Raw genomic sequence first — 136,077 nt, forward strand, 5'->3', positions numbered from 1 at the left:
CCAAAAGCCATTTTCAAAAGGATTACACTGGAAGAAAGAAGTAAGACATTAAAGCTTCCCATAATAACATGAGGGTTATGTCTGACCCACCCCTCATATTTCTAGTCCCATTAGATTGGAAAAACAGCCCTTAATGATCTGAGTCATCAAGTATGGCCAATATTTGTCACAATCATCACACTGCTAATGAAATGCAATGCTTCTTAAACACAGTTATTAGAGCAAGCCCACACCAAGATGGCAGCCATTTTGTATTTTAATGGTTGACTCCAATTATGATCAAACCATGACAATCCCCAGCTGTACGTTTCTGTAAAATAATGAAGGACATAATTATTGGTACAAAAATCATGTCCAGAGAGGAAAAATACCTCTCATATACAGTTTATAATTTGTTATAGCAATTAACAGATTCCATTAATTTATCATCAATTAACACCAAAAAAAAAGGCAACAGTGTTGATCGGGGCATACAGTCAACAGGAAGACCAACAGTGTTGGTGGGGCCTAGAGTCGGCATTAGGCCAACAGTGTTGGTGGGGCCTAGAGTCGGCATTAGACCAACAGTGTTGGTGGGGCCTAGAGTCGGCATTAGGCCAACAGTGTTGGTGGGGCCTAGAGTCGGCATTAGGCCAACAGTGTTGGTGGGGCCTAGAGTCAGCATTAGGCCAACAGTGTTGGTGGGGCCTAGAGTCAGCATTAGACCAACAGTGTTGGTGGGGCCTAGAGTCGGCATTAGGCCAACAGTGTTGGTGGGGCCTAGAGTCGGCATTAGGCCAACAGTGTTGGTGGGGCCTAGAGTCGGCATTAGACCAACAGTGTTGGTGGGGCCTAGAGTCAGCATTAGACCAACAGTGTTGGTGGGGCCTAGAGTCGGCATTAGGCCAACAGTGTTGGTGGGGCCTAGAGTCGGCATTAGGCCAACAGTGTTGGTGGGGCCTAGAGTCGGCATTAGGCCAACAGTGTTGGTGGGGCCTAGAGTCGGCATTAGGCCAACAGTGTTGGTGGGGCCTAGAGTCGGCATTAGACCAACAGTGTTGGTGGGGCCTAGAGTCGGCATTAGACCAACAGTGTTGGTGGGGCCTAGAGTCGGCATTAGGCCAACAGTGTTGGTGGGGCCTAGAGTCGGCATTAGACCAACAGTGTTGGTGGGGCCTAGAGTCAGCATTAGGCCAACAGTGTTGGTGGGGCCTAGAGTTGGCATTAGGCCAACAGTGTTGGTGGGGCCTAGAGTCAGCATTAGGCCAACAGTGTTGGTGGGGCCTAGAGTCAGCATTAGACCCTCAGTGTTGGTGGGGCCTAGAGTCAGCATTAGACCAACAGTGTTGGTGGGGCCTAGAGTCGGCATTAGGCCAACAGTGTTGGTGGGGCCTAGAGTCGGCATTAGACCAACAGTGTTGGTGGGGCCTAGAGTCGGCATTAGACCAACAGTGTTGGTGGGGCCTAGAGTCGGCATTAGGCCAACAGTGTTGGTGGGGCCTAGAGTCGGCATTAGCCAACAGTGTTGGTGGGGCCTAGAGTCGGCATTAGACCAACAGTGTTGGTGGGGCCTAGAGTCGGCATTAGCCAACAGTGTTGGTGGGGCCTAGAGTCGGCATTAGGCCAACAGTGTTGGTGGGGCCTAGAGTCGGCATTAGGCCAACAGTGTTGGTGGGGCCTAGAGTCAGCATTAGACCAACAGTGTTGGTGGGGCCTAGAGTCAGCATTAGGCCAACAGTGTTGGTGGGGCCTAGAGTCGGCATTAGGCCAACAGTGTTGGTGGGGCCTAGAGTCGGCATTAGGCCAACAGTGTTGGTGGGGCCTAGAGTCGGCATTAGGCCAACAGTGTTGGTGGGGCCTAGAGTCGGCATTAGGCCAACAGTGTTGGTGGGGCCTAGAGTCAGCATTAGGCCAACAGTGTTGGTGGGGCCTAGAGTCGGCATTAGACCAACAGTGTTGGTGGGGCCTAGAGTCGGCATTAGGCCAACAGTGTTGGTGGGGCCTAGAGTCGGCATTAGGCCAACAGTGTTGGTGGGGCCTAGGGTCGGCATTAGGCCAACAGTGTTGGTGGGGCCTAGAGTCAGCATTAGACCAACAGTGTTGGTGGGGCCTAGAGTCAGCATTAGGCCAACAGTGTTGGTGGGGCCTAGAGTCGGCATTAGGCCAACAGTGTTGGTGGGGCCTAGAGTCAGCATTAGACCAACAGTGTTGGTGGGGCCTAGAGTCAGCATTAGACCAACAGTGTTGGTGGGGCCTAGAGTCGGCATTAGGCCAACAGTGTTGGTGGGGCCTAGAGTCGGCATTAGACCAACAGTGTTGGTGGGGCCTAGAGTCGGCATTAGGCCAACAGTGTTGGTGGGGCCTAGAGTCGGGCATTAGACCAACAGTGTTGGTGGGGCCTAGAGTCGCATTAGGCCAACAGTGTTGGTGGGGCCTAGAGTCGGCATTAGGCCAACAGTGTTGGTGGGGCCTAGAGTCAGCATTAGACCAACAGTGTTGGTGGGGCCTAGAGTCAGCATTAGGCCAACAGTGTTGGTGGGCCCTAGAGTCGGCATTAGACCAACAGTGTTGGTGGGGCCTAGAGTCGGCATTAGACCAACAGTGTTGGTGGGGCCTAGAGTCGGCATTAGGCCAACAGTGTTGGTGGGGCCTAGAGTCGGCATTAGACCAACAGTGTTGGTGGGGCCTAGAGTCGGCATTAGACCAACAGTGTTGGTGGGGCCTAGAGTCGGCATTAGGCCAACAGTGTTGGTGGGGCCTAGAGTCGGCATTAGGCCAACAGTGTTGGTGGAAAACCTGAAGTAACATATGACCTCATTACATACCAATGGAATACTTCATGTAGAGGGATAAACAATGAAGTTATATCACAGGGTGAAACAAGCAGGCCAAGAGCAGGTACACCAGATGTCAGCAGTATAAGCACCAACCAATTCCATATGGTTGAGATGACATGTTAGCCTGACAAGGTGCTCTGTTATTGATCTACTACCTGTGTTTTTGCAAATATTCTTCTTCTACCATTACAAGACCTACATGCCCACAACACTCTCAACAATTGTAAGGGCAGTTGGGAGGTAACACAGTCTAACTGAAGATTAACTGATCCAGGTCGGCACGACATGGAATACAGCCAAACAAATCTGAGTACAGAACAAAGAGTTTTCTGGCTGAAAATACTCCTTTTACCTGACAACATTAAGTTTTTCATTTATTGTCCAACATGATGTTGCCAATCTGAAACTGCCAAACCCATTCTTTCTGTTGTACTTGTTGATACACCCTGGTCGTGGTAACTTCTTCAGGTGACCAAACCATGTCCATCTATTGTTAATTAGATGTGACGGCGTGCCAATTACAGAATGGCCAAAAGTGAAAAGAAGTGATTAAATATTAATTACATGTGACGGCGTGCCAATTACAGAATGGCCAAAAGTGAAAAGAAGTGATTAAATATTAATACAGTGTGATTACCAATCTTGACTTGGAATCCACTCTCTGATCTGTCACTATTGCTCCATGCCTCCGACCTGTTCTTTCAATTAAATGTCCTCAATAATTCATGAGCCTCCAGGAAACGTTCTATGTCCTTTTTTTGCAATTTCATTTCTGCAGCTCATTTTCTCTATAGATCCCAGTTGTTTAAGACTTTGATGGAATTAATCATAAGGAGGCCAATTGGACAAGTTTGAATCTGAACCAATACATCACAACAGAGAGAGCTATCCCCCGGACTATACAGATATCACAGTTAATACATCACAACAGAGAGAGGTATCCCACTGACTAGATATCATGGTCGGACTATATAGATATCACAGTGAATACATCACAACAGAGAGAGGTATCCCACTGACTATACAGATATCACAGTCAATATATCAGAACAGGTATATCTCCCTGATGATTATACAGATATCACAGTCAATATATCAGAACAGGTATATCTCCCTGATGATTATACAGATATCACACTCAATATATCAGAACAGGTATATCTCCCTGATGATTATACAGATATCACAGTCAATATATCAGAACAGGTAGATATATCCCCCAATGATGAATACATCAGAACAGGTATATACAGATGATATCACAGATCAATATATCAGAACAGGTATATCTCCCTGATGATCATACAGATATACATCATCCTGATGATCTCAATATACAGATACAGATCACACTCATAATATATCAGAACAGGTATATCTCCTGATGATTATACAGATATCACAGTCAATATATCAGAACAGGTATATCTCCCACTGATCATACAGATATCACAGTCAATATATCAGAACAGGTATATCTCCCTGATGATCATACAGATATCACAGTCAATATATCAGAACAGGTATATCTCCCTGATGATCATATACAGATATCACAGTCAATATATCAGAACAGGTATATCTCCCTGATGATCATACAGATATCACAGTCAATATATCAGAACAGGTATATCTCCCTGATGATTATACAGATATCACACAGGTATAACAGTCAATATATCAGAACAGGTATATCTCCCTGATGATCATACAGATATCACAGTCAATACATCAGAACAGGTATATCTCCCTGATGATTATACAGATATCACAGTCAATATATCAGAACAGGTATATCTCCCTGATGATTATACAGATATCACACTCAATATATCAGAACAGGTATATCACCACAGGTTATCTCCCCGAATATATCAGAACAGGTATATCTCCCTGATGATCATACAGATATCACAGTCAATATATCAGAACAGGTATATCTCCCTGATGATTATACAGATATCACAGTCAACCAACTGGTTACACAGTCCTATAAAACCCAAGACATCAGAGTATGTCAACCCACTGGTAGACTAATGCTTAGTCTCTGAATATATACAAAGTTGTTAGAAACAAATAAATCTTTTTAAATTGAAGAGGAGAACCAGTGAGATGAGAGATTCAGAACCTGAGGAGCTATAGACTTGCTTTAGCATTGCAGAAAGGGCTAGGCAGAAGCGAAAATAATGCGGTTCAGGGACTGTGATACTGACTTACCTTTTGGCTATACATACTTTGCAACCAAAATATCAGCAAACAAGAATATTTACATAGGTTCATCATTTGAATGCAGTTTTTACCCTGTGCTGCTTGAAAGCTAACATGATATTTTTTGCTGCAAGTTTACAAATATAGGCATAATGTAGCACTTGTCTCTTCAGACAAAACTGTGATAGTCCATTGACACCAGGCTCACATGCACCATGGCTCAGCCTTGTTCTCACTCAATACAAGACGATGCAAACATTCTCCGCTTGCCCAACACTATTCTAAAATGTTCCTTATACTTTTCATGTGGACATATACAACAGAATCGATCAAAGCAAGAGACTGATAACTGTCCTCTTCTCAACATCTTGCCATGGCTATCACAGTGAGTATGCATCAGAGTCTCTGTCAAGGGAATCGCTCGACTCGCTATGACAGATCACTTTTCTTAATAGGCCGCAGGGAAGGTTCAAATGACCATTTCAGCAATTCACAAAAATCAATTGTGGGTGATTTCAGATGCATTCTTGAGCAGACATTTTAGCTGATACAGAAACAGTGGAGAACAGATATATGCAGCCATTAAGCTGACGGGCTGACATCGACATACACTGACCTCTATCTGTATTCAACTCACTAGGGATCAAACTATGTATTTGAAACCTCCAGTTTCCCCCACACACCATTACTCAAGGTTAACATGGGTAATGTTTTTCAGTGATATACAATTCAGAGACTAGCAGTGAGGGAATGTTGTTATGTCCGTCTAGCATTATTTCTCTTATAACACAGCACTGTTAAGAACTAGTTCAGACAAACCTGTGACTGACAAGAGAGTAACCATCACCTTTTAGCAGTTAATGAAATGTAGGAATGTCTCCTACCAAAGGGAAGTTGTGAATGACATTACATCCCCTGTCACCTTAAACAGACAGGGAAAACATGATGGACACGAAGTACAACACTGCACAGATGTTTATGCATGGCATTATTATGTTAAGTCGATCTTAAGCACAGTTCTCATCTGTAACAGTTAACAATAAAGTAACAGGAGCACACTTACCACTCAAACGACCAATTATGAAAAAGTCCGTCTGGTCACCACCTCCGCAGCAATGTCCAAGCTGTCCTCTCCGCCATGTTGAACAGTGGGCTGCAGGTAACAGTATTTAACAAATTATCCAGAATTTCAAATATCACTTGTGGAACTGGCGTCAGCCTTGTTCGCCACATGGTGCTCCCACAGGAGGACGAGCCAAACAGCGATATTATTTCAGTCACGGGCTCGGGAAAATCAATGAATTTTGGCAGAAAGCAAGGGCTGATAGTGTGCGTACTAGAATCCTCAATTGTGCATCTCTATGATCACTTCAGCCTGGTGAGAGATGGTAAAACATAACAATTAGGAGCGTGTATCAAGCTGATCTCTGTAATTCATCACAACTGGGACTTCTTTATCTCTCAAGGCAAAAGAGTGTCATGCACACAGACATATCATCAATGTGACTTAAGCATCTCTGATGTAAGCATACTCTCTGAATATGCTGCATCCTGGTCCACTAATCCTGGCACTGAATATCATTACGCTGATGGATCAAAAGCAGGATACAAGGAATACCATTCTTCAGCCATGTTACTTTATGCCATAATATTCTACATGCTAACTGATAGTCTACGGGTGCTATCCACGAATGGACAGGAGAACTGGCGTTAAACTTCGGGTTAAAGATTACTTCACTCTTATACTGACATATGCTTGCTGACATTTGAATGTTTTGTGGTACCAGCCTTCCAGGATATCATGCTGAAATCCTATTGCACAAGCCCTTTCAGATACCATGCTGAAGTCTTGTTGTATTTAGAAGCCTTCCGAGATACCATGAAGTCGTATTGTACGAGAACTCTTTGTATGCTGTAACTTCAATATCACACCATAAACTTTCAATATCCCAATATACATTTTGTATGCTCCAATATCCCACCTTACATTTTGTATGCTATAACTCCACTATCCCACCTTACATTTTTAATACTATCCCAGTGGAGTAATAGCATACAAAATGTAAGTTGGGATAGTGGAGTTATAGCTTACAAAATGTAAGGTGGGATAGTAGAGTTACAGCATACAAAATGTAAGGTGGGATATTGGAGTTATAGCATACAAAATGTAAGGTGGGATAGTGGAGATATAGCATACAATTGAAGGTGGGATAGTAGAGTTACAGCATACAAAATGTAAGGTGGGATATTTGAGTTACAGCATACAAAATGTAAGGTGGGATAGTGGAGTTATAGCATACAAAATGTAAGGTGGGATAGTAGAGTTACAGCATACAAAATGTAAGGTGGGATATTGGAGTTATAGCATACAAAATGTAAGGTGGGATAGTGGAGATATAGCATACAATTGAAGGTGGGATAGTAGAGTTACAGCATACAAAATGTAAGGTGGGATATTTGAGTTATAGCATACAAAATGTAAGGTGGGATAGTAGAGTTACAGCATACAAAATGTAAGGTGGGATACTGGAGTTATAGCATACAAAATGTGAGGTGGGATATTGGAGTTATAGCATACAAAATGTGAGGTGGGATATTGGAGTTATAGCATACAAAACGTAAGGTTGGATAGTGGAGTTATAGCATACAATATGTAAGGTGGGATATTGGAGTTATAGCATACAAAATGTAAATTGGGATAGTGGAGTTATAGCATACAAAATGTAAGGTGGGATATTGGAGTTATAGCATACAAAATGTAAGGTGGGATAGTGGAGCATACAAAATGTATATTGGGATATTGAAAGTTTATGGTGTGATATTGAAGTTATAGCATACAAAGAATTCTCATACAATATGACTTCATGGTATCTCAGAAGGCTTCTAACTACAAGAAGATTTCAGCATGGTATCTGAAAGGGCTTGTGCAATAAGATTTCAGCATGATCTCTCACGGAGCTAGTACTATTAAGCTTCAGCATAATATCCTGGAATGCTGGTACCACAAAACATTCAAATGTCAGCAAGCATATGTCAGTATAAAATAGAAATATGCTATAACTCCAATATCCCACCTTACATTTTGTATGCTATAACTCCAATATCCCACCTTACATTTTGTATGCTATAACTCCACTATCCCACCTTACATTTTGTATACTATAACTCCACTATCCCACCTTACATTTTGTATGCTATAACTCCAATATCCCACCTTACATTTATATGCTATAACAATCCCACCTTAGTATAACTAGCAGTCCCACCTGTAAGGGGCAATAGTTGGTCTTATACAATACATCCCAGTACTAGCAGTCACTAATCTAACATATAAGGATCATATGCAGAGTCATGGGTGATCCAGCTGATGTCACCATTTGGTGAGCAGAGTTAAATCCCTTAGTGGTGCAAAGATCCATGAGAGATAGCTCAGAATCTCCCTTTGATATCATGATATCGTAAACTATGACCAATTCAGCTTTAGATATGTTGGCAAATATGTATTTCCAACTTCATACATAATGAATACAATGTTTGTTAACATCCGATCTTCTTACAGCGAATCATAGACTCAAGGGTCTATAAAAAGTACCCACTTTCAAAAACTACGTAAAACTAGCATACCTCTTACAGCCATGATGGCTCCGAGCAAGCATCATCATTTCACCATGAGGAGAGCATACCTGGTCCCTGTGCAGTGTGCCATGTAACCATGTAACCATGTAATACCATAATGGACACTCATCTTTCACCAAACAGGTACAAGCTGAGCTGAACACGGACCAGAATATGAAGTACATTTGACTTAGTATACTGGCCTTTAGAAATCAATGAATGCTTTAATGGCCAACATGTGGTTTTCTTTAAGCCACATAAATCGAATTGTCGTATGGGAGGTTTACTTCCCTTGACAGGTAATCAATTTCATGAGACCCCAACAGTCTTCAAACAGTTACCTTTTTCTGTTGACAATTTCTTACTTAACATCAAGCAGTCAGGATAGTATGAATGTCACTGCACTGATTAGTTACTATGACAACCACTCATCCAGAAATACAATTCCCTGCCCACGTAGATGTTTTCACCTTAACATCCACATTCAGAGTGCGGGTGTTGAATTCTTGAAATATTATCATGGAAATTTCCAGTAATGGTGGGTCGATCTTCCTAATGATCTACAAAATCACAGGCAGCATTATTTCTGTTGCAGGGCTCAGATTACCCCTGAAGGATATGAAAGTCAGTACAAATAGGGACAAATAGGACACTGATGAAAACATCGAAGGTTGTGGCATTTGTACAACAGATGGAGTAAATACCGTATATACCCATCATGATCCCCAGGTTTAAGGCCCAGTCAAATCCGATACAATGAGTCAAGAAGAAGTCATACTTTCATCAGCATTTTGATAAAAAGCTACCTTTAGGTTTTTAATATTTATATATATTAATTGCAGATATACCTGAAGTATTTGAAACATTTTAAATTTTTACATAAGACTGTATGTATTACATACCTTGTACACACTACTGCTTTACTATTTCCACATCTATTACCTTTGTACAGAAATATTACATTCATGAAATTGGACTATATTCTTTATCTGACACTTGATTCAAAGTTTAATCTTAAATTCTAAGATGTTTCGGTAAAGGATCAAAGGCGCCGACAGTACTTTATCAGACGATAATGAGCACTTTTTGTATTACATCACAATGTATTGGTGTCACTGCGCCATTCTAGTTTGCCCCCTCGTGATCGAACACTTTTGCATTACGTCACAATGTAACAGACATCACGATGCATGTCAGTTGTCCTCGCCTTGTACAGCCTCCTACAGTAAACTACTCCATTGCATCCTGTTTATTCGTTTGCAGTTGCTTCACCCGGCTAACATCACTGGCAGAAACATTACGTTTATGTTTTCCGACGGATAAAATGTCTCAGTTCGACTCACAGTTTTACAGCGACACGGTAACTTTCTCAATGTTTACATTCCCATAATGCATCCGTGGAATGTGGCTTGACTAGTCAGCTTCATCTGGATGTACTGATCTAAACTTACGATGGTAGTAGAAATGCGACGTTCATATTACCCCATATGTTGCAACAGACACGTCAATAGACGTTAAGAGCCCTGCGCGAGGATTCTTAATTTAGGTGTCGTTTGTTTTCTGCCTTAGATTAATCGTAATTATACTTAGACAGTATTTAATTTGGCATCTTAGAAAAGAAATACAGTTCGCTCTACCACCATGTATTGTTTCAGAAGGAGTGAGTAAGTGAGTATGGTTTTATGCCGCTTTTAGCAATATTCCAGCAACATCACGGCGGGGGACACCAGAAATGGGCTTCACACATTGTGCCCATGTGGGGATTCAAACCCGGGTCTTCGGCGTGACGAGCCAACGCTTTAACCACTAGGCTACCCCACGGCCCCTTTAGTCGATGTGCGTGTAACAAAATAAGGTTATAACAAACTACATATTACTGGGGTTTTTGGGTTTTGTTACAAGTGCAGTATACTGGACTTGGTATTTAGTGACTGAAATCTCCTATTCATTATACATTTGTCTTTCATCAAAACAAAATGTTTGGCATTCAGCCTTTTTTTCTTTAAATCTTTTGACAATTTGAGAGTCCATGATGTTGTAAAATGCCATGTATATGTGTCAGTAGATCTACTTGAGACAAAAAAATCACTGATAACTGTTGTATTTTGATGGTGCATATACTTGATGTCAGGACACAAAAGGAAAGTATTGGTCTTGCATTATTTCCATGTGTCGTAATTTCCAGTGAGGTCACATTGCCTAGGGACCATTAATTTGTAGCGATGACTTATAGGTTACTACAATGTCTATGTCAGGTCATGAGGTACCCTGAATCTGAACTCTACATCCCTGAATCTGAACTCTACATCCCTGAATCTGAACTCTACATATCCCTGAATCTGAGGTTTCCTACCATGTCTGCTTCTGCCACAGATCTGAGTTCAACCACAATGGATCTGAGCTTAATTATAACGGATGCCATTCAAGCGATACAGATCTGAGTTCAAATACCATGGATCTGATCTTAATGACAATGGATACCATTCAAGCTATACAAGACCAGATATCCTCATATCACAAAACACTGACACAACAATGATTTACTATTTATATCTTGAAACTTATCATAGGTGAGGTGACTTATCATAGGTGAGGTGACTTGTCATAGGTGAGGTGACTTGTCATAGGTGAAGTGACTTATCATAGGTGAGGTGACTTATCATAGGTGAGGTGACTTATCATAGGTGAGGTGACTTATCACAGGTGAGGTGACTTGTCATAGAGAGCAAAGGTCATGGAAATATGTCAAAAGTGAATAAGCCTAGTAAAAATTGTTTTCTGCAAATTTATTATCCTGTCATCCAAACAATACTAATCTTTATATTCAGACATCTAAAAACTGTCTGCATTCAATTAACATGGCTTTTGAAATCAGAGTGTCCAGGTTTGCCGCAAGAGTTTCAAAAACGAAATCCATTAAAACAAAACAAAAAGATAAAAAGGTTTTATGAAATTGATGAGAAGTCAATAAAGTTCCTCAGGCAGGTTTCATGTGATTAGAACCAGATGGTTAATTCAATTTCTTTCTTTTTCACTCGGGTTCTCTCTACAAATACCAGAGACGTCCATTAACTGTGATTTTAGTTTGCCGTAGTGGAGTGGTTTTACCATCCTGAGGTCAGTTACAGCAGCAAGCCCTGGACCATTACAGTCATGGTTAGTTGCAGTCTACTATTTGTGGGAGCTGTAACCAGCTTGTTAAGGACATTAACCAGTCTGTCAAGTACTGAAGGCAACTTGGTAAGCACAGAGTCACTGTGAGGGATCAGGCAGTTCACCAGTGCTTTTAAACAGAATCAATAAAACAGAGCGAGTTGAAGTCCTAGGTGCTTTTATTAGAACTGCATCATTATTGGACAAGACACAAAAGACAGACTGAACACACTGGGTCACCTATAGAATTCAGCACCAAGTGTACAAACTGGTTCCATGCCTCACTGACTTGTCACCTCTTGCAGAAAATGTATTTATGAGACATGACCTCTGGCAGAGATCTTCTTTACAAAACATGTGAGCACTGGCAGAGATCTTCTTTACAAAACATTTGAGCACTTGCAGAGATCTTCACAAAACATTTGAGCACTTGCAGAGATCTTCACAAAACATTTGAGCACTGGCAGAGATCTTCTTTACAAAACATTTGAGCACTGGCAGAGATCTTCTTTACAAAACATTTGAGCACTGGCAGAGATCTTCTTTACAAAACATTTGAGCACTGGCAGAGATCTTCTTTACAAAACATTTGAGCACTGGCAGTTTCCATGACACAGCAGACCTCTCGCAAAAATGACAAGACCTGACCTCTGGCACAGATTATCTTTATGGAACGTGTCAGCCCTGGTGGAGAGGTGTGTTCACGACATACACAAACTCTTGCAGAAATAGTCTTTATGATACATGTGACCTCTGGCAGAGATAGTCTTTATGTTGTCTTTATGTTGTGTTTGTTTTCTGTTAAAATTGCTGCAATCAGCAATATTCCAGGCATGACATGTCACCTCTGGCAGAGAATGTCTTCATGAAACATGTTGTGTTTGTTATTTGTTTTTCGTTTAACATTACACTCAGGAATATTCCAGGCAAATGGCGGCGGCCTAGGAGACAGGTGATCTCTGGCAGATTATCTTTCCAAAACATTTTAGCAGTAAGAGTAATTGTATTCATGACACACATGACCTCTTGCAGGGATTTTCTTTATATGTACCCTCCATCAGAAGTTGACTTACTCCATAGAGATTGTCTTCAGGAGATTATTGACCCCTGATAGATATCATCTTCATGAAATGCATCACCTCCTGCACAGATTGTCTTTATGGGACATGTGACCTAAAAAGACAGTGACTTCTGGCAGTCAGGTGATCTCCAACAGATCTGAAGATGCTCCACAGACAAACAATCGCATAATGTCAGTGACATCCCCAGCAATGGTGAATAATTGTCATAAAAACATATATGAAACTTGTTGCTGTGAAAACTCCTACAATCTCAAACAATCAGACAATGTCAGTGACATCCCCAGCAATGGTGAATAATTGTCATAAAAACATATATGAAACTTGTTGCTGTCAAAACTCCTACGATCTCAAACAATCGGACAATGTCAGTAACATCCCCAGCAATGGTGAATAATTGTCATAAAAACATATATGAAACTTGTTGCTGTCAAAACTCCTACGATCTCAAACAATCGGACAATGTCAGTGACATCCCCAGCAATGGTGAATAATTTTCATAAAACCAATATGAAACTTGTTGCCGTGAAAACTCCTACAATCTCAATCAAAGTACATCAGATCTCCAGGAGACCTGTCTGTGTGTTAAGTTTGGTGAAAAAATATTGTATGGTTTTCAAGATCTCCTTCTGAAACAGGGCCGGTGGGGTAGCCTAGTGGTTAAAGCATTCGCTCGTCATGCCGAAGACCCGGGTTCGAATCCCCACATGGGCACAATGTGTGAAGCCCATTTCTGGTGTCCCCCGCCGTTATATTGCTGGAATATTGCTAAAACCGGCATAAAACCATACTCACTCACTCACTCCTTCTGAAACAAAATCCTGCATTAACAGATACTCAATGTAAGGACACACAGACAGAATGTTTCAAGTTTAACACACACGCACACACACGCACACACATGCACGCAATCACACACACACCCCAACAAAACAAGTTGCATGGAATACAGATGGATTCATGATGCATACAATAATGCTCTGTAACAAACTGAAATTTACAACAAAATAATCTGTCAGTTTATCACAAATAGAATACCTTCTGTCCAGGCATATACTTATTTTGGAGAATACTACCTGAATTTGTTAGTACACAATGTAATGTTTGAAGAAACTAGGTTGGCTATGGGAAAAACCCTCAACATGTTGTACTTACAGATAAGAGGATGAAAATAATAGATTGATCAGATCCTGGCATGGGTAAGGGATGGAACTCTGCACAGAAAATGCCCCCAAACAAAAGAACAAAGGATGGGCAAAGATCAACACATGCAGACTTTTCTGGCTAAAGGAAGCAATGTCTAGGGAGTGAAGGAAGCAATGTCTAGGGAGTGAAGGAAGCAATGTCTAGGGAGTGAAGGTTCTCCTTACCCTGGCAGTATCATGTGTTATACAGGGGAGTTGTGTGGATCCAACTTGAAGGTGTGTGTGATCAACTGCTGGCATTCATTACTGGCGGCAGAGGCCAGCCATTGATTGGGTTATATGTGTCCTTCCCTTCTACCTCGACTGCAGCGAACTCGATATAGCCTGGTCTCCTAGCCAGTTTTGACAAGAACATTCATTACTATGGGGATCAGATGGATGGGAGTGTGGACGTGACACTGCCGATTCAGGCTTTCAGTGTAAGCTAGCTGGGACGTCAATAAAAAAGGTGTTTTTCACTAGAATAACCCTGTAGTAGATGGATGAAAGATATTTCTGGATTAAAACCACTAACATGAGTGGGACAGTGAGTGAGTGTTTCAATCAAATCACAACCTGTCACAGAATTATCGGTAATTCGGATGCTGGTCAAACATGATCAGTATCAATAAGAGATTAAAACACGGATTCTCAGTGGATCCTGATATGTCAAACTCAGGTGTTATACACTGGGTAATATATCGTCACATATTAGGATGAGTGAGTGAGTTTAGTTTTACGCCGCACTCAGCAATATACCAGCTGTATGGTGGCAGTCTGTAAATAATCGAGTCTTGACCAGATGATCTAGTGATCAACAGCATGAGCATTGTTCTACGCAATTGGGACAAGATGCCATGTGCCAACTAAGTCAGCGAGCCTGACCACCCGATCCCGTTAGTCGCCTCTTTCGACAAACATGGGTTACTGAAGATCAATTCTAGCCCGGATGTTCACGGGTGCATATTAGGATGAAAGGAAAGGAAGAATCTATGTCTCTAACATCAAGTCTCCAGAATTAATATGTCTTGTTCATGGTGATATGCAATTTCTCAGTGAATTATGCTCTATTCACATGTTATCTGACAGTATTTTGTGTGATGGTACCTACGAGACACTTTGGCTTTTTGACAGAATATTTCAAGGGGGAAACTGCTGAAAGACATTCTTTCCATGAAACGAGCTGCCACACAAGCTTGTACTTCTTTTGCACAATACATATTCTTCATGAAAGCCAGCACACCCAGACAACATTAATGTCTGCAAAACTGAGGCAAGAGGGTGGTTTTCAACCAGTATTCATAAGGACAAGATCTGAAAAGCCCTACTCCCTAAAAGACACGCACCCACGCACGCACGCACGCACGTACACACACCTTGCCTGCCCCAAGTCCCTGTACAATATGTGGCTACATGTCCATTCAGTGGTGTGCTACAGTCCCGTGCATCCAGGTGATTGTTATAGTTCTATGTACGATATGGTTACAGCTCTCAAGGCTTAGACTATAACAGTAACACCCACCTTCCTGTCTGGCTATGCCGGGCTGTGTTCATCAACTCCTCCACAGTGCCAACCACAATCCTCCCACAGGCACCAATAACAATCAGCTCCCGACACTGTCATTTCGTAATTAGCGTTCTATAGTTAGCGTGCCACACAGTTTCATTGACCGATGTCCAGTCTCATCGCCACCACTACCAGGCAATTTCGTATTTATAACTGCACCAGCAAATTTGTGTGTACATCACACGGACTACGATTTGGGAGAAATTGATTTTAAAAGAAGTATCAAACAAAGTTCACACTGGGGACTGTTGTCTTTAAAAGGCCTTTTATCGGAGGTGTTATGAGTACTTCCAACAGTTCAAATCCTTAACGTCATGCTTCTATCATCTGCACATATAACCCGTTGTCATATTTCAGTGTGTTGCCGTTGGCGAAGGAAAAATCCAATTTCCACGGACCAGTACGAGATTATGGACACAGATAACAGTTAGAATTGGATATGATGCTGATATTATTAGTCCCCGCGGTACTTGGTCATTATTTCACTTATGAAACATGAATGTTTCACAGATTCACTTCGGACCACTTCGGATATGGTCTGTCAACCATGCCTGTCTTCATGTCCACGGCCAAACTTGGTGCATCACAAACACTTTGTCCAAAGCGGTTTTTAATCTAAACTCACTCACTCATGTTGTCACTCGACCTGAAAGTTTAGCCTTTCCATAATGGGTTCTTAGGGACCGTTAATAATGAATGGCTGGTGTGTGTGTGTGTGTGTGTGTGTGTGTGTGTGTGTGTGTGTGTGTGTGTGTGTGTGTGTGTGTGTGTGTGTGTGTGTGTGTGTGTGTGTGTGTGTGTGTGTGTGTGTGTGTGTGATCATGATGATGATGATGATTTTTATTGAGAAGTATGTACAATGTGAATGACCCTCCTTAAAATTTATGTACAAAGTAAGTGACCCCCCTGCATGTCATCTACCACCTAGTAAGGGGTGGAGGAGATGTAACACTTGGACACCTGGTGAAGGGACAAGAAGTAACTCCGAGACACATGGTGATGAAAAAGAAGTAGCACTTGGACACCTGGTGAAGGGTGAAGACGAAAAACTGAGGCACCTGTTGAAGGGACAAGAAGTTGCACAGAGACATTTGTTGTAGGAGAAAGAAGTAACCCTGGGACACCTGGTGAAGGGACAAGAAGTTACACAGAGACATTTGTTGTAGGATAAAGAAGTAACCCTGGGACACCTGTGAAGGGACAAGAAGTTACACAGAGACATTTGTTGTAGGATAAAGAAGTAACCCTGGGACACCTGGTGAAGGGTCAAGAAGTTACACAGAGACATTTGTTGTAGGATAAAGAAGTAACCCTGGGACACCTGAAGGGACAAGAAGGGTCAAGTTGAAGGATAAAGAAGTAACCCAGAGACATTTGTTGAAGGATAAAGAAGTAACCCTGGGACACCTGGTGAAGGGACAAGAAGTTACACAGAGACATTTGTTGTAGGATAAAGAAGTAACCCTGGGACACCTGGTGAAGGGACAAGAAGTTACACAGAGACATTTGTTGTAGGATAAAGAAGTAACCCTGGGACACCTGGTGAAGGGTCAAGAAGTTACACAGAGACATTTGTTGTAGGATAAAGAAAGTGGGACACCCTGAAGGACAAGAAGGTGAATTTGTTGAAGGATAAAGAAGTAACACCTGGTGAAGGGGACAAGAAGTTACACAGAGACATTTGTTGTAGGATAAAGAAGTAACCCTGGGACACCTGGTGAAGGGTCAAGAAGTTGGGACATTTGTTGTAGGATGGGACACCTGGTGAAGGGACAAGAAGTTACACAGAGACATTTGTTGTAGGATAAAGAAGTAACCCTGGGAAGTACCTGGTGAAGGGACAAGAAGTTACACACAGACATTTGTTGTAGGATAAAGAAGTAACCCTGGGACACCTGGTGGGACAAGAAGTTGCCTTTGTTGTGAAGAAGTAACCCTGGGACACCTGTTGAAGGGACAAGAAGTTACACACAGACATTTGTTGTAGGATAAAGAAGTAACCCTGGGACACCTGGTGAAGGGTCAAGAAGTTACACAGAGACATTTGTTGTAGGATAAAGAAGTAACCCTGGGACACCTGGTGAAGGGTCAAGAAGATACACAGAGACATTTGTTGTAGGATAAAGAAGTAACCCTGGGACACCTGGTGAAGGGACAAGAAGAAGAGACATTTGTTGTAGGATAAACACAACCTGGGACACCTGAAGGGACAAGAAGTTATCCCTTGGACACAAGACATTTGTTGTAGGATAAAAAGTAACCCTGGGACACCTGGTGAAGGGACAAGAAGTTACACAGAGACATTTGTTGTTGGAGGAAAAGAAGTAACCCTGGGACACCTGGGACAAGAAGTTACACTGAGACATTTGTTGTAGGAGGGTACAACCTGAAGGGACACAAGTTACACAGAGACATTTGTTGTAAGGATAAAGAAGTAACCCTGGGACACCTGGTGAAGGGACAAGAAGTTACACAGAGACATTTGTTGTAGGATAAAGAAGTAACCCTGGGACACCTGGTGAAGGGACAAGAAGTTACACAGAGACATTTGTTGTAGGATAAAGAAGTAACCCTGGGACACCTGGTGAAGGGACAAGAAGTTACACAGAGACATTTGTTGTAGGATAAAGAAGTAACCCTGGGACACCTGGTGAAGGGTCAAGAAGTTACACAGAGACATTTGTTGTAGGATAAAGAAGTAACCCTGGGACACCTGGTGAAGGGTCAAGAAGTTACACAGAGACATTTGTTGTAGGATAAAGAAGTAACCCTGGGACACCTGGTGAAGGGACAAGAAGTTACACAGAGACATTTGTTGTAGGATAAAGAAGTAACCCTGGGACACCTGGTGAAGGGTCAAGAAGTTACACAGAGACATTTGTTGTAGGATAAAGAACACCTAAAGGGACAAGAAGATACTGGGACACCTGGTGAAGGGACAAGAAGTTACACAGAGACATTTGTTGAAGGATAAAGAAGTAACCCTGGGACACCTGGTGAAGGGACAAGAAAATACACAAGACATTTGTTACACAGAGAACCCTGGGACATTTGTTGTAGGATTTGTTGAAAGAAAGAAGTAACCCTGGGACACCTGGTGAAGGGACAAGAAGATACACAGAAGTTGAAGGACAAAGAAGAGACATTTGTTGAAGGATAAAGAAGTAACCCATTTGGGACACCTGGGACACCTGGTGAAGGGACAAGAAGTTACACAGAGACATTTGTTGAAGGATAAAGAAGTAACCCTGGGACACCTGGTGAAGGGACAAGAAGTTACACAGAGACATTTGTTGAAGGATAAAGAAGTAACCCTGGGACACCTGGTGAAGGGACAAGAAGTTACACAGAGACATTTGTTGTAGGATAAAGAAGTAACCCTGGGACACTTGCTGTAAAGGGAGGAGAGGAAACCTGGGACCCCGGTGAAGGGACAAGAAGTAACCCGAGACAACTAGCGAATTAGCTGAGAAGAACGAACCCGGGACACCTGCTGTAAAGGGAGGAGAGGAAATCTGGGAACCCGGTGAAGGGACAAGTAGCCCTCAGACACTGATGAAGGGACAAGAAAATAAAATTTAAATTATACGTCAGAAACAATACAAACGATACACAGAAACAAAGCAAAACACTAGACACAAACTAGACACAAACCGATCAGAAACTAAACAGAAAACATACCAAAATACTGTACGGAAACTGCCAAAACATTGCACATAAACTACACAAAACGTCTACAGACACTATGTTTTACTGAACCATACCTTAGCCAGATAATATTTCGACATAAGCTGTACAACATGTAAGACAAGTGTACATTTTCAATTACAGCTAAAATTACATTGTGTACGTGCAGTGGTAGGCACTCTGTCGTCACACCGATGGAACCTCTCTGCTGCAAGGAGTTTTACTACGCTTCATACAGATCGTCACCAGACCGCTGCATCAAGAAATGGCAAACGCACAAACAACTGTGGGTTACCACTCTAATCTTTTTAGTGATCGAAATAAAACTACAGTAAATATTTAAAACATTTTTTGTGTTAGAGAACTCTTAAGGTTACGGGTCGGGTGAAGTTAAACCTGAAATAAAATAGAAAGTGTTGGCGTTTTAATGTAGGAGGGTTATTTCCCGGTATTTGTAAACTGATATATGTTTCGTCATCTTAGATCAGTTGCAATTTTCTGAGGGGAAAATACTTTTGATTAAAATAATGGTAGAAAGTGCTTGATGAAATTAGCTGCCCAGTAATTTCTGATGAGAAATGTTGTGCCTATAATAATAGGTCAGGTCAAAATCGGCCCTTGTATAACTTCAATTAAAGTAAAGTACTAGTATTTATATCAAAACTGACCTTTTTGTGACGAAACTGAAATCCACATTTATCAAAATTAATATTGTGTTTATTCAGATTACTATGTCATAACAGGATATGATTTACTTGTACCAGGGAGAATAGAAGACGCTGTAGATTATCCCTGCTTGTACCAGGGAGAATAGAAGACGCTGTAGATTATCCCTGCTTGTACTGACACTCAGAACGCGCGCCAAACCATGGGTCAATATGGATGCATTGTGTTCCGCAAGTATGGGAACTGCATCCTTTACCTTGCCCACTCCAACTTAAAACATTTTTTTTTTAACAAAACTCCCTAATCCCAAACGTTTAACGGATGACATATGATATTCTCTTAAACCCCAGATACTACACTGTAACGATACGAACAAAACTTTCGACGTGGTTTGTTTGCAATGTGTATGATAATTTGATTTTATCCTGGTCAAAAAAACATGAAATTTCATAGTTTTTTCCGAATCTGAAGTTAGGAAATTGGAAGAGCCACTGAGGTAGACGGGACCAGAGCACTGCAAATGTATTGATAACCACATCAATCATTGTGGGAGCTGTTCACCCAGTACGGGACTTGGTGACCTTGGCTCCGTCCTTCAAAGTGATGGTAGTGCTGAGACCTTCGTTCAACTCCAAAACTTTAACACAGACTAACGACAGTCATAGCGCCAGTGTTGTTCGGATCCATGCTCTCAGTTCCATAAAGCGAATAAAACGTTTGGTTTGGAGGGACATGGGCCCGATCCACAATGCGTTTAAAGACACAAATCCACACAGCTAGGTTGTGAGTGAGTGAGTGAGTTTAGCTTTACGACGCACTCAGCAATATTATTCCAGCTATATGGCGGCGGTCTGTAAATAATCGTGTCTGGACCAGACAATCCGGTGATCTACAGCATGAGCAATTGGGAACCGATGACATGTGTCAACCAAGTCAGCGAGCCTGACCACCCGATCCCATTAGTCGCCTCTTACGACAAGCATGGGTTACTGAAGATCAATATTCTAACACGGATCCACACGGGTCAACCAACCATGTGTCAACCAAGTCAGCGAGCCTGACCACATGATCCCGTTAGTCGCCTCATAATGACACCAATAACGATTCACTTATTGTATCAGGGCTGCCTGGCTCAGTGTGATGAGCGAACGTGTGAAGTCCATTTCTTGAGTCCCCTGCTGTGATATTGCTGGAAAATGGCTAAAATCGGCGTAAAACTAAACTCACTCACTCACTGATGAGCGAGGCTTGTGCCCACTAGATTACCCCAGTCGTAATGATGGATCTATACTATGTCGTGCTGGTCGGTCCGGGCAAGAATTGATGCCTAGTTTTATAGGACTGTGTTGGAGATTATTGGTAATAGAGTCAGTTTCGTGGAACAAACAAACGTTGGGTGCTGTTTCAGGAGATGTATTGGACCCGCCACACATCTGAATGAGGAATGTATATACATTTCACTTTTTTTCTTCTCTTGCTCATTTGGACAGTTATGTGGCCTACAGTGCGTTTTTTCTATCAGTAAAATTGCACTAATACCACATATTTGGTGCAAAACATTCCAGCGCACTCACAAGTAGTGACATATACTGGGCAAAATAATTTATGGATCAATTTTTGTCTGTTTATACACGAATTATGAAAGTTTAGATTCGGAATATAATCACCCACAGGTCCCTAACTACTTCTGTTTAGTATATCTATAATCTTTAATCCACCTGCTGATTTTGGCGGGGAAATGTAAAACGTAAGCTGGGTTCCGTCTCTTCACATCTCAATCAGGTGGTGACTCGCAGAGAGGGTCGGGCACCAGCTGGATGCTCTCCGCGGCTATGGGTCTTGTTGAATCGATAAGTCTTTCACGAACTAATTAATTTTACCGTACAATGTGCATGGTTGTGTACCCAAGACTGGCACATATTTTATGGGCGCTTCAATATCGCATTGTTGCAATGCAGTGTCCTTCATAAGGACTTGATAAAACTTACGTGATTCTGAATTGTTTACATTGACCCCACTTGCTTTGTCTGACCCTATTAAGGCTGACTTGTGTCAGATAGATATTACAGGAAAAGAGTGTCGTTTAATCTGTTTTTGGCAACATTCTAGACTAACGCTTAGTCACTGAATAATTTTGATAGTAACACATAAGCCCATTTAAATTGAAAAGGAGACCAAGTGAGATGGTAAATTCAGAACCCGAGGAAATCTAGAATTGTTTCATTTAGGGCTTTAGCATTGCATGGAGGGTTAGGCAGTAGGGAAAATAATGTGGTTCGGGGACTGAGAGACAGACTAGCAATATTCCAGCAAGATCACCAGGAATGGGCTTTATACTCAGTACCGGTTCACTGCACCGTGTAAGAAGACATGCTATCAAAAGCTTGTGCAAAATTGAGTCTGTACCGGACATTATATTTTGGAACTAATGATGCAGATTTTTCTTAAAAGAAAAAAAGGGGTAGCGTAATTGTTTGCTGCCATGAAAACAATAAACAAATACCAGAAGCAAAATACAGTCACTCGCGTTGTTTCTTGCTAAATTGTATATTTATCACCTATATTTGGTTTATGTCAGCATCTTACATTTGTGTGGGTTTGCCAAACCATGCGTACACGTGAGCACTATGTTTACAAGTGTGTTTGCCGGTTTGACGCCTTCTTTTAACAATAATTGTTACGACCGCTCTACAGTAATAACTATTTTGTTGAGAATATCTTCAAGATGTGGTGAGTGACGTGACTGATGCTATAGAATATGTTAGCGGAATCTGTTCATGATGCAGCATAAACAATCAGTTGCGTATCCTGGTACTTGATGTGGACTAGGCAGTAGGCACACCATCGCGATGTAAACTCAGATCCATACCACCGGGGATAAGACGATAGACCTCATCTAGATGTCACAGGTCCGGGTTTTTATTGAATATTGAAATCCTTTAACATTTTTAAAAGGTGGAAGTCAGCGGTTCTACCGCCGTCATCACTCAAGATGGTGCGTGTTGTTACCCTGCCCGGCTTTACGCATGTGTACACACACACACACACACACACACACACACACACACACACACGCACGCGCACACACACACACACACACACGCACGCACGCACCCACACACATCTTTGGATCCGCCTATGTGTAATACATCTCATTGAATTCCACATCAACTCCTTTCGTGATGCCAATCATACATAAAGTGGTGTACGAGAAAGGGTGAGTAATGTTTCAGAATAGCGCCGTTTGAAACATTTAAGCTCCAAACAGCGCCTTGACGGCGGAAGTGGGCGGCCACAATGTGTGGAGTTTTTTAGGGCTGGAACGATGGACTTCCAAATAATAACACAGGTCCTTCGAGACCAGTTGGGACATTTGCTGATGACAGTTTCTGAACAGAAGGATCTGGTAATAGACGGTGAACTAACAAAGCCATTTGACAGGTTTGCCGGTATTTCATTCCTGAAGCAGCATGGTGTCGAGAAGATTTTCAAACTTGACCCTACTCAGAAAGTCATTCACGGAAGTGAGAGAAGAATTTACATTGTTCGTGCTAAAATGGTAACCATGAAAGCAATTGCGGATCAAATTAACGCGGAGCTGAATCGGGGAGATAAGCGTCTGTACACCATAGTGTTAGTTCCAAGAAGATTGGAACTTTGTGAAATGATTTTGGAAACTGAAGGCGTTTTGGGATACGTAACTATTGAAGAATTACCACTGGACCTGATACCACTGGATACAGACCTGATGTCTCTGGAATTACCGGACTTTTTCTCTTCATTTTACATTGATGAAGACTACACTTGGATACATACCGTGGCATCTTCTTTGGTCAATCTTGAAAATTTCTTTGGCATTATCCCAGATGTGTTTTGTGTTGGTAAGGGGTCCAAGATGGTGTATGAACTTATGGAATCAATGAGAGGTCTTTCAGGAACCCCACACCCAGCTGACATCAGAAGTCAGATTGGGCAACTGATTCTGGTTGATAGGAATGTTGATTATGTCACACCTCTCTGCACTCCAATGACGTATGAGGCGCTTCTGGACGAAAGATTTAAGATCGAGTGCAGTATTATCAATTTCGGCCATGAAGTCACTGGTAAAACACAAGATGTGAAGCAACTGCTAACTTCTCAAGATGAGGTCTACAGGGTCATACGAGATCGTCATTTCTCAAATGTGTTCACCTACTTGAGTTCCCAAACGAAAGAGTTACAAACTGGTTACGACAAAAAGAAAGATTTGAAAACAGTTGGTGATATGAAGAGCTTTGTTTCAAATGACCTCAAAGATTTGAAGCAACAGCACCGAACTTTGACCTACCACATTGGTGCTTGTGAAGCAATAATGAAGAAGAAGAAAAGTGAGGACTTTGAAGAATACATTAAAGCAGAGCATAGCGTCCTGGAGGGAATTGAAACCAAAGAAAATCTAACATACATTGAAGATAGTCTATGTAGACAGGTTTCCAGTTTGTCACCATTGAAACTACTGTGCTTGCTGTCCTTGACCCAAGGGGGATTAGTGTCTAGCACCTACAAGAGCATGACCAATCAGTTCCTGCAAAGTAAGGGCTTTGAACACATGGTTGACCTGTACCAACTCAAGAGAACTGGTCTCTTAGAAGAGCAGACGACCAGCCAGACTCCGGTCAAACCAAAGTCTCTACCAGGCATAGCCAAGCCATCACAGTTTAGAACACTTGCCAAAAAGCTAAATCTGATTCCAAAGTCACCAGATGACATCAACTTACGGAGTCCTAATGACATGTCATATGTCTTCAGTGGAGCATACACACCACTGCTGTGTAAAGTTGTTGAACAGATTCTAGAACGTGGTGGGCTTGCTGGCATGGAGGAGATAATTAAGCTGATACCAGGTGGCATCATCCGTCATGATAAGACACGACCCAACGGAAGCAAGAGCAAATCTGACACTGTACTTGTTTATTTTCTAGGAGGATGCACCTTCAGTGAAATTGCTGCTCTCCGATATTTAGTGCGACAGTTTAGTCGGAAAGTCGTCATTGCCACAACTGCCATTGTGACAGGAGATTCCTTCCTAAAAGCTGTCCTGCAATGAAATTTTTAAAGAAACTGTTTGACAGTGCACTGTCTGTGGTAAATTATGTTAAATATCTGTGTGTGTAGTAAACATGGAAAAAGAACAAGTGTTCAAAACATTACTTATTCTTTGTCAGTACGACAATGTCTGGAGAGAATGAGTGAATACACGAATCGGCTTTCCATTTTGTCATGACAGCAGAAAATATATAATTGAACATTATTATCCGGTTATGAGATAAGTGTTTTATGAGTTTGTAGTTTTAATACACAAGCATGAATGTGAACGTTGTGAACTGAGCCTGAAGAAAGACTTCACCTTTAGATGTTATTCTAGTACAGTGTGTATCACAGTGATGCTGCTATGTGATATTACTACAAACATATCAAGGATTATCAAACACTGTTAATCTGATGATAATCATTTCATCCTCTGTTACTTAATCTCACTCAGTGAGGATAATGGACACAACATAATCAATGTACCTCAAGACTTGTTTTGATTTACAGAGTTATGACCTAAACTACCAGTAGGTTGAAAAATATTTTCCCATGTTAAGTTATGGCTTTTAATATAATTCATTTATACTGATAGCAGCAGTAAATGATTTGGTTTTCCACTTTTCTATATATTTGTACAATTCATCACAGATGTCTCAGATCATATGGAGAAATAATTGCTGAAACAACCATGCATAATTATAATTATGATGACCTGGGTTTGATTGAGAAAGTGTGAAGTCTATTTCTTCGCAGCATAAAGTCTGTGTCTTATGTGTTTGGTAACATTTCTTTCTCTCTCTAAGAATAAATAGGAGTCAAGAAACATTGTAACATTAAAATGTGAAAAAGACCATTTTGCAAACATTTGGTTTTGAAATGTTGTAAAAAATGATGTTAAACCAAACACACTCCCTCATGTGATAGCTAAGTCACTATTGTGTATGTATATATACAGTGTCAGGTGTGAACTGCTCACACTGGTGTTGCACAGTTACCTTGTATACTAATTCGAAGGTAGAAACAGGTGATCATGTTGATGACATCTGGTATGATGATTATTGTTCCTAAAACAAGTCTGACTTTTCTACAAGTTTAAATGGAACTGTTTGACAGTGCTGCTGGGATCCTACCACCAGCTCTTGCTCCCAATACACCAGTAACCAAGCTTGGTCATGGACTGCTTCTTTAAAGAACAAAACAACAAATATGCTGCATACTAAATCAGACTGATCAGCCTGACGGTACTGTGATATTCCAGATGTACTGATGACAGTTTTCTCTCGTTGACATATGAGTATTATGAGGGTGTGTTGCTGGTTTACATGGACAGTGTTCAGTTCAGCATGATGCATTCAAGGGAGATAATCCCAGTTGTCCTCATGGCTGCCTTTATAAATAGGTTACCCTGCTCCAAAGTACTATCGGAAAACTGGATAATACAAGAATCTGCTACATTCCGCCTTCCTGTTGTAAGCAAATTTAAACTGTTATTCATCATTAAGTGAAATAAACTATCCTCTCTAAATATACTGAGTGTTGATGGGTTTGGTATTTTTGAGAACGGTAGTGGAAAAGGTCTTCTTCAACATGTTCAAGGTCACTTCAGCTGAGACACTGTGAAACAGTTTGGATGCTTATAGTCCTGTGTTAGAGCAGCTTGAAGCTCTGATTTGTACCATAATGACCATTGATGAAGTATGGACACTGTTGAAACAAAGATGAGTCAGAAGGCACAGAAGAGTTTGGAGCGTAAGTCTGAAGGAGTCTTGGGATAAAGCAATCTTTAAAGGAATTGGCTGTCTGTTGCACAGTGTTAGTGCTGCAACACTGAACTGTGGCAGACTGGCAGGACGGACAGACACGATATTCTAGTTTTAAAATGTGAGGCTGTGGACAGGTTTGTGAAGTTCCAGAAGACATGTCAGAGCAAGACCATGCTGTCACTGGTAGGAGCTGGAGGATGGAAGTATCAAGAGTGCCAGAAGACATGTCAGAGCAAGACCATGCTGTCACTGGTAGGAGCTGGAGGATGGAAGTATCAAGAGTGCCAGAAGACATGTCAGAGCAAGACCATGCTGTCACTGGTAGGAGCTGGAGGATGGAAGTATCAAGAGTGCCAGAAGACATGTCAGAGCAAGACCATGCTGTCACTGGTAGGAGCTGGAGGATGGAAGTATCAAGAGTGCCAGAAGGACATGTCAGAGCAAGACCATGCTGTCACTGGTAGGAGCTGGAGCAAGACCATGCAGGATGGAAGTCATCAAGAGTGCCAGAAGACATGTCAGAGCAAGACCATGCTGTCACTGGTAGGAGCTGGAGGATGGAAGTATCAAGAGTGCCAGAAGACATGTCAGAGCAAGACCATGCTGTCACTGGTAGGAGCTGGAGGATGGAAGTATCAAGAGTGCCAGAAGACATGTCAGAGCAAGACCATGCTGTCACTGGTAGGAGCTGGAGGATGGAAGTATCAAGAGTGCCAGAAGACATGTCAGAGCAAGACCATGCTGTCACTGGTAGGAGCTGGAGGATGGAAGTATCAAGAGTGCCAGAAGACATGTCAGAGCAAGACCATGCTGTCACTGGTAGGAGCTGGAGGATGGAAGTATCAAGAGGGCATGGACTCAGTAAATGACTTACCACCAACTGGGTAAAGTGGGATGGAGAAAGATTTGCACATGTATTGTCTGCCAATGACTTTTGAGAATTATTTCGAATCATTGTCATTCAACTGACACCAACATATTCCAAATTGGACCTCCTGAATGAACTAGCAATGAACCAGGAAGGCAAATCGAACCCTGTATAAAGGTATCTGATGACTTTAACAAATATATCTGCAAGTAAGAATTGGAGAAGTACCTTTAAAAACCCAGGTTGTTACGTCAGTGGGAGTAGAGCATTTTCAAAAGGCTTTTATATGTCCTTTCTTCAATTTGAACAACTGCATGCCTGTCTCAGGACATACTCCCAGGGTGAACTTTGGGATCTGCTCTCTGGTCCTGGTCCAGTAATTAAATACATATTCTTCATCAAATGAAAAAAAAAAGATAACAGGAATACAGAAGTATGACAGCTAGTTCGTGTAATCTGTACTGATTTCCATTATCTATCAAATCTTCCTGTTAATGAGATGGAGCAGTAGACAGAATGTTGGATGTTTAAATTTGATCTTTTGTGTCACGTTTGTTTGGCACAAAGAACAGAATCTGATGTAAAACCTTTTGTTATAGAAGAGCATGTTCTTGCGGATTTCAGTAAAATTTTGACAAATAAAGAATCTTTATATTGTTGGCCACAGGAGCAGTATGGATTCTCAGACACGCATCGCTCAAATGCCAGGCTTTAAAACACTACAACCGAGTCACAGTCTGAAATGTGTAATGTTATTAAAACGCGAGTATTGGGGAATCAGCTGGCGTGGCAAGAAGTACCATGTAATAAGCAACCCACACAACAACACAAGGCCTGAGTAAATAAACGACGACGTTATTTGACCGACTGTCGTCCGTATGGGCGAAGTTCACTTTTAATTAGATTAGCTGCCCAGCCTTTATGGGTGAGTGAGTGCGTTAATATTTTACGTGACATCGGCAATATTTCAGCCATATCGTGACGACAGACATTCTGAAATTAAGAATAAATCTTGGAATACATTATAAAAAGCTGTCATCGTAGGACAGTATAACTATACTAGAATATCACAGACGGTATTAAAACTAGTTTGAGAAAATTTATATATCAAGCTATTCATTGACAAACACAATGTAAAGTGGGCTGTGGCCCGTATGACACCGTTGTGTGTGTGGTGCGTGTGATTTCAAAGTATTGATGTAACACTCTTGTGAGTGTCATATACCTTCACCGCAGTCCTGTAACCCACACCTCAATTAATGGCGCAAAGACTGCGGGCAGCCTATCTGACAGATGATCGGTGCCAGAATGATACACCTAATTACATATGATTACAACAACCATTAATAAATAAAATGAGGAATCCAGGGCAATGACATAGACTATCCGGAACCCTATAAACTGAAGGCATATTGTGCAATATCTAATGATAATTAACGAACAAAAGACTTAATCAGAAAAGGATTGCATTTGATCCACATGACTCCAAAATAAAGAATAACATAAAAATTGAATATACAATGCACAAACAAACATTGACTGGTGAAAAAATAGTATTATATAAACTAAAAGTGGGACGGAATTGTCAGCATTGGACGAACTGTTGGTATTGACATTGCGATGTCTCAACGACATCTGGACTGTCAACTGAATTTGATAATACAACTATTGTATATTTATGCTTAAACTTAACACAACAGTTGTTTTGCAATATACAGATATGTCTAAACATATTTATAAAGTTTAGTTCAGAACATAATGTACAGATGCTTAAATTTTGAACAAAGAACTTTTTTTAGAAACATGAAAAATTGTGATCAAACAGCAGGAAACAATAATATTTTATACAAAATTGTCATTTTACCTTCACAAAGCAGGAAAATGCAATTAAATTTTTTAAAAATTCCAGGGGGAGCATGACCCTGACTCCCCCATGATCCTCGGCCGCGGCCACTGAACGTGAACACTGCCTCCTTTTCTAACCCCTCTTCTCATTAAGAAAAGTTAACTACGGCCCTACAGAAAATAGAATGCTGCCCGGATTGAGGTATGGTCATTTCAATCTACAATTCCACCGCTTTATCATTCCATAAGAACATCCAATAGTATGTTTATTGATTCTTCAGAACTTGGTGCTTAATCTGGAAGTGTACGTCGAGTTGTTGCGAAGACTTGATCACCCTGTTTGTTTAACACCACATTTGCAAAATTCCAGCAATCTGTGACGTCGGTCGGTCATGTTCGTACCAGGCAGTGTGCTGATTCATACGCTATAAACACAAGTTGGGGATATTCAACAAAAAGGTGTCACAACTATTGATGTTTCATACTATTTAATATACTATATATGAAAACTCATTTGAAACTCATTTATGTGATTCGACGAGGCATATTCCTAGATATAATCCCAATCTTCCGGAAGTGCAGCGCCAAGTTCGTACCATGCCGTCCAAGGATAAGGGTCCCAGACGATGTTTCCTAGATAGGTCCCAACTTCCGCAAAAACATTGTAGGCAGCGTGGGAAAAGATTTTTTGCCCTGTAGAATAATGGAACAGCCCGAGTATCAAAGAAGAATGGGTGCTTCGTTTGGTAGGGGTAGAACAGGTCAGATCGGTGTATTCACTTCCTGCTCACTGGACCGTATCATGTTGTTTTAACCTGTAGGCAGTTTGGAACTGTAGGCAGTATGGGAATACACCGTGACAAGTCTGGTCAGAGTGCTGGTCACGGTAAGGTGGTTATGGTCTCCCGTTAGAGGTACTCAGTAACTAGGATCCTGTGTGCTCCAGCGTTGCCATCCTTAAACACAAAACACGTCCATGTCGTCCATGTTGGCGCGCAAATGTCACAGACTGTGCCTCCAGGATGTTTCCTTTGCAATACTGACACGTCCGTCCATATCATGTAAAGGTGATCAGACAGTCATTGTCCTACCAGACGCTATGACTGAGCTACCCCCAAAATGACCGTTCTGTCTAACGTCAACGGCACTGAAACGCTCATTCCATCTAGGCCACTTTTGGTGCTCCTTTAAAGGAATGCCCAAGTAAAGCTTGACTCGTCCGAAAACAACGTTTGCCCAACGAAGATTGGTCCAGCGCTGAAGCCCTTGACACCAACCTCGTCTTACAGTGATGTGACGGTCCGTCGTAGGATAACTGACGTCGTTCACGAAGGTTCCACCTGTGTAGCCGATTACGAAAAGTCTGTCTACTTATTATAATACTTGTAGCTCACCTCCAAGTTTAGAGGCTCACATTTTCGTAACAAAGTCGTTCTGATGAAACGGTCTTGTGGGCCATTCGTCTTCATAAAGCTGGAACATTGCTGAGTGAGGCGTTAAACAGTGAACACTGAGTGCGGCGTCAACAGCAAATAAACGAACAAACAAGTCCTGACGTGACTGAGGGCGCATGTCAAAAAACGTTTAGTTTATGACAATATCAAGACAACGTTCCGTCTGGTTATTATCTTTGAAATGTTCAGCAACACATTGACACGTTTCACTGTCAATTTCAAATTTTCATGTTCATGAAAAACGTTTACTCGAAACTGGCGTGTAAAGTCACAATTTACAATGGCCAGACTTTGGGCATAATTGTACCTATGGAGCCACGACCCATCTCCACAAAGCCATCTTGGAGCTATGCTGAAGGTCGATACAATTTTAGTAACGATAACATATGGAACGGACCCATCTCGTTTGGAGCACACATTGACTGACTGACTGAGTTTGGTTTTACGCCGCTTTTAGCAATATTCAAGCAACATCACGGCGGGGGACACCAGAAATGGGCTTCACACATTGTACCCATGTGGGGATTCGAACCCGGGTCTTCGGCGTGACGAGCCAACGCTTTAACCACTAGGCTACCCCACCGCCCCAGAGCACACATTGTAGTTTGTTTCGTATATTTGTTGTTTTATTATTCATATTGCTAAGCCATATTCCAGCTATATGGAGGAGGTCTGTAAATTATCTAGCAGGGACAATCCAGTGATCAATAGCATGAGCATTGATCGACACAACTGAATACGATGACATGTGTCAATCAAATCACCAAACCTGACCACCCGATCCCGTGTGTCGCCTCTTACGACAAGCAAGGGTTGCTGAAGACCTCTTCTCATTCATGCATGAGGAAACAATTATTTAAATCATATCTGCATTCACATGAATAAACACTAGAGTTATCTGCGTACCAAAAATGCAATTAACATATGCACGTTTGTATTCATTTGAATATTATTGGAGAATGCTAAATTTGTTTTCAGATTTCAAAAGCGAAATCAAGGAATTTCAGTTTCATGTTAAACGCATACAGTGCATTTCTACCTGTCGACGAAGTATATCTCGAACAAGGTTGTGTACTGTGTATCATCAGAGACCCTCTATATGGTCTCCATTATCTTACAGCATTTTTAATACTGATCTTGAAATATGCAGGGATCATGGACTTTTCATTATGATAGATACATTTTAGATAAAACCTGATGTCAAATCTGCATGATAAAATTTGAACCCGTGATCGAAATGCTTAATATCAATGCGTTGATTCCTATTTTGGTCATGTGCTGTTTTTGACGTAAGCGCAGTGCACATTGAAGCGTTCCAACGCCACGAAAAGAAGATGGCTGCCTCCAGTAGATATTCAGTGACATCAACTTGTGCAATGATTGTCAGCGTTTCAGTTGTCTCTTCCACCACAAACCAGATCACTTCCTTCGTGGATTAACTTACGTGAGTACAAGTAGTCTGACTGATAAATATGAATGCAAAAAATACCTACAGATGTAGAAGTCAGTAATGTCATTTGTGCTACTTTTGCAAGTTTTGGCAGTTTGGTTATTTATAATGTATGTATTAAATATATTATTACAGCTTAAATTTATTCTGAGTGATATTGTAACTGGGATAATCTTAATGAATTCATGCCTGCCACAATATGAGTGGCAAGCCTGCTGTTGTTGGTTAGAGGGTTGAGGCTGCTTCACTGATGATACACTTCAGTCACAACACCAAGTGTCAAAGTCTTCTCACTGGATAAGCTAACCACGTTAACATGTTAAAATCTCCGATTTGTTGCTGTTGCCGTCATCTGCATGTATGTCCCAGCATTTTAATACTAGTCCAGAGGATTATTGAACACCTTATTTATAGTTTGTCCAGCTTCAATGAGACAAATATGTTTAGGCCTACTTTGTTTACATTTCTGTGTGTCATATTTGCAACAGAATTGAAGGCTTGGGATTTAGTTCATAATATAACATCCTAGATTAAACATCTAGTCTCTGAAATGAATATATTTTACAGAAAAAACAGTTCCTAAATTATGATCATAAAATATAATAAAATGGAGACTTTCTTCATTTAAGAACTGGAAATCTAGATTTGCCACATAATCTAGACTTGCATGTGATATCTTGGATATGGCATTGTGTATTTATATTCATTTACAGACCACTACCATAGAGCTGGAATATTGCTGAGTGCGGTGTAAAACTAAACTCACTCACTCACTCACTCACTTAATCAGGAAAGTCTGTAGGTACATGTATGTTTTGTTTATTATGTGCATGATAAATGAAATAAGCCTGTTAATCTGAGATGTGAGATATTTAGGAAATACATTTCTCTTTTTAAAAAACACTATTATGTTAGGTGTATGCACTCAGTTTGCTGACTAGTGAAACTAAAATTTATGTACAGTGTTAAAACCATTGTATTTCATTTTGCATGGCTTGTCAAATAGGCTTATCCACTGAAGAAATGGTGGGATAATTAGAAGATAAAGCTACTCTGTTTTCAATTTTGTGGTCCTTTATCGTTGATTTAAGACTGCTAAATGTAATTTAAAACCGTACGACGCGTGAGGTTTTAAATTAAACATTTAGCGGTCTTAAATCAACGATAAAGGACCGCAAAATTGAAAACAGAGTAGCTTTATCTTCATTCTAGCACGACTGATAAGCGTTCGAAAATCGAACTGTTTGGTGCTCAAGAACACAAGGCGTGAAGGGGCCTTTTTCCCAGAAATCGCTTGGAATCGTCCCATTGAGGGACAGGTTTTGTAATGAACAAAATAAGACATTTTCAACAACATAAAAGCTTTATTTCAGGAACCAGTATGCTTGTATTTGTAGCAAGTAGCATACATAAATATAAAAAAGTACAGTTTATAATGTGAGCAAGTACAATTATTTGATTTTTCTCAAGCGAATTATTGATCTCACCTACTGTATGACAATCGACTCGCCCCAATTCAAGCCGTGAACTCGCTAAGTTTAGTCGCCGCTAACTTTATTCACAGAAATAATTGTTGATAACCACCCTTCTATTCCAAATTTGGAAAAGACCTGACATGCCACGTTTTATGTGGGATACGTGGACAGTGGAAGTGGAAGGACTGGGCATTACGGCCGGGACGGAAGCGGTCAGGTTAAGAAGTGTGGGCCGACGTGTGTTGTTGACGTGTTGCTAGATCTTGACCCGGTTTGAATATACTGCCTCTTTTGCGCTGCTGACGGATTTTCCAGCTTCGTAGTTTCTTCACTGGGATTAGGGTCAAGAAATTCTTCTTTAAACCATTCGCTTTTTACTTCAAAAACACCAAAGATGCTGCCGAGGTAGAAATTGCCGATGTCCGACATGTTTGTTTACAAACAATAGGGTCAACGAGTTCGTTGTATTCATACGTGGTGAATCGGTCACTTTAATTAGCGGTCTTAAACTGCCATTTAAGTACGGTTTTGATGAGCTCTCAACCAATCAGAACCGAGTATCACACAATGTCATGCTAGAATCAATCATATATGTTGAGGTGGCCTGAATGGACTATTTAAGTTGAAGTTTTCCATCCAACCTGAACTAAATCAGTCTTTTGATTTTTTCAGTGGTACTCCTACAATTATGGCTTTTTGAACATTTGGAGATGTCTGCCCTGTGAGGGCGTGGTGAGGCGGGGGCCGAGGGAGAGGGATGCTGGAAAGGCAGGCCGTGACAGAGGTTTATTGGTCGGGAGAACGTGACCAGCATCAAGAGGGGAAGAGCTGTTGGCTACAATAACAAGAAACTTTGTGTCCAGTATTTCATCGAAGAATAACTTGTGATTTATTACGTTCTGGCTCATTAAGGACTGTTGATTGAATAGTGTAAAATTTCTGTCTATTTTGTATCATCAAATCATTATTTACAATGTCTTGGTTGTTTGAACCTGAGTGTCGACCAAAATGTCGATCAAAAAGACATGCTCTGGAGTTCCATTCATCAATCTCAAAAGGAACCCTCAAAGAAGTAAAGGCATATTCACGTCTCTGTCACAATGTGACCAAGGTCAAGGACACCGTGGGGAGGTCAGCTCTACACATGGCAGCTGCATGTGGAAAGTCAGACATAGTGGAATGGCTGTTGACAGAGAAACAGGGAGACATGACTGACAAGGACTCTGAGTCTGGGTGGACAGCACTACATCGGGCTCTGTTCTATGGCCAGTTACCTGTAGCCAGACAACTTATACAGGTATGAAGGCAGGGGATGTGTTAGCAACAATGCTGGAAGTAACATACAACAAAGTTATCATAGGACTTTGAACTTACTTAAGCCCTGTCCCACAAAACCTAAGCACTGAGAAACTCCAAACTCCCATACTTTAGCATGTTTAGTATTGGCATATGACAGAACTGAGACTGCGGATTGTGGAAGGGATCTTGTAACAATGTATAGATGACTTTGGGAGGTAATTTAAACAGGTGATGACATCTGCCCCTTTTGATGTAACTCAAAGATGAACTTTGCTGCAGTACTGACAGCACTTTTGATCATCCAACAAATCATCCTAGAATTCCCAATATGGGAAGAATTTGTGACCCCCATACACTTATTACCATAGTATTGCTAACAGTACATTAACTCATGTGTGCTGAAAGGTGAGCTCAGACAACAGTTATGTGCAGTTTGCACAGGTATGGTACTTATGTGTGAGGGACAGCTGCGACCACATGTGATGTACTATTCAGCATAAAATATACTTACTTTACCAGATCAAATATGTATGAGTTGTAGTGAGTTTGTGGTGGTGTGTGGTCCTGTGTGTAGAGCTCAGGTCACAATCAGTTGAAGTTAAGCAACATTTGGTGCGGAGAGTCCTTGGATGGGTGACCATGTTTGGCAGCTTGACTCCTGAGAGTTTCTAGGACATCAGTCCTGCCCCACAACAAGGCATATGTGATACATGTGGTCTCACCTTAGGCATGTGAGTTTGTTCCAACCTGCCTCTGTCCACCCAGCAGTAGAATTGGGTACCTGGTATGATACGATAGTAGTCTAAATTTGAACCTTGACAGGCAGCCGGATGTATTCTCCACAGTGAGTGTTCTGTACTCTTTAATCAGGGGTAATATGTCAGCGCATGTGCGTGGATAAATGCGCTATATATACTCCTCACAAAAAGTTAAGCAACAAGTATTTTTTTCCACATATTTTCTTCATGGGTATATGAAGTTATTACTTGGCATATAAGCCATGCAGGAGAACCCTTTACGATTGATGAACTTAAAGCATTTCCCATATTGTTTTTCTGATAACATTGTTAGCACCGCCTGAACGCAACCACCCTCAAAACTCACATGCAAAATGCATGGAACACATGTGCTATACACGTCGCACATGCGTTCTGATTGCGTTAAAACTGCCAGCAACGACAAATTGTTGACAGTAACATTTGAGAAATGGCTAGGCGTCACTTGACACCAATTGAAGTTGCTCAAATTGTTGGAATGGTGCAGGGGTCAGACCCAGAGTGCTGTTGCCAACCATTTCAATGTTCATCGGCGTCATCTCCAGAGCGATCACTTTCGTCCACCAACAGACCGGATTGATGACTGAGAGACCACGCTCAGGTCGTCAAGGGTGACAACTCCCAGAGAGGACCGATACTTGGCCACCTAGCCCGGTGAACAGGTTCACCACAGCCAGATCTCTCCCAGAATGACCTCCAGAGAGTTGCTGGGAACAGAATCTCCACACAGACAGTGAGGAACAGACTCCATGCTGAAGGTCTCAGGTCCCGGCACCAGTGCAAGCGTATCCCACTGCCTGCACACCATCGTCAACAGAGACTGAATTGGGCTAACCAGCGGCGTAACTGGAGAGTCAATGCGCTGGCGTAATGTTCTCTTCACAGATGAGTCAAGATTCTGTCTGGACTTCAATGATGGTAGGGCTCGTGTGTGGAGAAACCGTAGCGAACGATCACCAACTGTCATGCGATTGCTGAACATGATCAGTATGGAGGTGGGAGTTTGATGATCTGGGCAGGAATCCAAGTTGGACTGACGAACTGATCTTGTGGTCATCAGGCGAGGTACCATGACAGGTGTGAGGTACCGAGGCGAAAATTGTCACACCTGTGATCATTCCGTGGGCTCAGCAAGCAGGTCCTAACTTCATCTTCATGGATGACAATGCCCGTCCACATCGAGCAGAGTTGTCACTGATGTTCTTCAGACCAACAACATCACCCATATGGACTGGCCTGCAAGGTCTCCTGACCTGAATCCTATTGAACATGCTTGGGACATCCTCGGGCGTGTATGCGGCTCTCGCGTTCCTCCTCAGACTCTGGATCAGCTTGAACAGGCATTGCGGAGAGAATGGCAGAACATTCCACAACAGACTCTAGACAGACTCATCTGGTCAATGCCTAGAAGCGTCTTGAAGCGTGTATTCAGGTCAATGGTGGCCATACACGTTATTAAACTTTTGGATCAGTGCTCAAAACTGACAGTAAAAGTGTTTTCAGACATTTTCATACCCTGATGCAACACATTTTGCACGGCTTTTTCAGTGACACTGTTTTTGATGATTTGCAAGTCAGTTATTGTTCAATGAATTTTGATTTCTTTGTTGGAAAAGTGTGTGGATATGCTTTATCTTTGTTATGTTTGATTCAGTTGTAATGATCATGAGTAAAGGCATATGTACTGACCAAAAATACACTTGTTGCTTAATTTTTTGTGAGGAGTATAAATGGACTATTATTGTAATGAATGATACCCATCTTTAACTGTCCCCATTCTTCAAGTACAGTAGAATCTGTTGAAACCAGACTAGTGCGAGCCCAGGATTTAAGTCTAGATTAGACAGCAGTCCAGATTAAACAAAAATCTGCTTCCAGTACAGTATATTTTGTTGATCTTGCTAAGTATGTTGAGCTGTTTTTTCATTGACAAGTTCATTTCATGGCAGACACTGTATGATGTTATGTGAGGTGTTTTTGTGTGAGAAATGAAACTGTCTGTGTTTCAGCATGGCACTGATCTGTACACCCGCGACCATGAAGGATTGTCTGCCCTTGATATTGTTATGAAGGACAAGCCCAGGCAAATCACATACAGTTTGAAAGGTATAGTTGTTTCTAAATGACTGCACTAAAAGGCAGCAGCTATCACATTTGGATTTCAACAAGGTTATACCAACAAGTAGTAGATTCTGGCAGTATATAGTTCTCGTATCAATTGTCACCAATGAAGATTTTTTGTCAGAGTGGGTATCTGGTATCAGAGTGACATTCTTATAATATTCTGACTGTTGCAAAAATATACTAGACAACGGGATGTTATATATATATAACAACATGTTTATATGGCAGCACAATATGCGCAACTATCATGGGGATTCAGAATCTGACAATTGTTTTATCAGTGTTAATGAAGTACAAGGAGACTTACTTCGCATCCATTGAAATTTCACTTTCAGAGGCCAAATGTATCTCTGAGCTGAGACCATTCTCAGTCTACATTGTTAACACTTGGTAAATCAATGGGAGAAAAGTTAGCATGGATTGAGGAGTAGAAACCATTGATGTGTCCTCTGTCACACAATTTCACCCCGAAATCTGTTGTGAAGAAGTATAGATAAGGCAAATTTGACGTGTCTATAGATGAAAACAGTAAATTGGTTTGTAGACAGATTGGCAGATTCAACAAATTCCGTGAATTGCTATAATATTTTCTGTGGGATAATATATAGAAGTATTTGCAAGTGTATTTACTCACGTTTCAGAGCCTAATGAGGTATATGCATGGGGAGACAACCCAAACTTCAACCTGGGCCATGCTAGTGGTCAGTCCAGATCATTTCCTGAAGTTATTGATGAGTTCAAGAGGACAGGAGTATCACTTAAAGATGTAAGATCTACTGACATCAGTGTCTACCAATAATGTCTATGATTATATATTTGAAAATGAATTTCAATAATACATTGTTCTTGAATACAAATTGAACCTATTTATGAAGAGATAAGTCAGAAGAAACTTTAGCACTTAATGATCTTCACATTGTGACAACTATATGTCTGTGCTAAGGAGTGGAACAAGCACACAGTTGTATGGTTACAGGCGGCTTGGACCTTCAAGGCCATAACTTGGCTGGGTTACTGTGCTGTAGAACACAAGGCCATAGGTCAGTGGTATATCTGTTACATTTAGGACTGTAGAGGGTCACATTGTTGAGATAGGATGAATATGTAAGATACAGATTCCTTCTTGAAAGGGAATAGATAGAGAATGAGAAGAAGCAGTCTTGATGTAATTTCTGAAAACAGATTTGCAATAAGTGTGATCTAAGTGTGGTGTGAAGCTTCCTGGAAGTTTTATACAGAGAATATATACAGGTTTACTGCAGACAGTTGGGGCGGTGGGGTAACCTAGTGGTTGAGGTATTCACTCATCACTCTGAAGATCCAGGTTCGATTAATTTCCAAAGGAATGGAATAAATTGTCACATTTTCCGTTAATTTCTTCTCATCACCAGTTTCCTCCTTGGCTTCATTTGCATTTTATCAATCTTGTAAATCCAAATTTTTAAACTTATCCTATCTCACGACTTGCACCTCTCTCTCTTCATTCGACCATGAGTGGAAACGAATTAAACTTTGCTCCAGGCCTTCCTTGTCCCTGTCCCCGTGCTGTGCATGCCTTCCTGCCTTAGCCATGCTCACTAGGCCGTGACAGCACGTGCCATGCTAAGTCCTCACCCACGTGATCACCTTCCATACTCATTCTCTTTCTTGTTGCTCGACAGAGTGGACGTGAATTTTTTTTTCATCTGATAATTGCTCAACATGGTTAAGCCTGTTCAGGCCAGAAACAAAGTTTTGCGCTCAGCGTAATAAAGTTTTTTCAGCTTGGGACCCGCACACATCGTGTGTTGATTATGTGGGTTGTGATTAGGACGAACGTTGTCCTAAGTGTTCAGGACTGTTTAATGAGGATTTTAAAGCTTACAAACGTGCTTGTGCCAGACGTTTGGCAGATAGGGCCAGGAATGCTTATGCGGGATCTGGTCCATCTCCCGCTAAAAACAATGTTTACATCGCCCCACCCTACCTGCTCGCCGTTCTAAATCTCCTGTCTCTCTTAACGAAGATTTTATGGACGCTTCGTCTGATTCCTATTTGTCTGAGAATGTTAAAAGGTGTTTGGGACGCTTTCCTCGCCTAGCTCCAGTTCTCATGGGCATGCACTGACTGACTGACTGAGTTTAGTTTTACGCCGCTTTTAGCAATATTCCAGCAATATCACGGCGGGGGACTATGGGCATGCAAGGGTGGTAATGACTGATATTTCCTCTACACAAGACCTGCGATCTACTTCATCTCGTAGATCCTCGAAAACTTCTAAATCCAAGCATTCATCATCGAAGCGTGGATCGGCGTGGTTGGAACATAACCGTTCTCCTCTTCGTACGGTTTCATCCCACTGAAACAATTCACCCACACGAATTGAGTCACCATCTGGTTCGGAGGTTCGAATTTGTTCTTCTACTGCTGGGAAGTGTCGTTCTAGATCTCGTTCATGCTCGAGCTTGTCGTCCTTCCAATGTACCAGTCCGAACCGATTCACCACCTCGATTCATTTCACCAATCAGAATTGGGTCTAATGCCAGTGTTGGTTCACTAGAACGGAACCATTCACCTAGCCGTGTCATTACCAAGAGTCGAACTAGTTCACTCAGCGGAGCCGGCTCACCAGACCGTGATCATATGGGTTCACCTGACCGAACTGATTCACGTGATCGAATGGATTCACCAGACCGAACCGTTTCGCCATACCGAATGGATTCACCACACCGAATAGGTTCGCCATACCGAATGGATTCACCACACCGAATCGGTTCGCCATACCGAATGGATTCACCACACCGAATCGGTTCGTCATACCGAATGGATTCACCATACCGAACTGTTTAGCCATACCGAAGGGATTCACCACACAGAATTGGTTCGCCATACTGAATGGATTCAACACACCGAATCGGTTCGCCATACCGAATGGATTCACCACACCGAACCGTTTCGCCATACCGAATGGATTCACCACACCGAATCTGTTTGCCATACCTAATGGATTCACCACACCGAATCGGTTCGCCATACCGAATGGATTCACCACACCAAATTGGTTCGCCATACCGAAGGGATTCATCACACCGAATCGGTTCGCCATACCGAAGGGATTCACCACACCTAACCTTCACGTTGAATGCAATCAATTGAACATCAGGTATCTTGCTCTAGGTAGCTGTAGGTGGTCGGCGAACCATGCGATCATGTTTGTCGAATCAACCATAACCATTCCTGCCTCTTATAGTCGACTGGCGTAGCCCAAACCATGAAAACAAAGACAAGGTTCGATGTGGGTTAAGTGTCTTGGAAGGCATCCCAGACACATTTGGCGTAGGAATAGGAATGGTTTTGGTTGATTCGACAAACATGATCGCATGGTTTGCCGACCACCTACAGCTACCTAGAGCAAGATACCAGATGTTCTATTGATTACATTCAACATGAAGGATCGGGACTTGTCAACACTGGTTTTCCACATCCTCAACGAGGTTCGTGAACTTGCATCTAGATAGGGCCAAATTTGTCGAACTCTGCTAGTTTTCAACACGATCATAGTTTTCAGGGCATCTGTGAGGCGCTGAATTCCTCATTACGAAGTGGCAAGCTCTAAGCTCACCAATTTGCTTTGTTTATCCGGTTTACCTTAAGGCTTGTGAGGTGCTTAATGTTATTAGTCACATAACTTATCCCACCGTGTACCCCTTTTTCAGATGGTTGTACAGAGGTAGTAGCTATGTGCTTCACCATGCCGAATTGATTTACATGTGATGTCAGTAGCGCTGTCATCTAGAGATATCATGCTCGGCACTTGAAGGTCTGATGATCCCAGTTCTCAAGAGTCCTCCTTGACCGGGGCTCATATCATTCCAGATTTAATCTACCATCCGATCTTCACCTTTGATGAATGATTTGGTTCAACGATTCTACCCTTCGGTGTAGATATCAGTTCTACAACCACCCGATATGGCATAACTAGATATGCTTGCTAGCCAGGAATACTTTACGACGCTCCGATGAGTCTTGTTACTACAGACTACTGGTAACAGCGTGTTTGTGTATCGCTGGGTGCAATTGTTGCAGATGGTTCGTCATCTTCAGCTCCCTTTGTTTTACATGATAAGCAAGTTTCAGCATAGCTCAGCCCGAATTTATGGGTTGCGACTCGCCCGGTTAACCGAAGACCATGTTGTCCGTTTTTTTGTCACTTGTGTGTAACGTTTGCAAATGGCGGACTACTGTTTGTTTACCGGAATTTTGATGATTAGAGTGACTATGAAGTGCCCTTGCAGACTTGTCTTGGTCCCACGAATCGGATACCAAGTCCAGCCTTTAAATGCTAGTAACAATGAACGCTGCCATTCCCGGTAAGAGTGAATGTGTCGGGATTTTGACAGCCAGTCGAGAGAGACTGCTAATCGAGGGTGACAGACAGAAACACCCATGAACGGTTTGACTAGTTCAAGCTCTGAGTTCAGATGTCACTGCAGTTATGCAAGGACTGTCACCAGGCAGTGATCTACTACCTTTATCACTCCACCTGGCGCACCATTATTTTGTTCGGCCAACCGAAACGTTCCTGAGGTTACCGATCGTACGAATTTCTACAATTCGTTTACAATGTGAACGTTCCTGTAGATTGGCTGACAATCTCCATGCGCCGAACATACTACATTGAGCACTCCGTCAGAACTGACGTAGTTGCTCGACTTATTGAACGTTCTTATAACAGGAGATATCTTTTTGTCAGAGGCAAGAGTGGTTAGACCTCTCATTTCCCTCGACCTGCGAGGGCCGTTGGGTAGCCTAGTGGTTAAAGCGTTGGCCTCGTCATGCCGAAGACCCCGGTTCGATCCCCACTTGGGCACAATGTGTTAAGCCCATTTCTGGTGTCCCCCGCCGTGATGTTGCTGGATTATTGCTAAAAGCGGTGTAAAACTAAACTCAGTCAGTCAGTCAGTCAGTCCCTCGACCTGTGAGACGCCTACCTTCACATCCGGATACATGCAGACTATCGGAAGTATCTTCGATTTACTTTCAAGGGGCGTCATTGATACCAATGGAGGGTCCTGCTGTATGGGCATATGTGCGGCCCTGTGGCTTTTTACTCAGATACCCATTCCGATAACAAGCTACCTGCATTGTCGAGGCGTGACATTTGAGAACTATATCGACGACTGTGTTCAAGCCCAGCAGGATCCAGTCGTCCTTCCTCTCCACAGGCAGTTCATCATCAAGTTGCTCTCGCAATTAGGATGGCTGCTAAATTCGGAGAAATCAGAGGTAACACCGACCCGATGATTTCTTTTAATTGGGACAATATTCAACACAACATGTCAAAATGTTTGTGCCCCAGGAGAGGTGGGACAAGATTCAGTGCAACGCACCACTAGTGCTGGTCCAACCCACACCTTTTCGCCAGTGGCAGAAGTTACTAGGGTGGTTGACGTCGTCACAAGCACTGACTTACAGGGGCCAGCTGCAGCTTCGCCCTCTTCAGATGTTTCTGTGCCCATACATCGGGGATGACAACCCCAGGGAGTTGATTCGTCTTCCCACACAACTACATTCAGTCTTTCGTTGGTGGCTCAACAAGTGGAATGTTTGTGTTGGAGTCTCTATGGTGCCCTTCATACCGACTCAACACCTGTTCGTTGACACATCTTTCAAGCTGGGGCGCTCACTTTCTCCATCAAGTGGCCTAGTAGTGGTCATCAGGAGAAAGGGCCCTTCATTACAATGAATTGGAATTCAGCACTGTCATTATCGCCTGTTCGGCAGTCGGGACAACCATCAGCTTCAGCGCAGATGATCACCAGTTGCGATCATTTCTGCTTTGTGTACAATCTGAATTAAATTCTGAATTTTATTTCTGATTTGTGTCTTCGATTCTTCTGGGACTTGTGAGTTTTCCGATACAATTACCCTTTCACCCTCCACAGGACGGTGTCTGTGGGGGTTGTTTCAAAGCAGGGGCTGGTCCGATACTGGTCGTCAGACCTTGGAAATCGTGGTAAAGCTGCGTCCTTTCACTTTTGTGAAGGTAGTGACTGAACACCACATTGCTCGGGAATCCCGGTCCCTGGAGCACTTGTGCTTAGTAAGTCAATGGGTTCGCATGTCTCGCTTTTGAGACGCTGGAGGGTCGCCACCTCACTTACTGTCCTCTGCTCCATGGAGTAATTACGTCAGTGAAGTGAGACTTTTATTACGGGGGTACCTTGGAAATCGTGGCGATGCGACTGATTACACTCGCTAAGCTGCGTCCTTTCACTTTGTGAAGGTTGTGACTGAACACCACATTGCTCGGGAATCCCGGTCCAAGGGAGCACTTGTGCTTAGTAAGTCAATGGGTTCGCACTAACCCTCACATGTAGTAACTTTGGTAGTTATTGGCCTGCCTTGTAGTTGCTTCCTACAGTTGTTTTGGCATAACGCTTAGCTGTTATCGCTTTAACTTCGGGTAATCTATGACCCGCCTTCCTACCGTGGGATAAGTGCAAGTCGTGAGATAGGATAAGTTTAAAAATTTGGAAATTTTAACTATAAATTGAATATTTTATTTACTTATCCTATCTCACGCGATAAAGTCCCACCCTACCTCCCCACTACTTAGATTACCACCGCTCCGGTTTTGTCCTTTTATGGCTCCAAGATCGAGAATGAGTGTGGAAGGTGATCACGTGGGTGAGGACTGCGCATGCCACGTGCTGTCACGGCCTAGTGAGCATGGCTAAGGCAGGAAGGCATGCACAGCACGGGGACAGGGACAAGGAAGGCCTGGAGCAAAGTTTAATTCGTTTCCACTCATGGTCGAATGAAGAGAGAGAGGTGTGCAAGTCGTGAGATAGGATAAGTATATAAATATTCAATTTATAGTTAAAATTTCCAATATCCCCTACTTTTTTTTAATGGTATATGATGGAATCACGTGTCCAAAACAAAACAAACAAAGAATCTTTAATGTATTTGGTGTAGTATAGTTGGGTGGCTCACTGACAGTGTCCTGTGTTCCAGATGGTTCTGTGCAAGTATCACACTGTGTTCCTGTCCCAGTCGGGGGAGGTGTACACCTGTGGCCACGGACATGGCGGCCGTCTCGGACATGAAAACGAATTGCCATGTGTGGTAAGTCATACACCAGACTCATTTGACTGGAGGTTTTCTTTTAGATTTCATCACTTTCATTACACTTGACAAAGGATAGAACCCATTTGTTTTGTTTTGCTTACTGATTCTGATTATGTATATACTTCCTGTCGAGGTGGGGCGGTAGGGTAGCCTAGTGGTAAAGTGTTGGCTTGTCATGCCGAAGACCCGGGTTCGATTCCCCACATGGGCACAATGTGTGAAGCCCATTTTCTGGTGTCCCCCGCCGTGATGTTGCTGGAATATTGCTAAAAGCGGCATAAAACTAAACTCAGTCAGTCAGTCAGTCCTGTCTAGGTCTGCATGATTTCATTTGTATTTGCTTGCTGCTTGCCCTGGCTTGGTTCCACCCATGAAAGATGTGTCCTCAGCCTCACCATTGCTGTTGGGGCAGCGAATGATTTAGGAACTCATGGGGATTCTGGGAGAGAATTGGTTGCCAGCAATCTATGCAGGCAGTGACAGGGAACTAAGGTTGTCAGCGTGGTAACTTGGTTGCTGATGTGTTTATGTACCCAACATTGTGAGTCATTGTTCATAATATCAAGTTAACAACAACAAAACAATCAGTAAGTACTGTGTTGTTAGGTGCCAATGATGGTGACGACTGTGAGGCATGAGACATGTGTGCAGATAGCTGCTGCCAGGGACCACACAGTAATGCTGATGGAGAGGTGAGTTGTTGCTGTTGATGTGCTCAGTACATATTTGCTGCCACCAAACTATTCAGGAAATTTTAAATATGATGAATAACTCTTAACCTCTACAAATCTACTTTTAGCCTACCTTCCAATAAGGTCAGGGTTATTATATTGTCAGCCACTGGCCTTGACTTGACTGTTATGGGTCATGTCTTGATCAAGGTCCGAAATTAAACCATTGTGAGATTGTGATTTACCTCAATCCGTGTGTTGCAACTAGAATACTTGTTATGTACTAAAATTCATGTCCATGCTGTGTGTATCATGTGTTTTACTTTGATACTTCAGTGGAGCAATCTTCACTTGTGGACTAAATACCTTCCACCAGCTGGGTCTGTTCCCACCACCTGACAAATCTGTGAAACCCAGACCGGTGAGTTAGTGCTGAAACTTAGACTTCTCCCTTTAACATAGCACTGTTATTACCCTAGGTGTCCAAGTGGCAATACTGCGGTAATCATCACTGCCACATGGCGCTGTTATTACCCTCAGTGTCCAAGTGGCAATACTGCGGTAATCATCACTGCCACATGGCGCTGTTATTACCCTCAGTGTCCAAGTGGCAATACTATGGTGATCATCACTGCCACAATGTGCTGTTATTACCCTCAGTGTCCAAGTGGCAATACTACGGTAATCATCACTGCCACATGGCGCTGTTAATACCCTCAGTGTCCAAGTGGCAAGACTGTGGTAATCATCACTGCCTCTCATAATCACTGCCACATGGCGCTGTTATTACCCTTGGTGTCCAAGTGGCAATACTACGGTGATCATCACTGCCACAATGTGCTGTTATTACCCTCAGTGTCCAAGTGGCAATACTACGGTGATCATCACTGCCACATGGCGCTGTTATTACCCTTGGTGTCCAAGTGGCAATACTACGGTGATCATCACTGCCACAATGTGCTGTTATTACACTCAGTGTCCAAGTGGCAATACTGCGGTAATCATCACTGCCACATGGTGCTGTTATTACCCTCAGTGTCCAAGTGGCAATACTACGGTGATCATCGCTGCCACATTGGCGCTGTTATTACCCTAGGTGTCCAAGTGGCAATACTGCGGTAATCATCACTGCCACATGGCGCTGTTGTTACCTTCAGTGTCCAAGTGGCCATACTACGGTGATCATCGCTGCCACATGGCGCTGTTATTACCCTCGATGTCCAAGTGGCAATACTACGGTGATCATCACTGCCACATGGTGCTGTTATTACCCTCGATGTCCAAGTGGCAATACTACGGTGATCATCACTGCCACATAGCACTGTTATTACCCTAGGTGTCCAAGTGGCAATACTACGGTGATCATCGCTGCCACATGGCACTGTTATTACCCTCGGTGTCCAAGTGGCAATACCACGGTGATCATTGCTGCCACATGGCGCTGTTATTACCCTCGGTGTCCAAGTAGCAATACCATGGTGATCATCGCTGCCACATGGCGCTGTTATTACCCTCGGTGTCCAAGTAGCAATACTACAGTGATCATCGTTGCGGCATGGCGCTGTTATTACCCTCGATGTCCAAGTGGCAATACCACGGTGATCATTGCTGCCACATGGCGCTGTTATTAGCCCCAGTATCATCATTGCCACTTAGAGCTGCCGGAGAATTGAAAGTTCAAATCACTCTCTATTCATGGAGATTTGCTGGAAATAGATTCATGAACTTATTGTTGTGATTTTCAGATCTATGCCAAGTTGTGGAAGGGGAAGAATGTCCTGGGCGTGTGTGTGGGCAGCTTCCACACTGTCGTGTACACCGCTGATGCTGTCTTCACATTTGGGCTCAATGCCGGCCAGCTGGGTCAGTCTGACAGACACAAACACATAGTCTTCTCCATCCTCGATAATCTCCAGGGTATACGTTACGATCACTCTCCACTATACCCTGGATGCATACACGGCTTCACGCTTGGCCCGATTATTTTATTACCTCCCTTTGCTGGCTCGTTATCCAATCAGGTGTCTACGCTGGAAGTTGAGCGAATCAATCACAACTCACTTTCGCTTCTTAAATTATCTAACCGTTTAAACTTGGCAACACAGTTGTTGCACAGGTATTCTGAAAGAGGTAGAAGGAGTTCTTTCATATATTTTTTTTAAAGTTTCACATCTGTCAATTTGTCTGTATTATAGCACTCAAAATCTGAGTCGCAACTGCGACCGCTATTTTTGTTGACACTGGCAAGCTCGGATGTAACGGCGGCTTCGCTGATTGGCTACTGTGAGAATGCGGAGCCAGCAAATGGAGGTAATATTATTATCGGGCATAGCCGTGGATGCATCCAGGGTATAGTGGAGAGTGATCGTAACGTATACCCTGGAGATTATCGAGGATGAGTCTTCTCAGATTATGGTGCATATTGAATAAATGAAAAGGCCATTGCTCTTGGTCAGTGTAGTTGTTCTTGCAGTGTTAGTATAGTGAGTATAGTTCCTGCAAGTGATGTTGCTGAAATGTAAGTGATGTTGCTGAAGTGTAAGTGATGTTGCTGAAATGTAAGTGATGTTGAAATGTAAGTGATGTTGCTGAAATGTAAGTGTTGCTGAAATGTAAGTGATGTTGCTGAAGTATAAGTGTTGTTGCTGAAGTGTAAGTGATGTTGCTGAAATGTAAGTGATGTTGCTGAAATGTAAGTGTTGCTGAAATGTAAGTGATGTTCCTGAAATGTAAGCTGAAATGTAAGTGTTGTTGCTGAAATGTAAGTGATGTTGCTGAAATGTAAGTTGCTGAAATATAAGTGATGTTGCTGAAGTGTAAGTGATGTTGCTGGAATGTAAGTGATGTTGCTGAAATGTAAGTGTTTGCTGAAATGTAAGTGATGTTGCTGAAATGTAAGTGATGTTGCTGAAATGTAAGTGTTTGCTGAAATGTAACTGATGTTGCTGAAATGTTTAGTGTTGTTGCTGAAATGTAAGTGATGTTGCTGAAATGTAAGTGTTGCTGAATGTAAGTGATGTTGCTGAAATGTAAGTGATGTTGCTGAAGTGTAAGTAATGTTGCTGAAATGTAAGTGATGTTGAAATGTAAGTGTTTCTGAAATGCAAGTGTTGTTGCTGAAATGTAAGTGTTGCTGAAATGTAAGTGATGTTGCTGAAATGTAAGTGTTTGCTGAAATGTAAGTGATGTTGCTGAAATGTAAGTGATGTTGTCTGAAATGTAAGTGTTGTTGCTGAAATGTAAGTGTTGTTTTGGCAGGTCACCAGAAGGGAGAGAAGCTGCAGAGCCAGCCCCGCCTGGTGTCTGCCCTCAGTCAGAAGGACATCACCATCAAGTCTGTCTCTTGCTCTGATGCTGCCACGGCCTGTCTCACCATGAAGGGGGACATCTTTGTTCTTCATGAATACCAGTGTCGCAGGATAATGTCAAAGTAAGGCATACAATTAACCAGGAATTACACCCGTGATTGGTGCAGGATGCTAAGGAACAAGTTTTAGTTTTTAACACTTTCTGTGTGACACTGTGGTTCTGCAACATCAGACTGGATTTGTCACTTTGTTGAGGAGAACAGGTGGCCCAGTGATCTCAGACATTACAATTGGATGTGTAGACTTTCATCTTGTTGCTGAGGTGAGTTTGAATCCCGGATTCACCTTGGAACCTTGGTCTCTCATCACCATACAAATGGTTGTATAGTTCAGTAAAGTGACATGCATCATTTGGGGCAATCATCCAAGTATAAATTGAGAATTGTGTGGCAGTCACAGAAATACAGCTGACAGCAGTGTTTATCCCAGTTCACACCATTAGGTTGACATACTCAGTTCATCTCTGCAATGTGTGTGCATGTCAGTCTTGTAGAGTGTTTTTTCTGTAAAAGCTGCATTGCCACTATAATGCCCTTGACTGGACGGACCAGGTGGTCGGACTCTGTGACCTGTGACCCCAGTGGCATGGCATGTTGCTCAGAATGTCAATCACTGGACTGTCTGGTCCATACTTGATTATACTGGTCACTGGTTCGCAACTGAAGTATTGCTGTATGATACGAGTAATGCTCTTTATCTTGTCTCACACATAAATGTCGTTTTCTATTATTTTCACTGTACCCCGCTTACTAGCGAGTAACATTTTCTATGCACCCCGCTGGGTAGTAGTCATTCTTTATCTCGAATAACTTTGAATCGTGTATGATGTATGGAAATTACCGTTGTTTTGCGAATGCAAATTGATGGAAGGAAGATTACTCTAAATTTGTTTTTCTTGTCTTGTCGTCTTGTACTCGATACTATGATCCGATACCCATGCTACAATTCAAAATTACCATTGAGGTGTTCGGTGAGATAAATATGTTGTTCACTGGTCCTTCAGGGCGCATGGGTTGATGTACCCTCAATGTTTCTTTATGTTCCCCTCGCCCTTCAGGTTCAGGGAACATAAACAAACATCGAGGGTACATCAGCCCCTGCCCCCCTCGAGACCAGTAACTAAATTAGAGTGTACAGATGGGGCGATGGGTAGCCTAGTGGTTAAAGCATTCGCTCGTCATGCCGAAGACCCGGGTTCAATTCCCCACATGGGTACAATGTTCGAAGCCAATTTCTGGTGTCCACCGCTGTGATAAATTGCTGGAATATTGGTGCATAAAACTAAACTCACTCACTGTGTACAGATGGGCAGTGGGTAGCCTCATGGTTAAATCGTGATATTGCTGGAATATTGCTAAAGGCGGCGTAAAACTAAACTCACTCACTGTGTACAGATGGTCAGTGGGTAGCCTCATGGTTAAATCGTGATATTGCTGGAATATTGCTAAAGGCGGCGTAAAACTGAATTCACTCACTGTGTACAGATGGGCAGTGGGTAGCCTCATGGTTAAATCGTGATATTGCTGGAATATTGCTAAAGGCGGCGTAAAACTAAACTCACTGTGTACAGATGGGCAATGGGTAGCCTCATGGTTAAATCGTGATATTGCTGGAATATTGCTAAAGGCGGCGTAAAACTAAACTCACTCACTGTGTACAGATGGGCAGTGGGTAGCCTCATGGTTAAATCGTGATATTGCTGGAATATTGCTAAAGGCGGCGTAAAACTAAACTCACTGTGTACAGATGGGAAGTGGGTAGCCTCATGGTTAAATCGTGATATTGCTGGAATATTGCTAAAGGCCGCGTAAAACTAAACTCACTCACTGTGTACAGATGGGAAGTGGGTAGCCTCATGGTTAAATCGTGATATTGCTGGAATATTGCCAAAGGCGGTGTAAAACTAAACTCACTGTGTACAGATGGGCAGTGGGTAGACTAGTGGTTAAATCGTGATATTGCTGGAATATTGCTAAAGGCGGCGTAAAACTAAACTCACTCACTGTGTACAGATGGGCAATGGGTAGCTTCATTGTTAAATCGTGATATTGCTGGAATATTGTTAAAGGCGGCGTAAAACTAAACTCACTCACTGTGTACAGATGGGCAATGGGTAGCCTAGTGGTTAAATCGTGATATTGCTTGAATATTGTTAAAGGCGGCGTAAAACTAAACTGACTCACTGTGTACAGATGGCTGGAGGTGGGCAAGGTCCTGATGCATGGAGGGAAACTGGACTACAATGCTGAGGAAGCAAGGCTGCGGGAGAAGGGGGGATCGGATCTCAGCATTGCACTGCTCTCTGCGTCCAACCAGGTACATAGTAGTACATTGTGAACATGATGTGACATGTCTCTGTAGTATGAAGGAGACAATATTGCTTGTCATTGTCAGTTTTTGAACAATTGATTGAACGGTTATCAATTGCGGCATGGGTGGCTGTTGTCATCTCAGGTCCCGCAGTTTGCTGAGTTGGGTTCATTGGGCATGCAGGAACCGTAGGGTTGTAGGTTTGAAGATTCTGCTTTGTTCATCATGCAACAATATGTTCTTTCTTGCAGATCTCTGTGATATCAGTGATTAATGTATGGAAAATGTGCTTACTCATGGTAGTTATCCTGAAATGCTTGTTACAACATGATAAATCTAACAAATATCCCACTGACAAAAAGTCAACTCACCTATACACACTGTATCTGTATTTTTATTATATGCTGTGTAGACATGATCCTCTTTTGACATGGGTACAATGTGTGAAGCCCATTTCTGGTTTCCCCTACCGTGATATTGCTGGAATATTGCTAACAGCAGCGTAAAACCATACTCGCTCTAATGACTCAGTCCTCTTTTGACAGGTGTTTATTTGGAGAGAGTCCAGCCCTATACTTCGTCGCTGTCAGTGGACCATCAAGCGACAGCTTTTTGTTGTTGATGTTGTGTTCAGTGATAAGACCGTAGCCTTCATCACAGAGGCTGGGGAGGGGTTCATGGGCTACTGGCCGGACACAAAATACCTGCCACAGAAGGAAGTTATCCCTCATAAGAGTAAGATATTGTTGTGTGTGTCATAGCTTAACTCTGGTAATAAGGTACTTGCCACACTATGTCGATGAGGACTACGATCATTTGATATTTATTTGTCCACATCTTAATTTAGTAGTCTTGACTTAAGTGAATTTCGAAGTCTTTGGCTCTGTATTCATTTCTAGCTGTTAAAGTGTGATGGAATAGCCTTGGCTAGTATGCTTATGGAAGGGACATCATAATACCATCATAAATACTGTATGTGAATACTGGAGTATTACTAAATGTGGCATAAACGATATATTTTCAGAAGTGACTGATGACTTTGAGAAGCCGACTCTGATTGACCTGATGCTGAAAGATGAGGTGGAGATGGTGCCTGTCAAGAGGATCCCCAATATGCATCGAGCCACCAAAATCTCTGCCGACCGCCGCAACAACAACTTGATGGTTCTGCAAGCTCTGCCTCATGGCTGGTAGGTCAACAGTTAAGGTAGTACATGGCTTGAAGGTCAACAGGGAGGGTAGGTCATGGTTTGTAGGTCAACAGAAAGGGTAGGATGTGGCTTATAGGTCAACAGGGAAGGGGTTTGTAGGTAGGACGTGGCTTGTAGGTCAACGGGGAGGGTAGGACATGGCTTGTAGGTCAACAGGGAGGGTAGGACATGGCTTGTATGTCAACAGGGAGAATAGGACATGGCTTGTAGGTCAACAGGGAGAATAGGACATGGCTTGTATGTCAACAGGGAGAATAGGACATGGCTAGTAGGTCAACAGGGGGGTAGGACATGCCTTGTATGTCAACAAGGAGAATAGGACATGGCTTGTAGGTCAACAGAGGGTAGGACATGCCTTGTATGTCAACAAGGAGAATAGGACATGGCTTGTAGGTCAACAGGGAGGGTAGGACATGGCTTGTAGGTCAACAGGGAGGGTAGGACATGGCTTGTAGGTCAACAGAGAGAATAGGACATGGCTTGTAGGTCAACAGGGAGGGTAGGACATGGCTTGTAAGTCAACAGGGAGAATAGGACATGGCTTGTAGGTCAACAGGGGGTAGGACATGGCTTGTAAGTCAACAGGGAGAATAGGACATGGTTTGTAGGTCAACAGAGAGGGTAGGACATGGAGTGTAGGTCAACAGGGAGGGTAGGACATGGTTTGTAGGTCAACAGAGAGGGTAGGACATGGAGTGTAGGTCAATAGGGAGGGTAAGACATGGTTTGTAGGTCAACAGAGAGGGTAGGACATGGCTTGTAGGTCAACAGGGAGGGTAGGACGTGGTTTGTAGGTCAACAGAGAGGGTAGGACATGGTTTGTAGGTCAACAGAGAGGGTTGGACATGGCTTGTATGTCAACAGGGAGGGTAGGACATGGTTTGTAGGTCAACAGAGATTGTAGGACATGGCTTGTAGGTCAACAGGGACGGTAGGACGTGGTTTGTAGATCAACAGGGAGGGTAGGACATGGTTTGTAGGTCAACAGGGAGGGTAGGACATGGTTTGTAGGTCAACAGGGAGGGTAGGACATGGAGTGTAGGTCAATAGAGAGTAGGACATGGCTGGTATGTCAACAAGGAGAATAGGACATGGCTTATAGGTCAACAGGGAGGGTAGGACATAGCTTGTAGGTCAACAGGGAGGGTAGGACATGGTTTGTAGGTCAACAAGGAGAATAGGACATGGCTTGTAGGTCAACAGAGAGGGTAGGACATGGCTTATAGGTCAACAGGAAGGGTAGGACATGACTTGTAGGTCAACAAGGGGGTAGGACATGGCTTTTAGGTCAACAGGGAGGGTAGGACAAGGCTTGTAGGTCAACAGGGAGGGTAGGACATGGTTTGTAGGTCAACATAGGGTAGGACATGGCTTGTAGGTCAACAGGGGGGTAAGACATGGCTTATAGGTCAACAGAGAGGGTAGGACATGGCTTGTAGGTCAACAGGGAGGGTAGGACATGGCTTGTAGGTCAACAGGGAGGGTAGGACATGGCTTATATGTCAACAGGGAGAATAGGGCATGGCTTGTAGGTCAACATGGAGGGTTTACATGTAAATATATGCTGGTGTATGAGATATGTGCATAGCATCTGTCTATATTCATGAGTGATGAGGGTAGTCCTTTACATAAACCTGTGAAGCATTGATGATCAGATGTCCATGATGTATTCTTTTGCAGCTTGTCGAACATTCCGTCTGTCAGCCATTCATGACGTCATTGTGCAGGTACTGTGACTAGTATGATGCTATATATTACATCATTGTGTAACTAATAAGACAAGTATGATGCTATACATGATGCCATTGTGCAGGTATTATCACAAGTATGACGCTATATACGATGATGTTGTACTGGTATTGTGACAAGTGTGACTGTTTATGACGTCATTGAGCAGGTATTGTAACCAATATGATGCTATATATGATGATGTTGTACTGGTATTGTGACAAGTGTGACTATTTATGACATCATTGAGCAGGTATTGTAACCAGTATGATGCTATATACGATGATGTTATACTGGTATTGTGACAAGTGTGACTATTTATGACATCATTGAGTAGGTATTGTAACCAGTATGATGCTATATACGATGATGTTATACTGGTATTGTGACAAGTGTGACTATGACATCATTGAGTAGGTATTGTGACCAGTATGATGCTATATACGATGATGTTATACTGGTATTGTGACAAGTGTGACTATTTATGACATCATTGAGCAGGTATTGTAACCAGTATGATGCTATATACGATGATGTTATACTGGTATTGTGACAAGTGTGACTATTCATTGATGACATATGATGCTATTGATGATGTTATATTTTGACCAGTATGATGCTATATACAATGACGTTATACTGGTATTGTGACAAGTGTGACTATTTATGACATCATTGAGCAGGTATTGTAACCAGTATGATGCTATATACGATGATGTTATACTGGTATTGTGACAAGTGTGACTATGACATCATTGAGCAGGTATTGTGACAAGTATGATGCTATATACGATGACGTTATACTGGTATTGTGACAAGTATGATCCAAGACATGATGTTGCTCACTCACTATTTGCAGGCAGGGAATCAGAGATGGCCATGTCACAAGTACATCCTAGTCTCAAAATGTGACTTTCTTCGAAACAAAGTACTTAGTTTGACAAACACGGAAGAGGAATTTTCTGATGAGGCACCTGTGATTTTTGTTCCATCTGTTCCCCCGGAGATCATGGAACAAGTCCTTCAGTACATCTACAACGACACTTGTGATCTACTTAAAGTTGGAACTAAGTTCAACCCAGTTATTGTCAAAGGTGAAGGTCAGGAAATAGGTCAAGGTGATGCTGACCTGAAGAAAGATAACTCAGATCTACTTATTTCTAAAAATCTGTCAAAAATGTCTGCATATGAAGTTCATCAAAAGAAGAAGAAATCTGTACAAAAGGAGAATACCGACCCACACAACACTGCTAAAAACCCAGTCCGATATTTACAAGAGGTTGCCAAAGAACTGGGTGTCAAAGGGCTTTCAAAAAGGTGGGTTAAATGTACAATAATGAGTTATAATTTCTTTGAATCTTTATGAAATTCTTATTTACAAATGTGTTCCTGGAAGCTAGTAAGATATTACTAATAAACATAACAATAAACTGTCGTAATGGCAACATATTTTTGCAGACTGGATGCAGTCAAGTATCTCAATGGCTGTGTACTGTCTGCTGGGAAATTCCTGTCTCCACCAAAGGTCAAGTTTGACCGCATGAAACTGTAAGTTAGGAGATCAGTATTGATAATTCTTGATGTAAGAGTACAAAGAAGTGACTGTGAATTGGTCTTCAGCAACGCATGGGTTGGATGGTCCTTCTCGCTGACTTGGTTGACACATGTCATTGTATATCAATTGCATAGATTTATGCTCATGCTGTTGATCACTGGATTGTCTGGTTCAGACCACTATGATATAGGTTGACTATTGCTGAGTGCGGTGTAAAGGAATAAAGTACAAAGAACTAGTTTTCCTTGACCACATGACTCCAGGTCATGGGATGTACAGGTTTGTTGATTCTGTCGTACATCTAGGTGACAGGACTTGGGAGCTTGGTCATAAGGAGTGACACATTGTTTGCATAATGCTTCAATATATTCGCCAGTATGCTCTATGTTGCATTGTGTGATGTTTCAGCTCTGAGCTGTGTGATGTGAGTATCGAGGCTGAGGATGGCACAACAATAAAGTGTCACAAGTGTGTGCTGGTGGCTAGACTAGAGTACTTCCACAGTATGCTGGGATGTGGCTGGATGGAGGTGAGGATGAGGGATGGGTTATGGAGATGAACAGAGGGGAGACACTGTGGGATACATGGATGAAGGGATGGGATATGGAGATGAAGAGAGGGAATACAGATATGAAGGGAGGGGATACAGCGATGAAGGGAGGGAATACATAGATGAAGGGAGGGGATACAGAGAAGGATACAGAGATGAAGGGAGGAGATGAAGGAGATGAAGGGAGGGAATACAGGGATGAAGGGAGGGTTACAGCGATGAAGGGAGGGGATACAGAGATGAAGAAAGGGAATACACAGATGAAGGGAGGGAATACACAAATGAAGGAGGGAATACATAGATGAAGGGAGAGATGAAGAGAGGGATACAGAGATGAAGGATACAGAGATGAAGGGAGGAGAAGATACAGAGATGAAGGGAGAGGGAATACACAGATGAAGGGAGGAAGATGAAGGGAGGGAATACACAGATGAAGGGAGGAATATACAGAGATGAAGAGAGGGAGGGATACAGAGATGAAGGGAGGGAATACAGAGATGAAGGGAGGGGATACAGAGAAGGATACAGAGATGAAGGGAGGAGATACAGAGATGAAGGTAGGGAATACAGAGATGAAGGGAGGGTTACAGTGATGAAGGGAGGGGATACAGAGATGAAGAAAAGGAATACACAGATGAAGGGAGGGAATACACAGATGAAGGGAGGGAATACATAGATGAAGGAGGGATACAGAGATGAAGAGGGAATACACAGATGAAGGGAGGGAATACACAGATGAAGGGAGGGAGTACAGGGATGAAGGGAGGGAGTACAGGGATGAAGGGAGGGAATACAGAGATGAAGGGAGGGAATACAGAGAAGAAGAAGTGTTGATGATATGGATCATGAATTGCTTTAACTTTAGGTTTGATCTTTCAGAAGATTTGAAAGAAACCTTTTACTTACTTAATTCTGTTTCAACTTGAAAACAGTAGCGTATTTCTGGCCTGTGTATATTTCAGACATCGGACACGACGTCCCTGACACTGCCTGTGCCAGGAGAGGTGCTGTCCATACTGCTGGACTACCTGTACAGTGATGAGTCTCAGGTCGTTACAGGTGTGTTCAGTCTCCACAGCGTTCCACAAGTGTTAAAGGAAGCATAAAGATATATAAAATTGCTGACATCATAGACCCATTATTTGATGTAGCTAACCACCAAATTATAATGTTTGTGCACTTCATTCAGTTTTTGAGTAGCAAGTGTGAGATATTTTCCTACGACAACTCATGTAGTCATCTTGAAGTCCTGTAACTGATCTCATGTGTTGCAGACTGCCAAAAGGTGGAGCTGTTGTGCAATGTGCTGGTGGTAGCTGATCAGCTCCTTGTTACGAGACTCAAGGAAATGTGTGAAGTGTCCCTGGCCAATCTCAGTGAGTTCACTGTTGCTATAATGTTTGCTTGTTCTTTACCAAGGTCCTTTTCCTCAATCTTAGTGATGAAATGCTTGTAACTCGCGTATTTTAACAGTCAGTGCACTAAGATGACCGTGACTCTAATACTTACGACATTCGGTGCACTAAGATGACCGTTACCCTCATACTTACGACATTTGGTGCACTAAGATAACCGTAACCCTCATACTTACGGCATTTGGTGCACTAAGATGACCGTGACTCATACTTACGACATTCGGTGCACTAAGATGTCCGTAACCCTCATACTTACGACATTTGGTGTACTAAGATGACCGTGACTCATACTTACGACATTCGGTTATTGTGTTTTCATACCTCCAGCACATCGATTGTTGCTCATGATATCAGTCACTGGGTTTCCTCGACCAGACTGAAAGATTGACAGACTGCTGTCGTGTAACTGGAACATTATTGAGTGACAACAAAAATGTAAACAACATGTGTCCCCCACACGTGACTCTGTGTCTACCATTTGTCTGTATGTTGTTGTAGTAACATTCCGCAATGTTGGGGACATCCTGGAGTTTGCATCCATGTACAACGCCACTCAGCTGAGGGCAACATGTCAGCAGTTTATCTCCCTTAACTTGGCAGCTCTCCTGGAAGGAAGGTTCGTTGTTCACAATTTCTCTCTCTCTGTGTCATGTTTGGACTATTAACCTAGAATGCATTGCCCCACATAATTACACCATATACTGCCAGGAAACTGATAAAATTGAACCGTTTATAATTGTTTTGACAAAACAATAGGTTATCTACCAGTAGCAGTTGATCATGAATCGGAATAGAATAGAAATTTTACATCAGTTATTCTGTTATTGTTATTCTGTGCATCTTTTACATAATGAGAAGTAAAAGCATAAAGTTCTGTTTCACTTTACTCAACAATGTGTTTGGTAAAATTGACTCAAGACCGTCAAGACCATGTTATCTATCTTGTGCTATATTGTTGCTGCTATTTAGGTATCTGGATGTGCTGAGTGAAGACACTATGGGGGAGCTAAAGGCGTACTACCGAGACAAGGTGAGACTGGGATCATCTCACTGTGGTCTCTTGCCATGCATGTATCTAATAACAAGCTGTGTTTGTTGTACGACATGACAAAATGGATCAGGCAATCAGGCTGGGTGCCATGTTCTTGTACCAAAACAGTTGATCGTAATGTCACTCACTGGTTTGTCCAGTCCAGACTTGATTATTTACTCGCAGCCATATATAGCTGGAATATTGCAGACTGAGGCAAAATGCAATTCAAGTTCACTTTGTCTGTTTCTAAATTCTATTTCAAACTCTGAAATCACCATATATAGAGTTTCAGGCCTTGTGTAAACATGTGCCATCATGAAACTTCTCTGATGTCAAGTCTTCTACATGCCATGGTCCTGAATGAGTGAGTGAGTTTAGTTTTACGCCGCATTTAGCAATATTCCAGCCATTTCATGGCGGGGGACACCAGAAATGGGCTTCACACATTGTACTCATGTGGGAAATCGAACCCGGGTCTTCGGCCTGAAGAGCAAATGCTTTCACCGTCAGGCTAGCCCCTGTGGTCCTGAAACTGCTAATAGTAGCCACATAGGCCAAAGAGGCTATTGACCCCCAGGAACTATTGCTCAGAACCCCCATACAGTAGTCAGATTCACCCATGTAGTCCCTCGGGCCTTCTTCTACCATTACCTGCTGTGAGATCAGTGAAATACCATTGTAAGGTATATTTTCAAACCTTCATCTCCACAGCTGTCTTGCATGTGTAGGAGACTGATCACCCCGTACAGTGGTGCTCCAGAGAGGGACTACCTAGAAACTCTGGCAGCCAAGTACCAGGATGAGGATGACAAGCCCAGCCTGGACCTTTCATCAAAGAAACACAAAAATAAAAAAAGACGCAGCCGGACTAAAAGCACAAGTGATGACACAGACAAGGGCAGATCTGGTGATTTCCACTCTCGCGGAGACCGACATTTCTCAATCAGCTCAGATATAAGTGTGGAGGAAGAACGAGATGAAGAAGAACAGGACCATCCTGAGGAGAAAACACCAGAAGCTACACCTGTAAGTAAAGCATAGTTGAGTTGTGAAGGGTATTTAGTTGTATGTCATAAAACATACCTGCCAAAAGAGAAGTGAGGTTAGAACCCAGTCATTCTCCTGTGTAGGGTTATTGATTTGAAGGCAGCTGCTCATCCTTATGTTATTCTCCAGAGTGGTCAATTCTATTTTATTCATTGCCTGTATCTTGTGTATCTGACTAAAGTGTTCATATATTTTTCAGATGAAACCAGTAGATCATCCCACCCCTAGTACCAATATCCCTGTACCTGTGAGAGGGAAAGATAATCCCTGGGGGTGCAGCAGTCCCTCTTCCCCCAGGGGAATTTGGGGAGCAAGCTCTCCCCCACCCCTGGAGCCCTCACCCCAGAGCCCCACCGGTGGGGTCAGCCTCCGGGACATCATGAGTCAACAGAAGGTCCAGTTGAGACACAGCACAGAGAAGAGGTGAGTGTCCTGTCCATGCTTCTGTCCTCAGCATTGAGTCAGGGTGGTAGGGTAGCCTTGTGAGTGAAGCATTCGCTGAGGTCAATTCCCAATATGGGTACAATGTGTGAAACCCATTTCTGGTGTCCCCACCTTGTTATGGCTGGAATATTGCTAAAAGCGGCATAAAACACAACTCATTCACCCCCAACCCCCCTACTTGTCAACCTGTCAGATGCTTGTCATTTAGGGGATAGAAAAAGGACTGGTTGGCTTGCATTCAGTATACTGTGTCTGAGTACTGTGTCCATGTTGAACTATGACATGATATCTCAATGGCACTATAAGTAATCTTTTCATAAATCCAGACTAGTACATGTGGGAGAAATACGCAAGTATGCGCTCACACACAGAAACACTCGTCCTCATGCAAACATTGTTATATAAATACTATGAAAACAATGTTAAATCCCATTTCACGTCAGGAGTATACTTGCATGTTAATCTGTTGACACTGTATTGTGAGTTGAAGGAACTAAGAGGTAATGATTGCCGTATCGTCGATGTCAAGAGGCTGACAGCATTGACGAGCTGTGACAGACATCATTAAATATTACTTCAGCACCAGTGATGAAACGTGATGTTTTTCTGCATTAGGGCCCCTGGAGGGAAGGTGTCATGGAAGGAGGTCAAGAAGCAGCAGAACAAGGCTGCACAGAACATTGCGGCTCAGAAAGAGGCAGCATCACCAACATCACCAACATCACCAGCGTCAGCCAAACAAAATGCATGTCCATGGTAAGATGCCAGATTGCTTTTCAGAAGGGGAAGTATATATATAGTTAAAGAAATATATGAGGCACATGGTTCTTGTAGTTTTGATTGGTTATTGTGTGAAGCCCATTCCTGGTGTCCCCAGCCATGATATTGCTGGAATATTAATATTTCCTTATCCTGACTCATGCTAAATGCTTGTCTCCTTCTCCTTGCGAATGATAGCGGAACACTTGAAATCCCTTGAAGTTCCCTTCTAAAAAGCGGACGTAAAATCACTACTCACCCAGGAGTTGCCTCCCTTGCCCCTTTGGCGCCCTTTTGGTCACCTGACCGACCATGCCTTGTCACTCTCTCCTTCTTCGCCCTTGAGGACGGTTGCGAGCTCACCTGGGTCCCTATACGGCACATATCCTTTTCTATTTTGGACCTTACATCAAAATTATTGCTGTATACGGCTTTTAGGATTGTATTCTACTAATGGTTTGAAATTTGATCTAAATTATACATTGTTTGACATGTTTTTTTATCGTGTTTACATTTGATGAAAACTTGTGTTCGTTGTAGGTACCGACTGTCTGCGGCTGACCCACATTTATTATGTCCTGATTGCACTACTTCATGTTCTTTCAGCTCTCGCTGTAAACATTGTCTGGATTTAACCACTTTTGAATTTAATAACTACCTTTTTTCCATTCATAGACGTGCAAAGGACTGGGTAAGAAGGTATTCACAAGTCATGTCTAAATCGAGTGATTGCGCTGATAACCGTGTGTTAACTACTGCTGCCGATGTTCATAATTCCAGTGAATTGCCGAGCGTTTTACGGGGGCAGGTCGCTGTGCCAGTGATGAACCCTGGAGCTAATAAGAGATCATCATCAACGGAGCTGACCTCTTCGCAGACTGAAGAAGACTAGATCTTCAACGCAGAAGAAGAAGGCTACTACCCCTAAGACTTCATGGAAGTCTCTACACAGCTCTACGCAGAAGACGAGATCCTTCTCTGCCGAGATTGTACCTCCAGAAGAAGCAGACGTGTATGATGATCCCCCCATCCTCATACCTGAAGTCACAGTCGTCAGCAAGAAGACAGAGCCTGCTTCTACATCTACATCGGCAACTTTATCAGCGCAGACATTGACAGAAGACCTTCTATCAACGCAGACATCAGGTACCAGAGACAGCAGCAGCGTCAACTCTTCACAAGTGCAGCGTGCCTTAGAAGACGCCTCATCGTTGTCAGAAGCATCATCATCCCTGCAGCAGTCTCTTCAGACATCGCAGAACTTCAACCCGGACTGTTCATGCAACAGTTTACAGACCAGATGATGTCGATGATGGAACGTCGCTTCGCGCAGGAGAAAGCTGCTACGAAGACCACTACGATGACTACTAGCCTGCGTGAAGATTCAGCAGTCTCTCCAACGCACTTGGAAGAAGAGGGAAGCCTGCGTGAAGGCTCACGCACCCGACGATCTTCCCCATCTGAAGTTAGGAGCCTGGACAACACTACCAACGCCAGCTCAGCCTTAGACGTCCCTGAAGGAACCGCTAAGGATTCTCCATGCAGAAGCAGGTCGAAGCGTTCTCCCAAACCCTACAGACGTCATAGATACGGGTCGTCATCACCATCGGACTCAGACGCACATCGGGAACCTGCGCAGGGCACTCCACATCTTACAGAGGGGAGACTACGTCTAAGAATCAACCTTCACGAAGGCCTAGAGAAACATCTCAAGACTCCAGGAAGGATACACGATCACATCGGGATCGTTCACCTGCGCGCAGTTCGTCATACAGATCTTCACACAGAGACTCACGTCGTCGTGGATCATCAGAGCGGGAGATGTCTAAATCAGAGGAAGAAGGTGAAGTCATATTCTCCGATACGGAAGTAACCTCATGGATTGCTAATGGCCTGGACCTAGCATCACCTTCCAAGGACACAGACGAAGCGTTTACATACAAGATGTCCAACGATGATTTCGACACACTCACCTTTCCGCCTATCGACCCGATCTCCCAAGTACCGGACAGTCTCAGCTCAGCCTTTGATAAGGCTACCAAGTTCCAGAATCAGCATATCCCGACGTTCAACGCCAGGAAATTCCCCTTACATCACATGGAACCCTTCCTGAAGGCACCAGAGATTGATGAGGACTACAAGATCATCAACGACTCCCGCTATAGAACTTACAAGATAGAGGACAAGAAGCTAGCGCAACTGGATACGACTACTAGACGTACCTTCTTCGGACTAGCCAGATCTAGGGCTATCAACGAAGCACTCATCTCGAAGTTCAAGAACTCCACCGACGAAGATGACCGGATGATATATTCTGCGCTACTGACTCAGAAAAAGGACCACCAATTTATGTCGGAGCATCTAGCATCCACATCAGCGGGCCTGACTCTCCTGAGGAGACAAGGATTATTGTCATCGTGCACCTGGAGTGAGCGGTTCACCAAGTCCTTATACAGAGCCCCATGGTCAGCATCATCCATCTTCGGAGGAGGATTGAAGAAGTCGCCAAAGAGGTTACACACGAATCAAGGGAGGTCATGATGATAAAGTCCATAGATACCTTGGCAAATGTGATTCGCCAGACGTCCCAGCGCTACTCCAACAAATCCAAGTTTGCAGGAGTCCAGAGAGCCAGAGAAAAGAAGTATTCCAGCTCAAGAGGAGGAAGAGGTTCTTTTCGTCGCCCAACCGGAGTCCCCAGAAGTAACCCCGGAAGAGGCCGAGCACCCAGGGGTGCCAGGGGAACCAAGCGCTGAAGGACAGGTTTGGAACGACTGGAGTCTTCCACCCCCAGCCGTTCCTGTACAACCTTCGACAGTGGGTGGACGTCTTCAACGGTACTGGGAGAATTGGGGAATACTACAGGACGACTACGTATCCCAGATACTACGCAGAGGGTACAAGATACAGTTGGAAGCCACCCCGCCGCTTACAAGCAACCCGATGGCCTTCAGATACGCAGCCGACCAGACAGAGAAACTGGACGATGCAATCAAGACTCTACTCGACAAAGATGCAGTAGAAGAGATAAATCAAGATCTCATCATGCCGGTTTTACTCCCCAATTTTCCTGGTACCGAAGAAGAATTCCAAGGAGAAGTTTCGGCTCATCTACAACATGAGGAAGTTCAACCAGGAGTACCTTTGCAGACCAGCAAAATTCAAGATGATACATCTTCCTCAGCTCCGACATCTCGTTCGTCCATCAGACTACCTCGCCAGCATAGATCTACAAGATGCGTACCTACACATCCCGATACATCCAGACTCAAGGAAATACCTAAGATTCCTTTTCAACGGACATCACTTCCAGTGGAAGGTTCTACCGTTTGGAATATCGTCGGCCCCCTGGTTGTTTACTCGAGTGACCAAGCCCATCGTCACATATCTACATCGTCGAGGTCTACGCAGTGCTTTTACCTGGACGACGGAATTCAAGTTCATCAAGATCCCAGTCAACTCAGACTGCAACTAGACTTCACCATCAGGCTTCTCACTCAGTTAGGATGGCTGGTAAATCTCCTCAAGTCGGAACTGGAGCCGAAACAGGATCTTCAATTTCTAGGAATACGACTCATCACGCCGGTGAATCGCATAGTCGTCCCAGAGGATCGTTGGGTCAAGATACAACATATGATATCTCAAGCAATGCTCTCTCCGTTGACACTACGTGCTTGGCAAAGCATGCTCGGTCTACTCACCTCAGCTCAAGACATGACTCGCAGAGGGAGATTACAACTGCACCCACTACAAATATTTGTGAACGCCCATCTCGACAGTCTGGATCCGCTGATTCTACCGGACAGCCTGAAACCATACCTCTTATGGTGGACTCGGAAGTCGAATGTTTGCGGAGGAACCTTTTTGTCAGAGCCGGTTTGCAACACTCATCTCTACGTAGATGCATCACTACAAGGATGGGGTGCCCACCTCGACAACGAAGTGGCAGCAGGGAAGTGGTCGAGTCAGGATCAGAGTCTGCACATCAACCTGTTGGAGATGAAAGCAGTGATCAACGCTTTACAACACTGGTCCAGCGTACTAAAGAACGCAAGGCTCATGGTCCACACGGACAACTCCACAGTAGCGTTCTACATCAACAAACAAGGATCAACAAGATCAACAAGTCTGCTACAACTCAGCTTTCTCCTGTTCAGCATCGTCGACGACCTGAACATCTACATGAAGGCATGCCACATTCCAGCAGCAAAGAATGTCATAGCAGATGCCTTGTCTCGTCCACTTCAACCATCCCCGACGGAGTGGATGTTACACCCAGAAGCGTTCCGGTTCGTCATACGGACAACAGGATCTCCATTGATAGACCTGTTTGCAACAAAGTTCAACAAGCAACTACCAATATTCGTCTCTCCGATTCCGGATCCTCAGGCATGGGCAACAGATGCTTTAAGCATCTCATGGGAAGGACTAAACGCTTATGCGTTTCCACCTCCAGCACTACTACCACAAGTAATACAGAAAATCAAGCAGATGATAACGCTGCAACTGATTTTGATCGCAAGGGTATGGTTTCCCGTCCTCATACAAGAACTGGGAAATCCAACCCTGAAACTACCAGAGTGGTCAAACCTGCTCGTCCATCCACACACCAAGCAAGCAAGCTCACGGGAATCCGGCATCGTTCCAGCTACACGCGTGGAACGTATCAAAGCTTGCCTGAAGACTAGAGGGTACTCCACCAGAGCAGTGAAAGCAGTAACACTAGCTCTACGCAGATCAACTCACAACTTGTACGACGACAAGTGGCAGAGATTTGAACAGTATGCAAAGAGGAAAGGTTTTACAGCGGTAAAAGCAACCCATCCTCAAGTGGCGGAATACCTGTGTCATCTGCGACAGATTAGACACTTAAAAGGTTCAACACTCTCAACGTACCTGGCTGCTCTCAGCACAGTTATCACCATGAAGACGGGTGTCAAGCTGACCAAAGTACCAGAGATACTGGCACTACTACGCTTGTTCAAGTTGGAAGACCAACAAAAGAAATTCAAGGCTCCTGCCTGGGATCTCAACATAGTTCTACAACATCTCACCAGTGATGCCTACGAGCCTCTAGAACGGACATCCTTTGAACTACTGACTCAGAAAACGCTGTTTCTGATCGCCCTAGCAACAGCAGCACGGATGTCAGAAATACATGCTCTGGACTTCGAAAACGAACACGATTTGAATCAAGACATCGTGACATCGTAGATCTAGGACTGTATTGCCAAGAACCAACTGCCCAGCCAGCCTGACAGACAGTTCCACATGCCAGCACTCTCTACAGTCCTTGGGCCACAGGATACACAGGATCTATCCTTATGCCCTGTCAGAGCACTAAAAGTCTACCTACAAAGGACAAAAACAAGGAGACAAAACATTCAAGCGCCTATTCATCCCCTTATCTACTGAGACGCCCACGAAGTCTCACGGGTAGTAGTGAGTTTACGTCCGCTTTTTAGAAGGGAACTTCAAGGGATTTCAAGTGTTTCACTATCATTCGCAAGAAGAAGGAGACAAGCATTTATCATGAGTCAGGATAAGTATAAAATATCAATTTTAGTCAGAAAATTACATTTTTATAGCTGTAACACTGTCCAAGTGTCTTTACTAACACAGCTTGATAAACCAGGTGAGGAATATAGATCAGAAAAGCATCCATTGTTGACGTAAGAGTCGATAACAATGTTGTCTTGGGGTTAATGATGTGTTTCCTAATGTCTGTGTTGTCCTGTAGGGGATCGGTGAGCAAAGTGGTGCAGTCATTCAGAGACCTGCTGCTGGAAGACAAGACACCCCCGGGGAGCAGTAACAACGCAGCCACCATGAGGACAACTGCCAAACCCACATCTGCACCAAGGAAACCTGCCGCGTCAGGAGAACACCTAAGGTGAGCTGGTTACTTTTGTTATGTTTACTTCTAACAGCACTGATTTACAGTTCAAACTAATAAGTCACTTGTTCTTGTTTGTGTTCTCTTCTCATTGATTTTGCAATTTGTTCAAAGGAGAAGAATTATTTTCTTTCACATAGCAAGTTGTGTTTTCACTGTTTTATTAAAACAAACATTGCAGCTGGGGACTACCATCCCGAAAGGCTTCTCGATCGCTCCCCTCAAGCCAATCTGAACCAGTGGCCATCCCAGTCATGCCCACCAATCCCTGGCTGATGACTGAAGCCAGCAGTCCCCCTGCCTCGGGTGTCTCGTTCTCAGACATCTTACGTGATGAGCAGGCAAGGAAGAAAACCTTGGACTATGCCAGCAAGAAGCCTCTTAATATGATCCAGGTAGAGTTGCTACGGTTATAATCTTTCTCATCAGCTGTGTACTTCAAGCTCTTTTACTATGCTGGAAGTTATTGGTTTCTCATGAGGTGAATAAGGTTCGATGTATCGTCCATGTCAATATACTCTCTCTTACCTTGAGTCTAAACTGGAAAAACTGTGTATTGCAGATCGTGTATGACACAGTCTGTGTTATGTTGCAGATCGTGTATGACACAGCCTGTGTTATGTTGCAGATCGTGTATGACACAGCCTGTGTTATGTTGCAGATCATGTATGACAGCCTGTGTGTTTTGTTACAGATTGTGTATGACACAGCCTGTGTTATGTTGCAGATTGTGTATGACAGCCTGTGTTATGTTGCAGATCGTGTATGACACAGCCTGTGTTATGTTGCAGATCGTGTATGACACAGCCTTTCTCTTGTGTTGCAGATAGAGGAGCAGGCCATCCAGGAGCTGCTGCTGCAGTACAAGGTGAACCAGGATGAGTACATCACCGTGGAGCGAGTCTCCCAGGCTGCTGCTGCTCCCTTGTGGTCTGTCAGTAAACAGAGACCCAATCAGGCCAAGTTCTGAGTCAGTCGTCGTGAACAACAACACTACAGGCCAGAACCGACAAGCCAACTTCAACAACAAGACAACTACATCTAGGTCATCAACTCCTGACTGACCAAGAACAGCTGGAGACGAACCAAATCATGATGCCATTAAAAAACACTGAATGACATCAGCGAAAACGCAGGAGTCCAACAAATTTAACACCTGTTGATGAAAAAGGCAGTGCAGTGTGGCTCTGACATCATCAGCCAGATACAACTGTCACTTTAGACACATGTTTAATTACAGTGGTGGTATAAACATTGTCCTATTACTATCGAACTTCAACCTCTGGTTAAAGGAAAGATGAAAGGGGCCTTGCCTGTCTATGCCTGACCACTTAAAAAACTTACTCTTCATGTGATTAATTTTGTTTAAATAATGAAATTGATATGGTAGTGGGTTTTTGAAGATATACATGATTTCATTTTGGAATTTTTGTCAGCTGTACATATTGTGAAGTGTGTACAGCATGTTGAGAGCTCCTACTGATGTGACATGTAGTAGCAGCATATGAAGATTAATCAGCTCTACCTGAAACATTAACCCCTGTCATTAACAGGTACATTGCTTTGTTCAGCAGCAGAGTTGTGTCCCTTGGGTGTAATTGGAACATGTGACCAAATTCTGGTTACTCCTGACAATAAGAAAGTAAGATTCTTTATGGATAACAACTTCTTTATTATTTATGATGCAACGTTTCGGTATGGATTCTTATACAAGCAAGATCACAGAATATGAGCGCAAGATTACTCCTGACAGTGTTTCCAGGTTTTATGTTTCTAGGTTCGTTAGCACCAAAACTGTAGCTGGTTTTCACCTAAGTATTAACCCTTTAACCCCTTCATCAGTTTTATCCTTACACTCACATCAGTATGACAAGGTGTGATAACAACTAAAAACTTAACTAAAATTCACTCACTCTGGCAATCGTGTTATGAGATTTAGGCAGGGAAATATGTTCATGTTACTCATCTGTTCTGTTGAAGATACCACTGTTCAGTAACAAGAAGTTGGTATTACACAGTATTTTACTCAGCAAGTAGTAAATAAAATGCTAATGTACGAAGCGCCGTGAGCAGGCAATGTGCCTGGATGTTAGCGCCATATGAGTGGACTATTACTATTACTAATTAATGAATAAGAATAAATATTTGATAAATTGTGTGAATGAGTGAGTTTAGTTTAACGCCGCACTCAGCAATATTCCACCTATATGGCAGTTGTCTGTAAATAATTGAGTCTGGACCAGACAATCCAGTGATCAACAACATGAACGTTGATCTACGCAATTGGGACACGGGGACATGTGTCAACCAAGTCAGCGAGCCTGATGACTCGATCCTGTTAGTCGCCTCTTACTGCAAGCATGGGTTACTGAATATCAGTTCTAACGCAGATCTTCTCGGGTATAATTAATCAATAAGTGTAAATAATTAATAAATATATATTTACCATGTAATACCAATTTTAGGAAGTCATGAATAGTTCTGTTATCTGAACTGCTTACATTTGTCAGATACCGGGACTTATTCTCTTGTTTCATTAAGTTGGTACTAAACAGGGGCTTGTTGGTATTCCATGTGTATAGTTTGGGTTTGATATTGTTCATATTGTTGCACCGTCTACAACAGTTATACACAGTGAGGCACGTCTTCACTTCCTTTTTTCAGTGTTTGTTTTGGAAGTGGGAAAACACTTACAGAGGGCGACGATTGCATGCATTGTTCTTCCATTCCTTCGACTTGTACCTTTTCTTTGGAAGAGGGATAGTTACCTCAGTGTACATATAACAGATGGTGCTGGTTTCATGAGATTTTGTATATTTTATTATAAATGTCATGATATCACTGTACAGTTCCCACCCATCGGCAATATGTATCCATGAATTGATTTCTAAGATTGTTGTGATTCTGTGTGAGGTAACATTCTGCTGACCCCCAACTTCATGTAATATTTGTACCAGCTGTGTACACTAATGTCTCAAGAGGTCTTAAATTGGCAAGCATTCTTATCTGTTGTAACATCATTGCTATAGTGAGGTCATGTAACAAAAACGTCTGTATTTCTTGACAATGGTGTTTGTGTTAAAGGGGCGGTGGGGTAACCTAATGGTTAAAGCGTCGGCTCGTCACGCCGAAGACCCAGGTTCGAATCCCCACATGGGTCCAATGTGTGAAGCCCATTTCTGGTGTCCCCCGCCGTGATGTTGCTGGAATATTGCTAAAAGCGGCGTAAAACCAAACTCAGTCAGTCAGTTTGTGTTAAAATGTCTGTATTTCTTGACAATGGTGTTTGTGTTCCATCAAGAATGTTCTATTGTGCATGACACAATCATTGCCAATAAGCTTCATATGGAAGTTTACTTGCCAACTTTGGACTGTATTGAAATGAAATGTAACATTGATTATTGTAGCAATGTAATCAATTTTAACTCATTGAAAATAGTGTAACTTCTAGTCAGGGTAGACAGAAGATGTTAGCTTCTGTGAGGGGGACTGTGTGTACATAGTGTAGTGTGTGAGTTGAGTGAATTATTTATGACTTGGTGCGTGTGTTGTGGTAGGTATCAACTGCCATCATGTTTACAAACAGCATTGTATTCTGAACATGTTGAAAAGTTAAATAGGGATTATAAGTGGGCCATTTGGCAGTCCTAGCCACTGATTCAAGCCATTCAGTCAAATAGGTAGTTACCTAAACTACTCATACACAATGTATCAGATTCCCAAAAGATGCAAATATCAGCACAAGACAAGACATGGACCTTTACAGCTGAGAATTGTCAATAACGTATAAATTATAGAATTATGTAAATAATTGTACATTATCTCATCACAAAGCATTTGCAAAAAGCATAAATATGGTAGACTCAAGCTCCAAGATGGGTGCATACCAAGAACATCAGAATAGGTGGTGGAACATCGAAATAAACATTCTCTGGAATCAAGAATTTAATTTCTTCCTTCTGTTGTCATGAATAACCTGGACCTATTCTCCACCATACGTTTGGTTTTTGACCTAATATAAATGACATGATGTTGAGAATAACATCCAACCAAATTACTCACATGACCAACGGAAATTCCGTGCTGAGACCGAGACCGGGAATAATGAGATTGTGATCTGTTGTATGTGTGAGGAATGGCGACACTAGACAACTTAAGATTGCAAATTGTTACTTTTTGGTGTGCTGTGGATGCAGTTTTCATGACTTCACAATTTGAAGCTGTCATTTATTGAATGAACTCTGAATGGGGTTGTCCAGTTGAGCATGTTGTATATATATGTAAATACTTGTAAACTGATACTGTTTGTACATACACTCTTGCCATGTCCATTGAGGTTGTGGTTGCAGCATTCTCCACCAAAGTTTGTGATTACTCGTAGTTGTCAGATTTGTTTGTTGTGTTTATCGGTATTGATAGATGACAACATTTGTTAATGGCAGCGGTTCCTGTAAGCCGTCTTCATGTCAGTCCAGACTTAAATATATTTATGATTATGTGTTATATTGGCTGAATGATGTGCCAAAAAAGATGTAAATCTGTCACAGGTAGGTCCTCATTGAACATTCTGTGTATGACTGCTATTTAGGATCTGTTTATGGTCATATTTAATGCTATATTCCTGGCCACAACAAACCAATCACATCAAAGTTGTTATTGAGGAAATATTTCTCCATGTACATTTTGTGCCATTTAAGATGATGCAATATTGCAAATTTTTGTGCGCAGGTAAGTTTTGGTCAGGGCTGGCAAGTTTTACATCTAACCAGCCCTGTGGTCTCGCTGAAATTTTGGGGAGTTTCGTACCCTGATTTTCAGAATTATCAATGAATTTTGTTGTTGGAACCCCAAAGCTGAATTTGAAAGTCATTGAAAGTGCTCAAGTATACTCTCCAAAAAAATAGTAACGCAAAAGTGGTTTTCAGACGTACTTTGTGTATCATATAGATAATCAACAGACTGTTATACATTGTTCAAATGTCTTTGTCATTGTCACTTGGTTTCATCATGGCACACATGAAACAATCAAATGTCAAGGTGAAGGTCATCTGTCCTCAGTATCTTGTATAGCCCCCATGAGAGTGTTCACCCACAATTCCCACAGTGCTTGTGCCAACTGTAGTGGTTCTTTGGCAGTTGCTAATGTGATCAAAGATGTTGATCAAGATTATCCCATAAATGTTCAATGGGATTTAGATCTAGAGACCGCAAGGACCAATGGGCAGTACTTGCACATTGTGGTTCCTCAAAAAGTCTGTTGTGCGTTTTGCGGTGTGAGGTCAGGCGTGGTCAATTTCAAAAATGCCTTTTCTTGTTACATGTGGCTGAAGAATTTCATCTATGTAACATTGTGCTGTTGAACTGTCCTCGATGTGTACTAAGTCGGTTCTACCAGTGTGGGAGATGGCGACCCACATCATTTTTGTTGTAGTTTGGGGAAACAGTGAGATTTAGACAACCAACCAATCCTTTGTTAGAATTCATAATGTGCAATTATATTCGAAATACAATTATTTTAGATTTAGGCATCCAGTCGTTTCTTTGTTAGAATTTGCCATAAATGATTATGTTGGACATACAATTAAAAGAGATTTAGTGCTTAGAATGATACGTATTGTACTTATCACGTGTCATGTCATGGATTGCGGTATTTGGATGTGCTGCGCTGTTAATATTCAGTGCTGATGTCATCCCATTGTCATATATTTTACTTGTATTGTTCATCCTTGCCTGCCTCTGTCCTTCCTGTTCCACTCAGTTCTTTAGGGCAAGACCATTTCATATTTGAGGGGTTTTCCCCAGAACATCCAGCAAGTTCTATTTTTGGGAAAGATTAATTGAAAGATACATACCATCCCAAGCATCATTCAGAGCCCAGTTCCACAAAGCAATTGCAGTGTAACGACAGCCATAAGTCTATGTCAAAGTATGGCAGTTACGATCATCTTAGCGCAAAGATGGCTTTGTGGGACAGACCCCAAAATGTGAAATAGACAGGCCTTTACAGTGGATCGACTGTACATGATAGCCAGATTTGTTGATTGTTGGGTATGCACAATAATGTTATTTTGTTGAAGAAATAAATTTGTGAAATATGATTTGGTGTCGTTTCCATTTCCTTTTCCACCATGACATCACAGCTATACTGGTGCGCTGGAGTAGCCTTGTGGTTAAAGTGTTCACTTGTCACAGTGAAGGCCCAGGTTCGATTCCTCACATGGGTACAATGTGTCTGATGTCCCTCTGGGATATCTCTGGAACTGTGCTAATAGTGACATAAAACCCAACTGCCTCACTCACACAACTGTACTTTTTGTTGTAGTAATGATACACATTTACGTCCAGTTCTGGAAACAGTGAAAGTGTCAGATTGTGATACCCAAAAGCCACACAGTCTGATATAGTTCATGTAATGATTACATCTTGGAATATCTGGAAAGATTTCCGCCTGTAATCCCCGTTGTTGTTGTTTTTATCATTCTAAGAATACTAAGAATCTTAAGATACCTAAGAATAGATGGTTTTTATAAAAGCTTCTACCTCTACCCCTACGCTAAACCTAACCCTAACCCTAACCCCTCAGTAATGCGTGGGGTTAGGGCGGAACTCTTGCCGAATATCCATTTTGTAGTGCTGGCTTGAGAATGCACAAGTAAACTATATAGTTCAATGAAGGTTTTACAATTATAATGTAAACATTCCCTCTGGATTATGGGAGCCTTTATTCCTGTGGTTACACTGACACATACAGAAATTCAATGAAATTTTAAAGCACTAAGTCATAGCTATTCCTAGTGGTATGCCTATCTAACCCCCGAGTTACCTCCCTTGATCCCGACGTCACTGTATTGTTGATCTAACACCCTTCATAATTTTTCTATATGGTCAACACACAAGACGTGTAGAGAAGTCAGTGAAATGTTTTCGTTATTCAAGTCTTCAATTCTTCCTCATAATAGGTCCATCACATCGCATTCCATATTAAGTGCAATTAGCATTCCTTTTCAATTGTTATTATTGTAAAATTTCTGATTTCTTCGACTTTCAAATTTTCCTGCCCTTTTTCAAGTCAGATGATGTCACAAAAGCAAAATGCTTCCAATGTCAGAGATTTATGGCGGACATCGATCCCCACTCCCTTTGTGCTTCTTGTTTCAAAGGATTGCCTTGCTCCATTTCAGAAAGATGTTTATTATGTCAGGAAATGTCCGAAGAAAGTTGGCTTATCATGGATAAATCCCGTTCTATGCGTAGAAAACGAAAAAACTCCTCATCCTCGGAATCCTCTAAAACCAAGAAACCTAATCTGGGATCCCCAACCTTGTCTATCAAATCTGAGCCAAAATCTAGATCTAGGACAAAATCTAAATCATCTAGCCATTTAGATATGTCAGCTATTTAGGAGTTACTGGCAAGTTAAAGTCCGACATTCAGGACGCCATGGACAAGTCCGTTCGAGACATGGAGATCAGGAACGAGGTCAAGTTACGTAGGATATCAAAACAATTGGAGGAGTCTAATATTCCCCCTGCAAGATGGCAGAAATTAGCCGCAATGACTTGGTGGTCGATGGCAAGAGCCGGGAGCCAAAGTCGTTTCCTGCAGAAATCAGTTTCGCTATGTCCGGGAGAGCCGGTTATCATGCCCTGACGTACGCAGGAGGCCGGTTCCCACAGGGGGAGAAGCCTAGGGCTTCATGCGACGGGGATGGTGTCGGCTTAACCGGTACCGGGTCTGGGCTGACCGTGGCTCAGGCTACACACTCGGCGTCCTTTGTCCCTGGCAGTCAGCCATCCATGGCGGCTCCCTGTCGCTCACAGCCTGCTATCTCTTCCCACGGGGGGACTGAGCCGCAGGTTTTCCAAGGGCTTGATTCTGTGCAGGCGGCACGGGAATCCCGTCCCGGCTTGAGCCATGCCACCGGGTCAACGGCTATATACGTCAGTGTTCCAGCCCAGCAACCAGATAATCATGGACCTAGCACTTCAGAGGATACGGCCACGGAACAACAGGAGTACATAGACATGGACAATCCGCCCGTAATCCTGTTAGTACCTGACTTAACCGATCCAGACGCTTCATCGGTGTACCCCTTTTCTCAGCCGGAGTTTGCTATTAGAGAGGGTTTACTGACAGTTCAACCTATGGATGTTTCCGGGGAAGACTTCACACCAGGCTGGTCGTTTAAAGAAAAGATGGAACATTTACACGGACTATATCCTAATACCCTTCCACCGGAGCAGGAAATTGACATACCCGTGGAGTTAGGCTTGTCAGGATGTATATGGAAATAGGAACCCATGAGAAAACGGACCCACGGTAAATAAAAATGAAGTCATTTTTCATTCAAATCATTATATTATTGTTTCTGTGTTGACAATACAGAGAGAAAATCTTAATAATAATAATGATAATAATAACGTGTACATGAACATTGTGGTCGTGAATTATATTTCATTCAACACATTTTTGTCAGTGTAGACAATAATACAGAATGATGATGATAATAACATTCCATGAAGATTCACATCTATATACAAGATTGTGTACCGCTAATGTACAAATCGTCAAATGGCGACCGGACAGGATTATAACTTCTCTTTTTGGTGGATTTTTTGTGTGTAAATAGGTAGGTACAAAACTTAATAAATTTAATATTTAATTAATATAAAATGAATCTCAATACTTTAACCTGTATTTTATTGATCATTTATAACAAAGTGGCTGTAATCGTCGTAAACTTCCAGTGCTGTTCCAGGCAGGTGTACCGCTAACATGTAAGATCGTCCTGACAGGGCACTGACGAACTGAAAAATACTTTCGTGAAATTATATCTCATTGATAAGCCGACCCCCTTCTACAGACTGCTTTTTTTGTCCTAAAAATTTGGCTTATCTACAGTTATATACGGTACCTCCATCAGACCTCACATGCAGGTTTTATTCTCCAGTATTTCTCGTCCCCAAGAGGGACACAGACGAGATGCACATGATTATAGATCTAAAGAAATTTTTAAGAAAGCAGCCAAAATTCAAGTTGGAGTCCCAAGCCAGTCTACGCTCTCTATTACGTCAGGACTCAAAGTTCATCAGTATAGATCTCAAGGACACATATCTTCATGTCCCTATTCACCCGCGATTGCAGAAATACCTCCGGTTTGCCGTGAATGGCCGCAGATTTCAATTCCAAGTGCTACTGTTTGGAATTTCACTAGCACCATGGCTTTTCACTCCAGTACAAGCCTTCTTTCATCAACGGCGGATATCAATTCATGGTTACCTAGCGAGACATGTAGTACTGATAAGGCAGACGAACTTCATCAGACATGTTTTTACTCATCTGGGACTAATAGTGCATCCCGTAAAGTCAGAGTTGATACGTTCCACTCGAATCAAGTTTCTGGGAGCTATATTGGACTCGAGGACATGTCGCATTTATACCAAGATACCTTCGACGTTAGCAAAGCCAACAGTGTCTATTTGGGCTTGGATGTCCCTGCTAGGATCTCTCAATTTACTCATCTGGGACTAATAGTGCATCCCGTAAAGTCAGAGTTGATACCTTCCACTCGAATCAAGTTTCTGGGAGCTATATTGGACTCGAGGACATGTCACATTTATACCAAGATACCTTCGACGTTAGCAAAGCCAACAGTGTCTACTTGGGCTTGGATGTCCCTGCTAGGATCTCTCAATTTACTCATCTGGGACTAATAGTGCATCCCGTAAAGTCAGAGTTGATACCTTCCACTCGAATCAAGTTTCTGGGAGCTATATTGGACTCGAGGACATGTCACATTTATACCAAGATACCTTCGACGTTAGCAAAGCCAACAGTGTCTACTTGGGCTTGGATGTCCCTGCTAGGATCTCTCACTTCAATCCAGCACTATACTTTAGGGGAAGGCTAATAAGGTTGAGAATCCCTCAAATCTGGCTCAGCCAGTTTCGGAATCAGGATCTGGATTTTCCTATTGTGTCACCAGACCGGGTTTGTCGGGAGACCCTTTGGTGGACTGTAGACGGGAATGTGTTACCGTGAGTTTCGTTATGCCCTCTATCACCCGACCTGACGTTGTATCCGGACGCCTCGAACTCGGGTTGGGGAGTCCACATGGATCATTGGCAGACTCAAGGTTTGTCGAGTCCAGAAGAGGAAAATCTACATATCAACTGCCTAAAGTGTTAGCTCTTCTGAAGGCCTTCAGTTGTTGGGCGTGTCACTTGCACAGGAAGAATCTCATGTTGGTATTGGACAATTCCATGGTGGCTGCTTACGTCAACAAGCAGGGCGGTACCAAGTCACGTCAGCTACTGAGCATCACACAGGTTGTTTTTTTCAGGCTGCGGATGCCATAAGATGTTCCGTCAGGGCGCGTCACATTCCAGGATGGGTGAATTTACTAGCGGACTCTCTATCCCGTCAGAACAGAGTAATTGCCATGGAATGGACGCTAAATTGGGAAGCGTTCAAACTCATAGCGCAGACTTGGGAGACACCAGGGATAGATCTGTTTGCGACATCCAGGAACAATCGTCTTCAAATATTTGTAAGTCCGGTTCCCGATCTCATAGCCTATGCGTTACCGCCATTCAAGCTCATCCGGGATGTTCTACAAAAGATTCAACAATTGTGTAGTATACCTAGTTGCACCAGGGTGGCCAGCCAGACCATGGTATCCGTATATACTGCAGCTGCTGACAGACAAACCTCTACGTCTCCCACCGTTGCACAATCTGATCAGTCAACCCAATTCCGACAGATTTCACAAGAACCTCAGACAACTTGCCTTACACGCATGGAGGCTATCTCCAGTTCTCTTAAAGAACAGGGATTCACAGTGGGAGCCACCAAAGCTATATCAGAGTCCATCAGACCTTCCACTGCTGCCTTGTATGACGCTAAGTGGGGTACTTTTCCAGTGGAGACGAGAGCGAGGAATTTTGGACTCCCCTATCACCATTCCAGTCATAGCAGAGTTTCTTATGTATTTAAGAGAGCATAAGCACTTGAAGCACAACACGACTGAAGGATATCGTTCGGCTAATGCCTCAGTTATGGACATTCAGGGCCTCTCAGTTGGATCAGATTCTTACCCCCACAAGATTATTAGATCTTTCCAGATTAGGGATATATTGTGTCCTGCGATATTTCCTAAGTTGGACTTATCCTTAGTGCTTCAATCTCTCCAGAAGTGTCCATATGAGCCAGTGCAAGATGCCTCTCTCAAGTTTCTATCATTTAAGATGGCATTCCTCCTAGCTTTGCTACGGCCTCCAGAGTCTCTGAATTACATGCGATAGACTTTAAATCTATTACCTTCTTGGAGGGATATAAACTGATGACGTGTCGAACTGTGCCGGAGTTGGCCGCCAAAACCAGTTTTCTGCTCATTGTCCTCTAGGACATAGGAATTCAGGTATATTCAGCGTACTTTGACGTTATAGACGCAATCGTCGCCACTTGTTTATTTCATGCAACACTAATGTTGACTCAGAGATATCTAAAAACACTATCTCCTCCTCCTTAATTGATCTTAAGGAGGGACAAGATTGGATCAGAGTGGAAGTCGGATACATGGAACTGGTGACCAGACTGCTCGGAGAGAGATGGATCCCGGGAGGAGAAACATTACACACGGCCAAAGAAATCACGGTAGAAACCTTATTATACATTGGAATCTCCTGACCGAGCACATTAAGGACAGAAGCTTCTAACGCTTCTAACTATTGGTTGTCGACATCAGAGTTGGATATTATATTATCTTGACATTTTATCAGTATCTTAGTAAGTTCATCTATTACTAATCACACTGTAACCGGAAATGACGTCTTAGGGCCGGAAGTGATGTCATAGAACCGGAAGTGATGTCATACGGAAGTGATGTCATACGATTAGAACTAAGATAATTTATATCTGTTACAAATTGTATCACAGATGCATATAACAAGGAAAAATCAATTTAACAAACATTTATGGATAATGTCATGGAAGAATCCATTACAAAGGCACAAATCAGGAACGTCTGATAGTCACAGAACACAGCAGGGGTCAGCGAGATTCAATATCGGGTATGTCTACCCTGAGCCCTGACACATGCCTGAAGCCCCCAAGGCATGGACTGACACAAACGTCTCAAGACACGGTGTGGGATTGCTTGCCAATGATGTTGAAGTGCCTGTGTCAACTCTGCAACAGTTCGTGGCGGCACGAGTTGAGTTTGAACCCGTCGTCTAAGTTCATCCCACAGGTGTTCAATCGGGTTCATGTCTGGAGACATAGCAGGCCAATCCATAGCACGCAGATGCTGATTTTGCAGAAAGTCTCTCATTAACCTTGCAGTGTGGGGACTGGCGTTGTCATGCTGAAAGACCAGCTGTCCACAGACGCCATGTCGAGCCAGCAAAGGGAGTAACGCTGGACGAAAGACATAACATTGAGAGTTTAGGTTGCCTTGAACCACCACCAACTGTGACCGAAAGTTGATGTTGACGCCACCACCCCCAAAACGATCCCTTTCCTGAACGCAGTTAAAGCAAAACGTTCACCTCGATGTCGGTAAATGCAGTGACGTCCATCAGGAAAACTGAGGTTGAATCGGGATTCATCCGAGAAGATGACATCACGCCATGTAGTGTTATCCAGGTACCCCTGATTTGCTGCCCATCGCTGTCTTGCAAGTCGATGATGATGCAGTAAAGGTAAGATAAAGGTGTAGTAAAGGTACAGTAAAGGTGTCGTCGACCTTACCAAGGTCGACAGCGTATACCAAAAGTAGCCAGGCGTCTTTGGACTGTTTGTGGGCTAATACGACGTTGCCATGTCCCAACTGTTCCCCTTGCTGTATCAACAGCTGTCTGGAACCTGTTGTTCGGGTGCTGAAGTCGGATGTGACGGTCTTGAGCAGCTGTTGTCACAGGTGGCTCACCAGGTCGGTGTCGATCGGCAACTGTTCCTGTGGTGTTGAAACGGTGTCTGAGATGAGCGTTAGTGGATGGATGAACATGAAAGTGTCGGGCGACCACCACTTGGGAAGCACCCTGATTCAGCATTCCAATAGCCTGGTTCCTGTTGTCTTGCGTTAGGCCTGGCATTTTTTCACAAGTGATTTTCATTTTTGAGCCGTCTTTAAGGGGCCAGAGTACAGGAATGCACGTGCAAAATGTGTGACATGTGACTGCTGAAACTTGTGGATACAGCCAAATGTTGCGTTTTGAGCAATAAAGTTCATTACCGAGAACCTATCTTTGATTCAAACCCAGAATTCCACAAGAAGGGACCCAGCACACGTGGCTTGTATGTGCCTTCAGGGGAAAAGTTGACAAAAATCTTTACCAGAAATATTGCATTAATTAGTAATTGCATTTTTAATGGCTTTGACTTTATCTTGGGTGAGATCAAGTTAACTCAGTAAGCGATATATCTTGGATGAGATCAAGTTAACTCAGTAAGCAATATATCTTGGATGAGATCAAGTTAACTCAGTAAGTGATATATCTTGGATGAGATCAAGTTTACTCAGTAACAGATATATCTTGGATGAGATCAAGTTAACTCAGTAAGCAATATATCTCGGATGAGATCAAGTTAACTCAGTAAGCGATATATCTTGGATAAGATCAAGTTAACTCAGTAAGCGATATATCTTGGATAAGATCAAGTTAACTCAGTAAGCAATATATCTTGGGTGAGATCAAGTTAACTCAGTAAGCGATATATCTTGGATGAGATCAAGTTAACTCAGTAAGCGATATATCTTGGATGAGATCAAGTTAACTCAGTAAGCGATATATCTTGGATAAGATCAAGTTAACTCAGTAAGCAATATATCTCGGATGAGATCAAGTTAACTCAGTAAGCGATATATCTTGGATAAGATCAAGTTAACTCAGTAAGCGATATATCTTGGATGAGATCAAGTTAACTCAGTAACAGATATATCTTGGATGAGATCAAGTTAACTCAGTAAGCGATATATCTTGGATGAGATCAAGTTAACTCAGTAAGCAATATATCTTGGATGAGATCAAGTTAACTCAGTAAGCAATATATCTTGGGTGAGATCAAGTTAACTCAGTAAGCAATATATCTTGGATGAGATCAAGTTAACTCAGTAAGCGATATATCTTGGATGAGATCAAGTTAACTCAGTAAGCGATATATCTTGGATGAGATCAAGATAACTCAGTAACAGATATATCTTGGATGAGATCAAGTTAACTCAGTAACCATTATATCTTGGATGAGATCAAGTTGACTCAGTAAGCGATATATCCTGGATGAGATCAAGTTAACTCAGTAAGCAATATATCTTGGGTGAGATCAGGTTAACTCAGTAAGCGATATATCTTGGATGAGATCAAGTTGACTCAGTAAGCGATATATCTTGGATGAGATCAAGTTAACTCAGTAAGCAATATATCTTGGGTGAGATCAGGTTAACTCAGTAACAGATATATCTTGGATGAGATCAAGTAAACTCAGTAACAGATATATCTTGGATGTGATCAAGTTGACTCAGTAAGCAATATATCTTGGGTGAGATCAAGTTAACTCAGTAAGCGATATATCTTGGATGAGATCAAGTTAACTCAGTAAGCGATATATCTTGGATGAGATCAAGTTAACTCAGTAAGTGATATATCTTGGGTGAGATCAAGTAAACTCAGTAAGCGATATATCTCGGATGAGATCAAGTTAACTCAGTAAGCGATATATCTTGGATGAGATCAAGTTAACTCAGTAAGCGATATATCTTGGATGAGATCAAGTTAACTCAGTAAGCATTATATCTTGGATGAGATCAAGTAAACTCAGTAACAGATATATCTTGGATGTGATCAAGTTAACTCAGTAAGCAATATATCTTGGGTGAGATCAAGTTAACTCAGTAAGCAATATATCTTGGATGAGATCAAGTTAACTCAGTAAGCGATATATCTTGGATGAGATCAAGTTAACTCAGTAAGCGATATATCTTGGGTGAGATCAAGTAAACTCAGTAAGCGATATATCTCGGATGTGATCAAGTTAACTCAGTAAGCAATATATCTTGGGTGAGATCAAGTTAACTCAGTAAGCGATATATCTTGGATGAGATCAAGTTAACTCAGTAAGCAATATATATCTTGGATGAGATCAAGTTAACTCAGTAAGTTTATATATCTTGGATGAGATCAAGTTGACTCAGTAAGCGATATATCTCGGATGAGATCAAGTTAACTCAGTAAGCGATATATCTTGGATGAGATCAAGTTAACTCAGTAAGCATTATATCTTGGGTGAGATCAAGTTATCTCAGTAAGCAATATATCTTGGATGAGATCAAGTTAACTCAGTAAGCAGATATATCTTGGATGAGATAACTCAGTAAGTCTTATATCTTGGATGAGATCAAGTTAACTCAGTAACAGATATATCTTGGATGAGATCAAGTTAACTCAGTAAGTTTATATATCTTGGATGAGATCAAGTTAACTCAGTAACAGATATATCTTGGATGAGATCAAGTTAACTCAGTAAGCTTGGATGAGATATATCTTGGATGAGATCAAGTTGACTCAGTAAGCTTATATATCTTGGATGAGATCAAGTTAACTCAGTAACAGATATATCTTGGATGAGATCAAGTTAACTCAGTAAGCAGATATATCTTGGATGAGATCAAGTTGACTCAGTAAGTTTATATATCTTGGATGAGATCAAGTTAACCCAGTAACCATATCTTGATTATCTTGGATGAGATCAAGTTAACTCAGTAAGCAGTAAGCAACTATATATCTGGATGAGATCAGTAGTTATCTTGGAGTAACTCAGTAGTTATATATCTTGGATGAGATCAAGTTAACTCAGTAAGCAATATATCTTGGATGAGATCAAGTTAACTCAGTAAGCTATCTTGGATGAGATCAAGTTAACTCAGTAAGCTTGGATGAGATCAAGTTGACTATAAGCAATATTTGGATGAGATCAAGTTAACTCAGTAAGCAATATATCTTGGATGAGATCAAGTTAACTCAGTAAGCAATATATCTTGGATGAGATCAAGTTAACTCAGTAAGTAATATATCTTGGATGAGATCAAGTTGACTCAGTAAGCAATATATCTTGGATGAGATCAAGTTAACTCAGTAAGCAATATATCTCGGATGAGATCAAGTTAACTCAGTAAGCGATATATTTCGGATGAGATCAAGTTAACTCAGTAAGCAATATATCTCGGATGAGATCAAGTTAACTCAGTAAGCAATATATCTTGGATGAGATCAAGTTAACTCAGTAAGCAATATATCTTGGATGAGATCAAGTTAACTCAGTAAGCGATATATCTCGGATGAGATCAAGTTAACTCAGTAACAGATATATCTTGGATGAGATCAAGATAACTCAGTAACCATTATATATGTACATGCTCACAAATTCGTCAATTCACATCACACCATGTACCTATACATTATGATACAATAATAAGACATTGACATGTAAATATACAAGCCACACAATCACTAAAACAAAACAAAACTATGTTCATGTTGTATTGATATCACAGAATAGCTTTGTAAATACAAGCACAAACACACATTGACGGTTGACAGAAAGTGAGACAGTTGAATCTTCCCTCAAAGTCTGATGTTGGATTCATCCAGTGTTTTACGGTTGATGTGGATGCAGAATGGGACTTTCTTGTTCACTGCTTCCAGCAAATGTAAGTCCCTGAAGCATCAGGGTCCCTGTTTCCAGTTGTAAGCCGGCAACATCACATCTGAGCTCAACCTTCAGCATGTGACATTCCGCAGAATGGTCACGTGAATAGGAAGTGAGCTGACATTATATAAAAAAAGCCCAGGCTTACACATGATTGTTGCTAAAACGGTTGGGCAGACCCTCAATACTATCTAAATATAAAGCTTTGCAAACTATTGGCTTACATGAAAGTAATGTTTATGAGTTAGTAAAACCTCACATCTATACCCATAGGCTAACGCTTAGTCTCTAAATATGTATAATTTTGATTTTAACAAATAAACCCATTTACATTGAAGAGAGCCCCAGAGAGAGATTCAGAACCTGAAGAAATCTAGACTTGCTTCTTTTAGGGCTTTAGCATTGCTGGGCTAGGAAGTAGGGGAAAAATGTCGTTCAGGGACTGTGAGACAGACTACTTTACAAACTGTCATTGTTTGTTTCCATATTTCTTTTGTCCGTTGGAATATTGTAAAATGTAGCATTAAACAAGAGACAGAAAACGCAACACTGACATTTTCTATTAACAGTCTTCAAGGTTGCAAATTCCACAGTAAGCTTTCTTTGGAATACCATCTTGAAAACTATGTCCCTTGCCTCGAGTTTGAACTACTCTTCGGTAAACTTTGTTCTCCCCATATTTGTTTGTCAGGCCCTTGATGTCGACATCTTCAGTGAACAGAAACTCTGTGTGGAAGCTGTTGACAGACGTCATCATGAATGTCTTCTCGACGTCTTTTTGGATGGTATATGAAGGAGAATCTGGACTGGCCACTGGTGTTTCTGAAGAAGAGGCTGGACTGGCCACTGGTGTTTCTGAAGAAGAGAGGTCCTGTGATGCTGGATGACGTTCATCACTACTTACAGAATTAGGGAAGACTGATGTCTCGTTTCTTCTATACGAGATGTTTTCTGTGACTGTAAAAAACGGGTTGTCCTTCAAGTCCAGCTCAATGAGTCTTCCTTCACAGAATCTGTCTTCCTCTGATCCCCTCATAGTGACAACTGCTGTGACATAATGTACTGTTTTGTGACAAAAGAAGTCTGCAAAGTACATCCTGGTGTCTGATGAAAACAGTACCTCTGCTGGGAGGAAAAGTCGACTTCCGCCAAAGAATGAGAAGTTTGGTGGCCGTTGTGGAGGATTTGTTTCCCTTGTGTCGAACGATCCACTGAAGAAGAGGCCACTGATCTTGTGGTTGATAGCAGAATATGGGTCGCCATTGTTGTCCTTCAGGTATTTCTCCATTACTCCGTTTCTGTTGGACATGATGTTATCAAAGTAGGATGCTGGTTTATTCCGATACATCTGTGTGATGGGATATTTCCTGGGAATTAGGGCGTTGTCCCGACAGTATCTTTCTGCCTTCTCCAGGAGTTTTGCAAGATCGTCTTTGGACATACCTGTTGAGAACATGATGATAAGTCACTCTTGAATTTCTGTCCAGACATTTGGAAATATTATGTCATAGACACAGGGTGGTGGGGTAGTGTGGATGAAATATGTTCTTGGTCTATTTTGACATTGGTCTTAAATGGTGATAGGGATCGGGGTGATGGGACAGCTTTGTGGTTGCAGCATGTACTACATCATGTGACGCCAATTCTTGACATCCCTCACTGGTATACCAACTTAAGTTGCATAATACCTTAATGATTTACATGTGTTACTGATGTACATCCAGAACTTAAGGGAGGGCTAGTGTTCAAATGTTAGACACAGTGTGTGTTCATGGACCTCTTCCTGGGACTGAACCAAAATGTTGCTGTCAGTTATTACCATTTGTCACATATTTTCATGATAAAATGAAGTGTTCCTTAGACTCATGGTAATTACTGTCAAACAAACAGTGGTTTTGTCTTTAGGCTTCATTAGTGTGATACCGTCTAGAATATTTATTCACGCATGGAGACAAGAAAACAGCTGAAATTACTTACAGGTCTTGATGTCAATGATGCTTGAGCTTCCACAGGGTGTGTTTTGTTCACAGATTCGAGATGGCTGTCTGAATGTGTGACCTTTATTGTTTGTTAACCCAATGACCTTGACCCTGTAGTTGTTCCTGGACTGACAGACGGGCAGGAGTGGGATGCCGGTGCTGATCGGGGTGGACGACATCACAACAAACTCCTTCTGACTTCTTTCACAGTACACAACACACAGACCTGCCTCACTGTAAGATGGTCCTGTAGGTCTAAGGCTGTAGGTCAATGGTGGCTCGTGCTCCACCTCCATCTCAAGGTGATCCTGAAATTTTGCCAATAAATGTAACAGATTTTTATTTTTTTAATTTCAATTTTCCTTGGGTTTGATTTTCTAGTTCTGGATTCCCCATGGTCTTCTTGCCCATAGTGCAGGGCCCCATTTCACAAAGCTATCGTTGCGCTACGACTGTCGTAAGTCTATGTTACAGTATAGGAGGTAGGACAGTCGTAGCGCTCTGATAGCTTTGTTAAACGGGGCCCAGATCTGTATCCTATGTATAAAACTGGCATATTCAGCACTCAGACAACAGAAGCATGTTCTGCATACCAAGCATGTAGATCAAGTGGAAATTCTGTTAAATAAAAACTGAAAATGGTACATTCTGTTCTTATCTGTTCTCCAAATCCAGTAAAGTCAAATAATTAAAGCATGTTAATACTGAAGGGATCACAGGTTGACAGACTCGCTGATACTTCTACAACTACTACTACTGTTACTACTAGTACAACTACTGCAACTACAACTACTTGTTTTTTATTTTGTTTAACTCTTCTCTCAGCAATATTCCAGCTTTATGGCACTACTACAACTACTACTAATAACAATACTACTGATACGTAATTACTCGTGAAGATCAGTGTTAGAATGGGCCTTCAGCAACCCATGCTTGTTGTAAGAGGTTACTAATGGGATCGGGTGGTCAGACTCGCTGACCTGGTTGACACATGTCCTCGTATTCCCATATGCATAGATTGATACTTATGATGTTGATCACTGGGTTGTCTGGTCCAGACTCTATTATTTACAGACCGTGGACATATAGCTGGAATATTGCTGCATGCTGCATTAAACACCAACCAACCAACATGTAAATCAGTGATCCTGTTTCATATGGTTTATATCAGTTTGTAGGAGGGTACCTGTGTTTTCATCAAGTCGGTCATGTGGTTTATATAGGTGTAGGAACATACCTGTGTTTTCATCAAGTCGGTCATGTGGTTTATATAGGTGTAGGAACATACCTGTGTTTTCATCAAGTCGGTCAAGTGGTTTATATAGGTGTAGGAACATACCTGTGTTTTCATCAAGTCGGTCATGTGGTTTATATAGGTGTAGGAACATACCTGTGTTTTCATCAAGTCGGTCATGTGGTTTATATAGGTGTAGGAACATACCTGTGTTTTCATCAAGTATGTGGTTTTATATAGGTGTAGGAACATACCTGTGTTTTCATCAAGTCGGTCATGTGGTTTATATAGGTGTAGGAACATACCTGTGTTTTCATCAAGTCGGTCATGTGGTTTATATAGGTGTAGGAACATACCTGTGTTTTCATCAAGTCGGTCATGTGGTTTATATAGGTGTAGGAACATACCTGTGTTTTCATCAAGTCGGTCATGTGGTTTATATAGGTGTAGGAACATACCTGTGTTTTCATCAAGTCGGTCATGTGGTTTATATAGGTGTAGGAACATACCTGTGTTTTCATCAAGTCGGTCAAGTGGTTTATATAGGTGTAGGAACATACCTGTGTTTTCATCAAGTCGGTCATGTGGTTTATATAGGTGTAGGAACATACCTGTGTTTTCATCAAGTCGGTCATGTGGTTTATATAGGTGTAGGAACATACCTGTGTTTTCATCAAGTCATCAATAGGTGTAGGAACATACCTGTGTTTTCATCAAGTCGGTCATGTGGTTTATATAGGTGTAGGAACATACCTGTGTTTTCATCAAGTCGGGTCATGTGGTTTATATAGGTGTAGGAACATACCTGTGTTTTCATCAAGTCGGTCATGTGGTTTATATAGGTGTAGGAACATACCTGTGTTTTCATCAAGTCGGTCATGTGGTTTATATAGGTGTAGGAACATACCTGTGTTTTCATCAAGTCGGTCATGTGGTTTATATAGGTGTAGGAACATACCTGTGTTTTCATCAAGTCGGTCATGTGGTTGTGGTTTATATAGGTGTAGGAACATACCTGTGTTTTCATCAAGTCGGTCATGTGGTTTATATAGGTGTAGGAACATACCTGTGTTTTCATCAAGTCGGTCATGTGGTTTATATAGGTGTAGGAACATACCTGTGTTTTCATCAAGTTGGTCATGTGGTTTATATAGGTGTAGGAACATACCTGTGTTTTCATCAAGTCGGTCATGCGATGACTTGACCAGAAGAGATACTCGCCGGCAAGGTCAAGGTCATGTATCCTCTCTGTCACAGATGAATCAGAAACAAAGCAACTGTCACCTCACTCGCAGCAAGAATGTCTGACTTCTCATTTGGAACAATATTGTGATTCTAAATTAAGATATTTCCTGGCTTTGAAAACTTTTGCTTAGTGTCCAGCTGGAATCTGGTACTGTTCTCTTCGATCAACTAAACTCAGCATGCAATAGTTTACATAATTACACTTGAATGGCCCAGGAGAAGATGTTCTAGAAAAGATGTTGCTAAGGGTGAAGCTCGGACTGGCAGACTCAAACATCTTTTTTCAAGACGTCCTAGCTGCATGTAATTCTCTCAAAATAATTACAAGGATGCTGGGAGATTCTATAAAATATATATCAAGATCAAATCTGTTTGATGAAGGCTTAGTGGTGCAACAATATCTGTTATTTATTTGGGTGTCTTGTACTTCAGTGTTCTTGATTCTCCACTTGCTCTGTGTGTACTTAATCAGTTAAGTTATTAATATTGGAGCCCTGGACCAAGTTGATATGATGATATATTGAGGAGCCCTGGATCATATAGATATGGTGTTATATGGAGGCCCCCTGAGACTTGTTGATGTGTTATATGGAGGCACCCTAAAAAAAGGGTTATATGGAGGCACCCTGGGACTTGTTGATATGGTGTTATATGGAGGCACCCTGAGACTTGTTGATATGGTGTTATATGGAGGCACCCTGAAACTTGTTGTTGTGGTGTTATATGGAGGCACCCTGTCCCTTGTTGATATGGTGTTATATGGAGGCACCCTGAGACTTGTTGATATGGTGTTATATGGAGGCACCCTGTCCCTTGTTGATGTGGTGTTATATGGAGGCACCCTGAGACTTGTTGATATCATGTTATATGGAGGCACCCTGAGACTTGTTGATATGGTGTTATATGGAGGCACCCTGGGACTTGTTGATATGGTGTTATATGGAGGCACACCTGTCCCTTGTTGATGTGGTGTTATATGGAGGCACCCTGAGACTTGTTGATATCATGTTATATGGAAACACCCTGAGACTTGTTGATATGGTGTTATATGGAGGCACCCTGGGACTTGTTGATATGGTGTTATATGGAGGCACACTGGCCCTTGTTGATATGGTGATATATGGAGGCACCCTGAGACTTGTTGATATGGTGTTATATGGAGGCACCCTGAGACTTGTTGATATGGTGTTATATGGAGACACCCTGGGACTTGTTGATATGGTGTTATATGGAGGCACACTGGCCCTTGTTGATATGGTGTTATATGGAGGCACCCTGGACTTGTTGATATGGTGTTATATGGAGGCTTGTTGATATGGTGTTATATGGAGACACCCTGGGACTTGTTGATATGGTGTTATATGGAGACACCCTGGGACTTGTTGATATGGTGTTATATGGAGACACCCTGGGACTTGTTGATATGGTGTTATATGGAGACACCCTGGGACTTGTTGATATGGTGTTATATGGAGACACCCTGGGACTTGTTGATATGGTGTTATATGGAGGCACCCTGAGACTTTTTGATATGGTGTTATATGGAGGCACCCTGGGACTTGTTGATATGGTGTTATATGGAGGCACCCTGTCCCTTGTTGATGTGGTGTTATATGGAGGCACCCTGTCCCTTGTTGATGTGGTGTTATATGGAGGCACCCTGGGCCTTGTTGATATGTTATATGAAGGCACCCTGGGCCTTGTTGAAATGGGTTTTATGGGAATAACTGTTTGGCCTAAAAAATTACAATGTCTACCTTGAATATGTAACATGTTTGGACATACCCTCTGGTTCACCAGACTGTGGAACTGAAACTTTCCTGGAAGTCCCCACAGTGTAAGATGCGAGCAGTGGGTTGGCGCCGGCGCCAGTAGCTGGGTTGTCCTTAAGGCCCCACACCAGCACACTGTTCAGCTGAGACTTGGAGAACCCCGACCACAGGAAGTTGTAGAACTCGCATTTCTCCAGAAGCAGGATACGTTCCAGGTAGTTGTTCTGGTTGGTGACAGCCACAACAATATGGGTGTTGTCCCCCCATGTTATGTTCAGCTTCAACACTGCAGGGGAGGTTTCACTGGTTTTAAATGAAATTACTGATGCATGGTAACTCTGAAATTAGAATAACAATGATTTTTGCCTTATTCTACCAGTAAATACATATCTATGAATGTGGTAAGTTAGGCCTTCCTTTAGTATTCCACACCACAATGTTTACAAACACCTTACAATACTCTATTACATATTTTGTCATAAGACGCAATGTGGGAAAGAATACCTTGTGATATCCCAGCAACAAGCAGCCTATCCTGTCTGTGATCTATTGTCTTTCCTTGCAATACCTTCAGCCCAAACAGCTGGAAAGTTTTTGACATAATTGTGTAAAATAAAGGAAATATTAGTCCAGGTGACACCAAATGCTGGTTTAAGAAAGCATTTTTATTGTCAATATATTTAGTTTTTTCTTTCAACTTAAAATATTTGGTAAAAGGATAGATAGAAACTAATATACCTATCCATTTTTTTCAAGTTTTCCCTCTCACACCCTGAGTCATGAAATCACCTTACTTGGTTGATGCATGTCATCATATCCCAATTGTGTTGATCAATGCTCATGATGTTGATCACTTGATCGTCTGGTCCAGGCTCAATTATTTACAGACTGACACCATGTAGTTGGAATATTTCTGAGGCAACATGGGACTGTTCCTGGCTGAGCTGAACGTTCCCAGACAGTGTACTGGATAGATCCTTGCCTAAGACCAGCCAGAGCCCCCAGTAGGGGATGCTTACCCATCACATGGAGTACCCAATTGTCAGGATACAACATCTGCCCTTCAGTGTTGAAATGCCTATCCTTATCCCACTCGGCTGACACTTGGTGGCAACCGCCTCCGTGGTGTAGTGGTTAGAGCGTCCGCTGGAGAGCGGAAGGTTGCGGGTTCGATCCCTGACCGCATCATACCAAAAGATGTTAAAATATGGTACTTGTTGGTCCCTGCCTGGCTCTCGGCATTAATGGGCCCAACAAGGACTGGTCGGCTTGGAGTCAGTATAATGTGTCTGAGTGGGGTATTCATGCTTCACTGCGGCATGGTATCTCAGTGGGCTAGCACTATAAAACCAGCTTAAGTCTGGGCTAGAACAAGCAGCCGCACATACACATACACACGCATGCACGTCGTCATATGAGCGAAATATTCTCAAGCACGACGTTAAACCGAATTTCACCTCACCTCACCTCACCTCACCTCACCTCACCACACTTGGTGGCTGCAGAGACTGTACATGCTATTCAGTTGCAGCTCAAGGTCCCTCCAGGCCTGGTGACCACACTGTGTTGTATGGGATCTACATCACTGAGGGCACCTGCCAGTCACTACATGGACTCAACAAGGCTCCATATGACATTGGTTATCATTGACAACAGAGATGTCAACCTCCCAAAGGATTTACTGTTAGGGTTCCCAGTTGAGAATCCAAACCGGGTGGATTCCTTGTGTTTTTGTCGCAGACTCCTCCTGCAGACAGTGTACCTGAATCTTAGCCACACCTTGATGAGGACACGACCTCAGGGGTCGTATACAGACACACTCCATTAACTTGATTCCTGTCCATAGGCTCTCTCTACCATACAGGCAGGTTCTGATGAAGATGATCATCAAGAATATCCCATGTGGTGATTCCAGGGGATTTGGATCTCAGTTACCCTTGGCAGATATGGTACAGGCTCTCTGTGATTTCACGCTATCACACTCACTCCTATGATTCCTTCTCATGTTCACCATATGCTCCCAAGGCCTAGAGAATAACTGATCAAGTCTAGGCCAGTTAGTAGAAACTGTATGGCACCAATATCAATTCGTGGCTTGTGTGGGTTATACTATTCCACTCTTCAACTGTCCTTTGATACCATACCATCAGACACTCCTGTAGCAGTTTGTCTGGATCAGGTGGGATTTGTTCATAGCCTTCTGGATGCCATCACGTACATGCAGGAAGAGTGGTTGATGATGCAGGTTTCGACTACACTACAATAGTTATGGATGCATCATAGAAAGCGCTTAACTCAGATCCGTTCTAAAGATGACTCCAACCAAACAGAATGAATGGTGATGTCCAAACCCATTACAGTCCTCAAATCACCTGCTGGGTACACTCATAGAAGAAGTCCAGCAAGACATGACTGAAGGATTTAAAGTCTCCACAATCAATCTTGCCATAGAGGATCATGGGTTTTCCTTTGCCCCCAAACAACCACATGATCAATGCTGAGACAATTCAGTCAAAATGACGGTCATTCTAGTAGGGAATGAATCCTTTCAAGCTTTTTGTTGCTCTGGGTGGTCAGTTTTTCAGGTCAGGTCATGCGGGCTGTGTTTTCATATGAGTGGGCAGATGATATAAATGTTAAGAAATTAGTTAATATTACCATTAAGCTTTACCATTTGTTTAATTTCAGAGAACTAAAGATTCTTACTTCCTAGATCCCCAATAGTAAATTTCCCATCGTGCCCCTCATGACAGCCCTCAACAAATGATTCCCATCTCCCAGCTACCAGCAGATCCCAGCCTGTACGTAGTGTGACACTGTGTCGACTAACCGCTAGAAATGCAATATTGAATTATTGATAGCTAAAGACTGCAGTGCGACTTATCTCGGTATGTTGAATCTACTCTTGCTCCTAGTGAGTGCACAGCGTGGGATATTAGTGACTATCTCCCGTGGAATATAAGACATATCCACCCTTAAGTCCCCTGGCCTCTGTACCCTATTGCTATGAGTGTTATCACCAACTAATCATGTCTTACACCTGATCACCTGTACCACATGGCAGGACCTTCAGTTGACTTGATCTCCGAAGTGGCCTGTCGTGAACACAGTTCCCATATCCCCCACCTGGCTACATTCAGGTCCTCCCCAACCTCTGTAATGTCCCCTATCACCAACAACATGACCTAGTCCCTGTCACCAACAACATGACCTAGCCCCTATCACCAACAACATGACCTAGCCCCTGTCACCAACAACATGACCTAGCCCCTATCACCAACAACATGACCTAGCCCTATAACAAACAACATGACCTAGCCACTATCATCATTATCGTGACCTAGCCCCTATCACCATGAACGTCACCAAGCCCCTATTACCATCAACATGACCTAGCCCCTGTCACCATCAACATGACCTAGCCCCTATCACCAACAACATGACCTAGCCTCTGTCACCATCAACTTGACCTAGCCCCTAACACCAACAACATGACCTAGCCCCTATTACCATCAACATGACCTAGTCTCTATCACCAACAATATGACCTAGCCCCTATCACCATCAACATGTCCTAGCCTCTGTCACCAACAACATGACCTAGCCCCTATCACCAACAACATGACCTAGCCCTATAACAAACAAAATGACCTAGCCACTATCATCATTATCGTGACCTAGCCCCTATCACCATGAACGTCACCAAGCCCCTATTACCATCAACATGACCTAGCCCCTGTCACCATCAACATGACCTAGCCCCTATCACCATGAACATGACCTAGCCTCTGTCACCATGAACATGATCTTGCCTCTATCACCAACAACATGACCTAGCCTGTCACCATCAACATGACCTAGCCCCTATCATCATCAACTTGACCTAGACCCTATCACCAACAACATGACCTAGCCCCTATCACCACCAACATGACCTAAACCCTATCACCGTCAACATGACCTAGACCCTATCACCAACAACATGACCCTAGACCCTATCACCAACAACGTCACCTAGCCCCTATTACCGTCAACATGATCTAGACCCTCAATCACCAACAACATGACCTAACCTCTATCACCAATAACGTGACCTAGCCTCTGTCACCAGTGACATGACCTAGACCTATCACAAACAACATGACCTAGCCCCTATCACCATCAACATGACCTAACCTCTATCACAAACAACATGACCTAGCCCCTATCACCATCAATGTGACCTACCCCCTATCACCATCAACCTGACCTAGCCCGTATCACCATCAACATGACCTAGCCCCTATCACCAACAACATGACCCTAGCCCGTATCACCAAGAACATGACCTAGCCCCTATCACCACCAACATGGCCAAGCCCACATCACCAGCAACATGATCTAGCCCACATCACCAACAACATAACCTAGCCACTATCACCAACATGACCTAGCCCACATCACCATCAACATGACCTAGCCCCTATCATTAACAACATGACCTAGCCCACATCACCAACAACACGATCAAGCCCACATCACCATCAACATGACCTAGCCCCTATGACCAACAACATGACCTAGCCCCTGTCACCAACAACATAACCTAGCCCCTGTCACCAACAACATGACCTAGCCCCTATGACCAACAACATGACCTAGCCCCTGTCACCAACAACATGAAGTAGGCTATAAAACCATACTAAACCTGTTAATGTGAACATGAACACACTTAATCCTCCCCTGTCACCATGAACTTGCCCCTTTATTGCATATAATGAGTCTACTGAAACATCGAAAAGTAAAATTCAATTCACAGCTGCTTTACTAAAAATATAAAAACAAAATGTGAAACACAAACTAGGATTTGATGACCATTCACCTGAAACTAAACTTAAGACAAGTGTAATGATATACTTACGTTGCCAGCCATAGTGGATCCTACTGTCAAATCCTTGCTATGACAGACTGTAAAACATCCTGTCAAAGTGTTCAACGTACACTGTCCTGTTTCCAGGAAAACTAGGGGTCATGGCTTTTCACTGCTGAATGGTCAGACTGACACCATTGATTGTCGTTATGATTATGATGATATTTCTTTGAAGCATTGACATGATTTTGAGAAATACCGGAACTTATTGCAGCTCCAATCCGGGGCATGTTCTACACTACCATACTCAGCATAAGCCTGTATATGACATGAGCTGTGAATCAATCAAACTCCTTATCTAAGAAATGCACAACTTTCGGTTTCATTTCTGGGAAACTGACAGTTATTCTTAGAAGCACTACACCTTCTTCTTGGAAATATGTGCCTCTGCTGCAGTCCATGGAGAATACTTGTTACCACCTCAATACTTCAATACAGTGAACCTTTGTGTAGGTATGTAAGCCTTGAAGTGGTGCCTTTTATCACTTTTTTAATACAGCCTATGCTTTGTTTGTGGACAGCACATTTGCTGTTCCTGTTATGGGTATGGGGGGCTGATGCATGGCCTTCTGGGTTGTGTGTTAGCTTGTTATGCAGATGGTCTTGGTTTGCTTCTGCCACTTGGTACATGTGGTTTATCCCAGTGAATTCCCTCTTTTGAATAACTTCAGTTTTGACTTGGAGCATCAAAATTTGTAGCGTCACCCAGGCCAAGAAACTTACTTCAGGTTCCTGCTTTGTAAGGGATGGATGTTAAAACCTTCCAGCGCCCCAAGGCGGCTTGTGTTGCGTACTCCTAAGAGAGTTGAAAATGATAACTATTGTTTGGGAACAATAAATAACATCTGAGTAGATACTAGTATCTGGATATGTGTAGTATACTACTGTTACTACTAGTACAACTCAACTCCCCACATGGGTACAACGTGTGAACCCCATTTCTGGTGTCCCCCGCTCTGATATTGTTGGAATATTACTAAAGGCGGCGTAAGACCATACTCATTCACTCACTAGTACAACTACTCCAACTACAACTATTTGTTCTATTTATTTGTTGTTTAACTCTTCACTCAGCAAGATTCCAGCTATATGGCGGTACAACCACTACTAATACTAAATTACTCGTGAAGATCCAGGTTAGAATCAGTCTTCAGCAACCTATGCTTGTAAGAGGCAACTAACAGGATCAGGTAGTCAGGCTCGATGACTTGGTTGACACATGTCATCGTATCCCAATTGCTTAAATCGATGCTCATGCTGTTGATCACTGAATTGTCTGGCCCAGACTCTATTATTTACGGACCGCAGCCAAATAGCTGGAATGTTGCTGAGTGTGGTGGCATTAACAACGAACAAACTAAAAAGTATTACTGAATACTCGACAGCACAGAAAAGATTGTCAACCAAGTGAAGTGCCATACTGCCATTACAATTAGACTGGTCAAGCAATGCATAACCTTGACAGTATGCAGTCTTTAGGACCAAACATATCGATAGCTGAGTTTTTGCCAACGTTTCCTGTTCTTCATGGTAATATCTGAAATTATAGAGACGATTTGGTATGAACAAATGATTAACTTTTATGCCATTAAAGACGATTTGTTAATTTCAAATGTATATTTATTTGCCATTTCATCAGTACAAGTTTGCAGCAAATGGACTGTAAGTACTTATTAGTACTGCAAATAAACCAAAGGGAATAATCAGTCAGATGGAATATCAGCCCAACTGTTTGCAGTTGTGTACAGTTTCCAACACTCTTACTACAACAATACAACATCGACCCATTTGACTGTCCACAGCTCAGTCCTTCTAACTGACCAATTCCTTCACCTCTCCAGTCCATCTGACTGACCACCTCCTTCACCAATTCAGTCTATCTGACTGACCATTGTACTAATTCAGTCTATCAGTCCGTCTGACTGACCACCTCCTTCCCCACTTCATTCTATCAGACCATCCAACTGACCACCTCCTTCCCCACTTTAGTCCATCAGTCCATCCGACTGACCACCTCTTACTTCAGTCTATCAGTCCATCCAACTGACCACATCCTTCCCACTTCAGTCTATCAGTCCATCCAACTGACCACATCCTTCCCACTGAAGTCCATCAGTCTATCCGACTGACCACATCCTTCCCCACTTCAGTCCATCAGTCCATCCAACTGACCACCTCCTTTCCCACTTCAGTCTATCAGTCCATCCGACTGATCATATCCTTTCCCCACTTCAGTCTATCAGTCCATTCGACTGGCCACTGTACTGCCTCAGTCATAAGTCAAAAACATAAGTGTTATGGCTGTTTGTTTGCCTCTGAAAATGTCTAGTGTCTCATGTCTCTGGTCCCAGATAGGCAATGTTTTCACTGCAATATTTTTCAGATAACAAACACTTCTTAAATTCTTTCTAAAGAGGGACAATCATTGTTCGAAGGTTGCACATCCTGTAAGTAACTTTCTTTGGATATACTTTTCGCAAATTTGAAATATACTTTGTCCGTCAACTGCATCTGTTCTTTAAGCCTTAGGGGGAAGGTTGCATGTTTGGCAGTAGGGATTCTTTGGAATTCCATCCACCTTGCTCACCCCTAAACCCTGCACATGTCGGAAATATACATTGCCCTCCCCACATCTCCTAATCAAGCCCTTGATGTCAACATCCTCAGTGTAGAGAAACTCCACATGGAACCTGTTGACAGACACAATTCTGAATGTCTTTCTGACAACATTCTGGTGGGATGGCACACCGTAAGGTGAAGTATGTCTGAGGTATGACCCATCGTATCCATGGGACACAGACAGAGACTGGAAACTGCTGGATAACCCAGCCAGATGGCCTAGGCGATGTGCATCCCCTTCAGTGTGTTCTTTGATGATGAAAAAAGGATTATCTTTCAAGTCCAGCTCAATGAGTCTTCCTTCACAGAATCTGTCTTCCTCTGATCCGGTCTTAGTGACAACTGCTGTGACATAATGTACTTTGTTGTGACAAAAGAAGTCTGCGAAGTACATCCTGGTGTCTGATGTAAACAGTTCCTCTGCTGGGATGAAAAGTCTGGTATCTCCAAAGTAGGAGAAGTCTGGGGGATTCATTGAGCGGGTATCCAGGGATCCGCTGAAGAAGAGGCCATTGATCTTGTGGTTGATGGCAGAGTATGGGTCACCATTATTGTCCTTGATATACTTCTCCATCACTCCACCTCTATTGGACATGATGTTTGTGTAGTAGTGTTTAGGCTTATTGCGGTAGAACTGTGTGATGTTATATTTCCAGGGATACCTAGAGTTGATCCGACAGAAATTAACTGCCATGTTTTTTAGCTGTTGTAGTTCCTCTTTTGACATGCCTAAAAGATGAATAAGTTAAGTTGATAATATCTTCAAATATTTATAGTTCTTGATTTTGAAATCAGTCAGCAATTTTCTCTCAGTTTCAGTAAAACAATAGCACTACTGGTAATATGATCTTGGATGAATAAAGGAAGACAAAATGTCCAACTTACAAGTCTTGATGGGTAAGATTTGTGTTGATTTATGAGGTGTGTACAGATAGCAGACCGGAGAGGGCTGGCCAAAACTGTACACTTGACAATCTTTTATTTTAATAGCCTTGACCTTGTAGTTGGTTCTGGATTCACAGACGGGCAGGAGCGGGATGCTGGTGTTGTCAGCAGACGACATGACGATATACTCCTTCTTATTTCTCTCACAGAGAACAACACACATATGTGCTGCCCTTCTGGAAGACACTGTAGGTTTGAGGATGTAGTCTACTGGAGGTCTGTGTCCTGTCACAGTGTCCAGTTGAGGCTTCTCTTCCACTTCCATCAGGAGTTCGCCCTGTTCAAGTTTATACCATTTATTAATCTCATATATTTTTTATTTGGATATGGATATGATAATGGAAATATTAGTTTTTGTTGAACTTGTTGAGGGTTACATATAAATGATTGGTTTAAAGTTCACATTTCGAAAAAGAAAACTCAAGTCCTCAGTAACCTCTAATAGTTTTTCAAAAGCAAGCACATAGTTGCAGCCCTGTTCAGGTGTTTTAAAGCATGAGATCATAATGTGGCTCTTAATCAACATGTTAAGTTATCAAACAGTGCAAGAAGTCGTCCATCATTGGGACCTGTCTGAATCACCTTCTGGTTGACCTTCTGTGCTTACCTCCTTCTTCAGTATGTCAGTCAGTTTGTCTCGGGAGGAATAATGTTGCCCCCCACGCAGGTCTACATCCACACTCTCTGTAAAGAATACAATAAAAAACATTGTGAGATACTTGTATGACTAAAATAAATCAATCATATATTGTCAACGATAGGCATGTGTATTTGGCTTGGGAATTTGTGAGGTGTGTAAGACATTTCAATGACATCATCTACCTGAATCCAAAGATCAGGCTGGAAGCATGGGGATACAGTGATAGCTTCACAGCACCCCTCACTCACTGAAGGCCACTTCTGTCTCCATGGCCTTATGGATACAGTGATAGCTTCACAGCACCCCTCACTCGCTGAAGGCCACTTCTGTCTCTGTGGCCTTATGTATACAGTGATAGCTTCACAGCACCCCTCACTCGCTGAAGGCCACTTCTGTCTCTGTGGCCTTATGGATACAGTGATAGCTCCACAGCACCCCTCACTCACTGAAGGCCACTTCTGTCTCAGTGGCCTTATGGATACAGTGATAGCTTCACAGCACCCCTCACTCACTGAAGGCCACTTCTGTCTCAGTGGCCTTATGGATACAGTGATAGCTCCACAGTACCCCTCACTCACTGAAGGCCACTTCTGTCTGTGTGGCCTTATGGATACAGTGATAGCTTCACAGCACCCCTCAGGGGCGGTGGGGTAGCCTAGTGGTTAAAGTGTTGGCTCGTCACGCCGAAGACCCGGGTTCGATTCCCCACATGGGCACAATGTGTTAAGCCCATTTCTGGTGTCCCCCGCCATGATATTGCTGGAATATTGCTAAAAGCGGCGTAAAACTAAACTCAGTCAGTCAGTCAGTCACAGCACCCCTCACTCACTGAAGGCCATTTCTCTCTGTGTGGCCTTATGGATACAGTGATAGCTTCACAGCACCCCTCACTCGCTGAAGGCCATTTCTCTCTGTGTGGCCTTATGGATACAGTGATATCTTCACAGAACCCCTCACTCACTGAAGGCCACTTCTGTCTCCAGGGCCTTATGGATACAGTGATAGCTCCACAGCACCCCTCACTCACTGAAGGCCACTTCTGTCTCTGTGGCCTTATGGATACAGTGATAGCTCCACAGCACCCCTCACTCACTGAAGGCCACTTCTGTCTCCATGGCCTTATGTATACAGTGATAGCTTCACAGCACCCCTCTGTCACTGAAGGCCACTTTTGTCTCTGTGTGGCCTTATGGATACAGTGATAGCTTCACAGCACCCCTCACTCGCTGAAGGCCACTTCTGTCTCTGTGGCCTTATGTATACAGTGATAGCTTCACAGCACCCCTCACTCACTGAAGGCCACTTCTGTCTCCATGGCCTTATGGATACAGTGATAGCTTCACAGCACCCCTCACTCGCTGAAGGCCACTTCTGTCTCCGGGGCCTTATGGATACAGTGATAGCTCTACAGCACCCCTCACTCACTGAAGGCCACTTCTGTCTCCATGGCCTTATGGATACAGTGATAGCTTCACAGCACCCCTCACTCACTGAAGGCCACTTCTGTCTCAGTGGCCTTATGGATACAGTGATAGCTCCACAGTACCCCTCACTCACTGAAGGCCACTTCTGTCTGTGTGGCCTTATGGATACAGTGATAGCTTCACAGCACCCCTCACTCACTGAAGGCCATTTCTCTCTGTGTGGCCTTATGGATACAGTGATAGCTTCACAGCACCCCTCACTCGCTGAAGGCCATTTCTCTCTGTGTGGCCTTATGGATACAGTGATAGCTTCACAGAACCCCTCACTCACTGAAGGCCACTTCTGTCTCCGTGGCCTTATGTATACAGTGATAGCTTCACAGCACCCCTCGGTCACTGAACGCCACTTTTGTCTCTGTGTGGCCTTATGGATACAGTGATAGCTTCACAGCACCCCTCACTCGCTGAAGGCCACTTCTGTCTGTGTGGCCTTATGTATACAGTGATAGCTTCACAGCACCCCTCGGTAACTGAACGCCACTTTTGTCTCTGTGTGGCCTTATGGATACAGTGATAGCTTCACAGCACCCCTCACTCGCTGAAGGCCACTTCTGTCTGTGTGGCCTTATGTATACAGTGATAGCTTCACAGCACCCCTCACTCACTGAAGGCCACTTCTGTCTCAGTGGCCTTATGGATACAGTGATAGCTCCACAGTACCCCTCACTCACTGAAGGCCACTTCTGTCTGTGTGGCCTTATGGATACAGTGATAGCTTCACAGCACCCCTCACTCACTGAAGGCCATTTCTCTCTGTGTGGCCTTATGGATACAGTGATAGCTTCACAGCACCCCTCACTCGCTGAAGGCCATTTCTCTCTGTGTGGCCTTATGGATACAGTGATAGCTTCACAGAACCCCTCACTCACTGAAGGCCACTTCTGTCTCCGGGGCCTTATGGATACAGTGATTGCTCCACAGCACCCCTCACTCGCTGAAGGCCACTTCTGTCTCTGTGGCCTTATGTATACAGTGATAGCTCCACAGCACCCCTCACTCACTGAAGGCCACTTCTGTCTCCGTGGCCTTATGTATACAGTGATAGCTTCACAGCACCCTCGGTCACTGAACGCCACTTTTGTCTCTGTGTATTATGGATACAGTGATAGCTTCACAGCACCCCTCACTCGCTGAAGGCCACTTCTGTCTGTGTGGCCTTATGTATACAGTGATAGCTTCACAGCACCCTTCACTCACTGAAGGCCACTTCTGTCTCTGTGGCCTTATGTATACAGTGATAGCTTCACAGCACCCCTCGGTCACTGAAGGCCACTTTTGTCTCTGTGTGGCCTTATGGATACAGTGATAGCTTCACAGCACCCCTTACTCGCTGAAGGCCACTTCTGTCTCCGGGGCCTTATAGATACAGTGTCTGCCTTGAGTGCCTACAAAACAGTAAGTGGTCAGTTTGGAGGCAGGGTACTAGTAGTAGAGTAACATATATCCATAGCGAACCAAGGGATCGTATCTCAGTGGGCCTCAGTCATCAGTCAGGACCAACACACATGTTGCTTTCTAGTACAATAATCTTTGACTCAACATTAAACACCAATTAACCTTTTTAGTCAAATATCGGCCTACCTTGAAATCCTGAAACACAAGAAAGGACAACTTTCTTTCCTGCCTCCACCAAGTAGACTGTAGCATGAGGATGTTGGGCTGGATTTGTTGGAGTGGACTCTTTCAGGCCATAAACCTGGACAACAAACTGCCGAGAGTTTGGAAATCCAGACCATACCAACGCATTGACTTCGCTTCTTTCAAAGAGCACTAGCCATATCAGTTGGCCAAGCCTGTCACTGACAGACACAAGGACGTGCGACATGTCCTGCCATTTTATGTTTAGTTCCAGGCGAGGAGGATCAGCTTTAGTAGCCCTGAACTGGAGAGTTGATTTGTAGGAATTCTGGAAAAAGAGTAGTATAACCAGGATATTTAGAATTGAAAACTTAAAATACGTTTGGTAAAGATTTAAGGAAAATTTGAAGTTCAGTTAAGAAGTGTCATTGTGCTTGGAAAGTGGATTGACCAGAGTAACCAAATTCATATCGTTTCATTTCCCTTGAACATACAAAAAATCTAATAAGGGAGATGAGTGTAACATGTGGATCGGGTGACTCATATACCATTTAGGAAATTACTGGTAATTAAGATACTAAGAATCAGAAAATGGACACACGTAATGATTCGATTAAGCTTCTTCTGGCGTCTGCCAGTCTGAAGTTTTATTCGGTTGAATGCTTCACGAACGAATTAAGCTCACTATCAAAGTAAATTTATAATGGAAGAAATAGATGGTACCGATTAAGTCTTGGAAGAGAGGAAATGATTGTAGTTAGTGGTGCAGCTGGAATATGAGTCATTTTTATATGGGCTAGGACATTATTTCAGGGGGAGGAGCCAAATTTGTTATGAAGACTTTTGTTAGTTGACTGGGAAAGAGAGCGCGATTCTGGGCCCCACCGTTGACTGAGAGGTTCTCTCTGTATATTGAGAGAATGGCTCAGATGAACTTATTGTATTAGGAGTTGTACAAGGAATCGACAAGTTCTTCCATGATGTTTGTGAATCTGTGTTGTGTGTAGACCAGGAAAGCTAGGCAATATCTGAGGACCTTTGTGTTAGAATTCATTTAAATAATAATGGACTTGAACAACATACCAGGCTTATCTTTGACTATCCATCTTAGCTACATCATCCCCGGAACAAGAGTGGATAGACAGATTGCCTAGGGAGAAGAGTATAACACCCAGACACCCTGTGGTAACAGTAGATACTTGCTAGTCTTTTTCACTTCAGGAATGATATCAAGGGGTGTCACAAATAGACTTGCCAATATGTATTATGTTAAAGGGATTGATATAACTTTCAAAATGAAACATCTACATTTATAAAGAGACTTGACATCCTTTACTTACAAAGTTCTCCATGGTATTGATCGTGGGACTGTCGATGCTGCTTAATTACAGGTCCATACACAAGTGTGTCGGCAGATATGTACAGATATCACAGGGACACGTCATGTCTATTTCTAGGTATGAAACCAGCGTACTTCCCAGTGGTGATTCCCCTCATTAAACATTCTAGTTAGTTAGATCAATATGTACAATGGTGCATTTTTGGTACAGTCCTTGCTGCAGACAATTTGGCACTGACAGAAACATTTCAACAATCAAAAGTTGTGCATTTTATACACCACGCGTGCCATATAAGGGCATATATTGGTGTTCATCCTTATAAGGGCATATATTGTTGTTCGTGGTAGTGTTACACCACCTGAGATCTAAACGCAATCAAATAACAATGGCCTATTCACATCAGTTAGTTCATATTGCAGGTTTTGTATGCACAGTCGGGGCTGAAACTTGTTCTGTGAATAGCTCAAGGGTTCTCAGAAGAGAGAGCGTTAGGATCCATGTGTGTCTATATATGTCAGTGTGTGTATGTTCTTTTTTTGTTCGTGTGTGTGTGTGTGTGTGTGTGTGTGTTCATGTGCATGTACAAGTGTGTTTATGTGGGCATATGTGTGTATATGAATGTCTGTGTGTGTGCGAAAGCAAGTGTGTGCATGTGCAGGAGTGTGCATATGTGCATATGTGTGTGCATATGTGCATGTGTGTGTGTGTGTGCGTGCGTGCGTGCGTGCGTGCGTGCGTGTGTGTGTGGACACACCATGCTGCTGTTCAACACAATATTATATTCCAAACAGACAACAGGGCAACAAGTAGAACCATTTTTTAACATATTTGGGTATTATTCAGTTAGGGTTGGAATTGAGTGTAGCCCTCAACAGCTTGAGTCTGAAAGTATTCAGCGCCCTGCTAACATGAACACATCCCTTGCTGAATTACAGCTGATCTGATGACACGCATGACAATCACATGTCATCTTACATGACTTCACTGTAATACTAGCTCTGACTCTGACATAGAGTAGCTCTTATGAAAACCATACTGAGGTTGAAGGTATGTTTTTAGAGATTGAGTGTAAACATGCTTGGTTCTTGTACTCATCAAATCTGTAGCATGGTGCAGTTTTATATTCCTTCCATGCTGCTGCTTTCTGTAAAATGTCCTTAATATACACAAAAGAAAATAAACTGTCATGTGAAGGTTTGGTCTCCTGGATAATGGTATGCCCTCATAATGTCATATAAAATATGTTCAGTATAGTATTGGATGTCTTCCCGTCATGATCAACAGTCAAAGATTTGGATTGCCTGATTTATATTTAGTCGGGGGCTATTTTTTAAGGACACCCCCATTTTAATCTTCAAAAATAATGTGTCCAGATATTCAAGCTGGCTCTGTTTACAGTATATTGTCAGCTGACACTTGTGTGACCATTCAGTATTTAGTTTGAACCCTTGGCATCATGTATGCATCAGTGAAAACATTAGAATAAGCTATGCCCTTATGATTACGCCATCTGAAAGGGGATGGGTAGTGTCTCCAAAACAAGCTCTATCAGTAAACATGAAGGGGAGTCACTTTTAACAAGCGATTGTAATTTCAAATTGCTTTTTATGAACATTAAATATCTACATTTGATTCTAGGGGACTTCTATCAATCTCAAACACACAAAATATTTCTTGCATATTTTGTTTCGTGAAGTTTTTGATGCATTTATTGTAGATTTTGCATTTTTTGAGGGTACCAAGAGAAAAGGTCAAACAAAATGGGGATTGTGAGACTGGAACATAGCAAAACCAAATTGCTTGAGCTTGACAGATAATATGTAGAAAAATAAAACATAAAAATAACTTCATTTGTATTGTTTTCTTGGTGATTCTACATACTTTTTTATCGCCCCTGGTATCTGCTGGTGAACAGTTATTTCACTGTATGGTGAACATGTGGTGAGCGTTATATGAATGGATCGCTAAAATCAGAGATGACACCAGGTGTTCACTGAATCTCCTGTATCTCTGAAACTGCTGATACAGGCTATACTAGAATGTGCCTGGCAACGCTGTGCCTGATGGAGTATGCTAATGTATTATGTATGTATAAGCTTCAAGAAACAAATGGGAGTTATATTGTGTATTTATTTCCAGGTATAGAATGAATTCTAAGAAATCAACCACCATCTGCCTTCCTTGAAATGCACTAACCTACTTTCACTTTACACCCAGGTCACATACCTTAACCGCAGCCTGCTATCTTTGAATATTTCATTCACATGTACTGTTTCTGTTCTGTTAAAGCAACATGTTATTATTATTATGTGTTACAGATTAAAGATGAAAATGCAGCAGAGAGGGTTCGGGTGATCCTGGCACAGTCAGGCTGGTAAGGCTCATCATCAGCTCAGGGCCCTTGCCCCCTCTACACGCAGCCCAGACAGCGAATGGGACTTCTCCCAGGAAACACTGCCTAGTCGAACCCTCCAAGAACTTTCCGGAGAATATGAAGGCTCCCCAACACTGCAGCCTTCTGCATTACCCAGAGTGTCATAAGGGCTGTACTCCCGGTGGAGAACCCGGGCACTCTCCTAATCTGCCCCAAGAGATCAGGAGGTACCAAACCAAGGGCACCGAGAACAATGGGGAGCCTGACGACAGTGTACTTGGGATGCAAGCGAGACATTTCAAAGGCGAGGTCCGCATATTTATCATGCTTTTCCTGAATCTTGCCAATCACATTGGTGTCAAAAGGGACAGAAAATTCAATGATATAAATAAATTCATTGGCTTTATCAAAAAGGACAAGATCAGGTTTGTTGGCAGGAATTTTTCTGAGGCTGTATATGGGCCTATTCCACAGAAGTTTGAAAGCATCATTTTCCATGACGCCCTGGACATGTTCAGGGTCGTACCATGGATGGACCTCGCAGTCAAAGCCACAGGCATGGCGGAGACGGTAGTAAAAGCAACGAGCCATGCCATCATGTCGTTTAAGATATGTTGTTTGTGCCAAGGAAGGGCATCCACTGACAAGGTGTTGGACAGTCTCCGTGAATTCATTGCAAAGTCGACATTTCATATTGATATTTTCTTTAAGAATCACATTTAGGCGATTATGAGTGGGAAGTGACTGGTCCTGAGCAGCAAAAGGAAGCCCTCAGTTTCACATTTAAGACCAGCCGACTTCATCCAGGCGAATGAGTCGGGTGGGATTGCTATTCTGTTCAACACACTGCATGTACACACGATGCAATGGCTTCTCAGAAAGCTTCTCCACAAAAGACCGACCCTGGGCAGACTTGGTGAAGGACTTCACCTGGTTTACTCCCATCACTGTACCGTCCAGCAGTACATCGCCATCAACAAAATCAACCTCAAATCTCAGATTCTGTCCAACAACCTTTGCACGCTTAAAATAGCTGTGGAATTCCTTGCTTTCATCATGAGTCTTCACATGCATCACTAGAGGATCATCTGATAAATAAATATGTGCAAAAGTACACAATAAAATTCTATCATGAAGAGCCTCCACATTAATCAAACCCGACCTCCAGAATTGATTGGCATGTATAAACGGTTAAGAGAGGAACGAGGGTGGTGGGCTCTGTTATCAGACATGATCCTTCTGGTCAGGCGGTCAAGACTCTGGATGTCTTGTTTCGATCCAGTCAACTACTCCAAAGGAATAGGAGAGGACTGGCACAGCAAAAGTATTGGTGGCTTTGACCTTGTTTCTCGAGCATTTAGCTCTGAGCTCCAGATTTTCTTTAAACAAGATTTGTACTTTCGGCCGAAGTTTTTCTTGAACTTGGGCATTCTGGAGCTTGTCTCGAACTTGCATTCCAAGATAGGTGTAGGCCTGATCTTCCACAAGATGCTCCATAACTCCTCCCCTTGTAACTTGACCGATCCATCATTAACTACCTTGCCACGTTTCAAATGAAGAGTATTACATTTGTCAAGTCCAAATGTCATGCCAATATCATTAGAAAAGGACTCGACAATGAGAACCTGTTCTTTCAAATTGGAATCTCCTTTGCAAGGAGCTCGATGTCATCCATGTAAAGGAGATGAGTAAGAGGTGTTGGGGATCTGTGCTGAGGAGGTCGGGATGGTAACCCTCCTCTCTGTTGAGCAGAAAGCTCAAAGGATTTAGAGACAAACAAAAAGCAAAGGACTAAAGGAGTCCCCTGGAAAATTCCCTTCTGATTGGAATAGATTCCGAAGTCTGCACCTGCCCTTGCGAGTACATCTCAAGTTGTGTCGACCAGCAACTCATTAAAGACTTGAGTAAAATCAAGTAGTCGCTCAGGGAGGTCAATACAATGAAGAGACTTCAGAATCCATTAAGTGAGGAACAGAGTCGTATGCTTTTTGTAGTCAATCCAGCACATGGAGAGGTTAGCGGTGATATGCTTTAGCCTCTTCCAAAATCATTTTTTGTACAAGAAGTTGATCCTTGCACCCCCAACATCCCTTTCTCGCCCCTTTCTGCTCTCTGTAAATTATATCATTGGAAGAGCAGTAAGATGACACGAGGTTTGTCAAACACCCTGTGAATATTTTGTATTGTGTATTCAAACATGTGATAGGGTGGAAGTTTTTGGGATCAGTCAAGTCTCCTTTCTTGGGAAGGAGTATTGTGCGACCTTTGCAGAACCATGGAGGAACATCACCTGTGTCCACGAGAGTATTGAAACAGTGAAGTAATGGTGTTTGGACACAGGGGAACAGTTTCCAATGCCGGTTTCGAATGCCATCAGGCCCTGGAGCTGTATTAGATTTGGACTTTTTGATGACACTTTTCAGACAACCTATTTACTTTCTCATGAATTGCATGGTCATAATCACGGACCCATGGTGCCTCCAGGTTACAGTCGCCGGGTACAGACCACAACTGTTTCCAGAACCTTTCATTGGCATCCATGGAAGGCCGTTTATCATGCTCACCATCACCCTTTGTTTTCAATTGCCTGTAGAAGTGTTTTTCATTATTTCTAAAAAGTTTATTTTGTTTGATGAATTTATTTTTCTTTTCCCATTTTTTCTTTCTTTCAGTCCAAACCTTTATTTTTGCCTTAAGGGAATCGACAATTTGGAGAAGTACCTTTTCTTTTGTTGTCTTGTACTGCAATTTTAATTTTCTCCAAATTGTCTTTTGCCATTTTGACATTGGACTCCCTGACGATCTTAGTTTCAGGCACAGCTCTATCCAGGAAATGTATTTTCTAGTTTCCGTTAGTTTTACTTGAAACCGGTTTTTCTTTGGTGTATTGTTCTTAGTATTAGATGTTTTTTCTTTGGAAACTGTGTGAATTTCCTCCAAGGTTCGAGCGGCAGCATAGACACAACAATTAACTTCATGTAATGAACAGTCCGATGAAAGTTTCATAGATATAATGTCATTTAATAAATTAATTTCATGTTTGGGAAAAGATACATTTGTTTGCTTGATTGGCCTCCGTTTTTCTAAAGGTATGTCAAATATTTCATCATAAATAGAATGAAACAAAATATACACAGGGTTTTCGGAAAGATCTGCAACTGAAGAAGAGGAAGAGTGAGGGTCCGAAATTTCGGGGCCAATTGGCTCTATGCCGGAAGGGTTTCCATCAGCAAGAGGAAAGAGGTTGACACGGACGTCCATTAGAAGTTTTGGGTCTGCTCCCACTTGAGCATTCTGTTCATGCAAAGGTTCCTGATGGGCACCAGTTGTGGGTTGAACTGGCTCACGGGGCAAGAGATTTTTAAGCCTCCGGAATTGATCTTGAAGATTTTGCTCCGTCAGGTAAGCATACATGGGCATGGCATTGTCCCAATGCAGCTTCAGCGACTTGCCATTGATACGTGGATTTTCAGGCCATCCTGTCACTCTCGCACACTCAAGTAGTGTGGTTTTAAGGTGATTTGACCAAGATATTCTTGGTCGGGTTCTGTGCCTTCCCCTGGGGCAAGTCCCATCTCCAGTGTGGTTGGTTTCACTACCGGAGGAAGGCTACCTGGGCTGCGGAGTTAAAAGATGGTTTGCTCCTTGTTTTTCGGTAACCCAGTGAAAAACCAGCTTCGGGGGGTCAGCCCTAACTGGGTGATGTACGTTTAGTTCAGGGAATAAAATTCCCCTATCTAGGCCCACCACGGAGAGGCATACATCATCAGGCCCAGGCGTACATCATCAGGCCCAGGCGTACATCATCATGCCAGGCGTACATCATCAGGCCCAGGCGTACATCATCATCATCATATTATTATTATTATTATTGGATATTTATATAGCGCACATATCCACACACTAGTTACTTGCTCAAGGCGCTGAGGCCAAAGAGGTTTCTCTTGGCTGGGTGGCTGACGTATCTGCCTTATTTCCTCACTGCTGAGTGATACGTGGATGGGTGTGTGGTGGCTGGACACATCTTTAGTTGACGGAACGTTATGAAACATTATTTCTCTTCTGAAATCTACCGGTACTTTTCCAACCCTGTCTGGTATAGGGTCACAATTTGTATTCCATGTTTTCTATATGCCTTTCTCATCCACATCATCTATGAGAAACCAACCTTTAAAAATAGTAATATTACATGCATATATTCCACCACAGTGGCCATACTGCTGTGGTATGTTTGTGATAGTTCTGTGGAAAGTCTGTGGGCACAAGGGTGGTTATGGGTAATTGTATAACCCAGAATTCATGCATTGCAAGTGTGGTCTTCCATTGTCTGTGACAGTTCTGTTTGGGTAAATGTGTTTTACATATCATCATGGCACTTGTTTAGCTGTATTTTCAACTAAACACCTAAATTCATGAAATGTTTGGAAAATTTGTAAAAGTCAAAAAAAAATTAAACCCTGAATATAGTCTGTTTGCAGTGAAAACGACCGATGAATTTCACTTTAAACAAAAAGTAAATCAAATAAAGTGAAATTAAGATTATGAATCCTCATAATTTTACCCTGCCAATTAAACATACAAATTTCAGAATTTTATTCAACTTATTCAAAAGTTGTTTAACAGACGATCATAGATTCAAATTGCTATTATTGGTTTGTATTACAAGGGAGTAAACGCAGTAATTGGAACAGTGATACAAATGCATGTGCAGTACGTGATGAGCGTTAACTTAGACCAACCCTACTTCTTCTCGGTGTTTTATTTAATGTGCATACCCCCTTGTAATACAAACCAACAATAGCGATTTGAAACTATGATCGTTTGTTAAATAACTTTTATCCTAAGTTGAATAAAATTCTGAGATTTAAATGTTCAATTGGCAAGGTAAAATCATGAGGATCGTACTTCTAATTTCACTTTATTGGATTTACGTTTTTGTTTAAAGTGAAATTCATCGGTACGTTTTCACTGCAAACAGACTATAGTCTGCTACATGATTCAGTATGTAAGGGAGGTAATCACATAGCAGTCATTTAATGAACCAAACTAACATCTGATCTGTTTAGCACTAGAATCAGAAACTGCCCTGCCACTGATTATATATGTACCAGTACCAACCACTAAATATCCTGGATGTTAGTCTGGTGTTTCTACAAGACACAAGGGGCGGTGGGGTAACCTAGTGTTTCAGGCGTCCGTTGATTCCCCCACATGGGTATACCCCACCGTGATATCGCTGGAATATTGCTAAATGCAGTGTAAAATCCAACTCACTCACTCACTACAAGACACAAGGGGTGATGGGTTAACCTAGTGTTAAAGGCGTCCGTTGATTCCCCACATGGGTACAATGTGTGAGCCCATTCCTGGTATCCCCCAGCGTGATATTGATGGAATATTGCTAAAAGCGGCATCAACTCCAACTCACTCAGTCACTCACTACAAGACAAAAAATTTGTTTCCTCGAAATGGGGTCTCTTATGGCACCACACAGGGAAGGGATCGAACCACACCCCTTCCACTCCCTGAGCAGATGCTATATCTACAGCACTATAGAAGACGTCCCAGGTCACAGCAGAGGCTTTGTGGACGAGGACAGTGGGCTAGAAGCCAGAGTCTAGTGATCCTTTAGCAAATGATGCAGCTAAAATAAGATTTCGTTAATACCATACCAACAGACAGAAAAATGGACATAGTGTGAAATATAAAAGTATATTCTAAAAGGATCAACAACCTTAAATGTTTTCACATGTAACATCAGTAGATTTATGTAGAAATATGACTACATATAGAAAAGGCATGTCAACAATATAACAAACAAGTGACTATACGTTTGGCAAAAGGAAAATGTAATCATATAGTTAAAGAAATCTAAAGAAACACAGCCAACATTTCCAACAACACAGATTGCTTAAACACACATGAAAATATCAGAAGATGAAGACTGAAAACTGTAACATGGAATCTATTCAGGGCTGTGATTTGCAAATGTTTTAATAAGATATTATCTGTATAAGGCAAATTAGATTTGACAAAAAGGTACAAACCATATGAAACAATTGCTGACGGATAGGCAATGGCTTCACTGCAACATTTAGCACTTTTTCAAATCACAAACACTTCTGAAATTCTCTTGAAAGAGGGAGAATCATTTTTCGAGGTTGCCCATTATGTAAGGAACTTTCTTTGGATATACTTTTCACAAATTTGAATTACACTTTGTCTGTCACCTGCATCTGTTCTTTAAGCCTTAGGGGGAAGGTTGCATATTGGGCAGTTGGGATTCTTTGGAATTCCATCCGCCTTGCTCACCCCTAAACCCCGTACTTGTTTGAAATATACATTGCCCTCCCCACATCTCCTAATCAAGCCCTTGATGTCGACATCCTCAGTGTAGAGAAACTCCACATGGAACTTGTTGACAGACACCATTCTGAATGTCTTTCTGACGACATTCTGGTGGGATGGCACATGGTAAGGTGAAGGATGTCTGAGGGTTGACGCAGCGTATCCATGGGACACAGACAGAGACTGGAAACTGCTGGATAACCCAGCCAGATGGCCTAGGTGATGTGTGGCCCCTTCAGTGTGTTCTTTGATGGTGAAAAAGGGATTATCTTTCAAGTCCAGCTCAATGAGTCTCTCGTCACAGAATCTGTCTTCAGATGATCCCCTCTTCGTGACAACTGCTGTGACATAATGTACTTTGTTGTGACAAAAGAAGTCTGCGAAGTACATCCTGGTGTCTGGTGTAAACAGTTCCTCTGCTGGGATGAAAAGTCTCGTATCTCCAAAGTAGGAGAAGTCTGGGGGATTCTTTGTGCGGGTATCCAGGGATCCACTGAAGAAGAGGCCATTGATATTGTGGTTGATGGCAGAGTATGGGTCACCATTGTTGTCCTTGATATACTTCTCCATCACTCCACCTCTATTGGACATGATGTTTGTGTAGTAGTCTTCAGGCTCATTGCGGTAGAACTGTGTGATGTTATATTTCCCAGGACGCCTAGAGTTGATCCGACAGAAATTAACTGCCATGGCTTTTAGCTGTTGTAGTTCCACTTTTGACATGCCTTAAAGATGAATAAGTTAAATCAATAATATCTTCAAATTTTTATAGTTCTTGATTATGAAATCAGTCAGCAATTTTCTCTCAGTTTCAGTAAAAGAATAGCACTATTGAGACAGGTAATATGATCTTGGATTAATAAAGGAAGACAAAATGTCCAACTTACAAGTCTTGATGGGTAAGATTTGTGTTGATTTATGAGGTTTGTACAGATAGCAGACGGGAGAGGGCTGGTCAAAACTGTACGCTTGACAATCTTTTATTTTAATAGCCTTGACCTTGTAGTTGGTTCTGGACTCACAGACAGGAAGGAGTGGGATGCAGGTGTTGTCAGCAGACGACATGACAACATACTCCTTCTTATTTCTCTCACAGAGAACAACACACATGTGTGCTGCCCTCCGGGAAGACACTGTAGGTTTGAGGATGTAGTCTACTGGAGGTTTGTCTCCTGTCTCAGGGTCCAGATGAGGCTTCTCTTCCACCTCCATCAGGAGTTCGCCCTGTTCAAGTTCATACCATTTATTAATCTCATATATTTTTATATGGATATGGATATGATAATGGAAATATTAGTTTTTGTTGAACTTGTTGAGGGTTACATATAAATGACTGGGTTAAAGTTCACATTTCGAAAAAGAAAACTCAATTTCTTAGTAACCTCTAATAGTTTTTCATAAGTAAGCACATATTTGCAGCCCTGTTCAAGGTGTTTTAAAGCATGAGATCATACTGTGACTCTTAATCAACATGTTAAGTTATCAAACAGTGCAAGAAGTCGTCCGTCAGTGGGACCTGTCTGAATCACCTTCTGATTGACCTTCTGTGCTCACCTCTGTCTTCAGTATGTCAGTCAGTTTGTCTCGGGAGGAATAATGTTGCCCCCCACGCAGGTCTACATCCACCCTCTCTGTAAAGAATACAATAACAACATTGTGATATACTTGTATGACTAAAATAAATAAATCATATATTATCAATGATAGACATGTGTATTTGCATTGGGAATTTGTTAGGTGGGTTAGATATTTCAACCTTAGAGGTCATCATCTACCTATATCCAAGCATCAGGCTGGAAGCATGGGGATACAGTGATAGCTTCACAGCACCCCTCACTCACTGAAGGCCATTTCTGTCTGTGTGGCCTTATGGATACAGTGATAGCTTCACAGCACCCCTCACTCGCTGAAGGCCATTTCTGTCTGTGTGGCCTTATGGATACAGTGATAGCTTCACAGCACCCCTCACTCGCTGAAGGCCATTTCTGTCTGTGTGGCCTTATGGATACAGTGATAGCTTCACAGCACCCCTCACTCGCTGAAGGCCATTTCTCTCTGTGTGGCCTTATGGATACAGTGATAGCTTCACAGCACCCCTCACTCGCTGAAGGCCATTTCTCTCTGTGTGGCCTTATGGATACAGTGATAGCTTCACAGCACCCCTCACTCGCTGAAGGCCACTTCTGTCTTCATGGCCTTATGGATACAGTGATAGCTTCATAGCACCCCTCACTCACTGAAGGCCACTTCTGTCTCTGTGGCCTTATGGATACAGTGATAGCTTCACAGCACCCCTCACTCACTGAAGGCCACTTCTGTCTCTGTGGCCTTATGGATACAGTGTCTGCCTTGAGTTCCTAGTTTGATCCCTGATTGCATGATACCAATAGATGCTAAAATATGCTGCTTATAATTACACTGGTGCTCTGTATTCAAAGGACAAAACTGAGTGGTCAGTTCGGAGGGAGGGTACTTTGTGTAGAGTTATATTCATATTGAACCAAGGGATCGTATCTCAGTGGGCCTCAGTCATCAGTCAGGACCAACACACGTCACTTTCTCAGTATAGTAATCTTAGACTCAACATTAAACCCCAATTCACTTCTTTAGACAAATATTGGCCTACCTTGAAATCCTGAAACACAAGAAAGGACGACTTTCTCTCCTGCCTCCACCGAGTAGACTGTAGCAGGAGGATGTTGGGCTGGATTTGTTGGAGTGGACTCTTTCAGGCCATAAACCTGGATAAAAAACTGCTGAGAGTTTGAAAATCCAGACCATACCAACGCATTGACTTCGCTTCTTTCAAAGAGCACTAGGCGTTTCAGTTGGCCAAGCCTGTCACTGATAGACACAAGGACGTGCGACATGTCCTGCCATTTTATATTTAGTTCCAGGCGAGGAGGATCAGCTTCAGTATCCCTGAACTGGAGAGTTGATTTGTAGGAATTCTGGAAAAAGAGTAAATACTTGCTAGAAAGTTTTCAGTCTTTTTCACTTCAGGAATGATATCAAGGTGTCACAAATAGACTTGCCATATTTGTTGCTAAAGGGATTGATATATACTTTCAAAATGAAACATCTACATTTATCAAGAGACTTGACAACCTTTACTTACAAGTTTCTCCATGGTATTGAGCATGGGACTGTCCGTGCTGCTTGATTACAGGTATGTGTTTAAAACATACACTGTTCTTGACACGTACAGATATCGTAGGCTAACATCACATCTATTTCTAGATATGAAACCAGCGGACTTCCCAGTGGTGATTTTCCTCACTGAACATTCTAGTAAATGAGATAGCGTTCCATAAATATGTACTTTTTTGGTACAGTCCTTGCTGCAGACAATTTGGCACTGACAGAAACATTTGGATGAGATCATAAATTATCTAGTAATATTTGTGGATTTCTGTTAGACAAAGTTGAAGATTGTAAATCATGGATGCTTTATCATCTTCTTACAAGTGAGCAGGCATATATAGAAGGAGAAAGGCACAGCACTTCATTGGAATAATAGGACTGGTACAGAAGCGAAAACAAAAGATGTGCATTTTAACTAAGCGGAAACTATTGATTAATTCACCACTGGTGCCATATAAGGGCATATATTGTTGTTCATGGTAGTGTTACACCACCCGAGATGTAAACACAATCAATTAACAAAGACCTGTTCACATTGTTCTGTGAGTAGCTCAAGGATTCTCAGAAGAAGGAGAGTGAGATCTGTGTGTGGCTCTATATGTCTACATGTGTGTGTGTTTGTTCATGTGTAAGTATGAGTGTGTTTATGTAGGCATGTGTATGTACATGAATGTGTGGATTAGCATGTGTCTGTGCGAGGGTTTGAATTAGAATGTGTGAGTGTGTGAGAGTGAGTGTGTGCATGTGTGTGCATGTGCGTGCATGCACACCATGCTGCTGTTCAACACAGATATTCTAATCAGACACCTTTGTGGTACTGCCACGGACCTGTCCCTTCCATGTTTTTCATGCTGATCGCCAGGCAGGGCAACAAGTAGTACCATTTGTTGACATATTTTGGTGTTATGCAGTTAGGGATCGAATCAAAGCTACCTAGATTAGAAGTAGTTTAAGGCCTCGGTTGACTGGCCGGCCAAACTCCCTGGACAGCTGGACTATATTGTATAGTGAGAGAGTCTGGAAAGTATTCAGCGCCCTGCTAACATGAACACATCCCTTGCTCAACTTAGAAATAGCAACATGACAGATGATCTGTCAAACATATTCTAACAGTATGGCAACACTCTGGTGGACATGTATCTAACCACAAGGTACATTTTAACATTATTGTGGACTGTTAAAGTCAACTCTGTGGTAAAGATTTGCATCCTTGCCAAAAGTTATTCAACTGTATGAAAAACATGTATATCCTGGTGAACATATATATCCTGGTGAACATATATCCTGGTGAAAAGTTATTCAACTGTATGAATAACATGAAATAATATCCTGTTAACATGTATATCCTAGTAAACATGTTTATGCTGGTCAACAGTTATTTCACTGTATGGTGAACATGTGGTGAGGATTATATGAATGGATCGAGAGGACACCCAGTGTTCACTGAATCTCCTGTATCTCTGAAACTGCTGATGTTGTAACAGTGACATGTAGTCAGACAACAAGACAGATACAGGTTATACTGGAGTGTGCCTGGCTAGTCTGTCACTGATGGAGTATGCCTGGCTAGTCTGTTACTGATGGAGTATGCCTGGCTAGTCTGTCACTGATGGAGTATGCCTGGCTAGTCTGTCACTGATGGAGTATGCCTGGCTAGTCTGTCACTGATGGAGTATGCCTGGCTAGTCTGTCACTGATGGAGTATGCCTGGCTAGTCTGTCACTGATGGAGTATGCTGATGGAGTGTGCCTGGCTAGTCTGTCACTGATGGAGTATGCCTGGCTAGTCTGTCACTGATGGAGTATGCCTGGCTAGTCTGTCACTGATGGAGTATGCCTGGCTAGTCTGTCACTGATGGAGTATGCCTGGCTAGTCTGTCACTGATGGAGTATGCCTGGCTAGTCTGTCACTGATGGAGTATGCCTGGCTAGTCTGTCACTGATGGAGTATGCCTGGCTAGTCTGTCACTGATGGAGTATTCCTGGCTAGTCTGTTACTGATGGAGTGTGCCTGGCTAGTCTGTCACTGATGGAGTATGCCTGGCTAGTCTGTCACTGATGGAGTATGCCAATGTATTATGTAGTTATATCTGTATCTATTTCCAGGTACTGAATGAATTCTTAGAAATCAACCACTGTCTGCCTTTCTTTGAAATGCAGTCTAACCTACTTTCACTTTACACCAATGGTAACTCAGCCTCTGTCTGGGACACATACCTTAACAGCAGCCTGCTATGTTGGAATATTTCATTCACATGTACTGTTAAAGCAACATGTGAAGCCAAAGAGACTTCTTTTGTTTGGGTGTCTCTTATCTGCCTTCTTTCCTCACAGCTCATTGGTACATGAGTGGTGGAGTTGAGGGCAAGACACGTCTGGAGGGAATGTTATGAACCATTATTTCTCTTCTGAAATCTACCGGTACTTTTCCAACCCTGTCTGGTATAGGGTCACAAAATTATAGCGTAAACCTTCCCTCTGGATTATGGTTGCCTTAATTCTGTGGTTCCCACAGTCACATACAGAAAATAAAATGAAAAATGAAAACCCTAAGTCATAGCTATCCCTATTGGTATGCTTACTCTCTTAACCCCAAGAGTTACCTCCCCTTGACATGACGTCATCCTATTGTCTGTTTGAAAACATCACAATTTTTCTGTATGCACTACAGTCAACATGTACAGAAGTGAAGTGAAAAATTTTCAACTTTACACAGCCTTCTGCACTAGATTCATCGTAGTAGGTTAGTGGTGTCGACATTTGGTCCGACGAACAATCGTATTTATTTTATTTTATGTTTTATTTTGCTTTATTTCCCGCCCTTTTTTCCTTAGATTTTCAGGAAGATATGGCGAAAAACAAGTGTGTCCAATGCCAAAAGTTCATGCCCGATCTTGACCCCCATTCCTTATGTGTAGCGTGTTTTTCGGGTATCCCATGCACATTAGTAGATCGCTGTTTATTATGTTCAGAATTATCTGAAATTGAATGGCTCAATATGGATACGGCTAGGTGTCAGTCCGATAAGCGTAAATCTTCTCCGGGGGCAGAATCTAGTAAGTCTAAGAAATCTAATCCTAGTACACCATCTTCCTCTCAAAGATCAGATTCTAAGGCAAGGTCTAAATCTAAATCTAGGTCGAAATCGGACTCAGCTCAAATTGACATGTCGGCTATGGCAGAATTATTCTCCTCCTTTAAATCGGAAATGCAGGCCTCGGTTAGCCAGTCTCTGAAGGATATGGAAGTGAGAAATGAAGCACGTATCAACTCTCTGCAGAGGATGTATTCAGAGAGGATTGATCACGGTGCCATGGCTAATTACAATACTGATTGTTTGGCAAGGGCTCATGCCAGTCCATCTCTCAGTACCGCAAGGGCTGTAGGTGCTATGCCCGGGAAAGCCGGGTACCACCTACTGTCCCAACCGGAGAGCCATTCCCCACTGGGGGATAAGCCTGGGGCTTTAAGTGACGCCGACACGGTTGGCTTGGCCGGCTCCAGCCATGGTTTGGTTGCTGATCGGGCAACTCAAGCCAGGCCTATTGTTTCCAGGAACAATGCCCCCTGTCACACCAAGCCTGCTACCTTTTCCCACGTGGGGTATGGGCTTCAGTCGGATAGCGGTACGGAGCACGGGCTTCCCGCCTTCAACTCCCAACCCACTGGTAACCAGCAAGCCTCCACATGCACGGGTCCTAACGGTGATGGGTCGGGGCTGACGGCCAGCCATGGCCCTAGCGGTACTGCCACGGGCGCCGCGGAATACATCGATACTAACAGACCACCGATTTTACCACTGGTCCCTGACTTGTCTGACTCGGACAGTACCTCTATTTATCCGTTGTCTCAACCTAACTTTATTATGAAAGAAGGGTTGCTCACAGTCCAACCTATGGATACATCGTCGGAAGACTTTTCCCCGGGTTGGTCTTTTAGGGAAAAGTTGGAATTGATTCATGATTTATATCCTACCACGGTCCCGCCTCAAATAGATGAAACGGAGCGGGAAATCCCTGTAGAACTCGGTGCTTCAGGCTGCCTACCCTCGAAAAGTTACCTAAATTATCTCTCCCTCATTCTTCGGCCTTGAAATCATCTCTGGATTCTTACAATGCTAATATGTCCAAGGCGTCTACCATTGCATCCCTACCCAAGCCGGTTCAGAAAGCGATCTATGCCATCCATGACAGGTTTATACCAGCTAATACTCCTCAATTGGATAAGGATTTTTCCCAGCTGCAGGATTTTAAACCCAGGGATTCTTCCTTCAACTGCCAGCTTAAGGACCTTAAGGACATTGATGTCTCCTCACGTACATCCATAGACATTTTATCCTATACTAATTGGTTTGCCGCTGGAGTTCGGGCCTTATTGCCGCCACTGTTCCAGAATTATGAGGGTGTTAAGAAGGACACGTTAGTTTCTATGACTGCAGAAGAGGTTGCTATGGCGCATTCTTTTCTGGATGTGGTTTATCAGACCGTGGCGGATACTACACATAACCAGATCTGTAATATTGGAAGAATTACAGCTATGGAAAGAACATCCAGGTTGAGTTCAGTTAGGAGTCTACCTGAGTCGGCCAAGGAATTACTTTTTCAACAGCCCCTTAATTCGGAGTCTCTGTTCCATGGAGAATGCAGTCAAGCGATTCAAGCTAAGGACGCTGTTACTTTGCGGAATTTGAATCAAAGATTAGCTTCGGCTTTGTTGTCACAGAACAGAGGCAGACCTCAGACTAGAACTAGGAGGGATCCGCCGGCACATACTACTCGGTCGTCTTCGTCTATCCACCATGAGCCTTTCCAACGTTCAGCCTTTGATAGAGCATCTGATACTAGGTCACGATCTTCGTCTACGTTTGCTAACGCCAGGGGATTCCCCTCTACTAGGGGCAGAGGCAGAGGCAGGGGTACCAGTTCTTTTCGTGGATCAAGGGCAGGTGCTAGGAAGTTTTGACTCAAGTCCAACAATCCAACTTACTCCACCTTGCGATTTGGAAATGTCCTTTCGACTGAGAGACAGATTTCGATTTTGTTCAACCGGTAGCTCAATCCCCAGTGGGAGGTCGTCTCGCACAGTATATAGACAATTGGAATCAAATTACTTCAGACAGCTGGATACTGTCAGTCATAGAGAGGGGATTTATCCTTCCGTGGGACAAGTTTCCCCCAGTAACTCATCAGCCGAGGGGAAGGAGATTTTTCCTGCAGGGAGATCGTTTAACGGGAGCGTCGGTAGCCATTCAGCAGTTACTAGACAAAAGAGCTATAGTGGAAATTCCTCAGGAGGATCAATCTTGCGGTTTCTACTCCCCCGGTATTTCTTGTGCCCAAGAAAGATACGGACGAAATGAGGATGATAATAGACCTGAAAGTATTGAACAAGAATTACTTAAGGAGACCACCCAAGTTCAAGATGGAATCTCTGGCCAACTTGAGAACTCTCATACAACGGGACTCCAAGTTCATCAGCATAGACCTGAAGGACGCTTACCTGCATGTGCCAATTCATCCTCGTTCTCAAAAGTATCTTCGGTTCGCGGTAAACGGTCGGAGGTTCCAGTTTCTAGTTCTACCGTTCGAATATCGCTGGCTCCTTGGCTCTTCACAGTAGTTATAAATCCCATCATGGCGTTTTTACATCGCTGCCAGATTGCTATTCATGGATACCTGGACGATTTTCTAGCAAGGAATACAATAACTCAAATCCTGATCAAACAATCAAAATTTATCATCCACGTGTTCACACATCTCGGCTTCATAATTCACCCTGTCAAATCGGAACTGGAACCTACGTCGAGAATCAAGTATCTGGGAGCCATTCTCGACGCCAAAGCAGACCGAATCTACACGCCAAGGGATCGATGGGACAAGATTCGGGAACAGGATTTTCAGTCTAATGGGGAACGAAGCTGCATCGATTCGTGTATGGATGTCTCTGATCGGCTCGCTCACGTCCATTCAAGACCTTACTATGAGAGGCAGAATACGCTTGTGGGAACCTCAGATTTGGCTAAACCAATTCCGCAGCCGGGATCTAGAGGAAACGATCTTCCCCCCAAACTTAGTACGTCAAGAACTATTATGGTGGACAGTCGACAGCAATGTCCTTCAGGGAGTGTACATTCGACCTCCTCCTCCAGAGATCTCAATTTATTCAGACGCCTCGACCACAGGCTTATATGGACGCATATCAGGCTCAAGGTATTTGGTCTCGCGAGGAAAGTACTCTTCACATCAACTGTCTCGAGATGTTGGCACTTCAGAAGGCCCTTTACCACTGGTATTGGAAGCTTCATCGGAAAAGTATCATGCTTGTTACGGACAACAGTACGGTAGTAGCGTACATAAACAAGCAGGGAGGAACGAAATCGCAGAACCTCCTTCATATTACTCAGGACTTGTTCAGGATAGCAGATATGATGAAGAGCGTAATCAGGGCACGCCACATACCGGGCAAAGTGAACATTTTAGCAGATTCCCTCTCAAGGCAGGGCAGGGTTGTGACTACAGAATGGACTCTAAATATGGAGACTTTCAAACTCATTTCGAACAAGTGGGAGACCCCATCCATAGATCTATTTGCAACATCAAGGAACAACAGACTTCCGATCTTTGTGAGCCCTGTCTCGGATCCAAGGGCCTGGGCAGTAGATGCCCTATCAATATCGCTGGAGAACCTCATAGCTTACGCATTCCCTCCTTTCAAACTAATACCAGACGTTCTGACCAAGATTGCTCAACACAATTGTGTAGTATACTTTGTAGCTCCAGCTTGGCCAACGAGGGCGTGGTTCACAGATCTGCTTCATCTTGTGACAGACAAGCCACTTCGACTACCCTGTGGGACAATCTGCTCAGTCAACCCAGGTCACACACATTCCACAAGAATGTAAGTCTTCTGTCACTTGACGTTTAAGGCTATCTGCAGTTCCCTCAAGAAACAGGGATTTAACAAAGAGACTACTATGGCAATCTCCGAATCTATTAGACCATCAACAGCAGCCCTCTATGATGCCAAGTGGAATGCTTTCAACCAGTGGAGAAGAGAGCAGCGACTCCTCAGTCTTCCAGTCACCATCCCCGTTATAGCGGACTTCTTGTTCTACCTCAGGTCAGTTAAGAGACTGAAACACAATACAATTGAAGGCTATAGATCTGCAATTGCGTCAGTGCTAGATCTACAAGGACTGTCAGTGGGATCGGATCGCTCCTTGCATAAGCTTATCAGATCATTCCAGATTAGGGACATTACTTCCCCATCAAGATTTCCTAAATGGGACCTTTGTTTAGTTTTACAAGCTCTACAGAGATATCCGTTCGAACCTATGCAAGATACCACTTTGAAATATTTGAGCTTCAAGACGGCATTCCTATTGGCTTTTGCAACGGCATCAAGAGTGTCAGAACTGCATGCAGTTGACGTGAAATCCATTGTCTTTACGGAAGGATATAAGTCAATGTCTTGTGGGACAGTACTGGAGTTCGCTGCATCTGGTCCACTGGGACACAGATCTTATGTGATACCAGCTCTACCAGCCACTGCCTCAAGATCTGAGAGATCAAGATTACTATGTCCAATTCGAACTCTTAGATGGTACCTACATCGCACATCTACTTTTAGATGGAGTCGTTGTCGTCTTTTCCTATCTTGCAAAACAAATGTAGATTCAGAAATCTCCAAGAACACTATTGCTTCCTGGCTCAGAAAGACTATAGCCTTTGCCTATCAGGGGTTGGATCAAGAGTCAGTTTCCACTAAGTTTTCCCCTCATGAGATTAGGGCTTCTTCAGTAGCAGCATGGGGCTCTGTTTCAGTTGAGAAAGTTGTCATGAGTTGTCAGTGGAAATCTCAGAATACTTTTATTAATTTTTATCTAAGAGATGTAGCCTCTTCTTTGGAGGGCCTTAAGTCCCTGGGTCCCTTCCTAGTGGCACAGCACCTCTCCTCCGCCTAGTGCTTCCTATTTTTTATACAGTTTGGGGGATCCTGTAGTTTATTGGATTGAGGAACCAAGTGTCGGGCACCCGATCTTCAAGTGTGACTCACATCAAGGAAGGAAGATGAATAATGAGAAGAATCAGGTAGGGAACGATTTGTATATCCCTTCTTATAACTAACTGAGCACTATTCTGGGTTCAGTTATTTAGGGAGTAGTCTCTTTCTTTCGTTCCACTATTATGTAGATTTGGTCAAATAATCATCCAGAAGTGTCTCAGAACCGTGAATGACGTCCATGAGAAAGAATTATCGGTTTTGGGGGTCAACTAGGGAACCGGAAGTGATGTCATAGACCGAAAGTGACGTCATAGACCGAAAGTGACGTCATAGAACTGGAAGAGACTCCCTAAACCGGAAGTGACGTCATAGACTGGAAGCGGGTTCCAGATTTGGACCGGAAATGATGTCAGATATCCAGAAGTGACGTAAAGGGTAACGATAGGTCTTCAAGAAGTTGTAAGGCCAATATTGGATGAATTATTGATGGTAATATTTAGGCAAGAAGGAAAGGGACTGCTCACCTAATGATTGAGGTTGATCTTCCTTCACAATTAATACAACTCTACGAGTTATTAGGGTACAGATATTCCTAAGTCATAGTTATCCAAGAAGGTTTGGGATGTTCTCAGGAATATATATTAGTGGTATGTAGAGGTTTATACTTCTAGGGATAGCCCACCATCCTTATGTGGGATTCAGGCAACCATAATCCAGAGGGAAGGTTTACGCTATAATTAGGAACAATTACATGTATTGTTAGTAATTGTTAGTAAACTTACCTCTGGATTATGGGATTTATGTCCCAACCTACCTTCCCCGCCTTATCCTTTAGAAGTTATATATTTGGAAAAAATTGTGAGGTTTTCAAACAGACAATAGGATGACATGTCAAGGGGAGGTAACTCTTGGGGTTAAGAGAGGAAGCATACCAATAGGGATAGCTATGACTTAGGGTTTTAATTTTTCATTTAATTTTCTGTATGTGACTGTGGAAACCACAGAATTAAGGCAACCATAATCCAGAGGTAAGTTTACTACACTGACTTGTTACACTGTGGAGCGGAGTGTGTGTTTGCCGAGATTCGGCGAAGTTATTGGATTTTACGAGGACGAGAAGCTGTTCGTTCCCACAAGAGAAAGTGTGTAGTCTGTCAGAAATGGCGAGCAAATCCACAAGTTCCCAAAATGGCAGGTTTGCCACCAGCACGCTTGAGACTCTTCAAACCGCCATTTTTTTCCTCAGGAACTGATTGCTTTAGACCGATGCACGTGACAGTTTGACGACGTTTGGAGAAAAGATGGGGTATCATATTCAAATGCATGACAACCCGATCAGTTCATATCGACCTGCTTGACAAAATGGACACTGATGCCTACTTGATGGCACTACGTTTCATAGCATGTCGAGGGAAGCCATTTGAGATTTAGTCAGACAATGGAACCAATTTCAAAGGAGGAGTCAAGGAACTCAATAAGGCATGGGCAGTAATGGTGCCATCATTGACAACAAACTTGCTCAACAGAGAGCCCCACACTTTGGAGGTGTATGAGAGAGAGAAATCTGTAAAGTATGGGCTTAGAGTAACCCTCGGAGATCAAAGTGTCACAGAACCAGTACTCCAGACTGTATTGGCCGAAGTAGAATCCTTAACTCAAAGCCTTTGGGTTATGTGTCGTCAGATGTAAGTGACATTGACCCGGTGACTCCAAACATACTTCTGAATGGTCGCAGAGACAGTTCTATGCCTCAGGAGACGAGATACTTGGTCGCTGCAGATGGTGGCACAGTCAAGTTCTTGCTGATCATTTTTGGAAACATTTCATTTGTAACTACTTACCTAAGCTACAGCTGAGGCAGAAATGGCAGATGGTCGCAAGGATCATAAGGACATTGAGTGTGGAGATGTTGTGATTGTCTTAGACCCGCAGAGTGTTAGAGCTGCATGGCAGGTCAGTAGGGTAAATGAGACTTTCCCAGGGGTTGACAGTAGGATTCGATCAGCTGCTGTTTGGGTTGATGGTCAGCGGATCCCGAGACCTGTCTGTCAACTTATCCTACTACCTGCGTGCCCTGAGGTTTAACAAATCATGGACATGTCCTGTGCTGATGAGAGACATTAGGTAATCGTTTATTTTCAAATTTGTGTCAAATATGGGGGCGGCTGTCGAGTAGCATCCCTATGCCCGGATTTCAATTTAAATAATTGGGTTCATTGATATATGAAATGAACAACCGATGTGCAGACTTTTTTAAGAATAAGTTACATGTTTCTACATGTCTTCCATGTTTCATGTTTACTATTTGGACTTTTGTCAACAGTATTTATGCAGAACATATCAGAATGAGAATGCTCACAGCATCATTTGTTACGTGTCTTTGACTTTTCACATTTAACATTTTGACTACATAGGTGAGCTTGAGTGCCATTGGAATCTTTTCTCTTGAGTTGAGTATTTTGGGTTTTGTTGTTTTTTTAATTTAAATTATATCTCTGAATCCATGTTATAGTCAAAACTAACACTGGAAAAAAAATCCACATTTACAAGCTTGGAAATCTCTTGGAAAGATGATGTTTCCGAGACATTTCCAATTTTGGAAAGATGATGTTTCCAAGACATTTCCAATTTTGGAAAGATGATGGTTGAAAAAATTCCAATTTTGGAAATATCCACAAGGGGAGATAACTGGTGGGTGATGGTAAATGATTGTTCTGCATGGGCTAATTGCTATAGTGACATAAGGTGGCTGGCGGTAGTCTTTGATGTATGGTGTTGTTTTAGTAATGATTGTTTAAGGGATTAACGAAAGGATTATCGACTTGACTAGTCGAAATTGCAGTGGTGAACACATTTTAAATGTTCAATATTTTGGGTGAAAAGTGAATTTTGTCACGTTAAGTTTAAGTATGTGTCATCATAAGCTTATAACAAGTGAGTAAGAGTTAATTTCGTACAAGGGCCACCGACCCGTTTTACAATTATAAAGATGACAATACAATCCAGCACCATGTATAATATTAAGCTGTATGCAAACATGTACAATGTGTCATTTAATCTTATACTCTATATTCAAAAACTTCGCTCTTTTTGTCAATGCAAGAAATATAAACTTAGCAAGATTGTTAACACTTGTAGAATTGCAAGACAATAATAACTTGATAAATTTAGTTTCACATGGATTATTTATGTAGTATTGTGGGAGCAGGCTGTTTCTCAGATCACAGTAAAATGAACATTCAATAAAGAATTGGTACTCTGATTCAATGGTAAGTACAATACACAGAGGGCAGAATCGCTCATGCTGTTTTATATTTACTTTTCGCCCATATTCCAACATCAAGGGATGGTCTGAACAGCGAAACCTACTCAAAGCAAAACGAATCGTTGCGTTGCCGTCAATCGTTGCGTTGCCCTTCTAATTTCTAATTTCAAAACTACTTTCTACTCGTAGTTAAATATGTATTTGAATCATGGCCAACAGGATTTGGCATGACACAACTTGTAACATAACGATTTCTTCCTCGGAAGCGAGGTGGGGGTCGAAGTGACAATACTGCGCAATAAATTTCTTGCTACATTCACGTGGTTAACGTGCACTCACCAGTATGTAGATACTAGTCAACGTGCGTCTTTATATTTGGTCTTATAATCCTAATTAGTTCATTATCATATTTGTATGCATTTTGAAACTAAATAAAAATCAGGCGATCTGCCTATACTTATAACTTGAATATCTAGACATTTTATAGTTTGCCAATGTAAATCATATTTCGCACACACGCTCTAGTGTATGTTGTCTGTCTCATTACTTCATGACGAAAACAATGATTCTGTTGAATGCTACGACAAATGAATAAAATCAAAATGCAATTATTAAAATTAAAACAGAAAAGTGATAAATCGTTTCAGGTATTTCACATTGGTATGTAGTCTCATTGGTCACCCAAGATAGCATACCTGGAAACTAATTGCATAATGTCCGCCATTCTTTACAAAAAAAAGTAATTTAGTTAGCCAATAATGAGCAATCAATCAATGTCTTGGCGGTTAATCCTTTGAAAGAAGGAAGTTGTTTTAGGCAGACACAGACACGACAGAGTGTACTCAGTATAGATTAGTAAATCTACATACATAAACACTACATTTGACGAATCCGCTGTGTAAGATAAAAGTAATTAATCAATCAGCGTGTTATCGGTTAATCCTTTGATCGATGTTTATAAGGTCTACTCCCATTTGCGAGAACTCCCAGTTGCGAGACTCCCAATTGTGAGACAGTGGAGAAGGTAAGGAGCAAAGAAAACACACCTTACTCCCCTATCTGATAGAATGGATTAACCCCAGCTAATTAGGGATTAGCTATTTAACTGAATCTTGTGGAGGTAGCTTAAAAAAAAGTAATTAACCTACTCAGGTAAATGGCTTTAAAAAATAAACACTTTGTGTAGGTAACTTCGTGATCATTTGAAAGAGAAATTAATTGACCTACTCAGATTTACGTTCTTGAAAAATCTAGCAATAACTGTTGTAACTATAATTAATCCAAATGTATTTATTAACCTGTGACTGCTCTTTCCGACCACCTGTATTACAAGAACAAGCAGCGGCAGACTTGTACTTACACAGACATTCAACGACTACATCACTACAACCTGGGTGGACGACGACGCTCGCTTTCCCTTGCCCATATGGAACCATCATGACACATTCGGTCCCAGGACTAACAACAACATTGAGGGGTTTCACAGTAGATTGAATGCTACACTCAGTCATCGCCATCCAAACATCTTCAGATTTATGGAAATCATCAGGAAAATAGAGAAGGCCAAGCTGTGCCAACTCGACCTGGGAGGCGCCCCTCGATCGAGGAAACGCGTGTACAGGGAAATAGACAATCGACTACATAGACTCAAAGATCAACTTGCAGATGGAACGAAAAATCACATGCAGTATCTTGATGCAGTCGGCAAACTGCTGAAAATATGAAAAGTGTCAAAATGTCCAAATATGGACCCATGTAAAAAAGTTATTTATAATGACACACAAACATCATAATAACGCAAATCATCAAAATGTGTGAATAAAAAATGATAATGAAGTATTTAATGAACTATTTCTTCTGTGTAAATATAATGATAATCTTTTTCAGTATTTCAGTATTTAACTTGTTCTTTATTGAAATCAATAAATGCTCTTCAATGAACAATGTCTTCTGTGTCTCATTAATGAACTATGCCTCCTGCGGGTACTCTTCAGCAACAGGGCTGTTCCCACTTTCATCGTAGGGATTGGGAAGCACCGCTTGTGTGCACTGAACCATTAATTAATGTGTCTCGCAACTGGGAGTTCTCGCAAATGGGAGGCCACCGTTTATAATGCTGAGTATTTACTCCAGACACAAGAAATGCAAAATGGGAACCTTTGTCGGGTAATCTGAGTGGTATTACCATCATACCTGTTTTAAATTCATTAACTGACCATCTAGTGAATGGTGACAAAAAACATGTGTAGGTTTATACCACCTAACACGGGTTACAACAAGGGAGTATTAATTATCCCCCGCAACGCGTTTTGCGGGGGGTATTAAAATGGACTCCGTCCGTCCGTCCGTCCGTCTGTCCGTCCGTCCGTGCACATTTGTCTTTTCCGGAGCAGAACTCTAAAACCGTTCAATATTTCTTCACCAAACTTGGCACATACATGGATCTGGTGGTGTAGTGGTGCCTTTTGGTAGTTTTGGAATTCTGAATAAAATATTTTTAGCGTTTCCATGGCAACAAGTTCGACTTAGACTGAAATTGGTGGTAGTGCTCTTTTCCGGAGCAGAACTCTAAAACCGTTCAATATGTCTTCACCAAACTTGGCACATAGATAGATCTGGTGGTGTCATGGTGCCTTTTGGTAGTTTTGGAATTCTGAATAATATAGTTTTGGCATTTCCGTGGCAACAAGTTTGACTTAGACTGAAATTGGTGATAGTGCTCCTTTCTGGAGCAGAACTTTTAAACCCTTTCAATACTCTCCTTCCACTTTTCTATGTACACACCTAAATATTTGACATAATCATAACTCGTAGACATAATCATGAGTATTTTGCCATTGCGGGGGATAATGATGACTTTGTCTTCTTGTTGCTGTATTGCATGCAATTTCAATTGCATGTGAAAACCTATGGGCCGACACTATTTTGAGAATACGGACAGAACTTCATTGTTGCATAAGAAATACATATACGTATTTGCTGTGTGCTAAAACTGTATGTACCTATTTACCTAAGTAAATTTTCAGAGTCTTCTAGCAATGGCAAAGTCGGGTTGTTTAGTTTACGGATTCAAATAGATCAAATGTCATTTTTAATATTATGCGTCATATTTTTACATGACGTGAATAAATATCGAGGTAAAAAAAACCCTCAGAAATGGGGTCAATTATGATCAGTCATATTACCATCCAGGCATTAGAAAACCTGCAAAAGCCCACACTGCTTTGATACTTTAATACAATCAGACAAAAACTACCGGGGAAATTTTCAAATAACGGCATCTGATGGGCATCCACCCTTCCTAATGTCGCACTGTTTAGGTTGAAGAAATGAACTGTAACCAAGATGAGCGAGGCTGATCATAGTTTTCACTATCACTAGTGGCTGGCTCGAACAAATAAGGCCCAGCGACACCAGGCAATTACGACAGAATCGTCTATGAAAACAAGTTGTAACTCGCAAGGGGAGCAGGACAAAAGCCACCCGGACAAATGCCACCCAGTTATTTTACCATTACAGAGAGGACAATTACCACCCAAATTGATTTTAATGTTGATTTTGTTGTAAAATTATGTAGACTTTGATGAATAATTTGGTTTCTTAAAAAAACATATTCACTTTGATAAAAAATAGTAATGTTGACTTTTTAAAAATGTTATTGTGTTGGTGGTTTTTATTTTTATTTGGGTGGCATTTGTCCTAGGTGGCATTTGTCCGGGTGGCATCTGTCCTAGGCTCACTCGGATGCTAGGCAAAGCAGGTGACAAAATTAAATGACAGCAGATTGTGAGAACATACAGCTTTCATTTTTCACAACAATTGTCACGATTTCTGTTCCTGCTGAGCTGTAGGCTCGTTCGGTATCTCGCGATGTCATTATTGCGATAATGCACCGAGGAGATCATCAAAGGAGTGGATTGCTTATAGGTCACATGCAACCAAAAAATGAAACATAATTAAAACACAGTTATCACTTATTTATGACATATAATATACATTCTGATTATGAAAAAACATAAACAAAATTAAAAGCGTACAATCGCAAATCAAAAGTGCAATATGTTGTACTTGGGTTTACTTTCCTAGGAACGAAGCAGCCGGGATACCGAACCCAGTCAGAGCGGGTGGGTGTGCACTCAAGTGTAACGGCTGGTTCATTTGCCGATGCCCCCACGGCTCATTGTGTGTGTATATACAGAGATGTTAGGTTTTGTAAATACGGTGTCGTACCGGGAAGGCTAAAATTTATTTTTCAGATGTCACGGGAAGGCTTAAATGTATATTTCAGATTTCCCGGGAGAGCTAATTAGGGGAGCACCGCCAAAGCTAAAGATACGGTGTCGGGAAGCATAATCCATGCCGGGACAAGATACATTTCTTTTCAAAACATTGTTATAATAGAGTATTTATCAGAACAGAATAGAACATAGACTTTATTAAGACTTGAACCAGTCTTCTATTCGATTAAGATTTAAAGATAAACAATGGACACATATTATTTCTTCCCTAGGTACATTATGGTATCTTCCAACTTCAATATGTGGCAGGCATTTTTATCTTCTTCGCTTGTTTAGACCTGTATTTAAGTGGCGTTTTTATTTCAGATGTATTTAATTCGAAAAACATTGCTATAATATTTAAGTTGCAAACTGACACGAACTATCATACACATATTCGTGATGGCAGATCGCGAGGTTAGAGTTAACTTAATCCTGAAGGGCCTTGTGAACAACATCATTGGGGACATCGCCTACACAGACCACGTGTCTGTACTTCTCAAATTGTCTTAAGCTCGACGTAGATTGACAGAAATGTGATTTACTATGGATAATGACAATTTAAGGTCGAATTCAAGAAAATGTATACTGAAAATGAAAACGTATAGCTGTATTAATATTTTTGTATGTGCCCAAATTAAAGAGCGTCCACGTTAATCCTGTTTTCTTTGTAATTTGTCAGAGCCTCCGAGTGAGGCGCCCTGTGTTCATTTAACCATAACATTGCATTGCAAGGCTTTCGCTCATTGAACCGAGAAGCGTCACAATTTTAGCCTTCCCGGCAATGAACCGTAAATACGTGTTCATTTTCTTGTGTATAACAATTTGCAATCAACAGACATATAACATGTCATGTGTACAAGTATCACACCTGCCTGTCTGTGTAATTACATAATGTGACAGAGACCGAACTCGGGCCATAAATCAATGCGTTTTGTTATGGTGTATAACCTGATAGGTGTTAAGTTTAAATTGCATGTGGTCAGTGATCGAAGTTGTGTATTGAATATTGTCATTAGCAGACAGGCAGGCAGACACATAGGTATCAAGAAAACAGACACTGAGTTTTGTCTGTGTCACAGTTAGATATCCTGTCAACGCTAAATAATGACATTGCTTTTAAGTATCGAACTGAAAAAGTGAGTCGGTAAGAAGTGTTGAAATAGACAAATAAAATTATATAAACAGTTAAATCTGTAATCTACTGTTAAAAAAAACATATAAAAAGCTCGCGCCTGTGAAATATCAACAAAACATTAAAAAAAATAGCTCACACCAAAGCCTTCACCGAGTATTCACTGCACATGTGCTATGAGCGCAGCCCAGCGCAGCCCAGCTGTTGAAACCACTTTTCCCCCAAGCGCTGGGGAAAAATTACTGAATCGTTTGAACTCCGATTTTGCACGTTTTCTTTAATCGCTTTATTTTTCTATTTGAGATTTGATTTTCCTTGACTTCATTGTGTACTGGTCCGTGGTTGTGGTCTCCAGGAATTTTAGACATTATGTCGTTCAATGTTGAGACTGTTGCTCTGCAGTCTTTCTGACTGCATCTCCATGAGATCCATTCTCTCCTGCTCCCTTGTTCAGAATGAACATATACCGATAACCATTTACACATAGATATCTTCAACCACGAAAAGTAGGAAGAAACTTCTAGTCTAACTGTGCGTTTACCATAACTGAATTTGTGGAAATAATGGTGAAAACTTTCATTTCCAAAATTCTTATAGCAAGTTTCTGCAAGAAAATGAATAACTCACAACTTATGAATTGAGTTAACTAATTTATAAATCAAAGTGACTGTGTGAACTTACTAACATGGATTCAATCTCATACTGGTAGTCTGGTATACATGTCTTATTTCTTTCCTTGAGTGAACATGTTTTTTCATCTTGTAGAATCCCTTAAAACAACACCGTTGTCAAAACATCAAACATCAAACGATTTTTACCTTGAACCAAATGTCTAACCTACCCTTTATCTCAAGATACAAGAATGAATATGAGAACCCTTCTCTATGCATCGACAAGAATACCTATCAAACAAGCATGGAGTTGCTTTTGGCGTGGTGTCTTGTTCTCATTGCAGGTTTTAACATTTTCAAACGTATATAATTGTCACCACAGCGACATTTTCATGACATAATATATTTGGTGTTGCCACAATTAATCATCACAAGATGAATCATATCATGTGAAATATATCTCAACTATCATTTGGAGGGCCTTTTCAACGATCTTCTTAAATCTGCCATGCCAACACCCCAAGTAATAATAAGATACATAATGTTCAAATCATGTATGACCTATTTCAACTTATTACTGACCCTACGAAGGTCACCCAAAACTCTAGCACTTTGTTAGATATTAGTAGATTAATCAATAACATTGGCAAGACGATAGTAAGTATCATCCCCGTAGACGTTGAGTGAACACACGAATCAGTATCATTATAATCTCAGTGAGCTAAACTCAGTAAATTAACTCAGTAAATGCGATCATATTTCAAAACAAGTTCAGAATTTTATAGCACCCAGTGTCTTAATCCCGATATAACAACACGGCTTAACATGAACGAGATTATACTGTAATAACAAAATCCTACTTCACAGGAATACCCCATTACCCCATGGCACGGGTTCACTTTTATGGCATGTAATACACTCAGTCAATCAGTATATCTGGTACACTGTTATATAGTCCATATACCGTAGGTGTATGGAATTTGTATTCATACGAATATTGAGAAGGGAAAAAAATTAAACATATTTGCGCTTTTGTGGATAACAACTAAAACATACACTTGAAACTGACTTTTGAAAATGCTCGCCATACTAGCGGTAAATAGAACAGTCAATATCAATTTTTGACACATAGAACAAGACTGACTGACTGACTGACTGAGTTTGGTTTTACGCCGCTTTTAGCAATATTCCAGCAACATCACGGCGGGGGACACCAGAAATGGGCTTCACACATTGTGCCCATGTGGGGCATAGAACAAGAAGAATGCAGATGAGTGAAGTTAAACTAATATATAGAATTGGTTCCTAGTTGGTCGCATAGGACGGCGAATAGTAAACACTTACTCTAAACATAATCCCAACTTTAAAAAATTTATCACTTCATGCGTGAGACGCAGTTGCATTGATATTAAGCACAAAGGGATAATATGAAAATATGGCTTATTCCTGCAGTTTTCATGAAAAAATATGTCACATGCAAGATACATTATGTATATCAATAATAAGAACTCTAACAGATCAGAAGATTTGTGAAATAGTTCAGTCTATACACTCATGGGCCGGGGATCCTTGGGAAAAAGGAGAAGTTGAAAGAAGAAGTGGTAAAATCCTTCCTAAATTTCCAAAAATTTCCAAGCCTTGGAAATATCATCTTTCCAATTTTGGAAATTTTTGGAAATATGATATTTCCAAATTGGAAATTTTGGGAAATCACCATTTTTTTCTTGTGTAAGCAGCCAGGGGACAGCTCAGTCTGAAGATATACAGTAATTTAATGGGATACAGGTGAAATATTTTACGCAACAAGACAATCCATTCACTCGCCATTCACACAAATACAAAATTATTTTTATTTATCAAACATATTAAGAATATAATTAATTCAGTCATCTTTAAATAAGCCGTGATATAAGAGCCTTTTAGAATAAAATTCCGCGTTACAGCTTTTGAAATACGTTTTTCAATACTATATCTCAATCTCAACTTACTTCTGAAGTGAGCAATATTTGGTAAAACAGAATTGAGCTTGCATTTGTACAAGTAATATTTTCCCAATAATATGAACAAGTCAAAAACAGAGTCAGTAAAAACATTTTCCTTACAGCCCAAAATTATCAATTCCATAGTGAGTTTGAGATTATGGATGTGGTCACAACCTTCTGTTAACCATGATAAAATTTTGACCAAAAGGTTTGCACAAATTCCCATTCCCATAATAAGGGAGAAATAGATTCCTTTTCTTCATTACAGAATGAACATAAGTCAGAATCTTTTATTTTAATTTTTTTAGAAATGTATTGGTAGTTAAAATTCTATGGAGTATCTTGTACTGGAACCATCTCAATTTGGTGTCTTGTCTTGATTTAAACGATTTTAGGAAAATACAGTTCCAGTCAGGGCTGTAGGCAGGGAGACCCCTTGTCGCCGTATATATTTTTGCTGTGTGTGAAAATATTGGCAGGTATGGTGCGTAAAAACAAGGATATGAAAGGCATACGTGTAAGCAATACAGAGTATTTAATTTCACAGTATGCAGATAATACGGATTTCCTTCTTGACGGGAGCAAACGTTCCCTCGAAGTTGTTATTGAATCACTAGATATCTTTGCTAGTATGTCAGGTTTGAAGATTAATTATGATAAATCCCAGGTGATAAGGATTGGCAGTATGTAAAACAGTGCAAAAAGATATTTATCTCATTTAAATCTGCAATAGAACCCCTCAACATTCAAGGTTTTAGGTGTTACTCTTAGCACAAATATTTCAGATATTGTTCAGGTCAATTTTAGCTCAAAACCTTTTGAATTAAAACAGTTGATGAATAAGTAGATAAACAGAATCCTAACCCCACTTGGAAAGATTACTTTAATCAATTCGTCACTTATCTCTAAACTTAATTATCTTTTTCTGACTGTACCTAATCCTCCTGGTGTTTTTCTTAAGGAACTTAACAAAATGTTATTTAATTTTGTATGGAATCCTGACAGAATAAAGAGAGAAACAATATGTAGACCAGTTAAGGAGGGTGGATTGGGTATGATTAATATAATTGCATACGTCAATTTAGATTTGAAGGTGATTTGGATGAGAAAACTAGTTACTAAAGATCCCAAGTGGAAATATATTATAAATGCTAGTTATTGTAAAAGTAGTGAAGTTGATAAGCATGGCAAAGAATTTTTGAAAAAAATTGTCAGAAATCTGAAAAATCTCTTCTGGATTGATTGTTTCAATACTTTTATGATTTTTCAAGTAAAATTAAACCTGATAAT

At 42.2% G+C, this 136,077-nt stretch overlaps 5 protein-coding genes and 1 long non-coding RNA gene across 9 annotated transcripts; 3 read left to right on the forward strand and 3 right to left on the reverse strand.

Annotated features, from left to right (window-relative positions):
• The first annotated feature begins 23,273 nt into the window (after positions 1-23,273).
• LOC124267264 (vacuolar protein sorting-associated protein 33B-like) lies at positions 23,274-26,571 on the forward strand. The gene has a single exon (XM_046702174.1). The coding sequence runs from the start codon at positions 23,301-23,303 to the stop codon at positions 25,059-25,061; it is 1,761 nt and encodes a 586-aa protein (XP_046558130.1). The 5' UTR covers positions 23,274-23,300; the 3' UTR covers positions 25,062-26,571.
• On the forward strand, positions 26,142-27,696 carry LOC124267305 (zinc finger protein 253-like). The gene is made up of 2 exons (XM_046702224.1): positions 26,142-26,201; positions 26,887-27,696. Exons 1-2 carry the CDS (start codon positions 26,142-26,144, stop codon positions 27,694-27,696), a joined length of 870 nt encoding a protein of 289 aa, XP_046558180.1.
• Positions 27,697-32,296: 4,600 nt separating this feature from the next.
• On the forward strand, positions 32,297-69,199 carry LOC124267265 (inhibitor of Bruton tyrosine kinase-like). Its single transcript, XM_046702175.1, is given in 26 exon segments — positions 32,297-32,419; positions 34,573-35,197; positions 37,985-38,081; positions 38,741-38,865; positions 45,099-45,209; positions 45,819-45,904; positions 46,220-46,304; positions 47,629-47,746; positions 49,142-49,313; positions 51,444-51,567; positions 52,107-52,296; positions 52,586-52,751; positions 54,453-54,585; positions 55,360-55,817; positions 55,959-56,048; positions 56,464-56,584; positions 57,568-57,664; positions 57,880-57,981; positions 58,519-58,636; positions 58,990-59,050; positions 59,765-60,079; positions 60,300-60,523; positions 61,160-61,300; positions 67,044-67,196; positions 67,381-67,594; positions 68,026-69,199. Coding segments are annotated over 25 exon segments (3,969 nt in total). The 5' UTR covers positions 32,297-32,419; positions 34,573-34,873; the 3' UTR covers positions 68,170-69,199.
• A 14,364-nt stretch (positions 69,200-83,563) lies between these two features.
• Positions 83,564-95,920, reverse strand: LOC124267266. Of its 2 annotated transcripts, none has more exons than XM_046702176.1 (5): positions 95,034-95,920; positions 90,147-90,471; positions 88,285-88,370; positions 85,881-86,190; positions 83,564-85,346 (listed from the first exon to the last, which is right to left on the reverse strand). In XM_046702176.1, exons 1-5 carry the CDS (start codon positions 95,043-95,045, stop codon positions 84,466-84,468), a joined length of 1,614 nt encoding a protein of 537 aa, XP_046558132.1. In that variant the 5' UTR covers positions 95,046-95,920; the 3' UTR covers positions 83,564-84,465. The 2 variants fall into 2 exon arrangements, with proteins under 2 accessions (XP_046558132.1, XP_046558133.1); XM_046702177.1 differs by having other exon boundaries at positions 88,285-88,364; positions 95,034-95,919.
• LOC124267269 lies at positions 93,251-94,110 on the reverse strand. Its single transcript, XR_006895992.1, has 3 exons — positions 93,863-94,110; positions 93,500-93,759; positions 93,251-93,422 (listed from the first exon to the last, which is right to left on the reverse strand). It is a non-coding gene; the product is annotated as an uncharacterized LOC124267269 (long non-coding RNA).
• Positions 95,921-96,644: 724 nt separating the features above from the next.
• LOC124267267 lies at positions 96,645-115,584 on the reverse strand. Of its 3 annotated transcripts, none has more exons than XM_046702180.1 (5): positions 115,489-115,515; positions 102,312-102,636; positions 99,214-99,290; positions 98,547-98,883; positions 96,645-98,390 (listed from the first exon to the last, which is right to left on the reverse strand). In XM_046702180.1, the coding sequence occupies exons 1-5, from the start codon at positions 115,510-115,512 to the stop codon at positions 97,561-97,563; spliced, it is 1,593 nt and encodes a 530-aa protein (XP_046558136.1). In that variant the 5' UTR covers positions 115,513-115,515; the 3' UTR covers positions 96,645-97,560. The 3 variants fall into 3 exon arrangements, with proteins under 3 accessions (XP_046558136.1, XP_046558135.1, XP_046558134.1); XM_046702179.1 differs by lacking the exon at positions 115,489-115,515 and adding an exon at positions 103,649-103,896 and having other exon boundaries at positions 99,214-99,302; XM_046702178.1 differs by lacking the exons at positions 96,645-98,390; positions 98,547-98,883; positions 99,214-99,290; positions 102,312-102,636 and adding exons at positions 111,721-113,095; positions 113,258-113,594; positions 113,925-114,013; positions 114,997-115,321 and having other exon boundaries at positions 115,489-115,584.
• Positions 115,585-136,077: the final 20,493 nt, after the last annotated feature.

The sequence above is a fragment of the Haliotis rubra genome, unplaced genomic scaffold (assembly GCF_003918875.1).
Source record: "Haliotis rubra isolate DU_JTF1 unplaced genomic scaffold, ASM391887v1 Scf130, whole genome shotgun sequence".
Lineage (NCBI taxonomy): Eukaryota > Metazoa > Mollusca > Gastropoda > Lepetellida > Haliotidae > Haliotis > Haliotis rubra.

Bases quoted from the DNA above. Each gene is read 5' to 3' on its own strand.
- LOC124267264 (XM_046702174.1), top strand. From the start codon at position 23,301: ATGGACTTCCAAATAATAACACAGGTCCTTCGAGACCAGTTGGGACAT.
- LOC124267305 (XM_046702224.1), top strand. From the start codon at position 26,142: ATGGAACTGTTTGACAGTGCTGCTGGGATCCTACCACCAGCTCTTGCT. The intron at 26,202-26,886 runs GTAACCAAGCTT...GAACTGTGGCAG, and splicing joins CTCTTGCTCCCAATACACCA to ACTGGCAGGACGGACAGACA.
- LOC124267266 (XM_046702176.1), bottom strand. The intron at 88,371-90,146 runs GTATGTCCAAAC...CTGATTCATCTG, and splicing joins ACAGTCTGGTGAACCAGAGG to TGACAGAGAGGATACATGAC. The intron at 85,347-85,880 runs GTAAGTAATTTC...TGTTCTCAACAG, and splicing joins CATCATTGACATCAAGACCT to GTATGTCCAAAGACGATCTT.
- LOC124267267 (XM_046702178.1), bottom strand. From the start codon at position 115,512: ATGCTCAATACCATGGAGAAACTT. The intron at 113,595-113,924 runs GTGAGCACAGAA...GAACTTGAACAG, and splicing joins CTGACATACTGAAGACAGAG to GGCGAACTCCTGATGGAGGT. The intron at 113,096-113,257 runs GTAAGTTGGACA...TTCATCTTTAAG, and splicing joins AATCTTACCCATCAAGACTT to GCATGTCAAAAGTGGAACTA.